Source organism: Bos grunniens, chromosome 18 (genome assembly GCF_055505025.1).
Source record: "Bos grunniens cultivar Pamir isolate PY7600 chromosome 18, Bosgru_T2T1.0, whole genome shotgun sequence".
In the NCBI taxonomy this organism is placed as follows: Eukaryota; Metazoa; Chordata; class Mammalia; order Artiodactyla; family Bovidae; genus Bos; species Bos grunniens.
Genome location: NC_141182.1, coordinates 54,105,865 through 54,226,457, shown reverse-complemented (window position 1 = coordinate 54,226,457; position 120,593 = coordinate 54,105,865). Strand labels below are relative to the sequence as shown.

General features: G+C 51.0%; 4 protein-coding genes and 3 long non-coding RNA genes across 19 annotated transcripts; 5 read left to right on the top strand and 2 right to left on the bottom strand.

The window, feature by feature from the left end:
- Positions 1-1,564: 1,564 nt before the first annotated feature.
- LOC147354113 (uncharacterized) lies at positions 1,565-3,909 on the top strand. Its single transcript, XR_015146221.1, has 2 exons — positions 1,565-1,771; positions 2,646-3,909. It is a non-coding gene; the product is annotated as an uncharacterized LOC147354113 (long non-coding RNA).
- Positions 3,910-8,874: 4,965 nt separating this feature from the next.
- AP2S1 (adaptor related protein complex 2 subunit sigma 1) lies at positions 8,875-18,724 on the top strand. The gene is made up of 5 exons (XM_086353284.1): positions 8,875-9,171; positions 11,570-11,719; positions 17,537-17,650; positions 18,100-18,159; positions 18,350-18,724. The coding sequence occupies exons 1-5, from the start codon at positions 8,890-8,892 to the stop codon at positions 18,449-18,451; spliced, it is 708 nt and encodes a 235-aa protein (XP_086209410.1). The 5' UTR covers positions 8,875-8,889; the 3' UTR covers positions 18,452-18,724.
- LOC147354111 (uncharacterized) lies at positions 10,952-21,917 on the bottom strand. Of its 2 annotated transcripts, none has more exons than XR_015146220.1 (2): positions 20,886-21,917; positions 10,952-16,686 (listed from the first exon to the last, which is right to left on the bottom strand). It is a non-coding gene; the product is annotated as an uncharacterized LOC147354111 (long non-coding RNA). The 2 variants fall into 2 exon arrangements; XR_015146219.1 differs by lacking the exon at positions 10,952-16,686 and adding an exon at positions 18,348-20,765.
- A 29,346-nt stretch (positions 21,918-51,263) lies between these two features.
- Positions 51,264-54,608, top strand: LOC147354110 (uncharacterized). Its single transcript, XR_015146218.1, has 4 exons — positions 51,264-51,378; positions 51,566-51,678; positions 52,476-52,596; positions 53,280-54,608. It is a non-coding gene; the product is annotated as an uncharacterized LOC147354110 (long non-coding RNA).
- Positions 54,609-68,577: 13,969 nt separating this feature from the next.
- Positions 68,578-79,222, top strand: SLC1A5 (solute carrier family 1 member 5). Its single transcript, XM_086353281.1, has 8 exons — positions 68,578-69,763; positions 72,088-72,130; positions 72,584-72,631; positions 73,457-73,623; positions 75,522-75,755; positions 76,485-76,679; positions 76,826-76,960; positions 78,381-79,222. The coding sequence occupies exons 1-8, from the start codon at positions 69,201-69,203 to the stop codon at positions 78,613-78,615; spliced, it is 1,620 nt and encodes a 539-aa protein (XP_086209407.1). The 5' UTR covers positions 68,578-69,200; the 3' UTR covers positions 78,616-79,222.
- A 4,910-nt stretch (positions 79,223-84,132) lies between these two features.
- On the bottom strand, positions 84,133-94,202 carry FKRP (fukutin related protein). Its single transcript, XM_086353283.1, has 3 exons — positions 94,068-94,202; positions 92,518-92,579; positions 84,133-87,905 (listed from the first exon to the last, which is right to left on the bottom strand). Exon 3 carries the CDS (start codon positions 87,864-87,866, stop codon positions 86,379-86,381), a length of 1,488 nt encoding a protein of 495 aa, XP_086209409.1. The 5' UTR covers positions 87,867-87,905; positions 92,518-92,579; positions 94,068-94,202; the 3' UTR covers positions 84,133-86,378.
- On the top strand, positions 93,707-118,630 carry STRN4 (striatin 4). Of its 12 annotated transcripts, none has more exons than XM_086353269.1 (18): positions 93,707-94,011; positions 100,874-100,977; positions 101,461-101,534; positions 102,553-102,631; positions 104,659-104,856; positions 106,996-107,137; positions 110,296-110,455; positions 110,982-111,095; positions 111,457-111,551; positions 113,391-113,566; positions 113,657-113,704; positions 114,261-114,388; positions 115,256-115,426; positions 115,562-115,702; positions 116,161-116,259; positions 116,441-116,527; positions 117,232-117,469; positions 117,696-118,630. In XM_086353269.1, the coding sequence occupies exons 1-17, from the start codon at positions 93,727-93,729 to the stop codon at positions 117,399-117,401; spliced, it is 2,271 nt and encodes a 756-aa protein (XP_086209395.1). In that variant the 5' UTR covers positions 93,707-93,726; the 3' UTR covers positions 117,402-117,469; positions 117,696-118,630. The 12 variants fall into 12 exon arrangements, with proteins under 12 accessions (XP_086209395.1, XP_086209396.1, XP_086209399.1 ...); XM_086353270.1 differs by lacking the exon at positions 114,261-114,388 and adding an exon at positions 114,068-114,189; XM_086353273.1 differs by having other exon boundaries at positions 114,068-114,388.
- Positions 118,631-120,593: the final 1,963 nt, after the last annotated feature.

Genomic DNA, 120,593 nt, shown 5'->3' with positions numbered 1-120,593 from the left:
ACATCACTTCATGGCAAATAGATGGGGAAACACTGGAAGAGAGAGACTTTATTTTCTTGGGCTCTGAAATCACTGCAGATGGTGACTGCAGCCATTAAATTAAAAGATGCTTTCTCCTTGGAAGAAAAGCTATGACAAACCTTGACAGCATATTAAAAAGCAGAGACATTGGAGAAGGAAATGGCAACCCACTCCAGTACTCTTGGCTGGAGAATACCTTGGACAGAGGAGCCTGGTGGGCTACAGTCCATGGGGTCACAGAGTCAGACACAGCTGAGTGACTGACACATACACAAAGTTGAGATGCTTGATGATGCAAGGGTACACTTTTCTACCCTCCCATCTCCTGCAGGAAGCAGGATGGGGCAGGCAGCACCTGGGAGGCAGGATGGCCCGCCCCCTCCCCCATCCCTCCTGGAAATCTTGGGGCCTCAGTGCCTGCAACAACTGGCCTTGGGCGAATAAAAGACTAAGTTGTTTACTGAAAAAAAAGAAAGAGATATTACTTTGCCAACAAAGGTCCATCTAGTCAAAGCTATGGTTTTTCCAGTAGTCGTGTATGGATGTGCAAGTTGGATCATAAAGAAAGCCGAGCGCCGAATAATGATGCTTTTGAACTGTGGTGTTGGAGAAGTCTCTCTTTTTTTTCTTTTTTTTTTAAATATAAATTTATTTATTTTGATTGGAGGCTAATTACTTTACAATATTGTATTGGTTTTGCCATATATCAACATGAATCCACCACGGGTGTACATGTCTTCCCCATCCTGAACCCCCCTCCCACCTCCCTCCCCGTACCTTCCCTCTGGGTCATCCTAGTGCACCAGCCCCAAGCATCCTGTATCCTGCATCGAACATGGACTGGCGATTCGTTTCTTATATGATATTATACATGTTTCAATGCCATCATCCCACCCTCTCCCTCTCCCACAGAGTCCAAAAGACTGTTCTATACATCTGTGTCTCTTTTGCTGTCTCGCATACCGGGTTATCATTACCATCTTTCTAAATTCCATATATATGCGTTAGTATACTGTATTGGTGTTTTTCTTTCTGGCTTACTTCACTCTGTATAATAGGCTCTAGTTTGAGAAGTCTCTTGAGAGTCCCTTGGACTGCAAGGAGATCAAACCAGTCAATCCTAGAGGAAATCAGTCTTGAATATTCATTGGAAGGACTGATGCTGATGCTGAAGCTCCAATACTTTGGCCCCCTGGATGTGAAGAACTGACTCATTAGAAAAGACCCTGATGCTGGGAAATATTGAAGGCAGGAGGAGAAGGGGATGACAGAGGATGAGATAGTTGGGTGGCTGAGTTTGAGCAGTCTCTGGGAGTTGGTGATGGACAGGGTAAACTGGCATGCTGTATGTAGTCCATGGGGTCGCAAAGAATCAGACACGACTGAGGGACTGAACTAGGCTTCCACAGCACCTTTGGGTCCTCCAACCAAGCCCTGACCACCCTGGGTTTCCCATATACTGATAGGTCTTTCCCACCAAACTGTGAGCCCCATGAGGACGGGACTCAATTGAGGCTGTCTCAATTGATGCTAATGTTCCTAGCACCTGTCCAGGCACAAGGCAGGGGCTCAGGCAGTGTTTCCCTGGATGAACGAAGGGAACCATCAAGGAGGGCCTTCCCAGCTCTGCATTTCTTTCCAATGTACAAGAGAGCGGGTGTTAGCTGAGCAAGCCAACCACCGGAAGCAGGTTTCCCTGGGGGCAGCCGCCTCCCGCGCACCCAGCTAACCTCCACTGCGGGATAAATAGGTAAGTGAGAAAACAATTAGCTGACAGAGGTGCCGCCTGTCAACGCAGGCCGTTGTCAAGTTGTCAAAATTTCCCCAGCATGGCCCTAGAGGCCCAAATAGCTGGGACTGGATTTCCCACTAATCGTGGAGCTGGAGTAGGTCAGAAGAAGGACCTGAGAATCTAGATCCGCATTCAAGAGATGCACAGATAGAAAAGTCTGCAAAAGAATTTTGCGCAGAGGGTGTAAATGCCAGGGCATATTCTCTCTCCATTCGAGTCTGAAAGAACCAAAGGGCGGGGACCAGGTCTCAGATTGACCAAATAGTCAGTGAGCTCACAGCGCCGCCTACAAACCGAACTGGGGAAGCTGCAGCTAGCTGATGCTTCTGGGGATGTCCGAGAGGGGTGAACTCTTCTGCCATTGGCCGGAAGAGCAGCCAATAACGAGGAAGGATCAGGAAGCGGGGAGGCATGGGATCACTGCAAAATCCCAGCATGGTGGGTACAAGATAAACGTCTGATGGAAAGATCGATGATGAACCTCCCAATTTCTATCAGCTTTACAATGGAGGGAATTCCCTGGCGCTCTCAATCCCTAATAAGGGAACTAAGATCCCACAAGCCATTCCGCTAGACCAAAAAAATAAAATAAAATAAGTTTTTAAAACTTAAAAAAATAAATTTAAAAAGAGACAGATCCTGGACTTTCCTGTCAGTCCAGTGGTTAAGACTCCACGCTTTCACTACAGGGGGCACCGGTTCGATCTCTGGTCAGAGAACTAAGATACCACATGCCACACAGCGTGGCCAAAAAATAGAAAGAAAAGATTGATCCTATTTTTTTCTTTTTAAAAAGTCTTTCTCTTTTAATTAACTAATTTATTTATTTTAGTCCTGAGGCCTAGCATGTTCCAGACCAGCACACCCTGCAGGGAAAATCTTGATATCTCTACCAGGAAAGTCCTGATGGATCCTGTATTTTAAAATGGAAATATAACACGTATGGAACAACAGACTGGTTCCAAATAGGAAAGGGAATACGTCAAGGCTGTATATTGTCACCCTGCTTATTTAACTTATACTCAGAGTACATCATGAGAAACGCTGGGCTAGATGAAGCACAACCTGGAATCAAGATTGCCTGGAGACTATCAATAACCTCAGATATGCAGATGACACCACCCTTATGGCAGAAAGTGAAGAAGAACTAAAGAGCCTCTCAATGAAAGTGAAAGAGGAGAGTGAAAAAGTTGGCTTAAAGCTCAACACTCAGAAAACTAACATCATGGCATCCGATCCCATCACTTCATGGCAAATAGAGGGGGAAACAGTGGAAACAGTGGCTGACTTTATTTTGGGGGGCTCCAAAATCACTGCGGATGGTGACTGCAGCCATGAAATTAAAAGACGCTTACTCCTTGGAAGGAAACTTATGACCAACCTAGATAGCATACTAAAAAGCAGAGACATTACTTTGTCAACAAAGGTCCATCTAGTCAAGACTATGGTTTTTCCAGTGGTCATGTACGGATGTGAGAGTTGGACTATAAAGAAAGCTGAGCACAGAAGAATTGATGCTTTTGAACTGTGGTGTTGCAGAAGACTTGAGAGTCCCTTGGACTACAAGGAGATCCAACCAGTCCATCCGAAAGGAAATCAGTGCTGGATGTTCATTGGAAGGACTGATGTTGAAGCTAAAACTCCAATACTTTGGCCACCTGATGCGAAGAGCTGACTCATTTGAAAAGACCCTGATGTTGGGAAAGATTGAAGGCAGGAGGAGAAGGGGACAACAGAGGAGGAGATGGTTGGATGGCATCACCGACACAATGGACATGAGTTTGGGTGGACTCTGGGAGTTAGTGATGGACAGGGAGTCCTGGCATGCTGTAGTTCATGGGCTTGCAGAGTTGGACACGACTGAGCAACTGAACTGATAACACGCATACTAAGAAGAACACAAATCACAAGTGTACAGTTCAATGAATATTCCAAAAGAACACACCCCTGTAACCAGAAACCAGGTAAAAAGAAACAGAATATGACCAATCTCTGAGAAGACCTCCCTCCATGTCCCTCTCCAGTCATTGATTTCTATGTCTTTTTTTAGTTTTGCCTGTTTTAATATTTTACATAAAGTGAATTAAGTGACCCTCTTTTGATCAACATAGTTTGTTGGGTTTACCCATACTATTTTAAATAAATGGAGATTGTTCGTTCTTGGTGCTGTGTAGTATTCCACAGAATGAAGGCTCCAGTATGTATTTGCTTCCCCGGTAGCTCAGCTAGTAAAGAATCCACCTGCCAATGCAGGAGACACAAGAGACATGGGTTCAAACCGTGGGTCAGGAAGATCTCCTGGAGAAGGAAATGGCAACCTACTCCAGTATTCTTGACTGGAAAATTCCATGGGCAGAGGTGCCTGGCGGGCCATACAGTCCATGGGGTCGCAGAGTCAGACATGACTGAGCATGAGCACATGTGCTCACGCACGCACACACACACACACACATGCACACAAAATGTACTTACTCATTCTACTGTTGGTGAGTAGTTTCCACTTTTTGGCTATTATGAATAGTGCTACTATGGACAGTCTAGAACATATCTTTTGGTAAATATGTGTACTCATTCCTGCTAGGTATGTACCGAAGAGTGGAATTTCGAGTCACAGGGTATACATGAGTACTCCAACCAGTTTCCCAAAGTGGATGTTATTTATATTCCTAGAGACATTTAGAAAAACTTCAGCTGCTCCATGTTTTCCCAAACACTTGATACTGTCCAATCTTTTTAATGTTGGCCATTCTAATGACTGTGTAGTGGTATGTCATTGTGATCTTAATTTGTCTTTCCCCAGTGATTAATGAACATCATTTCATATATACACGAACCTTCTTAATAGTAGCTTTTGTGAAATGCTATTCAAATCGTTGCCCGTTTTACTGTTGCTGTAAACTCTTAATTATTTTTAATACCTAATAATACATGAATTTCTCATCCTTGAAAAAAATACTCCAGCTAAGATGGAAGCTCCTTGGACAACCCAACCCCATCCTCTTGCCTCTCCCGAAATGTGTTTTCTTCTCAACTTCTCTCTATATTTGCCTGAATGCAAGTATTTTGTTGTGACTACATATGCACTAGTTGATTCTCCCCCATCAATGTCCATTTTGTCTCTTTCCAATTTTTCTCTATGACAAGCATGTTGTAATGGGATTGAAAGGAGAGGATCCTTCTAGGCTCTAAAGAGGAAGTGCTGGGGCTGGCCCTTTCTGTCTATGGCTATAGAAAATAGATAGGGACTTCCCAGGCGGCCCAGTGGTTAAGACTGCATGCTTCCACTGCAGGGGGTGCTCGTTCAACCCTTGGTTGGGGAACTAGGATGTCAGATGCTGTGAGGTACAGTCAAAAAAAAAAAGATTAAAAAATAGAATATAGATATATATTCTAGATAGATTTGTCTCTATTTATAGAATACATAGATATATTGTCAGATATCTGTTATATATATTGTAACATATACATATATATATATATATATATATATTGTTACGTGCTTGTGATTAGTCATTCAGTTGTGTCCGGCTCTTTGCAACCCCATGGACTATAGCCCACCAGGCCCCTCTGTCCATGGGATTTTCCAGGCAAGAATACTGGAGCAGGTTACCATTTCCTTCTCCAGGGGATCTTCCTGACCCAGGGATCGAACCCAAATCTCAGGTGTCTTCTGCATTGCAGGTGGATTCTTTACTGACTGAGCCATCAGGGAAGCCCCCATATATTGTTATGTATATATAAATGTATACGTATGTATACATATATATACACACATACACACATATTATACAGATATAGACAGACTCACATGCCAAACCACCCAAGCCATGAGATTCTTGAGAGCAGAGACAAAGTCTGTTCCCTGCCTGCACACTCTACCTGGCTTTGTCCCTAATGCCTCATCTGGGCCAGGTGCTTCTACTTGAAGCAACTGTGGTAGCCGGGCCTCCGAGACGGACCCCACTGATTCTCACTGGTATTCAGGTCCCCTTTTACATTGGATAGGGCAGTTCCGTGTACTGATAAGATATTGTGGAAATCACAGGGTGTGACTTTGAGGCCAGGTCATAAAAAATAGGGCAGCTATTGACCTGCCCCTTCTTGGCTCATTCACTCTGGCGGAAAACCACTGTCACGTGAGGACACTCACGTGTCCTAGTGGAGAGGGCCACCTGGCGAGGAACTGAGGCCTCCTGCCAACAGCCAGCATCAATCAGCCAATGCTGTTAGGGAGCCCCTGGGAGGGAGATCCTTCAGTGCCAATCGAGTCTTCAAATGACTGCAAACCCAGCTGACATCGTGACTGCAACCTTGGGAGAGACACCGCCCGGAATCACCTAGGTAAGCAGCTTCCAAATTCCCAATCCATGGAAGATAAGAAATATTTATCGTTGTTTGCTAAGCAATTTGTTATTTGCATATGTCATTTAAGTCTATATGCATAAGTCTATCGCATATGTCTATTTCCTCTGCTAGACCATGAATGCTGTTGGGGTGGGGACAGTGTCTGTTTTCTTTTCTTTCTTTTTTCTTTTATTATGGCAATATCCAAGCATAAAGTTTGAAAGCCTTACACAGTTCAGTTCAGTTCAGTTGCTCAGTCGCGTCCGACTCTTTGCGACCCCATGAACGGCAGCATGCCAGGCCTCCCTGTCCATCACCACCTCCCAGAGTTCACCCAAACCTATGTCCATTGTGTCGGTGATGCCATCCAACCATCTCCTCCTCTGTTGTCCCCTTCTCCTCTTGCCCTCAATCTTTCCCAGCATCAGGGTCTTTTCAAATGAGTCAGCTCTCTGCATCAGGTGGCCAAAGTATTGGAGTTTCAGTTTCAACATCAGTCCCTCCAATGAACACCCAGGACTGATCTCTTTTAGGATGGACTGGTTGGATCTCTTTGCAGTCCAAGGGACTCTCAAGAGTCATCTGCAACACCACAGTTCAAAAGCATCAATTCTTCTGTGCTCAGCTTTCTTTATAGTCCAACTCTCACATCCATACATGACTACTGGGAAAACCATAGCCTTGACTAGGTGGACCTTTGTTGACAAAGTAATGTCTCTGCTTTTTAATATGCTGTCTAGGTTGGTCATAACTTTCCTTCCAAGAAGCTTTACACAGTGTATACCCATATACTCAGCGTCTAGAGTCTATAATTTTGGTTATTTTTCACCTCTCTATCTTTTAATCTCTCTATCCACTAATCTAACTTCTTTTTCTGATGTATTTTAAGGTTAACTTCAGAGACTTTCCTGGCAGTTCAGTGGTTAAGAATCTTTTTTTTTTTTTTAGGACCCCCAACCCTCAGTGGTTAAGAATCTGCGCTTGCACTGTGGGGGTCTACAGTTCCGATTCCTGGTCTGAGAACTAAGATCCCACATGCTGTGCAGCACAGCCAAAATACAAAAAACAAAACAGTATGCATATCATCAACTAGGGTTCAATATTTTTGACTTTTTTTGTTCAGTTAAAAAACATTTTGGGGTGGGGGCGCAGTCCATGGAAACCCCTTAGGTAAATTTTATGTAATATGAAATGCACAAATCCTGTGTATTGTTTGTTGATTTTTGGCGTGAATCTACATCTATGTAACTAAAACCTCTTTCAAGATATAGAATATTACTATGCCAAATCCAGCATAACCCTTGCCTCCTAGCCCCCTGTCCACAGAGATAATCACTGCTCCTGGTTTTACATCATGGATCAGTTTTACCAACTTTAGTCTTCATGGTTATTCAAACAAATTACATACTAACTACTCATTCCTGTAAAACTTCTACTTAGCCTTAAGGGTGTCTGTTTCCCTGATTCCTATTCATTCATTCAGGAAACTTGTCAAACACCAGACTTGTGCCAGGCACTTAGCTGAGTGCTAGAGATCAGGCCTGGGACTAAGGGGAGGCAAGCCAGCTGCTCACTTTCAGGCTCTTGCAAGGATGGGGTCAACATCTAAGACTGAGTGCCTTTTAAAATTTTGTACCCTGGGCACATTGCTTACTTTATCCTGGTCCCAACCCTGTAGGTGATAGAGGAGTGCAAGAACTGAAAATGATCTACCTCTTTTTGCCCCTACAGTTACTCAACACCTATGTGTTGCTAATGCCAAGTCACTTCAGTCATGTCCGACTCTGTGCGACCCCATAGACGGCAGCCCACCAAGCTCCCCCATCCCTGGGATTCTCCAGGCAAGAACACTGGAGTGGGTTGCCATTTCCTTCTCCAATGCATGAAAGTGAAAAGTAAAAGTGAAGTAGCTCAGTTGTGTCCGACTCTTCGAGACCCCATGGACTGCAGCCTACCAGGTTCCTCCGTCCATGGGATTTTCCAGACAAGAGTACTGGAGTGGGGTGCCATTGCCTTCTCCGACCTATGTGTTAGTTCTTCTGCTAAAACCACACTTTTAATTTACATCCAGGGTATGTTTTGGTTTTATTATGGCAAGTCTGCCCTCAGTAGCAATACCTTTATGGAGTGCTTACTATGTGCCACCGTGTTCTAGTAAGGGGTTCCCAACAGCCGGGCCATATAAGAAGACAGGTGTACCTGTGAATAGGAAGCAAGAAGACCCTTATTACCTGATATAAACAGTGAACATTCATGATTTTAACTCATATTTATTGAACGCTTACCATGTGTCGAGCACTGTGCTAAGTACTTGGGAAACTGGCCGAAGCTTTAAAACCACCCCACTGAGGTGACCCCTTGATCACTTTCTCTTTAACAGAGGAAGAAATTGAGTTAAGAGGTGAAATTGCTCGCCCAAAGTCACAGAGTTAGGGAATGCGACGGCAGGATTTGCACACAGTTCTGACTTCCAAAATGATGCTATTAAATCACTGTCTGTCTCCCAGAGAAAACACTCAACACATTTTAGACAGAGCACTAGGTAAGCACGAAAACATAATTACATTTCCCAACGCTGTTTTATTTAAGACAGTTATTCCCATCATGTCCTTCTCGCCTAGGCTGGGAGGTGGTGGGAGGGCTGATGGAACTACTTTTCCCAGGATGCAACTCTCGTCTCGCTGGCTGTCAAGCATGTCGGGAACTGTAGTCCTCCGAGAAGATAATAACCCATGGCTCCCAACATGCATTTGGAGCCTGAACCTTGCCGTAGGAAAAGTCCAGTCGCGCGGCATGCTGGGAAGCGGGACAGGCTCTTTTCCCGGCTTGCCTCCCGGACGAGCAAGCCTATTTTTTTCAGGACTACAATTCCCAGCGGGCTGTGCGCGAGAGGGCGGGTGAGTTCTTCTGCCGGAAGTCCGCTCTACCCTTGGGTCCCCCAACAGCTGCCGGAGCCGGAGCCACCCAGAAGCCGCGGGACCGGGGCCGCTGGGGTCCGGACGGGGGTCGCCATGGTAACGAGGGCGCGCCTACGCTGGGGAAGGGCGAAGGGTGGGTCCACGTGCAGGTACTCCAGGCTCGGTGGGATATTGACAAGCCACCTCTGCTGCGGTGCGATGGTCTGGGCCGGGCGCGGGCTCTCGGGATTGGGGTCGATCCAAAGGCCGGCGAAGGAGGCAACTGGGGGTGGTTCTGGGCGCGAGTGTGTTACTGGGGTTATCGAGGCTAGGGGGAGCTTTTGAAGACCAGGTGCCAGGGGAGAGGGCTGTGCGGGAGGGAGACATTCGAGATGGTTGGAGGGTTTTGAAACGGGGAAACAGCTCACGAGGCAGGATCTCAGAAGCGGGGAGAAGGAACTGGAGGGGGCGTCCCAAGCGGAGGGCTTTCGGGAGTGCGTCAGGAGAGCTGGAGAAGAATGGGAGACGTTGGGATAGGAGAGAGGGGGTCTCTTGGGGCAGGAAGCTGATGTTGCAGGCGGAGAGGGGGTGTTGGAACTGGGTGGGATACTGCTGGTGTGAGAGAGTCTCAAGGGTAAGAGACTGGACCCTGGAGACAGGAAGTACTGTAGGGAATAGGGCTTTAGAGTTAGGAAAAGTGTACTGTAAGAGGGAAGAAGGCTTGGAGTAGGCAGTGAATACTACACATGAATGGGGAGCAATAGAACAGGTCTCTGCAAGAGGAGGGGTCTCAGAGGGTAGGGAGTAAGCATGGAAGTGAGAAGTGGGGAGGGGGTTTGGGGAACAAGGACTGGGCATGGGAGCTGGCACCAGTCCCCAGGGATGGGGCACCCTGACAGAGAGCCCTGAAACTGGGAAAGCAGGAGTCAAAAGAGAGCAACTCCAGCGGGGCCGGGGGAACTTGGAGGTAGAGAAGGCTGGGGGTGGGGGGCGGGCACTGAGAGGGGACATCAGAGGGGTGAGGATATAGAAAGGATGGGACTTCTCAGTGTGGATTCCCTGAGATGGAGAGACTCTAGTTGGGAGGAGAAACAGGAAGAGGTGTATGAGGGAATTCAGGAGTCAGAGACAGAGCTCTCCCTTAGTTCTGTAGCCCTGCTCCCGTCTCTCCTCCCTATCTCCTCCATCTGTCTCTGGCTCTGGCCCCCAGGCTGTGGCTGCCTGGTGTGGGTCCCACCCCCACCCCCCACCCCCCACCCCATGTCCTTTGCCTGCCTGCCAGGACCCCTGCCTTGCTAGGAAGTGGTTTTCCCTGGCTCAGCAGAAGGGGTTCTTCGAAGGAGAGTGTAATATCCTGTTCCCGTCCAGCTCAGATGAGTTGGGGGAGGAGGGATGGAGTGTGTAGAGAATGAGGCTTACGAAAGAGAGCGGCCTCTCATAACCCAGTGGAGGCTTCCACAAGTCAGGATAAGGGGATTCAGAGCAAAGCCTTTGGATTCCCAGCTCTGCTTTCTGGCTGTGAGACTTCCATTCTCTGAGCCTCGATTTCTTCATCTATAAACTGGACATGAGCACACAGAACTGGGCTCAAAGACAGGCTTCCTAGCTGCATGCACTTGGCCCATGATTTTCTTAAAGTCAAATGACAATGAATTATATCACTAAGAACTGATATTTGTATAACGCTTAGTATGTGCTAGTCACTGTTTTATCCCTGTTGTGCTCATGAACTCGTGCAGTGGTCTCATGAGGGAGGTGCTCTCATTATGCCCATTGCGTGGACAGTGAAACTGAGGTCCAAAGAGGTCAAGTAACTTGCCTACAGACTCACAGCCAACAGTGCCAGGATTCATTCGGGCTCTAGAGTCTGTGTTTTTAGGCATTTGGTCAAATGGCGTCAGTCATAATAGTTAATTTTATTGAACACTCAGTATGTAAATGGGACTTTACAAAACGCTTCCGAGATCAACTTGTTCGGTGTTCACAGTAGCCCTGTGACAGTTGAGCTGGCTTTTCAAAATCTTAAAAACACCTTAGGTCTCCCACACATCACTGATGGTAATTGCAGCTGATACCTGGCTTGCCTGTTAGTGCCAGCCACTGACTAAATTTATAAACTTATTTAACCTTCAAAACATCCTGACAAGGTGAGTCTTCTAAGGAAAACTGGTTTCACCATGGGGAAACTGAGGCGTAGAAGGGCGGATCTTTTGTCCAAGGTCAGGGAGACAAGACTTGGTGGAGCTTGGGACTCAGCGCCCTAGAAACGACTGCAGAGTTGGCCAGTGGACGAGAGATCACTCCACGGGGTGTTGGAGGGACCTGGGACCGGAGCATGTGGCCAGGTCAGCCTGGCTGGGCTCAGGGGAGTGGCCGAGACCCTTGGAAGGCAGGCAGCTGGGACACGTGGACCCTATCTTCCCCATGGGGCAGGGTGGGGCTGTTGGGCAGGGCCGCCCTGCACTGGCTCGCCCACCCCACCTCTCTCCCTGCCTCCTCCTCTTGCCATCCCCAGATCCGCTTCATCCTCATCCAGAACCGAGCAGGCAAGACTCGCCTGGCCAAGTGGTACATGCAGTTCGATGATGACGAGAAACAGAAGCTGATCGAGGAGGTGCACGCCGTGGTCACTGTCCGAGACGCCAAACACACCAACTTTGTGGAGGTGACAGCTACCCCCACCCCTGCCAGTGCCTCCCACACTCCCCTGCTTTCTTTTGATGGCCCCCTTCCCAGCCTCAGATGGCAATAACCCCTCAGACTCTCCTTCCTCCCCCCTCATTCATTTATCAACTTGCCTGCCGTCTTCTTTCCTTTTTGAGGAGGGTGGGTTACTTTTCAGGGTGAACATTTTCAGACATACAGGTTAGTACAATGAGAAGTCAACTGAAAATTCCCCCAGATTTCATCAGTATTAAGAGTTTGCATTTTTTTTCTCTTTTTCTCTCTTCTTATTTTTTTGGCCAAATAACCTTTTTTTTTTTTTTTCCTGGTGCCTTTTAAAAACTCACTACAAAAATGCTCAAACACATAAGCATAGAGAATGGTATAACGAACCATCCCTGGCTGGCGTGTTTTCAATTACGCTAGAGAGATCATGGGGGGATCCCCTGGCGGTCTGGAGGGTAGGATTGCATGCTGTCACTGCCAAAGGTGCGGGTTCAGTCCCTGGTTGAGGAACTAAGATTGCGTAAGCCATGTATTGCAGTCAAAAAAAAGGTATAGAGATAATGACAGTACATCTCTAAATATGACAGGGTACATCTCAGAAAATAAAGACACTGCCTTCCGTGACCACAGTATCATCAGGCCTGATCAAAGGAGTCATATTTCCTTACTAATATTAGTCTCAAGCCAATCAATATTTAAATTTCCCCCAGGTCATCAGAGGGCTTCCCAGGTGGCCCTAGTGGTAAAGAACCCACCTGCCAATGCAGGAGACATAAGAGATGCAAGCTCGATCCCTAGGTGAGGAAGATCCCCTGGAGGAGGGCATGGCAACCTGCTCCAGCATTCTTGCCTGAAGAATCCCATGGACTGAGGAGCCTGGCATGCTACGGTCCATGGGTCACAAAGAGTCAAACACGACTGAAGCAACTTAGCATCAAAACTGATTGTCCAGAGCCAGTCAAGGATCTTGGCGTTGGTTTTGGGCTCTTTATTGAGATGCTTCTAGCTTTAATTCCCACGGTATTAGCCTGTTAAGAGACCAGGCTGATTGTCCTGTCTGTGTGTGTTTATGCGCGCTTAGTCATGTCTGACTCTCTGTGACCCTGTTGACTGTGGCCCGCCAGGCTCCTCTGTCCATGTAGAGTTCAACACATATTTATTGGCAGCTCACTATGTGCCGAGTACTGTTCTAGGCACTGGTGATACAGCAGGAAATGAAACAGACCCAGTCCCTTCTCTCAGAGAGCTGACCGCTGAAGTTTTTAGTTTTAGTCGATGGGAGGTTGTTATTATAATGAAGATATAGTGTATCAGGTATGATAGATGCTAGGGAGAAAAAGGAAGCAGCTGTGGGGGATGGAATGGCTGGGATGTATACAGTGGGGGGTGGGGAGTGGAACGTAGGTTTAAATGGTTTGATCAGGAAGTCTTCATTGAACAGGGGACATTTGAACCCAGACCTGAAGGAATGGAGAAGTGGAAGGAGATGATATCTGAGAAAGGAATGTTCCAAGCCCAGGGAACAACAAGTGCAAAGACCCTGAGGCAGCAGGGCGTACAAGGGCATTCCTGAAATAGCAAGAAAGCCAGTGTATCTGAGGTGGGGTAAGCCAGGGAGGAAGGTGGGAGCAGATGAGATTGAAGATGTAACAGAAGCAGGAGGTTCGGGGCCTTGTGACCAGTCATGAGGACTTGGGCCCTTACATGAGGCTTTTGAGCTGAGGAGGGAAGTAGGCTAGCTTAGGCTTTAGGGATCCCTCTCTAAGGGGCAGGAGCAGAACCAGGGGACTGCTCAGGAGATGACCACTGCGGCCCAGGTGAGAGATGCTGGTGACTTTCACAGTCATGGAAACAGTGGGGGTGGCGAGAAGCATTTTGAAAGGAGAGCCAACTGAAGGGCCGAGGATTGGAGGAGGTGTGGGAAAGAGAATGGAGCCACCAGTAGGGGGTGCTGTCATTTCTCCAGATGGGCTGACTTAGCAAAGAACAGGTGGAGGGGAAGATCAGCAGTGGGGTGTCCATTCCCAACCCAGTGGAGATGTGGGGGGCGGGATGATGAAGGGAGGGGAGCTGGAGCATAAGGGATGTCGGCTCTCCTGGGGCACCATGCTGCCGGCGCAGGGCCGGCCCCATGCTGAGTGCTGGAAACGACAGCAGCTGAGGGACCCGGAGTGGGCAGGGAGGCGGATTACGAGGAGCCAGAAAGGTTTGATGCCAGGTGAGAATGTCACAGGGCGGCCGGACCATCTTAGGTCCCTCCCGACCCAGGCCCGCTCCAGACTGGAGCCCTATGCAGGGCATCACTGGTGACACAGCGGTGACAGGAAGGACCCAGGCAGACGACAGCAGGAAAGAAAAGAAGAGCGCCATTCAGGGTCAGAGCCAGCCAAGGCCACACCGGCGGTGACAGTCAGTGGGTAACTTCTCCAGCTCAAGTCTTTCTGCCCTCGTGGCTTCTTGTCTCGATCCCGCCCCTCCAGAGCAGGGACCTTCAATCATTTGATTGTGTATTTTTTTTTTTTTTTTAAGTAGAGTTAACATCCTGATATATTCTTACTAATCCATGGATTATGTGCAGGAGCTACTGTAATAACATTGGGCTTCCCTGGTGACTCAGCGGTAAAGAATCTGCCTGCCAATGTAGGAGATGTGGGTTCGATCGCTGGGCAGAGAATATCCCCTGGAAAAGGAAATGGCAACCTGCTCCAGTATTCAGCCCGGCGGGCTGCAGTCCCTGGGGTCTCAAAAGAATCGGACACACTTAGGGACTAAAGGACTAAACAACAGCTCAAAAGTATGCTGCTGCTGCTGCTAAGTCGCTTCAGTCGTATCTGACTCTGTGCAACCCCATAGATGACAGCCCACTAGGCTCCTCTGTCCCTGGGATTCTCCAGGCAAGAATACTGGAGTGGGTTGCCATTTCCTTCTCCAGTGCATGAAAGTTAAAAGTGAAAGTGAAGTCGCTCAGTTGTGCCCGACTCTTAGCGACCCCATGGACTGCAGCCTACCAGGCTCCTCCGTCCTTGGGATTTTCCAGGCAAGAGTATTGGAGTGGGTTGCCATTGCCTTCTCCGAAAAAGTATGCTGCTGCTGCTGCTGCTGCTAAGTCGCTTCAGTCGTGTCTGACTCTGTGCGACCCCATAGATGGAAGCTCACCAGGCTTCCCCGTCCCCGGGATTCTCCAGGCAAGAACACTGGAGTGGGTTGCCATTTCCTTCTCTAATGCATGAAAGTGAAAAGTGAAAGGGAAGTCAGTCAGTCGTGTCCAACTCTTCCCGCCCCTATGGACTGCAGCCTACCAGGCTCCTCCGCCCATGGGATTTTCCAGGCAAGAGTACTGGAGTGGGTTGCTATTGCCTTCTCCACAAAAGTATCAGTTCAGTCAGTTCAGTTCAGTCGGTCAGTCGTGTCCAACTCTTTGCGACTCCATGAATCGCAGCACACCAGGCCTCCCTGTCCATCACCAACTCCTGGAGTTCACTCAAACTCATGTCCATCAAGTCGGTGATGCCATCTAGCCATCTCATCCTCTGTCCCCTTCGCCTACCTCCAATCCCTTCCAGCATCAGTCTTTTCCAATGAGTCAACTCTTCGCATGAGGTGGCCAAAGTATTGGAGTTTCAGCTTTAGCGTCAGTCCTTCCAATGAACACCCAGGACTGATCTCCTTTAGAATGGACTGGTTGGATCTCCTTGCAGTCCAAGGGACTCTCCAGAGTCTTCTCCAACACCACAGTTCAAAAGTATCAATTCTTTGGCGCTCAGCTTTCTTCACAGTCCAACTTACATCCATACATGACCACTAGAAAAACCATAGCCTTGACTAGACGGACCTTTGTTGGCAAAGTAATATCTCTACTTTTGAATATGCTATCTAGGTTGGTCATAACTTTCCTTCCAAGGAGTAAGCATCTTTTAATTTCATGGCTGAAATCACCATCTGCAGTGATTTTGGAGCCCCCAAAAATAAAGTCTGACACTGTTTCCACTGTTTCCCCATCTATTTCCCATGAAGTGATGGGACCAAATGCCATGATCTTCGTTTTCTGAATGTTGAGCTTTAAGCCAACTTTTTCACTGTCCTCTTTCACTTGCATCAAGAGGCTTTTTAGTTCCTCTTCACTTTCTGCCATAAGGGTGGTGTCATCTGCACATCTGAGGTTATTGATATTTCTCCCAGCAATCTTGATTCCAGCTTGTACTTCTTCCAGCCCAGTGTTTCTCATGATGTACTCTGCATATAAGTTAAATAAGCAGGGTGACAATATACAGCCTTGACGAACTCCTTTTCCTATTTGAAACCAGTCTGTTGTTCCATGTCCAGTTCTAACTGTTGCTTCTGACCTGCATACAGGTTTCTCAAGAGGCAGGTCAGGTGGTCTGGTATTCCCATCTCTTTCAGAATTTTCCACAGTTTATTGTGATCCACACAGTCAAAGGCTTTGGCATAGTCAATAAAGCAGAAATAGATGTTTTTCTGAAACTCTCTTGCTTTTTCCATGATCCAGCGGATGTTGGCAATTTGATCTCTGGTTCCTCTGCCTTGTCTAAAACCAGCTTGAACATCAGGAAGTTCATGGTTCATATATTGCTGAAGCCTGGCTTGGAGAATTTTGAGCATTACTTTACTAGCGTGTGAGATGAGTGCAATTGTACTATAGTTTGAGCATTCTTTGGCATTGCCTTTTTTTGGGATTGGAATGAAAACTGCCGTTTTCCAGTCCTGTGGCCACTGCTGAGTTTTCCAAATTTGCTGGCATATTGAGTGCAGCACTTTCACAGCATCATCTTTCAAGATTTGAAATAGCTCAACTGGAATTCCATCACTTCCACTAGCTTTGTTCGTAGTGATGCTTTCTAAGGCCCACTTGACTTCACATTCCAGGATGTCTGGCTCTAGGTGAGTGATCACACCATTGTGATTATCTTGAAGATCAAAAGTATAGGCATTCTCAAAGATAAGCTAGGTGGGGAAAAAATGAAGAAAAATCAGGGGCTTGAGTTGACTTTTGAAGTAGCCAGCAGATGGCGCCACACACACAACACTGGCCTGGATTTTTCAGATGCTTTGCCAGCTAGTACATCATGGATCTCTGTCTATGGCTTTATCTACTTACACATGGTGTAAAATTAGAGTCTGCGTCCCTGGCTCATGAATATTTATTCCTGGGTTGTATTTATGTGTTATGGTAGGAATATTTATATTACGGTTCAGTTAAGGGCAGGACTAGGATTGTCTTGGTTACAGGAGGCAGTGAGCCTGGACTGCTCAGCACAAAGCCTGCCACACAGCATGTACTCCGGCAGTGTTTGTGGAAGAATTTGCTAGCTTAGTTCCAGGATGAGGAGTTTGACTCCTTCCAGAGGCAACAGCAAGTCACAGAAAGGGGGAGATGGATACCCTGGAGCACCCCCACCTCTCGGCTCTGGGCTTTTGCCCGATACTATTCCCTCTGCCTAAAGCACTCCTGCCTGATCACTCCTGCTCATCCTCCAGATTTCAGTGCAGATGCCCCCTCTTCCAGGAAGCCCTCCCGGACTGCAAGGGTGGGTCAGCCTCTTGTCCCCTCTGAGCACCCACAGCCCCTCGCTGCCCACTTAGGGGGTGACTAAGGATGACGCTTCATTGGACTGTGAGCCCGAGGCAGGGAGAGCCAGGCCACCCCTCTGTCCCCAGCGCAGAGTCAGGCAACAGAGCAGGGCCTCCGGGACCACGTGTGGAACGCAGGACTGCACGTGTTGGTGCCATCCTGCCCAGTATGCGGGGTCCTGGGCACGCCCTGCGGCTGACCGCCTGCCTCTCTGCCCCGCAGTTCCGGAATTTCAAGATCATTTACCGACGCTATGCCGGCCTCTACTTCTGCATCTGCGTGGACGTCAATGACAACAACCTGGCCTACCTGGAGGCCATCCACAACTTTGTGGAGGTGCGCGGGCCGGGGGCCAGGAGGGCGGCGGGCGCCGTCTGGATGCCCTCTGTTAGGGTGCGGGGCCCTCAGCCTGCGGGAGGGGACACTGTCTTTCTCTGCCCACCTTGATGTTTCCTCCGGTCTCTGTTTCCCTTCAGTTTCTCTCTGCCTTGTTTCTTTATTTACTTATTTATTTTGCCTGCACCGGGTCCTAGTCGCAGTGCTTGGGATCTTCGCTCTTCATTGCAGCACGCAGGATCCCTAGTTGTGGCGTGTGGCCGCTGATTCCCTGACCAGGGATCGAACCCGGGCCCCCTGCCTTGGGAGCACGGCGTCTTAGCCACGGGACCAGGGCAGTCCCCTCGGCCTTGATGTTGTGCCACCTCTTTCTGACGCCTCTGCTCCTGTCTGTGCGTGTGTGTGTTTCTCCTTGCCCATCTCGCATCACCTCTGTCTTCTTCTCCTAGGTCTTAAATGAATATTTCCACAACGTCTGTGAACTGGACCTGGTATTCAACTTCTACAAGGTGGGCTCCTGGGGAAGATGAGGAGGAGGGAGCCAGAGGAGGGGGTCTGTGAGGGGCCAGAAGCCCACAGCCACCCTGGTGCCTCCGCTGGGGTCTGTTTGCTGGTTCTTGGGCATCAGAATTTCCCAGCTCCCCGGGGGTCCCCTCCACTGCTCACCCCAGAGTCTCCCCACGCCCTCCCTTCCCTCAGGTTTACACGGTCGTGGATGAGATGTTCCTGGCCGGCGAGATCCGTGAGACCAGCCAGACGAAGGTGCTCAAACAGTTGCTGATGTTGCAGTCCCTGGAGTGAGGGCGGCCGGCCCCTCCCACCCCGGTCCCTTCCCGGACTAGCCTGCTCGCTTCCCCTTTCCGGGCCCAGGGTCCACCCCAGCGGCCCCCTCCCTCAGCTGCCCAGGAGGAAGGCACCCAGCTGGGTCTGGGCCACCAGGGAGGAGGCCACACCCCACGGCCTCGGGGCCCCAGCTGTAGGCGGAGGCCACCTCGAGTGTACCGAGTAACCGTGCTGTCCTCGTGTGATGCCGTGAGCGTGTGCGTGGAGCCCCCAATAAACCTGTGGTCCCCGCCTGGCCTCATCTCCTTGCGCCTCTGCCTGTCCTCCCTGGGAACCACAGGCAGCTCCAGGGGCCCTGCTGTTGGTGCATCGGGTAGTCGGTCAACAAGCACACCTCGGGCTGAGTGAGGGAGCGATGGGGGGGCAGGGGCATTCATACCTGCTGCTGCCCGCAGACGGCCCCAGGGGACTGGGAAGGGTGACAGATTTAGACACTGAGCTCTCACTCCTAAAATAATGACACTCAGAGCCAATGCCGACATCTCTCAGGCCGTTCTAAGCCATGACATGTACCTTTGTTAACCCTCACGAGAGGTTGCAGAAGGGATGGTTAGAGGGGCTCACTCAGCTCAGACAGTCACAGAGTGAGTCTGCAGCTGAACCAGGTTTTTTTTCTTTTTTTTTTTTTAATTGTTTATTTTTGGCTGTGCTAGGTCTTCGTGGCTACGCAGGGACTTGCAGCGAGTGGGGGGGCACCAGCTTCTCACTGCAGTGGCTTCTCTTGCTGTGGGGCTCAGGCTCAGTCGTCATGATACAGCGTTAGTTGCCCCGTGGCACGTGGGATCTTCCCAGACCAGGGATCGAACCTGTGTCCCCTGCGTTGGCAGGTGGATTCTTAACCACTAGACCACCAGGGAAGTCCTGAACCAGGGTGGTTTTGAGCCCAGGCAGGCGGCTCCAGAGTGCTAGTTCTCAGACACGAGGCCCGAGGTGCAGGCTTGGGCCCCACGTTCAGTGGTTCCCAGCCGCGGCACTGCCAGCCCTCAGGTCTTCACTGTGTGAGGCTGTCCCGGGCGTGGCCTGCCTGCCCGCTGCCGTCTGCCAGGTGCCAGCACCAAGTGGCCCTCAGCCCTTCTGGCAACAGGAAACACTCTTGCGTGTTTTCTTTGTTTTTGGCCACCTCGCTCAGCTTGCAGGATCCTGGTTCCCCGACCAGGAATTAAACTCAGGACCGTGACGGTGAAAGTGCCAAGTCCTAACCACCGGATCACCAGGGAATCCCCCGCGCATGTTTCTAGTGCCCTCTGGAGTGGCTGTGCCCCCTCCCCCCATGCCCATTGAGAACAGAGTGGTGGCCGCCAGCTGCAGCCCTGGCTGGCACCCTTGGCAGAGCTGAGAACGCCAGGCATGCGGCATCCGCTCCTACTAATGTGATCCAGCTTCGTGTCATCCTACCCCCTGCAGGGGACGGGCATGTCCCAGCTCAGTCAGAGGCACACTGTACAACCTCAGGGTCAGTCACTTAAGCCCTCTTGCCTCTGTTTCTTCATCTAGCAAGTGGGTCGACTATAGTTTTTACTCTCATGGAGTGTCCCTGAGGAGTAAATGAATGAATGCTGGGTAGTACCTAGCATTGGTCGGCATGCATTCACTGCACAGACATTAAGTGCCTTCTGTGTGCACAGCCCTATGAGAGACAAGATGCCTGTAGACATGGACGGTGAGCACATAATCATCCTCATTTAACTTGGGACACTGAGGCTTGGGGAGGTGAATTCTTTTTATAGATAAATTGTTCCAACAGTGTATTTGTTTCTTGTTGCTGCTGTAATGTTATCTCAAGCTGAGTGGCTTAAACCAACAGGACTCTGATCACTCGTGAGGAGTGAGACCATGGGTGGGGGCCAGCCAGCTGAGGCTTGGATCTGCAGCTGGGTGATACAGGGTGGGAGGTGAGGTCATTTCCACGTGCCACAACGGAAGACCCAGCACAGCCTACATAAATGAATAATAAAAATATTTTCCAGAACATTTCATCACCCCCAAAAGAAACCCGTACCCTTAGCTATCACCCCTTAATCCCTCCATCCCCTCCTCCCCTCACCCCAGCCCTGAGTCAACCTGCTGCTGTTGCTGCTAAGTCACTTCAGTCATGTCCAACTCTGTGCGACCCCATAGATGGCAGCCCACCAGGCTCCCCCATCCCTGGGATTCTCAAGGCAAGAACACTGGAGTGGGTTGCCATTTCCTTCTCCAAAGCATGAGAGTGAAAAGTGAAAGTGAAGTCGCTCAGTCGTGTCCGACTCTTAGCAACCTCATGGACTGCAGCACCCTGGAATCAGAGAAAAAAGCGTGCTCAGGGAAAGAGAGTATGCACACATTAAAGGCTGTTGAGATCACCACAGCTCTATGAGAATGGCTCATTAAATACACCAAATGCAAAGGAACTTACCTGGTGGTGCAGTGGTTAAGACTCCGAGCTCCCAATGCAGGGGGCCCGGATTCGATCCCTGGTCAGGAAACTAGATCCCACATGCCACAACAAAGTGTTTGCATGCCACAACAAAGACCTGGCATAGTTAAATAAAAAAATAAATATTTAAAAAGAATTCAGAGTGTGCCAGGCAAGCTTGCAGAGCTCTTGTACATTGCTGCTTGGAATGGAGAAAGGGGCGGGTGCTCTGGAAGGATCTGGCAGGTTCTTAAAAAGTTAAACATTACATTTACTTTATGACTCAGCAATCCCACTCCTATTTGTTTACCCAAGGGAAATAAAAACTGATGTACAAAATTTCTACATGAACCCAAGTTAAATGAAGACATAGATTCATGCAGAAACTTGTCCGTGAGTGTTCATAGCAGCATTACTCACCTTAGCCAAAAGACGGAGACAACCCAGAGACTTGTCAATGGATGAAGGGATAAATAAGATATTCTGTGTCTACATGGATTATTATTAATTGTGTAAAAAGAATGAAACATTGGTATGTACTGCAGTATGGATGAACTCTGAAAATGTATGATGACTGAGAGAAGACAGTGGTAAAAGACCACATATCACATGATTCTGTATCATATGAAATTTCCAGAACAGTCCATGTTTTGTTTTGTTTTGAAATTCCTGTGTGTGTTTATTTATTTATTTTTGGCTGCACTGGCTCTTCGTAGCTATGTGTGGGTTTTTCCAGGTGCAGTGAGCAGGGGCCACCCTCTGGTTGTAGTACAGGGGCTTCTCATTGCGATGGCTTCTCTTGTTGCAGAGCACAGGCTGTAGAGTGAGGGCTCGGCAGTTGTGGCTCACGGGTTTAGTTGCCCTGTGGCATGTGGGATCTTCCTCGACTAGGGGTCAAACCTGTATCCCCTGCATTGGCAGGTGGATTTTCATCCACTGGACCACCAGGGAAGTCCTAAGCCAATCCATGTAGACAAGAGCAGATTAATGATTGAGAATGGTTGAGGTATTGGTATTTGGGGGTTGATAGCTAGAAGGTCTTGCCTGGAAAATCCCATGGGCGGAGGAGCCTGGTAGGCTGCAGTCCATGGGGTCGAGAAGAGTCAGACGTGACTGAGCGAATTCCCTTTCACTTTTCACTTTCATGCATTGGAGAAGGCAATGGCACCCCACTCCAGTACTCTTGCCTGAAAAATCCACTGGACAGAGGAGCCTGGTAGGCTGCAGTCCATGGGGTCGCTAAGAGTCGGACACGACTGAGCAACTTCACTTTCACTTCACTTTCCTGCATTGGAGAAGGAAATGGCAACCCACTCCAGTGTTCTTGCCTGGAGAATCCCAGGGATGGAGAAGCCTGATGGGCTGCTGTCTATGGGGTTGCACAGAGTCGGACACGACTGAAGTGACTTAGCAGCAGCAGCAGCAGCAATGCTGCTAATGACTGAATAAATAAATTTCACCTTGCAGTGGCAAACAGAAAAACAAAACCCCAACCCCCGCCCCCCCCAGGTGTTATTGTTACACTGGCTTTATTCTTAACCACCCAAAACTGGAAACAATCCAAATGTCCTCCAACCAGTAAATAGATAATAATCTGTGGTCCCTCCAGGCGATGGATGGATATTCTTCAGCATGAGCAAAGAACAAGCAGCTGATACAATTCTACAAGGTGGATAAATCTCAAATCTCACATCTTTTTGCTGAGGAAGAGAATCCAGACCCAGAAGGGTACACGCCTCTGTGAAATTATTATTTTTGGTTTTGTTTTTTTGGCAGAGCCACACAACAGGAAGGATCCTCGTTCCCGACCAGGGACTGAACCCATGCCCCCTGCATTGGAGCATGGAATCTCAACCACCGGGCTGCCAGGGAAGTCTTTTTTTTTTTTTTAAACAGCACTGCAAGTCTAATGTGATCTCAGTTCCCCGGGGAGGGATTGAACCCAGGCCACAGCAATGAAAGCCCGGAATCCTAACCATTAGGGTAACTAGGGAACTCCCACAATGTTGTTATAAGAATGAAGTGACTGAGGACAGACAGATCAGGGATTGCCAGGGGCTGGTAGGTGAGCTGGGGATTAAACCACAGAGGAGCACCAGAGGACTTCTGAGGGCGATGGAATTCTTCCATGTCTCCATTGTGACCGTGGACTGTCTGACCTTCTGCCTTGATCAAAGCTCATGGACCTGTCCATTAAAAAGGATGAGTTTTAGAGACGTCCCTGGCGGTCTTGAGAAACCTATGTGCAGGTCAGGAAGCAACAATTAGAACTGGACATGGAACAACAGACTGGTTCCAAATAAGAAAAGGAGTACGTGAAGGCTGTATATTGTCACCCTGCTTATTTAACTTCTATGCAGAGTACATCATGAGAAACGCTGGGCTGGAAGAAGCACAAGCTGGAATCAAGATTTCTGGGAGAAAGATCAAGAACCTCAGACATACAGATGACACCACCCTTATGGCAGAAAGTGAAGAAGAACTCAAAAGCCTCTTGATGAAAGTGAAAGAGGAGAGTGAAAAAGTTGGCTTAAAGCTCAGCATTCAGAAAATGAAGATCATGGCATCTGGTCCCATCACTTCATGGGAAATAGATGGGGAAACAGTGGAAACAGTGTCAGACTTTATTTTGGGGGGGCTCCAAAATCACTGCAGATGGTGACTGCAGCCATGAAATTAAAAGACGCTTACTTCTTGGAAGAAAAGTTATGACCAACCTAGATAGCATATTGAAAAACAGAGACATTACTTTGCCAACAAAGGTCTGTCTAGTCAAGGCTATGGTTTTTCCAGTGGTCACGTATGGATGTGAGAGTTGGACTGTGAAGAAGGCTGAGCGCCGAAGAATTGATGCTTTTGAACTGTGGTGTTGGAGAAGACTCTTGAGAGTCCCTTGGACTGCAAGGAGATCCAACCAGTCCATTCTGAAGGAGATCGGCCCTGGGATTTCTTTGGAGGGAATGACGCTGAAGCTGAAACTCCAGTACTTTGGCCACCTCATGCGAAGAGTTGACTCTTTGGAAAAGACTCTGATGTTGGGAGGGATTGGGGGCAGAAGGAGAAGGAGATGACAGAGGATGAGATGGCTGGATGGCATCACTGACTCGATGGACGTGAGTGTGAGTGAACTCCGGGAGTAGGTGATGGACAGGGAGGCCTGGCGTGCTGCGATTCATGGGGTCGCAAAGAGTCGGACACGACTGAGTGACTGAACTGAACTGAACCGGCGGTCTGGTGGCTAAGAGCACACTCCCAATGCAGGGGGCCCGGATTCCATCCCTGATCAGGGAACTAGATACACGTGTCACAACTAAAGATCGCTCATGCCGCAACCAAGACCTGGCTTCCGCTGCTGCTGCTAAGTCTCGTCAGTCGTGTCCGACTCTGTTCGACCCCATAGACATGAAAGTGAAAAGTGAAAGTGAAAGTGAAGACGCTCAGTCACGTCCGACTCTTAGCAACCCCATGGACCGCAACCTACCAGGCTCCTCCATCCATGGGATTCTCCTGGCAAGAGAACTGGAGTGGGTTGCCATTGTCTTCTCCCAAGACCTGGAACAGCCAAATAAATATATTTTTAAAAAGGGTGAATTTTGTATGCACGTTATACCCCCATCATCCAACAAAATTGCTCCTGAAGTCTAAATGTTGATCAACTGAAGAATGGATAAACAAGACCCGGAATTTCCCTACAAAGGAATATAAATTAGCCAGCCATTGAAAGGAGGTGCCAATGCATGCTTACAGCACAGATGAACCTTGAAAGCGTAATGCCAAGTGAAAGAAGCCAGACGCAAGAGGCTGGTTGTTGCCATGTGGAAATGTGGGCCTAGTGTGGCTGCATCTGATTTTTCAAGGGACATTGACAGTCTAGAGGGTTTTGTGTTTCGTTTGTTTGTTTTGTTTTTTTGGGGGTGGGAGGCCATGCCACTTGGCGGGTGGGATGTTAGTTCCCCGACCAAGGATCGAACCTGTGCCCCCTGCATTGGCACTGTGGGGTCTTAACCACCAGACTGCCAAGGAAGTCCCTACAGGTGTTTTTTTTTTTTTAATTAAAAAATTTTTAACTGAAGTATAATTGATTTATAACAACCTAGAGTCTTTTAATTTGAATGTGAAGTCCTCTCTGTTTTACTGTTTGCTTAAAAAAAAATTTTTTTTTAATGCACTACGTGAAAGAAAACACATCCAGTGGTCAGACTGGTCAGAGCCACGTGTTTGCTGTCCCTGTGCGAGTGAACTGAAGCAGAAGCCAGACTCAGCCCTGGGCTTTTGAGGAAGTCTAGTGTTTAACTGGAACACAAAGAGGAACTTGAGAAACGTCATCAAAGCAAGCTGCTGAAGTGTTATTGCGCGGCCTGCTCCTCAGCCCCGTAGGTTCCAGGATTTTTAGACATCCTCCCACTTAATCATTAGAACAAGGTTGCCCAGTAACTATTAGTGTTATCACTGCTGTTGCCAGGAAGAGCTTCTCTATGCAGATAAGGAAATTCTGGTTCCCAGAGGGAAGACCACTTGCCCAAAGACACACAATGAGATGAGACTGGAATGCTGGAGGCAGGATGCTTCTGTTCTTTTTAAGGGGACAGATGTTTGTGAGGGATCCCCCCAAAAGGTAAGAAAGGAAGTGGGAAACAATTTATGAGGTGCAGTGAGAATGTAATTCCACTCAGTAGCCACCCCACCCCTCGCAAAAAAAAAAAACCAAAACTTTCCATACTTATGAAACTGATTATCAAGTTTATGTAGTGTTATGGTACAAGGAGATCCAACCAGTCCATTCTGAAGGAGATCATATTTCTTTGGAAGGAATGATGCTAAAGCTGAAATTCCAGTACTTTGGCCACCTCAGGCAAAGAGTTGACTCATTGGAAAAGACTCTGATGTTGGGAGGGATTCGGGGCAGGAGGAGAAGGGGACGACAGAGGATGAGATGGCTGGATGACATCACCGACTCGATGGGCGTGAGTCTGAATGAACTCCAGGAGTAGGTGATGGACAGGGAGGCCTGGCGTGCTGCGATTCATGGGGTCGCAAAGAGTCGGATACGACTGAGGGACTGAAGTGAACTGAACTGAACTGATGGGTTGGATTGTGTCCCCCCTTCAAAAACTAAGTCCTCCCCACCAACACTTCAGAATATAACTTCATTTTTAGATTTTGGGGGTTTTTGGTTTCTTTTCTCTTGTTTTTTTCCCAACTGAGGAGAAGGGGACAACAGAGGATGAGATGGTTGGATGGCATCACCGACACAATAGACATGAGTCTGAGCAAACTCTGGGAGATAGTGAAGGACAGGGAAGCCTAGGGTGCTGCAGTCCATGGGGTCTCAAAGATTTGGACACAACTGAGTGACTGAACAACCACGACAGTGGCAGGCAGGGTCTTCATTACCCAACCAGAGATGGAACCCATGCCCTCTTGCAGTGGAAGAAGAATTCTGAACCACTGGACCACCAGGGAAGTCCTGGACGTCAGGTCTTTACAGGTGATTAAGATTAATCGGTGATTAAGTTAAGATGAGGCCATCAGGGTGGGCCCTGATCCAACAGGACAGGTGTCCTTTAAGAAGGGAAGATTTGGGGAGTGCCCTGGCGGTCCAGTGGTTAGGACTCAGCACTTTCACTGCTGTGACCCGGTTCAGGGAACTAAGATCCTGCAAGCCCTGTGTACGGCCGGAAAAAAAAAAGAAGGGGAGATAGGCTGAGAGGAAAGACGAAGTGAAGAGACGCAAGGGAAAGATGGCCGTCTACAAGCCAAGGAGAAAGGCTTGAAACAGCTTCTCCTTTCCAGCCCTCATAGGAATTACTATTACTATTATTATTATTTTTGCCACATTGTACAGTTTGTTGAAATTCCCCAACCAGGGATCACATTAGGCATCCCTGTCCATCACCAGCTCCCAGAGCTTGCTCAAACTCCTGTCCATGGTGTCGGTGATGCCATCCAACCATCTCATTCTCTGTCGACCCCTTCTTCTCCTGCCCTCAATCTTTCCCAGCATCAGGGTCTTTTCCAATGAGTCAGTTCTTCGCATTAGGTGGCCAAAGTGCCCCCTGCAGTGGAAGTGTGGAGTCTCAACCACTGGACCACCAGAGACATCCGATCCTGCTTCATCTTGATCTTGAACTTCTAACCTCCAGAACCATGAGTCAACACATTTCTGTTGTGTAAGCTCCCAGTTTGTGGGCGTTCCCTCAAGCAGCCCTAGGTAACAAATTCATGTTGGGAAACATAGAGACAAGAAAAGGCAAAATGATCTTGAAGAGGAAGGAATACAAGAGGGCTGGCCTCAGCAGTCATCCAGATAAGTATTATTCAACCTTAGCAACTAAGGGATCATGGTATTTACATAGGATTAGATGAGCAGATTAACCAAAACATACAGAGAGCCAAGAAACAGACCCACGCATCTGGAGAGATGTGATACAGAAAAGAGGTTGCCTTGCAGGTCATGGGGGGCAGAGTGTGGCTTATCCATATGGGACGGGAGATCCAATCTCTACCTGGCATCATACACAAAAGTCATCCCCAGTAGGTTGCAAGACAAAATGCTTAGAGGAAAACATGGGAGAATAGTTTTATGACCTTGAGGTTAAGAAGGATTGCTGCATTTAGACTAGTCGTAATTATGGGACTTCCCAGACAATCCAGCGGTGAGGGCTCTGTGCTTCGCCTGGAGAGGGCACGGGTTCCAACCCCGGTCAGGGAACTAATATTCCACATACCATGTGGTCCAAAAAATTGTAATTGGTTCAGGTTTTAAAGAATGCTTTCCTATATTTCAAAATTTATGCCTACTCAATCTTGATTCCCCCAACTACCTTGTTCCCTTCCTTGGAGTCAACTGGTATAACTAATTACTTGTTATCTTGCTGATATACCTTATGCCTGGAGAAGCAATATAAACACACACATACACACACACACACACACACACCCTCTCCCTCTCTCTTAATGCAAACAATGGCATGTTGATCACACAGTTTCTTCACCTTGGAGACGATTCCCAAGGAGTATATAAAAAACCTTTGTTACTCCTTTTTATGGCAGTGAGTGAGGTAGAGAAAGATTTCTTAGGATACCAAAAGTACTAACCGTTGGTTTTACATTAAAAGTAAAATCTCTGGGCATCAAAAGATCCCATCAACAAAATGGAAAGACGAGCTGCAAGTTGTGAGAAGATGTTTGTGACACATATAACTGACGAAGGGTGTCATATCCACAGTGTGTAAAGAACTCCTACAAATCAGCAAGAAAAACGCAAATAAGGACTTCCCTGGTGCTCCAGAGGTTACGGCTCTGCCTGGCAGTGAAGGGAACGCTGGTTCAATCCCCGATCTGGGAAGATCCCACATGCCCGTGCGTCACAGCTACTGAGCCGGAGCTCTAGAGGGAGGCAACCGAGCCCATACGCTGCAGTGACTGAAGCCCGAGCGCCTAGAACCCGGGCTCTGCAGCAAGAGAAGCCACACCAATGAGAAGCCTATGCACTGCAAGTAAAGAGCAGCCCCGACTCCCTGCAACTAGAGAAACGCCATGCGCAGCGGCGAAGACCCACCACAGCCAAAAATCAATCAATCAGTCTTTTAAGCAGTAGATTACTATAAAAGAAAAGAGAAAAAGACAAAGAGAGATTTCCTTGAAGGGGTCCAGTGCTTCCAGTGCAGGGGATGTGGGTTTGATCCCAGGTCAGGGAACTTAGGGAACTAAGATCCCACTTGCTACGGAGAGTGGTCAAAAAATAAGAAGAAATCGAAAGGGGAAAATGTGCAAAAGAGGGAGGAGAAAACAGTTTCAGAAGTCCTGAAAGAGGGGGAAGGGGACAGGTCATGTGCATGGGGTGGGAGACTGGATCTCTGTCTCTAGCTACACACACACACACACATACACGCGTGCACACGCACACACACGCACGCACACACACGCACACGCACGCGCACACACACACACACGCAGACACACGAAACAGCTGCAGTGTGGGCCATTAGTAGTAGCTATCAGTGACCTGAGTGAAGACAGGCCTGGCAGAAAGAAGAAGGAGTCTCAGTAACCTGGCTGAGAGTGAATTCAAGGTGGAGATGGGAGAGCTTATTTCTCTCTAGCCCAGAGAAGGGAGAGGCTGGCCCAGCCCAGAGGGAGAGGGTTAGGGTGGAAAATTGGCTCCGTGCCTGACACTTGCCTGAGGAGTCTTGTCAAGGTTGGGTCAGCCTTGCCTTGCCTTCCCTGTGATGCAATCCAATACTTGGCTGACAACATCCTCTTAAACTGACTTAGTACAGGTCAGGCACGTTCCCAGGTGCGGCTGTGTGCTAGGTGCTTTGAGTACCCTATTTCCTTCCACAACATAGAAACTCCATCTTTCCAGCTGCTCCAGCTGGAGGGACTATGAAGGGATTCATGCCCCTTCTCTGCTTCTCACGGCCCACATCTGAGCCAGCAGGAAGTCCCGTTGGGTTGACCTTCAATGTGTATCCAAAGTCTGACTGGCAAACTGCACACTGGCCCAGCTGCCAGCATCTCCCACCTGGACGGTTGCATTCACTTCCTCATTGTTTCCGCCTTTGCCTCCAACAGAAAGGTCTCGCCTTGCCTGCTAGCTGAATCCTTTTACAGGAAGTGAATGTTGTCACTTCCCTCTTCAAATTCCTCCTGTGGCTTCCGCCTCACTCAGCTGGACCCACGAGGCCCCCATCCCATTTCTAAGCTCATTTCCCTCCTTCTTCCCCTTGCTCTCTCTATCCCAGACACTGACCTCGTTGCTCTGCTCTGACCTTCCCAGGCCCAGGTCTGCCTCAGGGCCTTTGCACTTGCTGTTTCTCTGCCTGGGACCCCCTCTTCCCCAGACTTCCGTGTGGCTCATTTCCTCACCTCCTTCAGGTCTCTGCTCAGACATCATCTCCTCAGTTGGGCCTTCCTGACCTCACCAAAGAAAATAGCTATCTTTCTCTTCCTCCACGGTATCACTATTTATCTCAGAACCTATTTTATTTCTTGATTTCTTCCTAGTACATTTATTATTAATACCACTTAACATAACAGATAGATAGATAGACAGGTCATCACTAGAGTGTCAGTTCCATAAGGCAAGGATAGTTTTTCTCAGGTCTTAGTTGCAGCAGACAGAATGTTTTCAGTTGGGGCATATGGGATCTAGTTCCTTGACCAGAGATTGAACCTGGTTCCCCTGCATTGAGAGCATGGAGTCTTGGCCACTGGACCACCAGGGAAGCCCCAGGATAGGTATCGTGTTCACTGCTCTACTCCAAGCCTAGATATTCAGTAATTATGCTTAATAGCTGCTCAATAAATAGTAAGTAAATGAATAAACAGACTGTTGTAAAAGGTGGGTACTCTGACTATGTCATTTTGCTGATGAGAAGACTGAAGGTGAAGTCATCCATCCATGAACTGCCCACTTGTTGAGTTATTGTGGCAGGTCAGCCCTGGACGTTCAGGCTCTCAAAGAAAGTCAGGATTGTCTCCTTGGCCCCAGGTTCAGAGACATGAAATCACTTAGCTGGAGCCACACAGCCAAGAAGTTCCGAGATGGAAGGAGTTCTGTCTGCAGCCAGGGCCATCCTCTCACCTTTATAGGCTGGAGAGTCTCCGTGCCAAAGCCTTTATCAAAAGATCAAGCACCCTCGGGACTTCCCCAATGGTTCAGTGGTTTAGACTTTGCGCTTCCCATGCTGGGGGCATGGGTTCAATCCCTGGTAGGGGAACGAAGATCCCATGTGCTGCATGGTGTGCCCATAATATTACAAAATAAAATAAAACAGAATCACACAGCAGGACTTCCCTAGTGGGCCAGTGGTTAAGAATCTGCCTGCCAGTGCAGGGGACACGGGTTTGATCCCTGGCCTGGGAAGATTCCACACGCTGAGGGGCAACTAAGATCACACTCCCCAACTACTGAAGCCCGCATGCTCCAGAGCCTGTACTTCACATCAAGAGAAGCCACCACAATGAAAAGCCCTCACACCACAACCAGAGAAAGCCCTCGCGGCAACAGAAGTCCAGTGCAGCCAAAAATAAAATGAAATGCATAAGTAAAATTTTAAAAAGAATCACACAGCTCAAAAAATAAAGGAAAAAAAAAAAGATCAAGTGTCCTCATGTCACCACCTATTGTTTTGAGTGTTTGCTTTTCATCATCAAGTACTTGGCTCACCCTGGGCCCTCTCTATGCCATCCAGTACCCACCCTTGTGTTTTTTTTTGAAGCAAATCCCAGAAGCTATATCATCTATGGCACATTCCTTGAGTCCAGGCCACCTTAGAATTCCCAAATCTTCCAGCACAAGAATCCTGAAATGACAGACCGATCAGCCTCCAGATGTGACACCACGAGCTCCTCGCTGCTGACTGACTTTGTGGAACTGAGGAGAGTTGTGACCAACGCTGAGGCCACTGAAGCCAGATGGTCCAGGTTCAAAGCCAGCTTCCCCACTCCCTGGCTGCAGCAGCCCTGGGGACCACACCTCAGTTTTCTCAACCGTCAAGTGGGGGCACAATAATAACATCCCTACTATGCAGGGCTGTTGCAGGGGTTAAACGAGTGAATATGCACCAACACTTAGAACCAGCACTTGGATCAAATATTTGTCTTTGAAGCTTCAAATGCTTGAGCTATAAAACTCCCAGCAATCATCCAAAACAAACACCACAGCACAATTTCCTGTGACTAAACCAGTATTTTGGTACATGTTTTGAAAAACACCAAAATGCTATTAGTAACACAGATATTTTAGTTTGAAGAAAAAAAAAAAAAAAAAAGGTACTTGAGCTCCAACTTCTTTGCTTTCACACCAAAGAGTCAAGACCGATCCATCAACTGATGAATGGATAAACAAAATGTTGTGGATCCATACAATGCAGTAGTATTCAGCCTTGAAAAAAGGATGAAGTTCTGATCTGTTCTACCACATTGAAAAAGTAACTCTAAGTGAAAGACGTCGTGGGTTTCCCTGGTGGCTCAGTGGTAAAGGATCTGCCTGGAAATGGAGGAGACACGGGTTCGACCCTTGGTCTGGGAAGATCCCACATGCCACCGAGCAGCTAAGCCCATGCGCCACAACTATTGAGCCTGTGCTCTAGAGTCCAGGAGCTGAAGCTACTGAGCCCAGGTGCCCACAACCACAGAAGCCCACTCGCCCTAGAGCCCGAGTGCCACAACTGGAGAGTGGTCCCTGCTCTCGGCAACTAGAGAAAAGCCTTTGTAGCAGCAAAGACCCAGCACAGCCAAAAAATTAAAAATAAATAACTTTTTTTAAAAAGAAGCCATACACAAAGACCATATAGCACATAGCCTATGATTCCTTTCTTTCTGTTTTCTTTTTTCTGGTGGCTGTGTCTTGTGTCTTGTGGGATCTTATTTCCCCCAATTAGGGATTGAACCCTCAGCCTCTGCCCTGCAGTCGAAGTGCAGGCTTCTAACCACTGGACCCCAGGGAATACCCCATGACTCCACTGTAGGCGAATCCATAGAGACAGGAATTAGATTGATTGGTGATTACTAAGGGCTGAGAAGGATGGAGGGAAAGGGACCTGATGGCCAAGAAGTGTGAGGTTTCTTTGGCGGGTAAAGAAATGTTCTAAAATGGATTGTGGTGATGATTGTGTAACTCTGTGAGTATAAGAATCATTCAACCGTACACTTGAAAAGGATCCCCCAATGATATAGGCTACGTGATTCCACGTATATAACATTCTTGACGTCACTGCTGCTGCTAAGTCACTTCAGTCTTGTCCGACTCTGTGCGACCCCATAGATGGCAGCCCACCAAGCTCTGCCGTCCCTGGGATTCTCCAGGCAAGAACACTGGAGTGGGTTGCCATTTCCTTCTCCAATGCATGAAAGTGAAAAGTAAAAGTGAAGTCGCTCAGTCCTGTCTGACTCTTCGCGACCCCATGGACTGCAGCCTACCAGGCTCCTCCGTCGATGGGATTTTCCAGGCAAGAGCGCTGGAGTGGGGTGCCGTTGCCTTCTCCAAGAAATGGACAACAGATCAGTGTTCCCCAGGGGTTAAGGGGGATGGGTGGGTGGGGAGAGGGGCGTGAGAGTAGAGAAAGTGGGCGTAGCTATAAGAGAGCACCAGGCGTGAGCTGGGGCGGGAAACGTCGACCTCATCAGTGTCAACATCCGGGATGTCTTACTGAACAGCCAGTCCTCATTGTCTGCGGATTTCCTATTTGTGAAAGCAAATACAGAAAAACCCTAAAATCAGTAGGATTTCGAGGTCGCTTCCAGGCATGCGCAGAGCGGCCCAAGAAATTGAGTCGCCCGACACGCGCATTCCCAGGCGAGGTCGAACGAGGCGAGCCTCACTCTGCCCGCTCGGTTCAGCTCTCAGACTGTAAACAAGGGTCCCTTTCACGGTCTGTTTGGTGCCACGTTTTTCACATTTTTCTGCTTTTTGTTGGTGATGTTGCTGTTTAAAATGGCTCCCAAACCCTAGGGCTGAAGTGTTTGTTGCACAGAGTTCCCCTATAAGCCAGAAAGCTGTGATGTGCCTTGCGGAGAAAATGCAAAAGAGTTTTAGAATGTATTTGTTCTATAAGCTTCCTTTAGGCGCCACTGTAGTGCTGTTGGTCTGAGCTCGGTGTGAGCGAATCAACAGTGTACATTACAGAAAGTATCTTTAAACAGGAAGACGCATAAAACCAAGTTACGTATTGACGGGTTCAGAGTGTCGTCACCAGAAACTTCTGGGGACTCTAACCCCGTGTTCCCCTAGGATCGGTGGTTCAGTATTCGTGAATTCAGTGTTTGTGGTCACATTACAGAACATAACTGCCTTCAGTAAGGGCCTTCTCTGATGGCTCTTTGGGTAAAGAGTGCGCTTGCAATACAGGAGACACAGAAGATGTGGGTTCCATCCCTGGGTGGGGGATATCCTCTGGAGGAGGAAATGCCAACCCACTCCAGTATTCTTGCCTGAAAAATCCCATGGACAGCAGAGCCTGGTAGGCTATAGTCGTGTCTAAAGGGTCATGAAGCATCAGACGTGACTGAGCACCCGGCTTCAGTAAGGAGAATCAACTAGTATGTAGTTTTATAAAATGGGGGAAAACGGGTAAAAGGCACACAAGGATCTCTTTGTATTATTGCTTCAAACTTCACGGGAATTTACAATTATCTCAAAAGAAAAAGTTTAATTTAAAAAAGAGAGAGAATGCAATGCTTGGCCCCTCTGATGAGCCAGGGCAAACGACCTTTATTAGTAAGATACTTGTAAGACTTTTTACAGCAAGGCATGTGGTCAGAAAGCTTTCTTACAGAGTGAACTCGGTTCCTCTGAAATTATGAAATAGTCTGCAACTCTCTGGGTTGCAAATGTCTGATTACCAAGAAATTCTGAAGCCCAAAATACCACTACTTTGGTGATTAAAAATAGCATGCTATGGGACTTCACTGGTCGTCCAATAGTTAAGACTCTGCACTTCCACTGTAGAGGGTGTGGATTTATTCCTTGTAGGGCATCTGGTCCCATCACTTCATGGGAAATGGATGGGGAAACAGTGTCAGATTTTATTTTTTTGGGTTCCAAAATCACTGCAGATGGTGACTGCAGTCATGAAATTAAATGACGCTTACTCCTTGGAAGGAAAGTTATGACCAAGCTAGATAGCATATTGAAAAACAGAGACATTACTTTGCTAAAAAAGGTCTGTCTAGTCAAGGCTATGGTTTTTCTAGTGGTCATGTATGGATGTGAGAGTTGGACTGTGAAGAAAGCTGAGCACCGAAGGATTGATGATTTTGAACTGTGGTGTTGGAGAAGACTCTTGAGAGTCCCTTGGACTGCATGGAGATCCAACCAGTCCATTCTGAAGGAGATCAGCCCTGGGATTTCTTTGGAGGGAATGATGCTGAAGCTGAAACTCCAGTACTTTGGCCACCTCATGCGAAGAGTTGACTCCTTGGAAAAGACTCTGATGTTGGGAGGGATTGGGGGCAGGAGGACAAGGGGACGACAGAGAATGAGATGGCTGGATGGCATCACTGACTCGATGGACGTGAGTATGAGTGAACTCCGGGAGTTGGTGATGGACAGGAAGGCCTGGCGTGCTGCGATTCATGGGGTCGCAAAGAGTCAGACACGACTGAGGGACTGAACTGAACTGAACTGAGGGAAACTAAGATCCCACATTCTGTGCAGCTGGGCCCACAAAAAAAGCATGCTAGCCTGTAATACTGAAAGCAGCTTTTGTAATCACTACATCACATACATACAAACACACCCTGGTTGACTTTGGAGATTTACTTATCTTTTCACTGAGTGCTTCCTGCATGTCCACCCTGTGCTAGGCAATGATGGGGACCCAGCAGTGACCAAGGTATTCCCAGTCCTGCCTTCATTCGACTGACGATCCAGTGGTGGAAACAAACCCTTCCCAGACTGGGCAGGACTGGGAGAGGGGAGCTCAGGATCCACTGAGGTATCCCAGAGTGGGTATTGCATCTAAGGTGGAAGGAAAAATCAAAGAGGGCTTCCTGGAGGATGGGGGACATTTGAGCCGTACTAGCAAGGATTACAGTGGCACCCCACTCCAGTACTCTTGCCTGGAAAATCCCATGGAAAGAAGAGCCTGGTAGGCTGCAGTCCATGGGGTTGCTAAGAGTCGGACACGACTGAGCGACTTCACTTTCACTTTTCACTTTCATGCATTGGAGGAGGAAATGGCAACCCACTCCAGTGTTCTTGCCTGGAGAATCCCAGGGACGGGGGAGTCTGGTGGCCTGCAGTCCATGGGGTCGCTCAGAGTCGGACACGACTGAAGTGACTTAGCAGCAGCAAGGATTACAGACACTAGTAAAGTAATGCTCACAATTCTCCAAGCCAGGCTTTAGCAATACGTGAACCATGAACTTCCAGATGTTCAAGCTGGTTTTAGAAAAGGCAGAGGAACCAGAGATCAAATTGCCAATATCCGGTGGATCATCAAAAAAGCAAGAGAGTTCTAGAAAAACATCTATTTCTGCTTTATGGACTATGCCAAAGCCTTTGACTGTGTGGATCACAATAAACTGTGGAAAATTCTGAAAGAGATGGGAATACCAGACCACCTGACCTGCCTCTTGAGAAACCTGTATGCAGGTCAGGAAGCAACAATTAGAACTGGGCATGGAACAACAGACTGGTTCCAAATAAGAAAAGGAGTACGTCAAGGCTGTATATTGTCACCCTGCTTATTTAACTTCTATGCAGAGGACATCATGAGAAACGCTGGACTGGAAGAAGCACAAGCTGGAATCAAGATTGCCTGGAGAAATATCAATAACCTCAGATATGCAGATGACACCACCCTTATGGCAGAAAGTGAAGAGGAACTAAAGAGCCTCTTGATGCAAGTGAAAGAGGACAGTGAAAAAGTTGGCTTAAAGCTCAACATTCAGAAAACTAATATCATAGCATCCGGTCCCATCACTTCTTGGGAAATAGATGGGGAAACAGTGGAAACAGTGTCAGACTTTATTTTTTTGGGCTCCAAAATCACTGCAGATGGTGATTGCAGCCATGAAATTAAAAGACGCTTACTCCTTGGAAAGAAAGTTATGACCAACCTAGATAGCATATTCAAAAGCAGAGACATTACTTTGCCAACAAAGGTCTGTCTAGTCAAGGCTATGGTTTTTCCAGTGGTCATGTATGGATGTGAGAGTTGGACTGTGAAGAAAGCTGAGTGCTGAAGAATTGATGCTTTTGAACTGTGGTGTTGGAGAAGACTCTTGAGAGTCCCTTGGACTGCACGGAGATCCAACCAGTCCAATCTAAAGGAGATCAGTCCTGGGTGTTCATTGGAAGGACTGATGCTAAAGCTGAAACTCCAATACTTTGGTCACCTCATGCGAAGAGTTGACTCATTGGAAAAGACTCTGATGTTGGGAGGGATTGGGGGCAGGAGGAGAAAGGAACGACAGAGGATGAGATGGCTGAATGGCATCACCGACTCAATGGACAGGGGTTTGGGTGAACTCCGGGAGTTGGTGATGGACAGGGAGGTCTGGTGTGCTGCAGTTCATGGGCTTGCAAAGAGTCTGACACAACTGAGTGAACTGAACTGAGCAAGGATTTAAAAAAAAAAAAAAAAAAAGACCAACCAAAAGGAAGCAGTGTAAGGAAGGAGTTTCAGGAGTGGGATGCAAATGTGCAACGGCCAGGAAGAAAAAGGCACATGGCATATGGGACTACCCTAGTGGTCCAGTGGTTAAAACACTGTGCTTCCAATGCAAGGGGTCCGAGTTTGATCCCTAGTCAGGGAACTAGAACCTGCCTACCAAAACAAAGATCCCGAGTGCTTCAACTAAGATTCAGCACAGCTGGGAAGAAAAAAAAGGCACATGGCATAATCTGGGGGAAATGACTGTATTTCTTTGTGGCTGCAACATTATGAAAACAATAATAGCAAAAACTTTAAAAAGCACCTACTACTTTCTAAGCTTGGTTCTAAGTACTTTGCATGAGCTAATTCATTCATGCCTCACCATCACACTATGAGCAGGGCCAGTTTATAGCTGCAACAGAGGCACAGGGAAGGGTAAGCCGTCTGTGACTTCGGGTTCCTTAAGAGCTTGTGGGCACGCTGTTTGCTAGATCTTAGTCCCTCAGAGACTCAAGTGGGGCTGGAGACTGGCAGGAGACCTCACTGGCTGTTGGCTGGACCTGTGGGCTTCTCCTGAGAGTCCTTATGACTTGTGTTAAATTAATTAACAAGGAAGACTTTAGACTCCTGCTGCTGCTGCTGCTAAGTCGCTTCAGTCATGTCCGACTCTGTGCGACCCCATAGACAGTAGCCCACCAGGCTCCGCCATCCCTGGGATTCTCCAGGCAAGAACACTGGAGTGGGTTGCCATTTCCTTCTCCAATGCGTGAAAGTGAAAAGTGAAAGCGAAGTCACTCAGTCGTGTCCGACTCTTCGGGACCCCATGGACCACAGCCTACCAGGCTCCTCCATCCATGGGATTCTCCAGGCAAGAGTACTGGAGTGGGGTGCCATTGCCTTCTAGGGTGGCTCAAATACCTTAGCAGCCTACGTATGTGAACCCAAACATAAGCCCATAAATGCCTCAAGGTAACGTCAACTGAAGAAAAACACACAACATAAAAAGTGTGACTTAGGTTTTATTGGGGGGCCTTACTGAATGAAGACGAAGCCCAAGAGACAGCCTCTCAGACAGCTCTGATGAACTGCTCTGAAGAGGTAAGGGAGGAGCCAGAATATATAAGAATTTTGGCTAGAAAAAGGAAACCTAACATGTACCCAAAAGATTACTGCTAGTGACAAAAACCAGACATGTCAAGTTAATGATTTTATTGCTTTTCTAACTATGGGAAGATGCAAGAGTTTGGGATCATTGAAATTATTCCTTAGATGTGAATCTTAACTATCTAGGGCCAATATTTTGTTTTTCTCCATCCTGAATTCCCCTCAGGGCTCATGGGGGTGGCGACAGTGGTTGATGGCTTGATGGTAGGCAACATTCATTATTTATTCAAATGGCAGGCAATATCTTTTGCCGGAAGTAAGAATCAAAATACAAGGACAACCAATCACAACCAATGAATCTTTCCCAAATAAAGCAAATGCTTAAGCTAAAGCCAATCAAATAATTTTCTTGCTTTGTTTCCGGATCTTCTCCTCAGAAATCTTTCCCAAGCTCCTGACAGCGTAGTGCTCCTCAGTTCAGTTCAGTTCAGTCGCTCAGTCGTGTCCGACTCTTTGCGACCCCATGAATCCCAGCACGCCAGGCCTCCCTGTCCATCACCAACTCCCAGAGTGCACTCAGACTCACGTCCATCGAGTCAGTGATGCCATCCAGCCATCTCATTCTCTATCGTCCCCTTCTCCTCCTGCCTTCAATCCCTCCCAGCATCAGAGTCTTTTCCAATGAGTCAACTCTTCACATGAGGTGGCCAAAGTACTGGAGTTTCAGCTTTAGCATCATTCCTTCCAAAGAACACCCAGGACTGATCTCCTTTAGATTGGACTGGTTGGATCTCCATGCAGTCCAAGGGACTCTCAAGAGTCTTCTCCAACACCACAGTTCAAAAGCATCAATTCTTCGGCGCTCAGCTTTCTTCACAGTCCAACTCTCACATCCATACAGGACCACTGGAAAAACCATAGCCTTGACTAGACAGACCTTTGTTGGCAAAGTAATGTCTCTGCTTTTGAATATGCTATCTAGGTTGGTCATAACTTTCCTTCCAAGGAGTAAGCGTCTTTTAATTTCATGGCTGCAATCACCATCTGCAGTGATTTTGAAGCCCAAAAAATAAAGTCTGACACTGTTTCCACTGTTTCCCCATCTATTTCCCAAGAAGTGATGGGACCGGATGCCATGATGTTAGTTTTCTGAATGTTGAGCTTTAAGCCAACTTTTTCACTCTCTTCTTTCACTTTCATCAACTGCTTCCAATTTGGTACTGCCTGCTTGGAATTAATTTTTGCTCGATTAAACTGTTAAAAAAATTTATATGCCTCAGTTTATCTCTTAACACACGGCAGCTGGATTCCTCCAGGGCAAGTGATGAGAGAGAACCCAATATGGAAACCGAAATCTTTTTATAATCCAATCCAGGAAGTGACATGCCTTTGGTTCTGCTATATTCTATTCATGGCAAGTTGAGTTACTAAATTCAACTCTCACTCAAAGAGAGGGCAATTGAGCTCCTTGACTTGAAGGGAGGATATTATGCTATAATAAGACATGTATTTGATCTTTGTCCCTGATTCTGGCACAGAGACCCTAAATCCCTTGGAATTTCCTGAGCAATAGAAGTGTCTTTTATTATCCATAAGGAGCCCCTTTGATCATCCCTGAGTTTATGCTAATGTGGTAACATCATGAGTCACTTCATAGTCTACGGATGTAGCTGCTCACCAGAAAAATCAACTGATTAGGGTCTTGGAACTTTCAGCTCCACTTGCCCACGTCTTGAAAGTTGGAGGGAAAGTGGATTGGAGATGAAAGTTTTATAAAAATTATTCCCCCTAGACTACTTTCCATTTTATTTATTTATTTATTTCTATTTTTAAACTCTTTGGCCACACCCTGTGGCATGTAGGATCTTAATTCTTTGACCAGGGATTGAACCCATGTCCCCTGCAGTGGAAGTCTGAAGTTTGAACCACTGGACCACCAGGGAAGTCCCCTCCATTTTAATTTAAGTGAATTTTCTATCAGTTCTTTTCTTTTTTTTTCTTTTTAATCACAAATACCATCATTTACAGTTTTTGTTTTTAAATGTATGTATTTTTAATTGAAGAATGATTGCTTTACAATACTGTGGTGGTTTCTGCCATGTATCACCATGAACCAGCCTAGGTATACATACAAATGTCCCCTCCCTCTTGAACCTCCCTCCCACCTTATTCCAGCTGCCTGGGTTGTCTCAGAGCCCCGTGTGGGTGCCCTGAGTCACACAGCACGGTCCCACTGGCCATCTGTTTTACATATGGCAGTGCGTATGTGTCCATGCTACCCTCTCCATCCATCCGTCCTGCCCTCTCCTTCCCTCAACTTGTGTCCACAATTCTGTTCTCTGTGTCTGCATCTCCATACTTTAAGGTCTTTGTTTGCTTTCCTTTAAATTTTTTAAAAATATTTATTTATTTATTTGGCTGTGCAGGGTCTTAGTTGTAGCATGTACGTCTTCAGTTTCACTGTCTAGGAGAAGTGAGTAGTAGTAATATTAGTGGGGCATTGTATGGAGCCTAAAACAGTAAAGAAGTTCTCTGTGATTTCAGTTATTGGTTCGGTTTTAATCGTTCTATCTCTGTGCCTCTGTGGATGTACCTTCTGAAAGATTTTGTTTGCATCATGACCAGAGACTGTACTTGAAGGTGAATTTCAATGGTTAATTTCACTTCCAAGGTTGGTGGGTAGGATTTCTCTCGAGAGAGCAGAAAAAAATAGTTGCCGTTCCTTTTATTTCACACTGTTCTTCCTCCAAGAACCATGTGATGAATGGCATCTCGCTTTTAGATTCTGAAAGTCTCAGCAAGGATTTTCGCTTGTGAAAACAAAATTTTGTTGAACAGGGACAGATGTATAACCTTGAATATGTGACTTTTCTGTCACAAACATTTACTAACTGTAGCAGTTTATTAACTTCAGGGATGTGTTGATATCCTCCCATAAAGCTCCTCTGAAATGTTCTATTTTCTTCATTGCAAATCAGTCCTCGTTTCCATAAAAACTCATTTTAAAATTATTTGTTTAGGGCTTTCCTGGTGGCTCAGATGGTAAAGAATCTGTCTGCAAAGCGGGAGATCCAGGTTCCATCCCTGGGTCTGGAAGATCCCCTGGAGAAGGGAATGGCAACCCACTCCAGTATTCTTACTTGGGAAATCCCATGGACAGAGGAGGCTGGCGGGCTACAGTCCATGGAATCACAAAGAGCTGAACACGACTTAGGGACTAAACAACAACAACAGTTTATTTATTTATCTTTATTTTGGCTGTGCTGGGTCTTCATTGCTGCGTGGGGTTTTCTCTAGCTGTGGAGAACAGGGGCTACCCTCTAGCTGAGGTGAGCATGCTTCTCACTGTGGTGGTTTCTCTTGTTGTGGCGCACAGACTCTAGGGCACGCAGGCGTCAGTAGTTGGGGCTCCCGGCTTCTGGAGCACAGGCTCAATAGTTGTGGTGCACGGGCTTAGTTGCTTCTTGAAACGTGGGATCCTTCTCAGATCAGGGGTCGAACCCGTGTCTCATACATTGGCAGGTGGATTCTTTACCACTGAGCCAGCAGGGAAACCCCCTAAAAACTCTTGAACAACAAGATCTGATGAGCTTCCAGGTTGGTAAACACACCCACGTGCTTAGAAATGGCATATTCCAGTTATGTGGGGCCACAAGCACCTGTGCTTGAAACTGTTCAGGACCTCGCCCTGTTCATCTCTTCGCCTGGCTGTCCTTCTGTATCCTTTTTAATATTCTTTGTAATAAACTGGTGAAAAGTGAAAGAGTTAGTCGCTCAGTCGTGTCCGACTCTTTGCAACTCCATGGACTCTAGTCCGCCAGGCTCCTCTGTCCATGAGATTTCCCAGGCGAGAATACTGGAATGGGTTGCCATTCTCTTCTCCGGGGGATCTTCCTGACTCAGGGATGGAACCCAGGTCTCCTGCATTGCAGGCAGGTTCTTTACCATCTGAACCACCAAACTGGCGCATGCGAGTAAACGTTTCCCTGAGCTTCAAGAGTCATGCTAACAAATGATCCAACAGAGGAAGGAGTTGATTTATAGCTGTTTGGTCAGAAGCACTAATGACCACCTGGACTTGTGACTGGGTACGGTCTAGTGGGACTGAGCCCTTAACCTGTGGGATTAGAGCTTATCTCCAAGTAAATAAAGGACCCGTCTACCTAGTACCTCTTTAGAAAACCTTCAGGTAGTCAGAATTGAGTTGGATTGGTGGTGGTGGTTGGTTTAGTCACTCAGTCGTGTCCAACTCTTGTGACACCATGGACTTTAGTCCTCCAGGCTCCTCTGTCCATGGGATTCTCCAGGCAAGAATACTGGAGTGGGTTGCCATGCCCTCCTCCAGGGGATCTTTCCTGCCCAGGGGTCAAACCCAGGTCTCCTACACTGCAGGCAGATTCTTTACTGTCTGTGCCACCAGAGAAGTTAAATTTTTAGAACACCGTGTAAAAAGATGAGAAAGAAAGAGGGGAAGGCCTAGAAGCTCTTCAGTCCAAAGAGAGAAGCAGACCCAGGATGGGGTGACTTGGGAGGGATTATATGTATAATATATATAAATATTACTTAAGTAGAAGTATAGTATATAGAAATACAAAAACATACTGTATATAGGATTATTGTGTGTAAGAATATTATGTATATGTGAATATATTTAGAAATGTTCTACATATGGAAATATTTATATAGGAATTTTATATAGAGAAACATATGAAGGGATATATTAATATAAATATATTTATGAATGATATGTGGGAATAGTATATATATAAGCAAGTATAAATATTATATTTAAGAATATTTTATGTACCATCACCTTATATAGGTAGTTACAGCTAAAGAATATACATGGGGAAAAAAAAAGAATATACATGGTAATATGATATATAGAAAACTTTTATTAATGCACAAATACTATATATATTTACTACTATATGTAAAAATACATGTATTACATATAAGTACTACATATAGAAACATATATAGGAGTATTATATATATATAGGAAGATTAGAGTTATTTAGGAATATTAATACATGAAAGTATGAATATATATTTGTATATAAGTCTTCCCAGGTGGCTCAGCAGTAAAGAATCCATCTGCCAATCCTAGAGATGCAGGAGATTCGGGTTCGATCCTTGGGTTGGGAAAATCCCCTGGAGTGGGAAATGGCAACCCATCCCAGTACCCTTGCCTGGAAAATTCCAGGGACAAAGGAGCCTGGCGGGCCACAATCTGCAGGGTCACAAAGAGTCGGATACCACTGAGCAACTATGCACACATACACACATACGTATAGAAAGTTTAGCAATTAAGAGCCCAGCGAAGTTTTAGGAGCCAGATGACCTGGGTTCAAATCCCAACTCCATCACTTAATAGCCCATAACTTTGGGCAAGTGCTTGAACCATTCCGAGACTCAGTTTTCCCATCTGTAAAATGGGGATGGTGACAGTCTCACATCGTAGAGTTTATGAGGAGTCAATGCTTAGAAGAGAGCCTGGCACATACTTGATAAACCAATCCACAGGGGACTGTTGTTTCCTCACAGAGATGTTGCTCACATCTCTGCAGCTTCCTTTTCTTGCTTTATGCCACAAGAAATCCCTCCAAGTCAGTGGTTTTCACTCTGGCTATCACTTGGAGAAGCTTTTACAAAATACTGATGCCCTGGCCCCCAGGGACTCTGATTTGGCTGTTTTGCAGTGTGGTCTGAAGATCATGGTTTTTAAACAACTGGTGGACCCCTGGACCAAGTCTGCCAGAATGGGTTCTTTGGAATGATTGTATAAGAATTCACAGAGTGGCCCTCCCTAGTTGTCCAGTGGTTAAGAATCCGCCTGCCAATGCAGGGGACACAGGTTCAGTTCCTGGCCTGGGAAGATGCCACGGAGCATGCCATGGAGCAACTAAGGCCCTGAACCACGTCTACTGAAACCTGTGTTCTGGAGCCTGGGAGCCACAATTAGCTGGCCCATGCTCCGCAACGAGAGAAGCCACTACAATGAGAAACCGATGCACCGCAACACAAGAAAGAATAGCCCTTGCTTGCTGCAATTAGAGAAAGCCCGCAGGCAACAATGAAGATAAATAAAAATAAATAATAAACAAAAATTTTTTCAAAAGATTTCACAGAGTGAGGAGGCTATCATTTATTCACCCCCAGAATAAGTTTCATCTTTGATTCTCAGCTTCTAACTACTGTGTTGTTTTCTGTTAGTCAATCAGTCATGTCTGATTCTTTGCGACCCCACGGACTGCAGCACGCCAGGCTTCCCTGTCCTTTGCTGTCTCCTGGAATTGCTCAAACTCATGTCCATTGAGTAGGTGATGCCATCCAACCATTTCATCCTCTGTCACCCCCTTCTCCTCCTGCCCTCAATCTTTCCCAACATCAGGGTCTTTTCCAACAAGTCAGCTCTTTGCATCAGGTGGCCAGAGTATTGGAGCTTCAGCTTCTGCATCAGTCCTTCCAATGAATATTCAGGGTTGATTTCCTTTAGGATTGACTGGTTTCTCCTTGCTGTCCAAGGGACTCTCAAGAGTCTTCTCCAGCACCACAGTTCGAAAGCATCAGTTCTTTGGTGTTCAGCCTTCTTTATGGTCCAGCTCTCACATCTTGCAGTGAGCACCCAGCATATAAGCCCTTACCTCCTGGAGGTTTGATTTCTATGGCATGCTTTCTCAGCAGTAGGGTTGTTAGGTCAAGGGTAAAATGCATTTTTTTAAGAACTTTTTTTTTGATATGGACAATATTAAAAGTCTTTATTGAATTTGTTACGATATCGCTTCTATTTTATGTTTTGTTTTTTGGCTGCAAGGCATCTGGGAGCCTGGATCTCTGATCTGGCATATTGGATCTCAGTTCCTTGACCAGGGATTAAACCTGTATCCCCAAATCCATGTATCCCTGCACTGGAACCACAGAGTCTTAAACACTGGGCTGCCGAGGAAGTCCCAGGAAGACACATTGAAAAAAAAAATTTATTGGGAATTCTTTGGTGATTCAGTGGTTATAGGACCCAGCAATTTCTCTTCTGGGGCCCAGGTTCGATGGCTAGTGGGAGAACTAGGATCCAAAGAGTCATGCAGTAGATCCAGGGTAGAAACCAGATTGCATGAGGAGGGGGTGAGGTGGGGAAGGGAGATTTGGAAGAATCCTGGAAGGCTTCTTACAGGAAGAACTAAGGCTGGTAAACGAAGGAATCCCAGGCCAGTAAAGGTCTTCCAGATAATAACATTCCCCAGGATGTGAGCCTGGCTGTTTCCTTGGATGTGGAAGCCAGATCCCATCCTCTGGCCCAAAGGGATGGAGACATTGTCACCATGACAACCCCGCATCCTCAGGACAGCAAGGTCTGTTCCAGCCAGATGCCCTTTGGGTGGAATTAGAGTGATGGGGATAAAAATAGCAGCTTTCAGTTCAGTTCAGTTGCTCAGTCGTGTCCGACTCTTTGTGACCCATGGACTGTACACCACGCCTCCCTGTCCATCACCAACCCCCAGAGTTTACTCAAACTCATGTCCTTCGAGTCAGTGATGCCATCCAGCCATCTCATCCTCTGTCGTCCCCTTCTCCTCCTGCCCTCAACCTTTCCCAGCATCAGGGTCTTTTCAAATGAGTCAGCTCTTCGCATCAGGTGGCCAAAGTATTGGAGTTTCACCTTCAACATCAGTCCTTCCGATGAACACCCAGGACTGATCTCCTTTAGGATGGACTGGTTGGATCACCTAGCAGTCCAAGGGACTCTTAAGAGTCTTCTCCAATACCACAGCTCACCTGTCATTTTGAAGCTCAGCAGTCACTCTACCACCTGCTGTGCTGGCTGGTTGCAACCAATGGTGACCCCAAGCTGTCCGGCCCTCAGTCCACTAGCTTCTGTCACTCTTTCCTGTCCTAATTCTTGGGCTTTTCCGAATGCCCAGAGATGACTGTTTCAGCATACTTGCTCTTCAGTGCCTTGACCTCTTCTCCCCCAAAGATCTTGCCTTGCACTCTCTCTCAGCTCTTCCCTCCCTCTTCCGATCAGAGAAGACAACTTGTTACAACCAAGAACCTCTGTTTGCTCCCTCTGCAGTCTCAGCTTCAAACATCCTGCACCAGCCCCACCACGTGGAACTTTCCTGCTCACCCATCTGTTGTTATTGTTTTAGTCACTAAGTTGCAGCCAACTCTTTTGCAATCCCATGGACTGTAGCCCGCCAGGCTCCTCTGTCCATCGGATTTCCCCAGGCAAGAATATTGGAGTGGACTGCCATTTCCCTCTCCAGAGGATCTTCCCAACCCAGGGATCGAACCTGAGTCTCCTACATTGGCAGGCAGATTCTTTAACAATGAGCCACCAGGGAAGCCCTACCCAACTCCGAAATTCCTTCAACTTTCCCAGGACCTCCATTCCATTAATGTGATTCTTTTCAGCTGTCTCCGTTCCCTTGATGACTACTCTGCCCTCACCCAGCGTAGAGCCTGTGGCTGGTCATTGCAGATTCTCTCGACCGCCCTCAACGCTTGGTTCCTCTGACTCATCAGTCTCAAGGAGAAGACCACCACCCACAGACACCCAGCAATTCTCCCCCTATGGTGGGCTGTCCCTGTAAACATCTTAGTGGGTCTACGCTTACTTCAGGACCATGAACCTCTAGGGGGCGCTCATGTTGTCCAGCAACTCTTAGATCCCTACGCCACTGGCTTTTCCAGTACCTTTAAGTACTTTTTTAAAAAATTGTTGTTAAAAATACATAAAATAAAATTTTACCATTTTATGCTGGACAGGGTGTGGAGAAAAGAGAATCCTCCTATACTGTTGGTATAAATGTAAACCGATGCAGCCACTATCGGAGAAGGCAAAGGCACCCCACTCCAGTGTTCTTGCCTGGAGAATCCCAGGGACGGGGGAGCCTGGTGGGCTGCCATCTATGGGGTCGCACAGAGTCGGACACGACTGAAGTGACTTAGCAGCAGCAGCCACTATGGAAAACAGTATGGAGGTTCTAAAAATAGGGTTACCATTTGATCCAGTATTCCCATTCCTGGGCATATATCTGGAGAAATGAAAACTCTAGTTTGAAAAGATACATGCACACCAGTGTTCATAGCAGCACTGTTTACAATAGCCAGGACATGTAAGCAGATGAATGGATAAATAAAATGTGATATATATAGAAATATATATGTGTGTATAGAATGGAATACTACTCAGCCATAAAAAAGAATGAATAATGCCATTTGCAGCAACATGGATGGATCTAGAGATTATCATACTAAGTGAAGTAAGTCAGAGAAAGACAGATATATCACTTCTACATGGAATCTAAAAAATAATACAAATGAACTTATTTTTGAAACAAATGGACTTACATAGAAAACTAAATTTTGGTTACCAAAGGAGAAAATTAGGAATTTGGGATTAACAGATACATACTACTTGATGTAAAATAGATAACAACAAGAATTTTTACTGAGTAGCACAGGGAAACTATGTTCAATATCTTTAATAACCTATAAAGGAAAAGAATCAGAAAAAAAATCTGTATGTATATCTGAGTCACTTTGCTGTACACTTGAAACTAACACAATATTGTAAATTGATCACTTGTTGTTGCTGTTTATTAAGTCGTGTCCGACTCTTTACAATCCAATGGACTGCAGTACACCAGGCTTCCCTATCCATCACTATCTCCTGGAGTTTACTCAAATTCATGTGCATTGAGTCCATGATGCTATGTAACCATCTCACCCTCTGCTGCTCTCTTCACCTTTTGCCTTCAATCTTTCTCAGCATCAGGGTCTTTTCCGATGAGTTGGCTCTTTGCATCAGGTGGCCAAAGTATTGGAGCTTCAGCTTCAGCTTCAGCATCAGTCCTTCTAATGAATATTCAGGATTGATTTCCTTTAGGATTGACTGGTTTGATCTCCTTGCAGTCCAAGGGACTCTCAAGAGTCTTCTTCAGCATCAATTCTTTGGTGCTCAGCTTTCTTTATAGTCCAACTCTTATATCCGTACATGACTACTGGGAAAACCAGCTGAGCTGTTTTTAAATCCTAAAAGATGATGCTGTTAAAGCACTGCACTCAATATGTCAGCAAGTTTGGAAAACTCAGCAGTGGCCACAGACTGGAAAAGGTCAGTTTTCATTCCAATCCCAAAGAAGGGTAGTGCCAAATAATGTTTGAGCTCCTGAACAATTGCATTCATTTTGCATGCTAGTAAGGTTATGCACAAAATCAATCATACTTCAGTTTTTTTTAAAAATTACCATTTTAGCATGTACAATTTAGTATCATTAAGCATGTTCATAATGTAATGCTACCATCACCACTCTCCATTTCCACAGCTTTTTCATCATCCCCAAAAGACGCCCTGTGCCCATTAAGCAGTAACTCCCCACTCCCTCCTCCTAGCTCCTGATAACCTTTCTTCTCCTGTCTCTGTGAATGTACCTATTCTAGGTACTTCATATAAGTGAACCAGTACAATATTTGTCCTTTTGTGTCTGGCTTATTCCATTTAGCAAAAGATTTTCGAGGTTCATCTGTGTTGTAACATGTGTCAGAATTTCACTTCATTTCCTTCCCATTGAGGTATTTTATCTGTATGTTTTGTTATAGCTCTAGAAAAAAGAATCTGAGGACTGTCCCTCCTGTGTGTTTTTGTCTCGCTTCCTCTTGGTCCCAGATGCCAGCTGCAGTGATCAGAACAATGAAACTAAACTAACGGGACAGGCTTGTGAGGTTCACAGCAAGTGACCCTGCTCTGTGATCATCAATGGTTTCAAATTTGCCAATGTAATCACGCTTCATCGTCACTATTAAAAGCTGGAAAATGACTTTGGAACATAGCCTAACAAGAACTTGGCATCTGCCTCTCATTTTGGCCTTGTTGATGCTCTCGAGAACTTTATCCTGGTCATTCATGCCAGCACAACAGTGGCACATAAAGATGGCAGCTTAATAATTCTCCATTGTGTAGACATACTGTGTTTTGTTCATCCCCTCATTTTTTGATGTCAGTTGGTTTGCTTCCTAGACTTTACAATTTTTTTAATTGACTAATCCGTTTTCTTTTTTGGCCGCACTGTGTCTTTGTCGCTGCGCTCAGGCTTTCTCCAGCGGCAGCGGGTAGGGGCTACCCTCTAGTTGCGGTGTATGGGCTTCTCATGGCGGTGGCCTCGCTCGTGGAACACAAGCCCTAGGGACCACAGTCTTCAGCAGTTGCGGCTCCTGGGCTCCAGAGCACTGTCTCACTAGTTGTGGAACATGGGCTTCGTTGCTCCGAGGCGTGTCGGATCCTCCTGGAACCAGGGAGCAAATCCTTGTCTCTTGCATTGGCAGGCAGATTCTTTACCCCTGAGCCCCCAGGGAAGCACCCCCCAACAGGCCTTTCGAGTCTTCTGAATTCAGCACCCCAATCAGATCTTATCCATTTGAATTAATAAATGACAATATTTTAAAAATTAGCCCAGCACCTGGCATGAAATGAGTCAGCAACTGGAAGTTACGTGTTTATGACCATGGGGAAACAAATGGGCCCTTTGGCTGGCTCCACGTGCTCCTTCCTCCTCAACCCCCGCCCCCCCACCTCATTCTCCATTCTGGAACACTCCTGCCTGGGAAACTGCATCGCCTCTGAGCCTCCCCGACGCTGGCCCAGCCCAAGGCCAGCTCTAGAGATGTTTGATCTGACCACTTCAGAGCCTTCATCTTGGGCCTGCAGCCCATCAGAGGTGGCTAGAACTGGGAATCCTCCCCACATGGGCCTTTGAGGATAAGATGAAAGAGGCTGGGGATCCTCCCCAGAGAATCCTTTGAGGATGGGATGAAAGAGGCTGGGCTGGGTCAGGAAGAGGCGTAAGCAGAAGGGAGGTCAGGAAGCAGAGAAGGCAGGCCTTCCTGGTGATGACCAGGGCATTTACTGAGCACCTGCTGTGTACTCAGGCTTGTGCTGGGTAGTGCTGGAGACACAGTTGTGACTGGCTCTACTTCACAGGGCAGAGAGGGATACAGGTCTGTGACCAGGGAACTACAACCTAGAGTGAACAGGATTAGGGTGAGGGAGCCTGATGCAGTCAAGGAGGGCTTCCAGGAGGAGGGGACACCCAGCTCCTTGCAGAGTCTCTGACATCCCTCATGAAAACCTACCTTTCTGGCTGCCTCTGATGACACTTTCCATCACTCCCTCAAATCTAGCCACACTGGCCTTCTTTCTGATTCCACAACTCTCTGAGCTCATTCTCATTCCTCTGAGCCATCGCACTTGCTGTTCCCTCCTCCTGATTCTCTCTTCCCAGTTCTTCACCAGGTGAACTCCTTCTCCTCATTCAGACTGCAGACGACTTACTCTTGTAGTTTTTAGTTCTTTTAGAGAATTCTCTTGTTTCTGGTTCCTACTGACTCCTTTGTTTCCTGCCCTTCCCAGCTAGGATGTGGCCTCTCCTTAACACTTGCTCCCTGACCCCTGGCAGGGTGCCTGACAAACCCTTGATGCCTGGTAAATCTCCGTGACATGAAGGAAGGAAGCTAAGACCTCCGGGCTAAACCAGGGTCCAGGGAAGAGGCAGGGGAAAGGAGTTCCAGGCGGAGGGAACAGAAGGGACAAAGGCACTGAGCCTTTGGAGAGGCAGTTGGTGTTTCAGAGGCGCTGAGGAGGTGGTGTGTGGCTGGAGGGAGGCTCCAGATGAGGGAAGCAGGGAAGCGGGAGGAAGAGGCGGGGAGAGGAGCAGGGAGCGGGAGGAGAGAGGAGGAGGTCGGAGGATGAGTGGGAAGGCAGAGGGAGAGCAAGAGAGAGGAGTTTGTATCCGCTGACGCTGACCGGCTGGGGAAAGTGGACTCTTACGGGGCTCTTTTTATGTAGAGGCGGAGCTGCCTTTTTTTGGGAGACCCGCCTGTCTGGCTTGCAAAAACCCCAGGCTTGAGGGACAGGGCTGGCCTCCCAGAGCCTTCTAAGGGCTTCGTGGAGAACATTCCACAGTCGGACCTTCTGGAACAGGCCATGAAGGCTTGGCAGCCGCATCCGGCCCCCGCTCCCGGGTCACTGCCCTGGCCTCCTCCTGGCTCAGGCTTGCTCTCCTGGGTATCCCAGCTCACACGGCAGCCTGTGGCAGTACTTTTAATAGAACACTTGAAAAAAAATATTAATAGGTAATTAAAGGCACATGGCACAGATTTCCAAAGGCACACAAGGGATACAGTGAAACCTTTCTCGTCTCCGTTCCCCCGGAGCGCTTCCTGCGAGGCTCTGGGGCCGGCAGTCCCTTGGATTTTCTCCCAGAGACTGTCTGTCGTATGTAAGTACAGCTAGGGGAATATTATTCAGGTTATTTACACCATTCTGCAGCTTATTTAAAAAAAATTTTTTTTATTCATTTTTAAAAAACTGACCTAGAGTTGATTTACAATGTTGTGTTAATTTCTGGAAACAAAGTGATTTAGAATATATGTGTGTGTGTATTTTCAGATCGTTTTTCATTTTAGGTTATTGTTGCTGTTATTGTTCGGTTGCCAAGTCGTGTCTGACTCTGCACAACCCCGTGGACTGCAGTACACCAGGCTTTCCTGTCCTTCACCATCTCCCAGAGTTTGCCCAGGTTATAGGTTATTACAAGAGATTGAACAGAGTTCCCTGTGCTATATACAATAGGTCCTAGTTTATCTAGTTTATATATGGTAGCTCGTACCTGTTAATCCCAAACTCCTAATTCATCCCTCCCCCCTTTCCCCTTTGGTAAGCATAAATTTGTTTGCTGTGTCTGATTCTGTTTTTTAAATAAGTTAATCTGTATTTTTTTTTTTTGGCCACAGTGAGGCTTGTGGGATCTTAGTTCCCCAAGCAGGGATCCGACCAAGACCTCAGCAGTGAAACTACTGAATCCTGCCCACTGGTGGTTAGTCTTGTTGTCCAGTTGCTAACTTGTGTCCACTGGACCACAGGGAATTCCCCATCTGTATGATTATTTTTAGATTCCACATATAAGTGATATATGATATTTTTCTTTCTCTGTCTGACTTCACTTCGTATGATACACTCTAGATCCATCCACGTTGCTGCAGATAGCATTATTTCATTCTTTTTTTTATGGCTGAGTAGTATTCTATTCTGTCTATGTACCACATCTTCTTTACCCATTCATCTGTTGATGGATACTCAGGTGGCTTCCATGTCTTGGCCATCGTAAATAGTCTATGCTTCATTTTTTTACCTAAGTGCATACTTATTTATTCAATAAATATTTATTGAGCACCCTATATGCCAGGCACTCTTCTAGGCACTGGAGTTAGATCAGAGAAGAAAACAGACAGAACCCCCTGCCTTCAAGGAGCTAATATTCTAGTGGGGGAGACAGTCAATGAATAAAATGACAAGAACTTTTTTTTTTGGCTTCAGGGTCATGGGGGGTCTTAGCACTCCATGTGTGATCTTAATTCCCAGACCAGGGATTGAAGCCACGCCCCCTTCATTGGAAGTGTGAAGTCTTAACCATTGGATCAAACGGAAGCCCTGGCAGGTATTAATACATTTTAACATTACATAGTAGGTTGGATGGCACAGTCAGTGCTGTTGCTAGAACATAAGGCAAGCAAAGAAGGTGGAATGTTGAGGAGGCTGGAAGGTTTCTATTTTTTTAACAGGGTGGTCAGAAAAGGCCTCGATAAATGTGGCATTTGAGTAAAGGCCTGGAGGAGGGGAGGAAGCGAGTCATGTGTGTTATGTGAGTGGGAGAAGGGTAACAGCAAGTGCAAAGGCCCTGAGGTAGGTGTGAGCCAGAAGTGTTCCAGATCCATCCTGGAAAGGAGAAGTAACGGGGAGGGCATGTGTATCTGTGGGGGGTGCGATAGAGTCCTGCAGAGCCTTGTCTGTAAATCGACTTTGCTGTTTCATCTTGGAACTGTTCCGTGGTGTGTGGGTGCCAACTTGTAACAGTTTGTGAGGGCTGATTGCTAAACTTCCGGGAATTGTGCAAGCCTGTCATTAAGGATAGCTTTTACCAAAACTTAAATTATAAAAATTTACAACTCAGTAAGTTTGTACATTGCCTGGGAAATCCACTGGACAGAGGAGAAAGGCGGGCTACAGTCCATGGGGTGGCAAAGAGTCGAACATGACCTAACAACTAAACAACTCAAAAAATTCTGTTATGCACAACGATAAGTAGGCACAATTTATCGCTTCTTAACTGTTATCCTAAAGGAAATCAATCCTGAATATTCATTGGAAGGACTGATGCTGAAGCTGAAGCTCCAGTACTTTGGCCACCTGATGCAAAGAGCCAACTCATTAGAAAAGACCCTGATGCTGAGAAAGATTGAAGGCAGGAGGAGAAGGGGACAACAGAGGATGAGATGGTTGGATGGCATCACCGACTCAATGGACGTGAGTTTGAGCAAGCTCCAGGAGATGGTGAAGGACAGGGAAGCCTGGTGTGCTTCTGACTATGGGGTCACAAAGTATGAAAATCTCACATCATGGTGAGCTATTGAGGAGATCTTCCAAGTTCTGCCTTCAGTGAGGCCACGTTGGTAGCTTACAATCAGCTGTGATGGAAGTATTAACACTTCCGTACGTGCCTGTGTGCCAAGTCACTTCAGTCCTGTCTGACTCTGCAACCCAATGGACTGTAGCCCGCCAGGCTCTTCTGTCCGTGGGGATTCTCTGGGCAAGAAAAATGGAGTGGGTTGCCATGCCCTCCACCAGGGGATCTTCCCGACCCAAGGATCAAACCCACTTCTCTTATGTCTCCTGCCTTGGCAGACAGGTTCTTTACCACTAGTGCCACAGACACTGGCAAACGCTACATGTCAGGACTGTTTCTTCCCCCAGAGACCTGGCAGTTAAACATTTACCAGCCCACCAACCTAATGCATAGAGATGTGGCTCATTCTTTTGTAAAGCTGCATAGTACTCCAATGCACAGATGGGCCATGGCGTAGCTTGCTGCTACCTTCCTGACGGTTGTTTGACTAGCATCCAGTCTCTTAGGCACACAAACAGTTGATTTCCCGCCTGTGTGCCTGTAACGCTAGGATCAACTCCTTGAGGAACTGCTGTGTCAGAGGCCATGGGACCTTCTAATGTGAATGCCTCTTGCCTAATACATCTCCATGGAGGCTGTACCAATATCCACAGCCTCCAGCAAATGGGTCAGAGTTCAGAGGCTTCTTCTAAGGACGCAGATTTGATTGTGTCACTCTGCTGTTTAAATCCTTAAATGACTTCTGCTGCTCCCAGGACAAAGCCTTCAGGTTTTTACCAAGGTCTAGGCCCCTCATCATCAGGCCTTGTCCTTTTCTTTCTGCAAGTGAAGGGTGGCACGATGACCCCCCTGTGACCACTCGTAAATTCCACATTGCAGTCACCTTGATCATCTGCTGTTTGTCCCCGGAAATGGGCCATGTTCCCACCTACTCTTGTTTGTTCATGCCTGTACCTTCCCTGGGAATTACTTCCCAGCATCTTAATCACCTGGCTAACTCCCACTGCATCATTCTGTCCCTTTAGAAAAAAAAATCATTTATTTTAGTTTTGGCCATGCTGCGTCTTACTTCCCCAACCAGGGATTGAACTTATGCCCCCTGCAGTGGAAGCTCAAAGTCCTAACCACTGGACCGCCAGGGAAGTCCCAATTATGTCCCTTTTTGTTTCAAAAGGCTGAAAACCCCAAGGTAACTGTCTTCTGCAAAATCGGGAATTGATCAGCTCATCTGAGTAAAGGAATCACCAAGTCGGGTTTCAGGAGTTTCAATGATTCCATGAAGCCAGTCTTGGCCTGTCAGCTCTGTTCTCTTCAACATCGGGACTTTTTGGCACCCCTGCCTTCAGAAAGGTGGCTCAGCAGGTAGAGAATCCACTTGCAGTGAGGGAGATGCAGAAAATGTGGATTCAATCTCCAAGTCAGGAAGATCCCCTGGAAGAGGGTATGGCAGCCCACTCCAGTATTCTTGCCTGGAGAATCCCATGAACAGGAGCCTGGCGGGCTACAGTCCATGGGGTCGCAAAAGAGTTGGACACAACTGAACTGATTGAGCACTCACGCACGCACGCCTTTAGAAAACTCCCTCATGGTCAGAGGAGGCAAAGAATTAGAGGTGGAAAAGAAGGTTCTAGGCAGAGAAAACAGCCCAGAACTGGTGTTCGTAAAGCCAGATCCTGACTGGGTATGGTGGATAACCTGATAGGTTCATAACATCCTGCCGGGTGAACTCCAAGGAGAAGACAAATTCTTGCCCCCATGCTAAATTCTTCAACTGAGGGGACTTCCCTGGTGATCTAGGAGCTAAGACTTCACATTACCAGTGGAGGGGGCCTGGGTTCAATCCCTCATCAGGGAGCTAGATCTCGAATGCTGCAACTAAAGATCCCAGATGCGTGTGTGCTCAGTTGCTTCAGTCGTGTCCGACTCTTTACCACCCTATGAACTGGAGCCCGCCAAGCTCCTCTGTCCATGGGGATTCTCCAGGCAGGAATACTGGAGTGGGTTGCCAAGCCCTCCTCCAGGGGATCTTCCCGACCCAGGGATCGAACCCCAGTCTCTTACATCTCCTGCATTGTCAGGCGGGCTCTTCACCACTAGCGCCACCTGGGAAGCCCCAACTGAGACCCAGCACAGCCAAATAAAGAAATAAATATATGTTTTGAGAAAAATAAATAAATTCTTCAACGGAGAGGCAGGAAGAGCTGCTTGGGTTCCGGAGGTAGAAAACCTGGGTTCAAATCCTGGGGTGATGAAAAATATTCAGAACCAGGTTGGGGTGATGGTTACACACCACTGGGGGTGTGCTCACGGTCATTGAACCGGACACTTGAAAATGGTTGGCAGGGTCACTGCCACGTTATGTCTCCTTTACCACAGTATAAAAGTAATGAGGCTGACGATGCAAAAAAAAAAAAAAAAATAGAATAAAAACACAAAGAGGAAAAAAAGCCTGACTTACCACTTATCAACCATACGCCTTCTCTGCTGTTCAGTCGCTCAGTCGTGTCCGGCTCCTTTTGACTCCATAAACTGGAGCACACCATACTTCTCTGTACTCTTGTTCATTGGACTATAAAATGAAGACAATAATAGGCCCCCCCCACCACCACACCTGCTTATTTAGAGCCTCAGGTAGATTAACACATGTACAGTCTTTGGGGTAGTATCTGGAATCTAGTTAAATGTTCAACAAATATTAGTTTTGATGGTTAAATCAAAATATTGGGTGGATGGCCCTGTGAAATAGGCCAGATGCAAAAGGTTACTGCTTTAGCTTGTTCGGGCTGCTACTCTGACAAAAAGCACAGATGGGGTGGCTTATGAACAACATAGATGTATTTCTCAGGACTTCCTTGGCAGTCCAGTGGTTAAGACTCTGCTCTTTCAATGCAAGGGGCATGCGTTTGAATTCCCTTAGTTCCTGGCAAGGTCCAGGAACTAAGATCCCACAAGCTGAGTGGTGTGGCCAAGAAAATTTATTTTTTGAAAATGTATTTCTCACAGTTCTGGAGGCTGCAAGTCCTCAATTAGGGTAAATGGTTGGCTGAGGCTCTTCTAGGTTATAGACTTCTCACTGGATCCTCCTCACATGGGCAGAAGGGCTGAGGCATCTCTCTGGAGCCTCTTTTTAAGGGCGATAATCCGAACCTTAGGGTACCACCCTCAGGACCTAATGATCTCCCAAAGGTCCTACCTCCTAACACCGTCATCTTGGGGGTTACATTTTTTTTCTTTACATGCATATATATCTATATTTTTAGCTTCTTTTCCTTTATGGGTTATTACATGATACTGAGTATAGTAGGCACTTGTTGGTTATCTGTTTTATGCATGTGTGTGTGTGTGTGTGTGTGTGTGCGCGCGCGCGTGCGCACGTGCGCGCACGTGCACACTGTGGTTTCCCTCATATACAGGTGGCGTCAGTGGTAATGAATCCATCTGCAATGCAGGAGACGCAGGTTTGATCCCTGGGTTGGGAAGATCCCCTGGAGGAAGGCATGGCAACCCACTCCAGTACTCTTGCCTGGAGAATCGCAGGGACAGAGGAGCCTGGTGGGCTGCAGTCCATGGGGTTGCAGAGCTGAGCACAACTGATTGAGCATGCACGCATACATACGTTAATCACAAACTCCTAATTCATTCTTCCCCCCTTCCTCTTTGGTAACCATCAGTTTTGTTTTGTTTTTTCCTATGTCTGTGGGTCTATTTCTGTTTTGTATATAAGTTCATTTGTATTATTTAAGATTCCACAGGTAAGTGATATCATATGATCTTTGTCTTTATCTGACTTCACTTAGTACAATAATTTCTAGGTCCATCCGTGTTGCTGCAAATGGCATGATTTCATTCTTTTTTTTTAATCCCTGAGTATTATTTCTTGTATAAATATACCGCATCTTCTTTATCCATTCCTCTGTTGATGGACATTTAGGTGGTTTCCATGTCTTGGCTATTGTGAATAGGGCTGCAAGGTAGATTTCAACATATGAAATTGGGCGGGGGGAGGGGATGCAAATACTCAGACTATCACAGTCACGTGTTGTAGGATTCCATTTGTCTGAAAACATCCAGAATACGCAAATCCTTAGAGACAGAAAGTAGACTAGCGGTTGCCAGGATCCGGTGGGAGGGGGTGCAGGGTGACTGCTGGATGGGTGTGGGGTTTCCTTTGGGAAGGTGATGAGAATGACTCGAAATTACTTAGTGGCGATGGTTGTGCAATGTTATGAAGTTACTAAATGCCACTGTGTCATACACTTTAAAATGGTTGATTTTTATGTGAATTTTACCTCAAACATTTTTTTCCATTAGTACTTTGGAAAAAAAAAAAATGGAATGTATCTTGATGTCCTTCTCAGGCTGCGAAGCCTTGAGACTTCGTTGTCCTGGATGGACTGGGCGCTTCTCTCTTCCAGGGACTGATAAACCACCCCTACGCAGGGCCTTAGCTGGCTTGGCTTACAACTCATCCCCTGGGTCTTGCAATAACTAGCTGTGGGTCTTTGGAACTCAGCTTCCGTGTCTGTACCAAGAGGGACTTGGACCCATTGGTTTCTCTTTTTTTTTTTGGCCATGCTGTGAGGCTTTCAAGGGCTTCCTAGGTGGCTCGGTGATAATGAGTCCCCCTGCCAAAGCAGGAGACACTGGTCTGATCCCTGGGTTGGGAAGATCCCCTGGAGAAGGAAATGGCAACTGATGCCAATATTTTGGCCTGGAAAATCTCATGGACTGAGGAGCCTGGCAGGCTACGGTCCACGGGGTTGCAAAGAGTCAGACACGACTGAGTGACTGAGCACGCACGCACGCACACATGTGAGGCTTGTAGGATCTTAGTTCCCCAACCAGGGATTGAACCTGGGCTATGGCAGTGAAAGCGCTGAATCCTAACCACTGGACCTTCCGGAAATTCCCCAGACCCGCTGGTTTCCAACGTGTCCTCAGATTTCACAGGCCCAGGCATTACTTGAGCCCAATACCGAAGCTGAAGCTCCAACCCTTTGGCCACCTGATGCGAAGAGTCAACTCACTGGAAAAGACCTCGATCCTGGGAAGGACTGAGGGCTGGAAGAAGAGGGGGTGACAGAGGATGAGATGGTTGGATGGCATCACCGACTCAATGGATGTGAGTTTGAGCAAACTCCGGGTGATGGTGAGAGACAGGGAAGCCTGGCGTGCTACACTTCGTGGGGTTGCAAAGAGTCAGACATGACTTAGCAACTGAACAACAACAACAACGAGGTGGTACCCCTTCACCCTACCCTTCACCGCTAAATGCAGACTCTCTCCCAGCTCTAGACACCCACCCCCGTATTGGACTGCAGACTCTAACTCCTCTCGAAATCAGGCCACCTGCTCCTCACTCCTCTCAGAAAGGGAGACCGGGGCTCCTGGGACTTTTCTCCCGGGATCCAGCTGGCTGCACACAGTGATGGGAGGGACCGGGCACTCCAGGTCTCTAGCCCCAGGCAGTCAGAGGTGGCCATTGTCTGCAGACTCACAATGTCCTGGTCCTTCGGGCTGGCCGCCTTCAGAGATGGAGCCCACACAGTCACAGGAACAAACTGTGTGGTTATCCGCCCTCAGAACTGGTTCCTGACAGGGCCTCATCCTTTACAGCCCCAGGGCAGCCTAGTGTCCCCTCAGCCTGCCACCGTCTGTGGCTTGGCTTGCCTCTGACCGGGGCTCTCTAAAGAGAAAAGCTAATAATCACAGTAATAAAAGCCTCCCCAACATACTGCCTCTTAATACATCGTCCAGACCCATGCGAAGGGCTTGGGTCATGCCATTTGTTCGTTTCTTGTTTTTTTGGTTTTGTTTTTTGTTTGTGCTCTGCTGGATGTGGGATCTTCATTCCCTGGCCAGGGATTGAACTTGTACCCCCTCCAGGGGCAGCACAGTCTTAACCACTGGACTGCCAGGAAAGTGCCCTCTCACATTCTCTTACACCACTGGGGTGGAAACGCCATTCATCCTGTTTTAGACCAGAGGATCTGAGGCTCAGAGGTGGAATCCTTTGTCCAAGGTCAGCTAAGGAGTGGGCAGGCTCATCTCTCTGGCCCTGCCCCCTCTGCCTTTGATCATTTGATGTTGTTGGTCAGTCGCGACGTCGAGTCTGACTCTTTATGACCCCATGGACTGCAGCACTCCAGGCTTCCTTGTACTTCACTGTCCCCCAGAGTTTGCTCAGACTCGTGTCCACTGGGTCGATGATGCCATCCAACCATCTTGTCCTCTGCCGTCCCCTTCTCTTCCTGCCCTCAATCTTTCCCAGCATCAGGGTCTTTGTCAATGAGTCCATCATCATAGCCTATCTCCCTGGAAGCATCAAATATCTTTCTCTGCTGGTCACCTGAGCTCCTGGACACCTGTGGAGTCCCAGGGCAGGGCCTGGAGTGGTGGCAGGGTCGACTTCCTTGGAAAACAGCTCCCATGGCCTTGGCTGATCTGGACGAAGGGCACTGTCCAACTCTCCCAGCTCTGGGCCTCGAGAAACCTGAGTTACATGTTGCACACAATCTGCAGGGGCCGAACAGCCTACAGCTGGGGGAGGTGGGGCAGAGCAACCCAGACAAGCCCGCTTTTAAATAAATAACTAGAGAGGTAGGAAAGGAAGGTCTGGGCCAGTCTCCAGTACCCCCAGTTGCAGCTTCCCAGCCAGGCCAGAAAGCATGAAGTCCCCACGATTCTTGGCCCTGATAGACCCAAGGGTTCTGCTTCCTCGTTTCCTTCCTGTTTCTTAAAGACTCAACCCATACTCCCGAAGTCCCTACTGTGTGCCTGGCCCCACGAAGGGCGGTGCCTGGGGGGATTCAGCAGTGGTTGAGAAGGTCCCCATCCCCAGTCCAAGGGAGGGCACAGACTCATCCCCAGAGAGTGACCAACCAGAGTGGGCAGGGCTGGATGGGGGAGTCCAAGGCGCTGGTGGGGACTAGAGGGACACCTGAGCCGGCCTCAGGGTCATGGAGACTCCAGGGATGCCTCAGGGGAAATCTGAAGATCTTAGTTACTTGAAGAGAAAAGCATGTGAGAAAAAGAGGTGAGGAAATAGGTCTAAAAATTTAAGGAGGGAGATCACGCGGGGCTCCTTCGGCCACCGGTTTTCAAGCTGTTTTGAATTAGAGACACCATAAAGTGTTTATTTTGCACGCAACACAGTATGTGTATGAACAAGTATGCACACACATGCATAAATTAAAATTTCACGAAACAGTAATGACTTGTACACTATGTTCTATTTGACCTTTTCTTCACTTTTTTAATCGAAGTATAATTCCTTTACAATGTTGTATTAGCTTCTGCTGTACAACGAAGTGAATCAGCTATATGTACGCATGTATCCCCTCCCTCTCGAACCTCCCTCCCACACCCCTCCTCTATTTGACATTTTGAAAAATTAACTGCTTGGAACCCACTACTTTATTTCATGCCCTATTAATAGGTTAACACTGGGGTTTGAAAATATAGATGTCCAGGCTGTGCTTAGAACACCTGGACTCCAATCAAAGGAGGAGAATTCTAGAATCAGCAGGCGTGATGTCTTAGGTCAGCTCAAGGATTCTCCCATCCTCCTATCCCTCTGGGAACGTGGTGTGATTGTACTTACCTCCCTTTGGAAGGTAGCCTTGAAGCCCAGGAATCTGCATTTTAACAGACAATAGGAGCTGTGAGACTTGGGAAATTTAAGAAACAGTGATGTAGTGATAAACTCCGAGAGGACAGGGCAGAATCTGCTTTGGCCATTTGCACAGACCCCAGAAGGTGCTTAGAAAACATGTGTTCAAGGAATGATTTTAACTTCAGTCTTTTTATTTCTGTCTACCTGATCTAAGGCTTCCCTGGTGACTCAGTGGTAAAGAATCTGCCTTCAGTGCAGGAGCCACAGGAGATGTGGGTCCAATCCCTGGGCCAGGAAGATCCTTGGAGGAGGGCATGGCAACCCACTCCAGTATTCTTGCCTGGAGAATCCCACGGACAGAGGGTCGCAAAGAGTCAGACGTGATTGATAGCACTTCTCTTCAGCTTCAGTTCTCAGTGATTTCCTGCTTCCACTCTGCCGGATGGAACTCTTCTTGGTTTCATAAATTTCCCATCTCCAGGTCTTCGCCCTTTCTGTCTCCTCTGCCTGTTTCCTTTTCCTCCTCTCTTCACTGTATGGCTCTGACATCCTTCCAAATGCAGCTCATATGTCCCCTCTTGCAGGAAGCCTTCCCTGACTCCATTTCCCAAGCTGGGTTTCCCCTCTGAGCTCCTCCATTCCAGCCTTACTCACTCTGGGTCATCACTGTCTGTCTATCCCGCTGGATTCTGAACCCCAGGAGAATAGGAACTAGGCTCGTCTCAGCCACTGATGGGTCCCCAGTGCCACCCAGAACAGGGCACCCAGTAGGTACTCAGAAAAGGTCCAGTGAGTGCATGAACGCAAATCTGAAGTAGGAGGAGAGGCCTGATCACAGGCTTGATGGAGAAGCCTGAAGCCCTGGAGTTTACTCAATCCCTCCTGAGGTCAGACACCTAGTCCTCTAGGGAGGATGAAGTTCAGAACTATGCCCATTCCACAGGCAACAAACTGAGACCAAAAAGGACCTTCTTGTTCTCATCCCAGCCTTCTCCTGGACCCTCTCACCTCCTTCTCAGAGTCTTTTTTTTTTTTTCCTAATGATGAAATCTGAATCTGGGTAGGAGGTTTGGCTGAATAGCAAGAAAGCTGGCCGAGACCAGTTGTCTGTTTTTCTCTCCGAGCCTGAGGAGGACAAGAGGTGGGACATTCCTGGCCAATCCTGAACCAAATCCTCAAACCCTGCCCTCATGGCTGGGACCCACTCTGCACTTCCTGAAGGTTCTGGGATTCCAGGATCCCTTGAGTTCTGGAGCCTTCTCCCTTCCTCCCCTCCCTGTCTGGCAGCCCTGTAGGTGGCCAGTGACTAGACCAAGCCTGGCCCACGCTCATGTTGCCCAGCTGGCCTGGGTTGCTTCTCCATTGCCAGGGGCTCTAATTACCAGGAAGGCTGCCAGCAGCTTGCTGGTCCCCAGCCTGGCCACCTGGTGCTGGGTCCCACCTGGGACCTCTCAGGCTCTTTTGCTCTGTGGTCCCTGGGGCCTGAACATTCCTGGGCAGAAGCACCAGTCCGTGAGTCTGCGGGAACTCACAGAGAGCCTTTTTTTTACTTTCACCCTTAGGTATAATGTCGATATCAAAAAGTCTTCGGAGCTTAAAATACCATGAGGCTATGATTTGCCAGATACCAAGCCAAGCATTTTATACACATGAACTTGGTTCACCCTCCGTGACCTTGGAGGCAGATGCTACCCTTTAAGCCCATTTCACAGTCATGCAAACTAAGGCTGGAGGATTGAGTGACTTGCTGGAGGTCATTCAGCTACTAAGCCATGAGACACGAAGATGATGGTTTCGTGGTGCCGTGCTGGACTACAAAGCCACAGACTTCCTTCCTGTAAGTTTCCATTCTGAGCAGTTTCTGTGAATTCTTGCAGAGATAGTCAATGCAGAGGAAACATTTATATATATTTTTTTAAATTTACTTTATTTTATATATTTTACTTATTTTTAATAAATTTTTATTTTAGTTATTTATTTTAACTTTATTTAATTACCTATCAATAATTACCTTAAATGTAAAGGGTTGAATGCCCCAACCAAAAGACAAAGAGTGGCTGAATGGATACAAAAACAAGACCCCTATATATGTTGTCTACATATTTTATTTTTATAAATATTTTAATTATTTTTACAGATTCTTAACCACTGGACCACCAAGGAAGTCCCTATATACATATTATTATATGTATACATATATTTTTTGTTATATAGATTGTTTTTTTCCCCCACAGATGGTAGGGTGCCCTGTCTTATATACTCGTCCTGCATCTTACCTTTATTTCCTTAGCAATATTTCTTGACCACCTGATTTGGTACTGAAAGCTGCCCTCCACCCAGATCCCCGTCTGTCTCACTCTATCTGGTGCCTCTCAGTGGGTCAGGAGGGCTTCCCAGGTGGCACTGTATAAAGAGTCTGCCTGCCAGAGCCAGAAACTCAGGCTCCACCCCTGGGTGGGGAAGATCCCCTGGAGGAGGGCATGGCAACCCACTCCAGCATTCTTGCCTGAAGAATCCCATGGACTGAGGAGCCTGGCAGGCTACAGTCCCTGCGGTTGCAAAGAGTTGGACACGACTTAGTGATTAAACAATAACAACAACAAAACGTTCCATTCAGTGGATACGGTTTGTTGAATGATTGAAGGAATGAATTACTGAATAGACAGATGCCTGGCTAAAGAGCTTGGACTTTGTCCTGAGAGAAGCCACTGGGGTGACTAGATTAGATCTGTGCTTTTGAACATTCTAGGCTCTTCTCATGTACTTGTCCCTTTATTCTTTCCCTGGATTTGGTCCAACCCCTCCCTATTCCAACTGGGATGCCTCCTCCTCCAGGCAGCCCTCCTTGACCCCTGGTCCGGGTCAAGCATCCCGTCTGGGCTCCTTCAACCCAGCTCTGCTCGCTCTGTGTTGTCACAATCGGAGGGTGTGTTTGTCACCTCCTCTGGACTGTGATTCTCCAGAGGATAGGGTTACGACTATCTTGGTCATTCTTGGATCCCTGGCACCACCTATCATAGGGCCCAAAGCTGTGATCAGAATAGATGATGGTCCCTGGAAGGAAATAGCTCTGCTTGGGATGGGGATCAACTGTAGGATAGCTGAGGTGTCAGATAAGGGTTGAGGACACCTGAGTTCAAATCTCCTGCCCAGGTAGGGGTGGGGCCACAACAAACCTCATTATCCTGTCTGCTTCCAAGTCACTAAAACGGGATTGATCTCAAAGATTAGTGAAGATCTGAAAATGTTTGATAGCATCCACACAAGGGCAGAAACCCCTCCTGCTGCCTTAGAGGTTTGGACCAGGTTTGATCCCTGCTCAGGGAACTAGATCTCACGTGGCACAACAAGAACCCAGGTGCCGCAACCAAAGATTCTGCATGTTGCAACTCAAAGATCCCGCTTGCCGTGATGAAAAGTTTCCACGGGTCACAGTGAAGATCAAAAATCCCACGTGCGGAAGCTAAGACCCAGGGCAGCCAAAGAAGTTAATTAAATAAGTATTTAAAAAAGAGAGATTTCTTCCCAGATTGTCCCAGTGGGCTCCTTCTTGTCATTCAGATTTCATGGCAAATGTCACCTCCTCAGAGTGGTCCATCCTGTACTGTTCTTGCTGTATCTGCTGGGCAATGAATGGTTTCTCTTTCTCCAGATCTTATTCCCACCTGAAAACCCAAGTTCATTTCCTCATCTCCCCTTGCTAGAACGCTAGTGAGGAGTTTTGTATGAGTTATTATTTTTAAATTTTACTTAGAAAGTTTTTATCAAAGAATGGTTGATTTACAATGTTGTGCTAGTTTCTGATCTCTAACAGTGATTCAGATATATATATGATTCATATATATATATGTATATGATTCAGATGCGTATATATATATATAGTTTTCTTTTCCATTATAGGTTATTGTAAGATTTTGAGGGAATTCCCTGGTGGTCCAATGGTTAGGACTCATGTTTCACTGCCAGGGCCTGGATTCAACCTCTGGTTGGGGAACTAAGATCTTGCAAGCCACATGGCATGGCTCCCCCCCCCAAAAATAATGAATATATTTCCTGGGCTTTATTTTTAATTTTTTCCTTACTGTGGAATCCCCAGCACCTTGAATGGCACTTGGCCCCTAGTAATGGCCCGAGGAGTATTTGTGGAATGAACAGAGTGCTGAGGAATTGTCCCCTCGTGTTTTGCGTCAGGGGTCTCTGTGTACACCATCAAATTCACACTCACAGTGACTCTAGGACAAATGCGGAAACTGATGCTTAGCTGATAAGTGGTGGAGCCAGGACTCAAACCAGTCTGTGTGGCTTTAGGGCCCACGTTCTGTGTCTAGCAGAGTGCCAAGCATGTGGGAGTTTAATGTGAGTGTCGAATGAATACAGCTTTAGACTCGGAGGGTAGGGTGACGGACGGGGGCCTTCTGAAGTAGGAGGCGTGGAATCTGGGAGAATTTAGGAGGCAGAGCATCCAAGAGACCCAGGAAGGAGGTCTATATGGCCACTTGTGCCTGGGTGGTGGGCTGTTCAGGTTCTGGGCAAATTCTCTGCTCGGTTTGGCCCCTTCAGTTCCTGCCAGATGTCATCATAAGCTCTCAAAGCTCCTGTCCAGGCAGGTGGAGGGTTAGGGCTGGCTGAGACCAAGTGACCAGGAGGAATAATTTACCACCAGGGGCAAACACCATCTGGAGCTGGTTGGGGACTCCCAAACCATGTTCTTCAATAATAATGACAATAACAACAATAGGGTCTTCCTTGGTGGTCCAGTGGCTAAGATTCTGCATTCTCAACGCAAGGGGCCCAGGTTCAAATCCTGGTCAGGGAACTGGGATCCCACACGCCACAAGGAAGATCTAAGATCCCGTATGCCATAACTAAGACCTGGTGCAGCCAAATAAATAACATAAATGCCAAAATATTTTAATAACATAATAATATTTATTTATTGCTTCTGGGAAGAAAAGCTATGACAAATGTAGACAGTGTATTGAGAAGCAGAGACATTACTTTGCCAACAAAGTGATGGCAAACAGTCAAAGCTATGATTTTTCCAGTAGTCATGTACAGATGTGAGAGTTGGACCATAAAGAAGGCTGAGTGCCAAAGAATTGATGCTTTCAAACTGTGGTGCTGGAGAAGACTCCTGAAAGTCCCTTGGACAACAAGGAGATCAAAGTGGTCAATCCTAAAGGAAATCAACCCTGAATATTCACTGGAAGGACTGATACTGAAGCTGAAGCTCCAATACTCTGGCCGTCTAATGCAAAGAGCTGACTCATTGGAAAAGACCCTGATGCTGGGAAAGATTGAGGACAGAAGGGAGTGATGGCATCACCGACTCAATGGACATGAGTTTGAGCCAACTCCAGGAGATAGTGAAGGGTAGGGAAGCCTGGCATGCTGTAGTCCATGGGGTTGCAAAGAGTTGGACATGAGTGAGTGGCTGAACAGCAACAACAAATATTTTAGAGAGATAGTGACAACAATAAGAGTAGTTATAGTTAACTTTATAGGGGTTAACCTGTACCCCATCTAAATACTTTGAATGTAGGGTCTCATTTGATCTTCAGTACCCAAGGAGGTCTGAGCTACTATTATTCTCTCCATTTTACAGACTTATAAGTGAAAACAGGCTTATAGAGGTGGTGACTTGCCTAAGGCCCCACAGTTGCTTCAGAAGGAAGCCTCTGAGATGATCACCATCAATAGTCTTTACAAGTGTGAACACCTGATACGTTATCAGAGAACAGTCCAGGTGGGAAAGAAGTAGGATTTCAACATGGCCAGGAGAAGGAGGAGATCACAACTGATTCCCTTTAAGGGTAGGGTCTTGAGAAGCAGGCTTGCAGCTCCCAGCTCCCTTCAGGTGTGGCTTCAAGATGAGTGACTTCCTCTGGCCATAAGGCCCAGTTTTGCCCATCTAGAGAATGGGTATATTAGTGGACCCAACTTCACCAAGCAATTTTGGAGATTCCAGTGAAATCAGGCATATGCATTCGTTAAAAACCAGCAGGCGTTACTAATGGTTTGTGCATTTTGTGAAAAAGGACTGTGTACAGGGAATTCACTGGTGGTCTAGTGGTTAGGATTCAGCACTTTCATTGCCCAAAATGTGGGTTCAAGCCCTAGTCAGGGAACTAAGATCCCACAAGCCAGTCAGCATGGCCCCAAAATTAAAAATAAATAAATAAAGAGGACTGCATACAAATATTGAACTGTGATTAATAAATGCATCCTTAATTGTTTAGAAAGGGCGCTGATATTTGCAACTTACTTTGACATGTAGCCAAAGAAGGTGAATGGGTAGATGGCTAGAGAAAGATAAATGTATAGAAATTGTATATAGAAGTATGGTGAAATAACTCTAGACTCTAGGTCTAGGCTATATGGATGTTCACTGTAAAATCCTCTAAACTTTTTTGTATCTTGAAAATTTTCATAATAAAAAGAGAAAAATATTTGGTGAAAGCAAAAGCCTTAGATTAAACTGAATTACCGTTTAAAATAGATAATTGCAAATTACCTACCTAGGGGGAAGTGGATTACAATCTTCAGTTCAGTTCAGTTGCTCAGTCGTGTCCGACTCTTTGCGACCCCATGAATCGCAGCACGCCAGGCCTCCCTGTCCATCACCAACTTCCGGAGTTCACTCAAACTCCCGTCCATCGAGTCAGTGATGTCATCCAGCCATCTCATCCTCTGTCGTCCCCTTCTCCTCCTGCCTCCAATCCCTCCCAGCATCAGGGTCTTTTCCAATGAGTCAACTCTTCGCATGAGGTGGCCAAAATATTGGAGTTTCAGCCTCAGCATCAGTCCTTCCAATGAACACCCAGGACTGGTCTCCTTTAGTATGGTCTGGTTGGATCTCCTTGCAGTCCAAGGGACTCGCAAGAGTCTTCTCCAGCACCACAGATTCAAACGCATCGATTCTGCCATTAATCGACACGTGTGGGGCTCTGAACTGAGAACCTTTATTCTGAAAATTATTAACATCATTCACGTGAGGGATCTGTATTTTACTTTGACATCGAGGAACAAAAAACCGGAATTTAGGGTGGAAGGAGCTAAACAGATTTACACGATAAGCCCCCCGCGGATCACCTGGCACTTTCTAGATGATTTGGCTCCACGGACTTTTGTGATTTAAAGCCCCCAATCCTAGCCTTTGGCGGGAAAAACAAACCTCCTCCCAACGCCCCGCCCCTGCGGACCCTCCACGCCCCATTCGGACCCCGCCCCTGAAAACAAACTCTGTTATTTAGCCTTCCCTCGGGGTGCCTTGGCCCCACCCCGGTCCTAAGTCCCGCCCTATAAGCGCGAGAGCCAATCGGCAGCGGCGCGCTGGTCCCCCGCTCTCTCCCGCCTTGCCCGAGGATTCTAGATCCCGCCAGCTTCCGCTAAAGCCACTCAGAGCCACGCGGCGCGCTCGGGAGGTTTGGTGTAGGCTAGCAGCTGTTTACTCCTGGGGTCTCGGGCCGCCGCCTTCGGCACCCCGGGGCTTGAATCTCCCCTCTTGGACCCAAGAACCTGGCCCCCTCTCTTCCCGGAGCTCCGTCTTCTGGCCCCCAGACTCAGACTCCCCAGCCCTCTGTTTCCAGGACCCCGCCAACCGCCAGGTTCCCGCCTCCCGGATCCAGGCGTCCCGGATCTGAGCCACCAGGACCTAGTCTCTTGAAGACCTCCGCCGCCCGGACGTCTTCAACACTTCCGGAGCCGAGGACCCCAGGGTCCCATTTCGAGAACCTCCCGTATTCCTAACCCCGACGGTCAAGAACGCCAGCGCTCCCACCTCCCAGCTTTCAGCGCCGGACACAGAGAACAGAGGAACCCCAGCGCCCAGCCAAGGGACTCTCAAACATTTCAGCTTCTAAGAGCCAAGGAACTTGAGCGCTGTGAACTCACAACTGCAAAGAATTCTTGAAAGTTCTAGCCTCCGGACTCTGTTAAAGTTTTAAGGAACGTCAGCGTCCTGAGAAGGAACCCCAAGCGCTCCCAACTTGCAGGCGCTAAAGGAACCCCAGCGGCGTTCATCATGGTGGCCGATCCGCCTAAGGGAGACCCCAAAGGGTACGCGGCGGCGGAACCCACCGCCAACGGTGTCTCGATGTTGGTCCCCATAGAGGACGTAGGCTCGTTAAAAGGCGGCCGTTGCGGTTCCGGGGATCAGGTGCGTCGCTGCCTTCGCGCCAACTTGCTGGTGCTGCTGACGGTAGTGGCCGTGGTGGCCGGCGTGGCGCTGGGGCTGGGGGTCTCGGGAGCCGGCGGCGCGCTCGCCCTGGGCCCCGCGCGCCTGGAAGCCTTCTCCTTTCCGGGAGAGCTGCTGCTGCGCCTGTTAAAGATGATCATCTTGCCGCTGGTGGTGTGCAGCTTGATCGGCGGCGCCGCCAGCCTGGATCCGAGCGCGCTCGGGCGCCTGGGCGCCTGGGCGCTGCTCTTTTTCCTTGTCACCACACTGCTAGCGTCGGCGCTCGGCGTGGGCTTGGCGCTCGCGCTGCAGCCGGGCGCCGCCTTCGCCGCCATCAACACCTCGGTCGGGGCCCCGGTGGAAGAGGCCCCCAGCAAGGAGGTGCTCGATTCGTTCCTGGATCTTGTGAGGTCAGAGCCCGCCCTACCTGGTGGAGGGATGGGGGATAGGGGTGCTTCAGCCTGGTGGGAAGGGGAGTCGCCACGTGGACGGAAGAGGGGTTTGGGGTCCTGGGGTGGGAGGCCCGGGACATCCCCAGGGCCTCAGGAAAAATGGGGTGGGATAGTTGGGGGGGCTCTGGGGAGGGTCAGGATAGGGAGGGTGAAGACGCAGTCCTGGAGGTTTCTAGATGTGAGAGCTTGGGTACATAAAGGGGACCCCACAGGAGAGTGATAGGCATGAAAGTTTTAGGAGTGATGCTTGGCAGCCGGGGTGGTGGGGAGGGTGTGTTGGGGGGGTGCCTAGGGGGACCTCTGCTGTGAAGGGGGAGGATGCTGAGGGGATATTGGAAGGGAATCTTTGAGTGTTGGAGGGCCCCAGGATGAGATTTCTGGATAAAGATTTAAGTCCCCTGTCCGGATAAAAGTTTGGGAGCCCTGCATCAGGGGGCCCTGAAGGACTTGAGGAGATTGGAGAGGACCCCCCCCAACCAGCCCTCTACCCACGTGGTTCCCCCACCACGTGTCACCCAGACAAAGCCAGGTCCTTTTCTGAGCCTCTCTTCCACGCCTCGTTCATCTGTGCTGGACCGTGCATGCTGCCACCTGTGCAGCCTTACCATCCCATTTCCTGTTCTGTCTAGTCCCCAGCCGCCCTCCGCTGGCACTAGGCTGCCCAGAGAGGGGGCAGATTCTTTTCCTTTGGGCTTTTGCTCCCTGCGCCTCAAGAATGTCTCTTCTCCCTTTTAAGGAGGGCGGACGGGCTGGGTCCACATGGCCTTGCCTCTGAGGGCTGCTGATTCAGTGTCTCCAGGTTGGTTGGGGACTTCCTGGAAGTGGCAGAAGGAAATGACGAGTCACGGAACAGGGTTCCCCCCTGGCCTCTTGACATCAACACAGGCTGATACTGGGGGAAGGCTGGGTGTCCAGAAGTTAACGTGGGTGGGCACCTCCTGGGTCAGGCAGATAGCAGCATCCCGACCCAGCCCTGGCTGGCCTGGCTGAGTACAGGCTGACCTGCTGACAGACAAGCCACCTGAAGGCTGTTTTTATGTGTATAAGCTTTGGTGTTGTGCCAGATCCAGGCACACTTGGCCAGTCACTCGACAACTGACTTGGAACATCTCAGAACCATCCAGCTTTATAAGCAGCTGACACACAGCTGGACACAGGCACGCAGATACACGGCTGTGCCATCTCACCAACACATGGGCTTATATCGTCACACACACTGGGCACTGCCACCTTTTTAGCACAAACAGCCACTCACTGATGCTGCCGATCACACCAACATGTGAAACCTGCCTAAACACAGCTCGAGAGCACATAGACACTCACATACACCTTCAGGGTCGCACATCTCTAAACACTAACCCGCGCCCCCCCACCCCCACCCCTAGCTGCGTACCCGTGGCTTTGGTGAAAGGGAGGATCTGAGGTTGCCGAGTAGTTAGGACTGTGAAACCAGCCAGCAGGGCTCAAATCCCAGCTCTGCTGCTCCTGCAAGTTTCTTCACCTGTCAGTGCTTCAGTTTACTTTCCTGTCAAATGGGGATAATAGGGCCCCGCCCCAAGGGCTGTTGGGAGTCTGAAATGAGTTGATTTATATACAGCACTTAGTCCAACGCCCATAGTTGCCTTGGCTGTTATTTTTGTCTTAACCTGAGAGACAGGGGGCTGCTGTCTGACTCCCTCACACGCTCTATGGGGTTTCATGCATGCTGCTGTATCCTTAATCACACCCAGACACCCTTACACAAGAGTGGCCGCATAAACAAAGATGCCTTCACGACAGCACAGGCAGTTCTTGTCACTTTGTCACTAACACACCCAGGTCTTCCCCACACCCTGCAAGCCACCAGGCAGCCCCCAGGGCCACCCCTTCCTCAGGCCTGAAGGAGGAAGTGGCTGATGCAAGATGTCTCGGGTATTGAGGCTGCTACAGGGGTGGAGCCCAGGCCCTGTAGCCCTGCCCCAGCGGGCATGGGAAGGGCATGGGAAGCTGGCATTCCTCAGTCTCAATCAACACTCCCTTGGGGCTACAAGACTAGTCTCCTGGGGCCCCAGGAGTCCAGCTCAGACTCCCCACACCCTGGAAAAATGTGCAGGGCCAGGTCCATCTCTACCTGGCTGAACCTGGCTGAGGCATGGTTGGGGACCACGTCTGGGTACAAATGGGGCCTCTAAGGTTCCCTTCACCCCAAGAAGCCAACCCAGTAACCCTGATACCCCCTGATCTCCTGCCTTATCTAATACTCCCTACCCGCCCCCCCACCCCGCCCATGTTTCTTTCTGCAGAAATATTTTCCCCTCCAACCTGGTATCTGCAGCCTTCCGCTCAGTGAGTCTTTGGGGGTGTCCCTCGGGGTTGGGGGGGACAGGGAGGGAGACAGGCAGTCACAGCTGCTGGATGCCGGATTTGGGGTGGCACCTGGAAAAACACAGATGCCTACCTATTTATAGCCGTAGTGCGGGGCTCCTGGATGACCTATGAACGAAACCCATCCACGCCTCTCATGAGAATATGGGTTCTGAGCCCCGTCTGGGTTCTAATTCTAGCTGGGCGACCCTGAGCAAGCGCCTTTACCTCTGTGAGCCTCACAGTTTCCACCTCTGGAAAATGGGGGTATGAATGGTCCTACTGCAGTGGGGTTGATGGTGGGATGGAACAAAATCAGTATAACGGATGCCTAGGGTGGGCTTTGAGTATTAACAGAGCCAGGGTTGGATGGGGGAGCCTCGATGACAACTGACAAAGACAATTGATCCTGACTCTTCCCAACCCCTCCTGCAGTACACTACCTCCTATAAGGAGAGATTGTTCAACGGCACCCTGGTGAAGGTAAGAGGTGGGAAGGGTTGGGGTGGGTGAGGGGCTGCACCGTGGCCCATTGCTGTGGATTTTTTCATTTTGTTCTTACCCCTGTCTTGTGTGCCCTCTGGGTCTTCTAGCATTTGGGGTGCAGTCTGTTTTAAATTCTCTGAAGCCCCTCCCCAATTTCTGTCTTTTCTGCCTTTCTGGAATCTCCATTTTGCCCTTCTTCCTCCCTACAGCCATGCTCTGATCTGGGTTGTTACTCTCACCCCCACCCCGCTTCAGCCTGGCTTTCCAAAGCGCAAACCTGACCTCTCCTCTCTTCCACCTAAAGCCCTTTCCTGCTCCTGAGTGCCCTCGGAAGAAAGCCCAGGCTCCTCACCATAGTCCATGGGGCTCTGTGAGGCCCCAGCCCTGCCCTTCCGCCCACCCAGCCCCATCTTGTGACTCTGCCCGGCCCATTCTACCCCAGCTTCTTTCTCTTCTTTGAATGCCTGGATTAGAGTCATTTCTAGGTTGTTGCATATTGTTACCTCTCTAGAACCTTCTACCCCTTCCCTGCTTTACCTTGTTCACCCCTAGTCTCCAAGTCTTCACCCTCTCCTCCAGGAAGTCCTCCTGATCCCTCTCCTCTGAGTTTGGCAGCACTGCCTTCCTCAGTTCCCATACTCCCTTGGGTTCTCCCTTGCCCACTCTGGGTGGTCCCTGGACCTGGACTATGAGCCTTTGGAGGAAGGGGCCTGGGGAATGGTCTTGTCTCTGCTGGGTCCCAGCAGTGCTCAGGACAGGCCCCCAGTCCCTGTGCAGGTTGACCAAATGGGCCCTCCTGACCCCATCTGTTCTTGCCCAAAGGTGCCCACTGGGGGCGAGGTTGAGGGTATGAACATTCTGGGCCTGGTGGTGTTTGCCATCATCTTTGGCGTGGCCCTGCGGAAGTTGGGGCCCGAGGGAGAGCTGCTCATTCGCTTCTTCAACTCCTTCAATGATGCCACCATGGTGCTGGTCTCCTGGATCATGTGGTAAGTGATGGGAGTGGGGACATCTGTCCCTTCAAACCAGATCATCTAGATTCAAATCTCGCACTGACTGTTCCCTGGCTATGTGACTTTGGACAAGTGACTTACTCTCTCTGTGCCTCAGTTTCCTTATCTATAAGACAACAGTGCTGTATTCCATGAGAGCTAAGACTGATCCCAGAACCTTCTTGATTCTACTGCTAAGTCGCGTCAGTCGTGTCCAACTCTTTGCAACCCTTTGGACTGCAGCCCACCAGGCTCCTCTGTCCATGGGGATTCTCCAGGCAAGAATACTGGAGTGGCTTCCCATGCCCTCCTCCAGGGGATCTTCCTGACCCAGGGATGGAACCTGTGTCTTCTGCACTGGCAAGCGTCTTTTTTTTTTTTCTTTTTTTTTTTTTAACCACCGAGCCACCTGGGAAACCCAGTAGAAAACTCTCAGAGGTTGGGTCAGAGTAGGCTCTGCAGCTGGATAGCCTAGTTACCATCCTGGTGCTGCCACTCCCCAGCTCTGTGCCCTATGACATGTTATTTATCCTGCTATGCCTCAGTTTGCCCATGTGGAAAATGGAATCGATAGTACCGGGCACGAGTGAGTTAATATGTGTAAAGTTCTTGGGTCAGTGCCTGCCCCATAGCGTGCCTACAATAAATTAGCTTAGCTAATATTTGTCAAGTAATGGTGTAATTTCTGGGCGCATCCCAGTGGCTAAAGTTCAGGCATTTGGCCAAACTGTGGTACACAGGTGGCTGGGAAATGGTGCTTTTCTTCTGTTACTAAAGAGGAGAAAGGGGGCACCTCCCTAGTGGTCCAGTGGTTAAGACTCCACGCTTCCAATGCAGGAGCCCTGGGTTCCGCCCCTGGTCAGGGAACTAGGTCCACATGCTGCAACTAACTCTCAGCACAGCCAAATAAATGTTAAAAGTAGAGGAAAAGGGGTTTGAAAACAAGTAGCTTTAGTGATCAGACAGTCGAGGTGATGATGGGAGCCCTCCTGGCAGGGAGGCACGAGCAACCCCTGGGATCTTCGCTCCAGGAGTTAGAATAAATCCCAGCTGAAGTCTAATTGTTATTTAGTTGCCAAGTCGTGTCGGAGTCTTGAGACCCCCATGAGCTGTAGCCCTCCAGGCTTCTCTGTCCCATGGCATTTCCCAGGCAAGAATACTGGAGTGGGTTGCTATTTCCCTCTCCAGGGGATCTTCCCAACCCAGGGATCGAACCTACTCTCCTGCATTGGCAGGCAACTTCTTTACCACTGAGCCACCAGGGAAGCCTAGCTGAAGTCTATGGACTTCACTTATTGGGCACAGAAAGCTTTCAACTCATTTCAACTGGCATCTCATTTAATCCTCCCATAGTTCTTGTGAAGTTGGTAGCATTATGGGTCCCTGTTTTATAGACCGATTTGATTTTGCTTAATGCAACGATAGCTGCAAGAGTCTCAAAATAAAAGCTCCCTCATGGGGTTGTGGTGAAGATTCCATCCTCTTCAAGCACATCATAAATGCTTCATACCTGGGAGCTGTCATTAAGACATGAGTCACAATCCTTGTTTTTCATGGAGAGACAGTATATTGGTTTAAGTCATGTCAGCTGCTGTAACAAACCCCAGAAAATGTAAATGGTTTGCATGGTGGGTGTTTCTTTCCTGGTCATGTGTTAAGTGCAGTTCTGGTGGGTGACTCTACTCCAAGTGGTGATGGAACCACCCAAACTTCTTTTACATCCCAGCAGCACCATATTCAAGAGGAGAGAGTGGCTGATGACAGGGGAGGTGTCCAAACATCAGCCCACGATGCAGTGGGCGCTTCCTTTGAGGAAGGCTGAGATGTGCCCAGCACAGTGCCTGGCACTGGGTAGCACATGATTAGAGGTGGCAATCTGTCTCTTGGATAATTAGGTACGCCCCTGTGGGAATCTTGTTCCTGGTGGCCGGCAAGATTGTGGAGATGGAGAACGTGGGGCTGCTCTTTGCCAGTCTCGGCAAATACATCCTGTGCTGCCTGCTCGGCCATGCCATCCATGGGCTCCTGACACTGCCCCTCATCTACTTCCTCTTCGCCCGCAAGAACCCCTACCGCTTCCTGTGGGGCATCATGACGCCGCTGGCCACTGCCTTCGGGACCTCTTCCAGGTATGACCTTGGAGCGGACCAGGACAGGGTTTTTAAGAGTAGGGGATCTGGAGTGGGCATCTGATGTCTAAAGAGCCCTAGAATTTTGTTTGTGGGACATGGGATCTGGCACAGAGGCCATACTTCAGTATGTTTCTCATAAGGTCCTGGAAAACCCCTCTTAAGAAACTGCTGTCTTGGAGATTTATTCCTCCCTTTCTGAGAAGCCCTCCCCGCCCCCAGGCCTGCCCTTGAGGGACTCTAGGACCCTGGATCCAACCTCTCAAAATCTCCTTCCACCCCTCCTGGGTAGTTTGTCCATCTGCTGGCCCTGTCCCCTAGAAACCCAAACCTCCCTACAGCAGCCTAGTTGAGGTCTGTTATAGGTAGAGAGAAGGGGTGTGAGTCAGCGAGCACTCAGAATTTAGGTATGAGTCTTTATGTGTATTTGGCGAGTAGTGGTCGGTACTCTCCCTGGGGGTCCTGGACTCTATTTTGGAGTGCTTTCATTCTATGGGATCCCTAGTGCCTTCTATCTCTGGGAAGAGAAGGGCATGGAGGGCTGGGAGGTCTGGGGGTGTGGGAAGCAGGGGGCGGTCTAAGGTGGTAGGCGGAGCTTGTGCCCCAGTGGAGGCTCTGTGGGCGGGGCCTGACCCAGGGGCTGGTCAGGGGCGTGGCTTGGGCGGTGGGCGGGGCCCAAGTGGCCCAGCCTAGGGAGCGAGCAATGACTCTGATCTGTGGTCCTCGCAGCTCCGCCACGCTGCCGCTGATGATGAAGTGTGTGGAGGAGAAGAATGGAGTGGCCAGACACATCAGCCGCTTCATTCTGCCCATCGGTGCCACGGTCAACATGGACGGTGCCGCCCTCTTCCAGTGTGTGGCTGCAGTGTTCATTGCACAGCTCAACCACCGGTCCTTGGACTTCGTGAAGATTATCACCATCCTGTGAGTGTGGGGTGGCTGCGGCAGGGACCCCCGACCCACCTGACTCCTCCCTTGACAACAGAGAAAACCTGGGCAGAGCAGCCGCCCCCCCGCAGCTCCTCCCACTACCCAGGGACCTTCTTGTGACTTCCCTTCTCCTCCCCTAGGGTCACGGCCACAGCATCCAGTGTGGGTGCGGCGGGCATCCCATCTGGAGGGGTGCTCACTCTGGCCATCATCCTCGAGGCGGTCAACCTGCCGGTTCACGACATCTCCTTGATCTTGGCCGTGGACTGGCTAGTGTGAGTGTGGGTTTGGGATTTCAGGGTTTGCCCAGGCGTACTCCTCGGGAAGGGAATGAGCAAGAGGGTCATTGATAGCCTCTGAGCAGAAGAGGAGAGGAAGGAAGGAATTCTAGAAGAAAGGGGAAGGGATCTAGAGTATTCCAATCAGAGGGAAGGAAGGGATCTTTGGGGTTCCAACAGGAACCCCAAAAAAGTAGCATGCCCTGGTAGTTAATAGAGTAGACTCTTCAATCAGGCTCCCAGATCAGCTGTTGCTGGCTATTATGACCTTGGACATAAGATGTGTAAGATTATTATACATAATATTACACATAAAAACTTGATCACACATAAAAACTTAATCTCCTTGTGTCTCAGTTTCTCCATCTGTAAAATGAGAATAGTTTCTCCTGAAGGATTAGGTAACTTAATACAAACAGCTTTCTTAGAAGAGTAAGTGCTACATCATTGTTAGCTATCATGATGAAGTATTAAGAACCTAAGAGATTAGAAGACAGTTTAGTTTCAAAACTTAGAGAGTTACCATGTATCTTAGCAATACCACCCCTATGTTTAAACCCAAGAGAATTGAAAACATGGCCACAAAAACTTGTACATGATTGTTCGTGGCAGCACCATTCATAATAGCAAACAGGTGGAAACAAACCGAATACTGATCAGTTGATAAATGGATAAGCAAAGTGTCATATGTCCATACAATGGAATATTACCCAGCAATACAATGGAATGAAGCAGTGATAAAAACATACATAACATATGACCCTTGAAAATATTATGCTAAGTGAAAGAAACCAGACTCAAAGGACCACATTGTATATGATTCCATTTATATGAACTGTTCAGAAGAAGCAGATGTATAGACAAAGTAGATTAGCGGTTGCCTAGGGCTGTGGTGTGGGAGGAAATGGGAAAAAATTGCTTAATGGATACAAGGGTTTCTTTCTGCCATGATGAAAATAATCTGGAATTAAATAGTAGTGATTGCCTAACTCTGAAAAAAAACTAAAACCCACTGAGTTGTATGCTTTTAAAGGGTGAATTTTATGATATCTGAATTAGATCTCAATTTTTTTTAATAGCATACACACTCACACAAAATGTATAAGAAGAGGAAGGAAGAAGATCCTTAGGGTTCTAGGGAGTTCAGGGGGCCTGAGGGAGAATGTAGTATTTCAGAAGGAGAAAGAGGCATTGAGGGCTCTTCTGGGGCCCCCAGGAAAGGGAGGGGTGACTTTTTGAGGTTCCAGAAGGAACGAATCTTGTATTTTACTGGAAGGAGGATCGCTGGGGATCCAGGGAGAATGGAGATCTTTGAGGTTCTAAAGCAGAGAACTGCATGATGGGGCACTTGGGATTATGAAGATAATCCCTGACCTCTCCCCTCCCACTTACTTCCCTGTCACTGTTCCCCCTTCAGGGACCGGTCCTGTACCGTCCTCAACGTGGAAGGTGATGCCTTTGGGGCGGGACTCCTCCAGAGTTACCTGGATCGCACAGAGAACTGCAACTCCGTGCCGGAGCTGATCCAGGTGAAGAGTGAGATGCCCCTGGCCGCACTGCCGGTCCCCAGCGAGGAGGGGAACCCTCTCCTCAAAGGCTGCCCGGGACCTGCTGGGGATGCTGACACCTGTGAGAAGGAATCAGTCATGTGAATCCCTGCAGAGACCTTCTCTGCCCCATGGGGGTGCTCTGGACATTGGAATCATGGGGGATGGATGAACGGACAAACAAGGCCTCTTGGAGGGCCCTGGCCACACACTCGGGAGGCATGGGCCTCAGCTTCCCTCCCTGTCGTCAGATCTGGGAGGCCTCGCTGCTGGGGTGTATGTTGCTTGTGTGTGAATGAGTGTGTGTGTGTGTGTGTGACTGTTTCCAAATCTGCCCAGTCCTCAACTCCTGGCCCCCACCCAAGGCTAGGAAACCATATAAGAGAAGTAGCATGGCCTCCACACCCCATCCTGGCAGCCTGCCTGGCCTTCCTGTCTCAGGGCATAGGGCATCATGGGAAATTCTGCTCTCTGAGAGCAAGGATGTTCTGACAGGTTGCTGGCTCCTTTTCTGGTTATTTTAGTGGCTGTGGCTGTGTGTGTGTGTGTGTTCTGTGACTCTCCACGGTACATCCCACCCTGTCCCCGGGCCCTCTGTCCCCTCCACAATACCAAACACTCCTTGGGAACACTGAAGGGAGACTCATAACATGTTGCTGTTACTCTGAGGATGTTTATAACAATAAAACTGTCAGTTTGTAGTTTTATCTCATCAGATGTTTGTAAGAATTTGACTAAAAATGCTAGCTATGTGGAAAACAACAGAAAATACAAATAGGACTTCATTGAAATGAAATATCTGCTTATCGAAAAACACCATTGGAAACCACCATGAGATACTGGTTCACTTGGCAGGGCAGCGATCAAAAGCAATACCACGTGCTGATGGGGTGTGGAAGTGGATAGAGCCCGTGTTGTTGATGGTGGGAATGCAAAATGGTCTAGTCATTTTGGAAAATCACTGGGTGATTATGAAAATGGGGTGTTTTAATGTCAAAGCATATATTAAAATATCTACTTAACCAGGGAGCTTGTGAGTCTCAGTCCTGGGAATGTACCCAAGAGAAAGGAAAGCTCCTATTCACTCAAAAACTGGTACACAGATGTTTAGAGTTGCTCTCTGTAATTGCCAAAACTTAGAAACATCAACTGGATTACTGGGTACAAGCATCATTTGATGAAAGGCTGCTGGGCAAAAATATATAGATAGATAGATACACTCAATGTGATGCATCTCACAGATAATACTTTGAATGGAACCGGAAATAGTAAGTGCCTTATAATTCCATTTATATGAAGGTCTACATGCTAAGTTGCTTCAATTATGCCCAACTCTGTGCGACCCTATGGACTATAGCCCTCCAGGGATTTTCTTGAGATCGAACCTGAAGTGGGTTCTTTGCCACTAATGCCACCTGAGAAGTCCCATATGAAAGTCTAGAGCAAGCTAAACTGGTCTATAATGAGAGAACTCAGAACAGTGGTGACTGATTCCTGGGTCAGGAAGATCCACTGTAGAAGGGATAGGCTACCCACTCCAGTATTCTTGGGCTTCCCTTGAGGCTCAACTGGTAAAGAATCTGCCTGCAATGCTGGAGGCCTGGGTTTGATCCCTGGGTTGGGAAGATCCCCCGGAAAAGGTAAAGGCTACCCACTCCAGTATTCTGGCCTGGAGAATTGCATGGACTGCGATCCGCAAAGAGTAGGGCATGACCAAAGAGTAGGACGAGACTGACTGACTTGCACACGAAGATCTATCAATTTGGAGAGGGCAGAAAGGAACTTTAAAACAAGCTGTAGGGCATGTGCCATCTTAGTTCCCAACCAGGAGTTGAAATTGTGCCCCCTGCCTTGGAAGCTCAGAGTCTTAATCACTGGACCACCAGGCAAGTTGAGGGCAACTTTCTATGATGGGAAATGTGTATCTTGATATGACTGATGGTTACACAGATGTAAACAGTTGAGAAAACATTAACTGGTACACAATACGTGGGTATTATCTCTCCTAGGTATTTTATCTTTTAGTTAAAAGTTTTGTACCACCAGTGGTAAATACCTTTCCCACTGTAACCATCTCCATAGTAATGCAGTTTCCTCTTGGTATCTTTTTTTTTTTAAGTCTTTGCTGAATTTGTCACAACACTGCCTCTGTTTTGGTTTTTTGGCCCCCGAGGCATGTGGGATCTTATCTCCCCAAGCAGGGATGGAACCCACATCCCCTGCATTGGAAGGCAAAGTCTTAACCACTGGACTGCCAGGGAAGTCCCTACCTCTTGATATCTTAAGTCTCATTACCCTAAAATAATGGCTTGCTCTTTTTTTTAAAAAAAAATCCCAATTTGCTGTTTGAATCAAAAACTTGCTGTGTAACTGTTGGCAGTCCTGTTTGAATCCCTGATGCGGAAGATAGCAATCAAGGCTCATCTGTTCTAACAGGATCCTGTCTTGTGCATTGTTGAAGCATATTACTCCTGACTGATAGTCTCTTCCCCTCCCTGGGTTGGTATGTAGACTTCTGCAGGTGCCTGGAGGCACCACCAACATGGATCCAATCATAAATGTTATCTTGTAGCTTTGACCTTTCTGGAGAGTTATTTAGTTACATCTCCTGATCATTGCTGTGTGACCCAGAAAAAAGATTCATATCTGGTTCTGTGCAAAACTGTGTATTGTGCACGAACATAGCCACTCATGAGTCCACTGAGTTGAAAAATTGTTTTCAATGTTTTCTATTATGCCAAAATCCTTAGTGGGCAGTTACAGAAATGTTTGATAAGAGTGTTGAATGATATTTAGGGAAATCATTTGGGGCTTTTGGGTGGAGAAAGAGGTGTCTTATTTTCCTCAATTGAAACAGTTATTCTCCAATTTTCTATTTTGTGCTTTTGGGGGAATGGATTAGATTTGGGTGATGAGGGGTGGCTGTTTAAAGAGATAAACACCTACATATGTAATAAATTGTGTATACAATCTATGTAGAAAATACATGTACATATAAAGAATATGTAGTGGCCAAATTCTGCTTTCTGGGGGGTCAACATTATTGAGTATAACTTACATACAGTAAACTGCCTCAGTCAAAGCACACAGTGGGAGGAGGTTTGTGGGAGGAGAACTGTGGGATCTTAGTTCCCTGACCAAGGATCGAACCCATGCTCCATGCAGTGGAAGCTCAGAGTCCTAACCTCAGGACCACCGGGGGAGTTGAAGGATGAGTTTTGACAGATACTTACACTCGTGAAAAACCACCACCACAAAACACAGTATTCCCACTGCCTCCCCAGATTTCCTCATGCTCCTTTGCAGTTATTTCCTTCCTTCGCCCCGGGTCCAGCCACCACTAATCTGCTTTTGATTCTGAAGGATTTCCTTTTGTCTCTTAGAATTTCACAGTAGCAGAATCGTACAGTATGGAGCTTTCTGCATCAGCTCCTTTGACTCAGCATAATGCTTTAGAAATTCAGCCATGTCTTCACATGTATCAGGAGTTCATCCCTCCCCCTGTCCACCTTAATTACTGAGAAGTATTCCATTGTCTGGATGTATACAGCTTGTTTCATGTGTTCAAGGACATTGCATCGTTTCCAGTTGGGAGTTGCCGGGCATAAAAGTGCACTTGTAAACATGTCTTTGTGTGCCATTCGCTTTTCAGACCAAATACTCTGTAATGTCCAGTGGTGATACACAAGAGACGCTACTTAGTAAATGCGCTGGCCCATCTGACAGCCACTGAGACATTTCCTCCCACTGTGCCTAGTGTTAACCCTGGGCTGCTGGGTCAAGGGGAGATCTAGGGCGGGGTCCCCAGAGAGAGCCAGGGTAATAGGGTACTCTTGGTGGTCCAGTGGTCGGGGCTCTGCACTTCCACGGAAGGAGGCATGGGTTCCATCCCTGGTCTGGGAAATAAGATCCCCCATGCTGCACAGGGACACAAAAATTAAATTAAACAAGAGGGACTCTTGGCAGAGACCATTTACCAATGAATTAATAACCCGTAAGTTAATGCTTTTGTGTTTAAACCACAGGCAGGGCCACACCAGTGCTTGTGCTGACTTCCATGTCAGCTCTGGGAAAGTCCTCTTGGTTCTCCTGAAATGAGGTTCATAGGTAATATAACCCACTCACACCTGATATTAAAATGATTCCAAAAAGCAGCAAGGTCCTGCTATGCAACACAGAGAACTAGATTCAGTATCTACAATAAGCCATAACAGAAAGGAGTGTGTGTGTGTGTGTGTGTGTGTGTGTACAACTGAATCACTTTGCTGCACAGCAGTGATTAACATAACATTGTAAATCAACTATATTTGGATCAGAAATAAAAATTTAAAAAGCAAATCCTTTCACACACACAAAATAATCCCATATTGCCCAAACTGTAAGAAAAAGGAGAAATAAAAGAATAGGAATTTGGGACTTTCCCGGTGGTCCAGTGGTTAAGAATCCACCTTCCGACGCAGGGGATATGGATTTGATCCCTGATTGCGGAACTAAGATCCCACATTGTGGTAGGCCACCCTCCCTTCGTGGTGCCTCAGATGGTAAAGAATCTGCTTGCCATGCAGGAGACACAGGTTTGATCCCTGGGTGAGGAAGATCCCCTGGAGAAGGGAATGGTTTACCTTGGTTTCTTGCCTGGAGAATTCCATGGACAGAGAAGCCTGGTAGGCTACAGTCCTGCCAGGGGTTGCGAAGAGTCTGACACGACTAAGTGACTAACTCTAGCTGCTGCTGCTAAGTCGCTTCAGTTGTGTTCGACTCTGTGCAACCCCAGAGAGGACAGCCCACCAGGCTCCCCTGTCCCTGGGATTCTCCAGGCAAGAACACTGGGCCAGCCCGCAATTACTAAGCCTGAGAGCTCTTGAGCCCATGCTCCACAATAAGAGAAACCTGTGTACCGCAAGGAAGACCCAGTGCAGCCAAAATAGCAAATAAATAAAAACTTTAAAAAAACGATAAAAACTTATAATATGTATTTCAATATGCAGATATGTGGGGCCATCTCCCCAGAAGCTGAGAAAAACCAAACATTTACACCTGTAAAGTAGGCAGCTCCCTAGTCTGCTATAAACACGCAACATAAGTATCAAGTTACTGAGAACCAGGTGGAACATGATTTTTTGATATTGTTGACAATCCCTGGCCAAGCTTTGAACAAAACCTGATACTTCCCTCATCTTTCATGGTAGTTGCACTTCCTGGAAAATTCAGAACTAGTGAAAACCATCCAATAAGGACTTTGTGTTTGCCCAAGGAGAGTCTAGTTCTGGACTTGGATAATTCTTAACCAGGGTTTTCCAAGTAGGGCTGAAATTTCATTCATTTGTGCTAATGTGGATGGGCTGGTTGTTAAAATATTGAAAAAGCTTCCGTTCTGGCTGGTGAACAGTATAAGAGTAATTGAGAAAGCAGTACAATTCAAAAAGACAAATTGCAACAAACTTATTAGTTCAAGTTAGTTGTTTTGATAGGTTTTCTGTCATCCCATTACTTAGTTGAATATAAAGATATTGAACAAAGTGATTACACAATATTTTAAGGGCTAGAAAAGTCTCAAACGTAATTGCTGTAAGTTCAGGAACTGCAGAGAGTTCGAAAAAAAAAAAACACCAACACACTAAGTTTGAGTCTAAGAGAAATTCTTTATCTACTGAGATCTCAAGTTTCTAATGATTCTCATTTAATGGAAAGTTGCTAGAAGCATATGATGTGGTTCCTTTCTCAAACCACAGCTAAGAAAAGGTTGTTTTAAATATATATATGTACATATATTTCATGTATATATGCATATACAGCTGTGTCAATCAAGAAGTCACACCAACAATTTCTAAATGAAACAAAACCATTACCATAATTTAAGTGATTTGAGCTTCAAGTTAGGTTCTTGGCAATAAGAAGTATGGATATATAGATAATTTTGATCATTTTGAGAATTAAAAAATATTTTTAAAATGTGATATATATATTGATTTATACATTTATATTACCATACCAGTTGCAAAATATTTTGAATATCACCAGTCCTTCGTGAATGTCTGATGGGACATTTTGAAACACTATGTGACAAGGGTCCCTGCTTCGTTGTGTGCAGGTGCTCTGCGTATAAGACATTTCCCTGGACTGTGCAGAGAGCCAAGAACACTGTCCAACCACATCAATAACCTGAATCATCCCCGTAAGTTTCCAGAATGTTCCCTGGGAACCCAACAGACTGCCAGCAGTTGGCAGGTTCAGTGGTTAGAAACAGAGGCTGCATTATAAGAGGTCAGGCTTGGGATGTCTGAGCCTCTGGAGATTGGGCCGAAGTGGCATTTAGTGAATGCCACTGGTGAAGCCTTCTCCTCCAAGGGCTTCACACTTCTGCAAGATCACCAATCCCTCCACTGGTTCAGAGAAGCAGTGACTTGCCTACTGTCACAAAGAAAGACAAGAGCCACACTTGGTCCTGACTCAAAACCCCTTTACTCCTGCAGGTCAAGGATCACCGTTACCTACTTCTCAGGTGCATACTGAGGTGCAGGGAAGCAGAGTCCCTCATGGCCCAAGTTCATAATGGGAGGACACAGCAGTCCTTGGATTTGAACCCAGGCCTCTCCCTTTTCAGAGCTTGTGCTCTCAAAGCCAAGTGCACATACCCAAGGGGTGTGCAGGACATGTCACTGGGATAAGGCTGATCAACAAAGCCCTCTCTATTTTTTAATTTTAAAATGGAATAAGTTGAGCTGTATTACTAATATACAGAATGCCAGTAGTGCCTGGATATAATTTAGCAATAAACACGCATATTGGAGGTACATGTCCAAGCAGGATTTCCTCTGAGGTGCCCAATCACCAGAGGAAGGCTGCCACCGCGTCACCTGCTAAGTGGTTTGGCTTCCCAAGCCCCCACCTTGGGGTACCACATCTGCAAAGACGATGTGGGCAACGGCAGTGAAGTCTCCAGACTGACAGCCTGGGTTCGAGTCCCCCACTCTGACACTTCCCAAGCTGTCCGGCCTTGGACAAGAGACTTTATCAGTTTTCTCCTCTGTAAAATTAAAATAATAGCAGCTCTCACCTCAGACAGTAGAGGTGAGGGATAAGTCAGTTACTCCGTGTGAAATGCTGAGAACGAAGCCTGATATACAGTAAGTGCTCAGTAAATGTGAGCTATGAGGACTGTTCATCCTGCCTTGCGAGTGGGCGAACAGGTGCAGAGAGCTAAAATAATGAGGTAACACAGTTTAGTGGCCTGGGGCTGGGATCCAGAACCATATCTGCATCTTTGAGCTCTGAGCCTGCTTCCTTCTCTCCAAGATGGGGTGAATAGCAGCATGCACCCCCCCAGGGCTCGCCCAGGAGGGAAGGAGGTCATTTTCTGAAAAAAAAAAAAAAAAAAAGGGGGTGGTGGTGGTGGTGGTGTGCAGATTGTTATCCTGTCCAGCCAAGCGCAAGAGACCAGAGCGAAGACCAAAGTCTCAAAAGACGTTAAAGCCAGTGAACCCAGGTCCTGGGCTTATGCTTGCCTTGGCACCAAGGTAGGACAAGGTCGCCCTCTAGTGGCGAAAGCAACTCAACAGCCAAGCGTCCTGGGCTCTGCGCTAGACTCCGAGGGTTCGCGCGCAAAACCGAAAGGAAACCCGAGGCACAGAAAAATTGCAACAAGACAGTCTGACCCCAGAACCTACACTCATATTCTCCTTCTCTTTCAAAAACTGTCCCAGCCCCAGAGCCCCGGTTCTGGAACTCTTGGGTAGGGCGCATCCTTGACATCCGGGGCTTGGCGGTTTCGCATCCCTGGCCCGCCCACCAAACTCCAGCTGCACCAAGCAGAGGACAGCGCCCTGTGCCTGAATGTTCTCTGGACGCCGGGAGCAGGCGCGGCAGCTTCAACTGCTTCCGCCCAAACTCAGGAGCGCCGGGTTGGGATATTCGGGGTTCTCGATGACCCCGGGGCCAAACTTGAGTTCCAGGAAGCGGCGGTAGTTGTTAGGCGCCTGCGCCACGAAGCCTGCAAAGGGCAGGGGCACGAGAGGTTGCAGGAAGTGTTCGGGGAACTCGACATCCTGCCGGTGGTCCAGCCACGTGTCCTTGGTCATGACCCCGTTCCGGGGGTAGAAGGGCCACAGGTCCACGTGCAGGTGGTTGCTCTCGCTGTACTGCACGCGGAAGAAGTCGCCCTCCACCGCCTTCTCCCACACGAAGCCGCGCTCGTCCACCACCGAGCCTGCCTCGGCGCCCCGCAGCTGCTCGCAGTTGCCCACGTCCTCCAGGTAGATGCCCAGGTCCACGTCGTAGTCCCACGGGATGATGTCCCCGTGGCGGGCCGCCCCCAGCAGCGAGCCGCCCTCCAGCCAGTAGCGCACGCCAGCCGCCTCCAGCACGCCCACCACGTAGCGGGCCGTCTCGCGCAGTGCGCGCAGGCAGCATGGGGGCGTCCAGCGCTCCTCGTACAGGTAGGCCGGCGTGTCGCCCACAACCGTCCCGAAGCAGCGCGGGGTCTCCTTGTTGCAGCCGAACCACTCGAGCCGCCCGCCCTCCCAGCTTACCAGGCGGACGCCCAGCGCTCGCAGCAGCGCCGCCCGCCGTGCGCGCCCCTCACGCTCCGCCTTCCAGCGCGCATGGGCCGTGGCCAGTGGAGGCTGGCGCGCCACGCCGAAGGGCAGGTCCAGCATTTGCACCGTCCAGCCGCGGAGGGCGGTCTGCAGGAAGAGGCCGGTGCCCACGGGCCGGGCCAGGGGTGCCGAGAGATTGAAGAGGTCGCGGGCGCGCAGGAGCACCACGGCGTCCCCGTCCAGGGCGTCGCAGCGCGGTGCGGAGGGTGCTGGGCCGTAGCGGGCGGTCCACTCCCGCAGGCTGACGTTCAGGGCCAGGCACCGGGCTGGGTTGGCCGAAGCGATGGGAGCGGCCACCAGGCGTGCGCCGCCTGCTCGGAGCACCTCGACCATGCGCTCCAGCTGGCCTGGTGCCTCGGCCCTTGCCCCGTCGGGCACCAGGGCCACGTACTCGGTGGCCACGTACGTTTCCGGGCGCGAGGCTGAGGCGGGTCGGTCCAGGGCGGGCTGGAGCAGCGCCAGGCGAACGTTGGGAATGCGGGGCAGGGCCAGGGGCGGGTAAGGGAGCGTGTCGGCCACCACCACCACCGGCTGGGTGGGCTCTTGCTGCAGGAAAGAGTCCACCAGCTCGGGTACCGCGTTGTCAAAGGCCTCGAACTCTCGCACCAAGATGGTGACACGGGGGCCAGAGGTGGATCCACGGCGAGAACCCCTGGTCCGGGAGCTCCTGGGCTGGTGATGCAGCCATGAGACGTAGAACAGGACCAGAAGGTTGAGGGTGATGGCGGCTGCCAGGGCAGCCTGGCAGCGGGTGAGCCGCATGGGGCTGAAGTCAGGCCCTAGCCGAGCTTCCGGGGTATCCTGGGGTGGGGGTGGGGTGATAAAAGGGGAGACTGGAACTGGTGTCAGAAACTCCCCCACCCATCCTCAGCCTTGTCTTCCTCTCCCTGCCCTTTATTTTTCAGTTCTTACTTTTCCTCCTACAGGAAGCCCTCCCTGATCCCAGGCTGAGTCTGGGATCCTTCAGCCCCCTCTCTGGTCTGCTTCAGCCTCCCCCAGGTTCTCTGACTCTAGCTTACCACTCTAATTCATTACGGGTAGGGACCAAGCTGTGTGAGGGGGGTCCAGAGCCTGTCTTCGTCACTGTTGGGTCCCCACAGCCACCCAGCCCAGAGCCAGGGACACACTAGATGCTCAGAAGTTTTTATCAAATGAACCACCTTCCCGTCTTCCTTGTTCAATCCCACCCTTTTATTCATTGTCAACTTCTTCAGTTTCGGGTTCAGTTACAAATGCCCAGACCCCTTCCTTGCCTGCTCTTACCCCAGGTCTTTTCCTTCCTTCCCCTCCCACACTGTGGCCCTGGGGTCAGAGCTGTGGCCATCCAGCCCCTCTCCCCTACTGTCTCCTCCTCACTTCCTCAAATCCTGTGCCATCTGGCCATCTCTTTCCTGATGATCAGCCAGATGGTTTTGCAAGAAAAGCTAGAAGTTTTGAGTCAGAAATTCCAATTTGTAACGTTGGCCACTAATTAATTTTCTTTTTTAATGGAATGGGTCAAACTCACAGAAACAGGAAGTAGATGGTGGTTGCCAGGGACCATGGGGAAGGAGAAAGGGAATTGTTAATTAATGGGAATGGAATTCCAGTTTCGCAAGACAAAAAAGTTCTGGAGATTGCTTCCCCAATAGTATGAATATACATAACTCTACTAAACTATACACTTGAAAACAGTTAAGATGACAAATCTTGCTATGTGTCTTTTGTTACAATTAAAAAATCATTTTTTAAAAAGTAGAGTATGTGCATGCTAAATCGCTTTACTCGTGTCCAACTCTTTGTGACCCTATGGACTGTAGCCTACCACACTCCTCTGTCCTTGGGATTCTCCAGGCAAGAATACTGGAGTGGTTTGCCATTTGCTTCTCCAGGGAAACTTCCCGACCCAGGGATTGAACCTGCATCTCTTAGGTCTCCTGCATTGGCAGGCAGGTTCTTTATCACTAGAGCCACCTGGGAAGCTGCTCTCCCCACCCGCAAAAAAGTAGAGTGGGCTGCATCAAAGGAAAGGCTATGCTCCATAGAGCACCCTCTACGGTCTGTTCACTGGTCACATTTCTAGGCAACCCCCAGGTGGCGCTGTCTCCCTTTCCTCATCACAACTTGACGCTTGCGCGGGTTTCCAGCATAGAAGGAATAACTAACTCGCCCCATTTTGAGCAGATACTCAAGAAACAGTTTCCTCACGAAGGATCATCTTAGGTTCAATCCGTCCCAGAAAGGGAGACATTAGAGACCCAGCTAATCTTCCTCCCTCCTGAGTACTTCTGACCCCTCCTCTTCATTCCCCCAGCTCCTGCTTCAATCCAGGTTCACCCAGATCCCCACTCAGCCTCCTCCTGGTCTCCTGACCAAGCCCCTTCCTCATGGTAGCCACAGGGGTCTGCAGAAAGCACACCTTCTCTTGCTCAGAATCTGCCATGGCTCCCTAGTGCTCTGGGGAGAAAGTCTAAGTTTCTCACAATGTCCCACAAGGTGTGACCTGCCTGCCCAGCCCTGTCTCCTGCCACACTTCCTCGAATTCTGAGCCTAAGCCATCTTGGGCTTTGCTTCAAACAGGTCTTATTCACCCCCACCACACACGATTTTTAAATTTTTTCTGGCCATACTGCACTGCTTGTGGGAGCTTAGCTCCCTGACCAGGGATTGAACCCAGGCCCACAGCTGTGAAAGCTCAGAGCCCTAACCACTAGACCACCAGGGAATTCCCAAACAGTCTTATTTCTAAGCCTTTGCATATCCTGTTCCTCCTGCCTGGAAGAGTCTCTCTTGAACACCTTCTCCCCATGCCTCTCTTCCTCTGGAGAACTCCTGCTTATGTTCAGGCTTCAGCTCAGATGCCCCCCTCCTCCAGGAAGCCCTCCCTGAACCACCAGCTGAGTGAGAAATTCCCTCTAGGCTCCCAGAGCCCTTGGGCTGCCCATTCTGGTTTGCCACTGTCTGGGAATGGGTCTGTCTGCCCCCACTAGACTGTGAGCCCAAGAGGACAGAGCCAGGGCTGTCTTGATCACCGCTGTGTTCCTTGCATGCAGCTGGACACTGAAAATGTACTTGGAGAAAAGATGATGACCTGGGACATGGTTTCTGTGTGTCTGTGTAGCCCACTCAGGTCCCCAGGGCTGCACGGGGGCTATGTACCTGGGGCCCTGCCCTGGTCTCCCTGTCTCTTCTCTTTCACCCACCAGGAACACCCTCCCATCCCCTTCAGCCATCCAGGCCTGCTTGTCCTTCTCTGATCCAATTCAGATGGCGCTTAAGAATCTGCGTTGCACTTTCAGAGTGACTTGTTATTCTTTAGGACCTTGGAATTGACTTCTGGACCTTCCATGGACCCCTCCTTCCTTTCACCCTTCAGCATCTATTTGTGGAACTCTACAACACAGAGGGCACTGTCCTAGGCAGTGGGGACCCAGCCGTGGACACATAACATAAGAGACAGACGAGACTCCTGAGCTCGGACAACGCACATTACAGTAGGGGGAGGAGACTTTGAAACCACAGAATGTTTGGGGTCTTAAAAACCTGAGAATTTTAGCGCGCAAGTACACAGAAGCACAGAACAGACCCTTAGGTGGTTTCAGAATCGTCTAACAATTCTAAAGAGACCATCCTGGGACTTCCCTGGTGGTCCAGTGGTTAAGACTCTGCGCTTCCAATGCGGGTTCAATCTCTGGTCAGGGAACTGAGAATTGCACATGCCGCTGTGTGGCCAAAAAGTAAAAATTAAAAATTGAGGACTGCTTGGCTTCACTTACAAAAAAAATAGAGACCATCCTGCTGCTTCACCCTTGTCCTCTATGGTCTGGGTCCCACTCGGAGCCCAGAGGGATCCTGTTCCACTTTGACTTAGATCCTGTCCTGCCCGCGTCTGCTCTCAAACCTTCTGTGGCTGGAGACTGACTCAAATGGAGGGCCAGAGTCTTCACGGGGACCCACAGAGCCCCACGTGACCCCTGCCCTCTCCCACTCAGCTGCAGTCACGTGGACCACCATTCTCCAAATACACCCGGGAGACCTCAGCTGCAGCACTCACTTGTTCCGTCTGCCTGGACGCTCTCCCGGCCCAGCAGCAGCTGCATGCCCCCCACCCCCGCCTCGCCAGCCATCAGATCTTGGCCCCTTCCTTTGGCAACCCTACTTAAAATGCCTCACCCTATCACCCTCATACTTCCTATGTCTTTTTTCCTCTCCTAATAGTTCTCATGTAGATGTGACTTATCTTGTGTCTTGTTTTGTCTGTTTTGTTTCATGTTGTATACCTGGAACATGGCTCAGTACCCTGCCCACTCCAGGTGCTCAATAAATTTGCGTGGAAAGAATGACTGATTCCTGTTATTCAAATGTGGAACCTGAGCCCCAGAGAGAGGAAGGTCAGAGGGAGCAGAATCCAGGTCTCCATCCCCCAGCCCTGACTTTCACTAGGCACTGTCTGGCTGACTCTGGGCCAGGAGGTGCCCAATAGAACACAGGACGGGAGCTGGTTTCTCAGAGACCAGTGGGTGTGAGAGCCAAACGAGGAGATGATGGGACCAGCGAAGAGAGAGAGAGGACTCATCTAGTACCGTGACAAGTTCGGTCTTGGCTTCCCCAACTGTAAAGACTCAAAAACACTGGGGCCAAGTGGGTGAAACGAGGCTTCTGAAAGATCATAACAGGATCATAATAATATCAGCAATTCTAGCCACTCATGCTGTGCCAGACTGTATTCTAAGCATTTTACCAGTGTAAACTCGTTTAATCTTCACATTTGATCACATTAAAAGATGAGGAAACTGAGGCACAGAAAAGTGAAGTCACTTGCTGCAGGTCACACAGAGGGGAAGTGGCCAACCCAGGACTGGATGGGGAAGCTGGGTTCAGAGTTCTGATTTTAGCCAATAAACTTGGCTGTCTCTTTTGGGTCCACAAAGACAGTCCGACTCTCAGCCCATCTTCAGTGAGACAACCCTCTTTTCCCAGTCCTCACCTAACAGGTGCTTTCAAAGCTGAATATGACCTGTTAATTAATTTAACCCGTTACTCAACAAACAGGTATTTATTGAGTGTCCTCTGTGTTCTGGAGACCCAGGATGAACCAGACAGTGGTTGGGCAGGTCCTTCCAGAGGCTGTAAGACAGACAAAATCCCTGCAAACAACTTATAGACAGAGCAGGAAAACAAAAGCGGGTGTGAGCGAGAAAAAGTGGTCAGTGAGGAGAGGATTGTTAAGCTGAGACTGTCCTGCCATTGCCCACGAAACAGTGTAAGAGGATCGATACTCACTTCAGGCCAGGCTTCACCTGGCCTGAGTCTCAATGGCTGCATCTGTAGAATGGTAATGTGATGGATAAAGAAAACGTCTGACGTGTGGAGAAACCTTTGGGGACAAGGGCAGTTTCCCCATGAGTGCTGGTAACACTGAGGGATTTCTTACCTTTTAGGTTGCAGGATGAGGGAGCTTCAGGGGGGCGGTTCCAGCCCAGCTCAGCTGCACCGCTGAGGGAAGGAGAAACCAGGAGACCCCAAATCAGTCAATTTCACACAACAGAACACAATTTCATCTCACCTACAAAAGTGAGATGGGAAGGATGTCATAGCAACGTATAACCACCCCTTCTTTCATAAATGTGTCCAGAAAGGTCAGACTCGGAGTGACAGAAGGTGTTACCATGACAACCCCTTCCCTAGACCCACTCCATCCTGAGAGACAATCTTAAAGTGTCCTTTACCGTGGTGGGTCTTAGGGTCACTGGAAGGGGGACTGCCCCCATTACCATAGTAACCAGGACTTCGCTTTGCTTGTTTCTCACCTCTCTGGGGATGGGCCAGGCCTTGTAACCATAGCAACTACTTCTCAGCAGAGCATCTCTAAATAAAAACACCTGGTTGGTTTGGTCCACAGACCTCCCACGATGGGAAAGGGGGAGATGGTTACCATGGTAATGCCAACTGTGTGGCTGGGGGGAGGGGCTGGGAAAGAGCTGCTTCCCTCAGCAGTGTCCTTGGGGCTGGGGTCCTTTTTACCTGAGTGCTAGGTGAGGTTGCCATAGTAACCGATGAGGGTAGGGGCATAAGGACCACCAGGGACTTGGGTTACCTTAGCAACCTCTTCCTGGTGCAGGGCCAGGAGAGTGTTGGAGCTCCATAACCACAAAGGTGGAAGGGAGGGGAGGCTAAGGGTGTTCCAGACTGGGAGGAGTTACCATGACAACCGACCTGGGCCAGAAATCAGGATGGGGTCATTGCTGAAACCACCCCTGGTGGTAGTTCTTTCCCTCAAAGAGTGACAGTGATTGTGGAGGAGAGTGCTATTTGGGTCTGGAGAGGGCTAGAGTCTTTCTTTGGGGTGAAACGGGAGGAGGTGGGTAGAAAGCGGTCCCTCCCCAAGTACCGCGTTTCCCAGGGGCGACCCTCGCGCGGGGCCTGGATCTCGTTTGCCCTCCTCCGGGCGCGAGCCCCCTTTCCGCCCCGCGCCCCCTCCCACGCGCGCGCCTTCGGGGTCGACCCGGGTGGGCGAGGCGCGCGCCCGACTTCGTTCCCGTCACCCGCCCCCCCGGCCCCCACCGAGCGCGCGCGCGAGGACTGGAGCGGCCGCGCAGGCGCGCGAGGCACAGCGGGCGCGCGGGCCGGCCCCGGGGCCTCCATGATGGAGGAGCGAGCGGCCGCCGCCGTCGCCGCCGCCGCCTCCTCCTGCCGCCCGCTGGGCTCCGGCGCGGGCCCCGGCCCGACGGGGGCGGCCCTGGTCTCCGTCCCCGTCCCCGGGCCCGGCCCGGCTGCCAAGGGAGGCGGTGGCGGCGGAGGCAGCCCCGGTCCCACAGCGGGACCGGAGCCCCTGAGCCTGCCCGGGATCCTACACTTTATCCAGCACGAGTGGGCGCGCTTCGAAGCGGAGAAAGCCCGCTGGGAGGCCGAGCGCGCCGAGCTGCAGGTGAGCACACCCCCGGGACCCCCGACCCTCGCCCGCCCGGCCCGGCCCAGCCTCACCCGCCGCCGCCGCCGCCGCCATCTTGGAGCAATGGCCGCCGGGACGGCCGGGGGGGCGGGAGGGGACGGCGACCGGCCGGGAGCCGGAGTGAGGGGCCGGCCGAGGGGCGTCCGGAGGGCACCCGGGCGGCCGGCGGCGGGAGGGGGGCCCGCGCGGTCGCCGGGAGAAGGCGGCGCGGGCGACTCGAGCCTGCTGAAGGGGGAGTAGGAGTGAACCGGCTGGCGGAAAGGTTCCTGAGAAAGTGGCCTCGGGAGGCCGAGGGGACCCCAGGAGAGCTCAGCGAAGGGCGTTGGGAGAGGATGGAGGGGTCTTGTATACGAGTGAGCCAAAAGCTCCCAGGGTGCCGCACGAGGGACTCCGCATTCCGTCCCCGACCAGGTGCGCGTTGGAGGTGGAGCCCGATGGACCCCGGGTGGGTGAGAGGGGGCGTCGGGGGTGACCTGGGATCAGCCGGGGGCGAGACCGGGGCGGGGAGCCCGTGTGAGTCGAGAGAGGAAGTCCGGGAGCCCGGGACGGGTGGGTGTTTCGGAGCGTTTGGACTGGAGGGACTGAATGACGGCTGTGTTGAGGACTCCAAGGATGCGGAGCAAGGTCTCCGGGCGGGAGGTGGGGGGGCGTGAAGGTGTGTGACCTCTCCTCTGAGGAGGAAACTTTGGGGAGCCCCGGCAGGCCTGGCTTCCGAGTGCAGGGTAGGGGTCCCAGGGTTGGAAGCACGAATGGAGGCAGGACGTGAGCCAGGAGCCTGTGTTGGAAGAGAACGGAGAGCCGAAACTCTTTGGGGATATGGAGGCGTGGGGGCCCCCGCCGTGAGATGGGAGGTGTGTGGGATGTCAGATGGAGAACCCCCGAACTGGAGTATGGGAGGGTCAAACTTGGCCAGCTGTGGAGAGGCGGTGGGATGGAGACAGTGAAGAGGAATCGGGGGACCTGGGGCATGGCATGGGGAGCCTTTTTGTAGGAGCAGGAAGACAGCCAGAGGAAACATTTCAGAAAGATCCTGGGGTGGGAGGTGTTCGTGGAAGTTTCTGGGAAAGGATCCTATGGTTTGTGGAGTAGATTCGGGGAGGGAGGTGTCCTGAGATATTTGGAAGAGGCTGAGGAGCTGGGCTGGGTTTTGTGACCTTGAGAAGTGTGGGTCAGTTGGCACAGTGTCCTGAGGAGCCTGGTATCCCAGTGGCAAGGATTTGGAGGGTTGGGGCATTGTTAGCAGAAGTCAGTATCTCCTTCTAGCATCTGGTCTTTCCTCTTCTGAGTTGCTGTTTCGTATCTGGTTGAGGTGGGGACCCAAGTAAATAACCAGATTAGAATTTTCTTCCTAGGATGACTAAAGAGAGCATCCCACACTTCTCCCACCCCGAAAGGGATCTTCACTGTGTGGTAGCTGAGGCTTGGGGTTAGGGTGGGAGAGAAAGCCTTATGTAAGTACCCCTTGCTATGGTATCCCATCTCCACTTCCCGAGCGCTTGCCCAGGGTCTTATTAGATCTTCTCAATACCCCCATTGTGGAGACAGGGCCAAGGACATTGCCCTTATTTAGCAATTATAATAGCAGCTGCTATTTATTGAGTATGTATTATGGGCAAGACACTGTATTAGACACGGCAGATACATGGTATCGCTTAGTCCTTGCAACATTCTGGGAGGGTGGGGAATGTTATTCCCCTTCCCTTCCTTTTCAAAAATAATCAAAAGAGGAAGTGGAGATTTGGAGAAGGTCAGAAATATATCGAGGGTCACAGCCTGTGGGTGGCAGGGGTGGTCTCTGGGCTTTCAAGCCCATGGATTATACCCATCTGACGCCCAGGACAGATGACAAGCTTGTTTCAGGGCAGCTCAGTGACCTTCCCAGGATCATCCACGCGGTCATAGCAGACCACGGTACCCTACAGCACCCACCATGCTGCTGCCTCATCTTTGAGACCAGCAAGAGGAGAGATGCGTGTGCTTCTGCACTTAGTGATCCTTCTTGGAGGCTGAGTGGAAGTGGTGGTTTGTGCCCCGTTGGGCTGTCCTTTGTCCGGGCTCCAGCGTCACTTATTTTGTACTCTTTTGTTGTCGTTGTTCTGTTACATTAGTAAATTTCAAGGATCTCAGAAGTGCCTGTGTGTATAGATGTACACACACACCCAAGTGAGTGAGAAGGGAAGGAGCCGCTCCCCCAAACCCTATTATTGCTATAAAAGTAATTTAGCTCTGTGTGTGTAATATATGAAATCCTATTCCATTCGGTTCAGTCGCTCAGTCGTGTCTGACTCTTTGTGACCCCATGGACTGCATCACGCCAGGCCTCCCTGTCCATCACCAGCTCCCGGAGTTTACTCAAACTCATGTCCATCGAGTCGGTGATGCCATCCAGCCATCTCGTTCTCTGTCGTCCCCTTCTCCTCCTGCCTTTTACATCCTATTACACGCATCATTTTGTGACTTATTTTCACGTACTTATACATCTTTTGCGCTTCTTTCGTATGAGCACACAGAGCGCTTATTATTTTTGGGAACTGCACCCCGCGGGTGTCTGCGCCCACAGCTCATTTAGTTTGTGTCCCCTTAATGGATTTTTTGGTAGTTTCCAGGTTTTGCCCATTGGAAGTGGCTGCAGGGACTGTCCTCGTATTCCCTCTTGTGTGAGTGTACAGCAGAATAAACAGGTGGGGTGGAGGAATAGACGTGTTTATAAACTGGTGATTGGTTCTGCCAAGTTGTCCCACATTTACACTCCCCGCAGCGGCACCTCTTTTTATACACTTTTACTTGAGCACTTATCACTTAGAGAGGTGTGACTTCTCCCGCGAGAGCCTTCAAGGCCTGGACTGCGTCAGATTCCCCATAAACCCCGAATACCTCTTCTCCAAATAGCTTCTTTGTGCAGCTGCTCCTGGCACCAGACAATCAGTGTGGGGGAATGGCAGAAAAGGCAACTTCTTGGGAGGTCCTGCCAGGAGGCACCCGGAAGATGGGAGCAGGGAGCTGGCATCGTGGGGGGATTCTGAGAAGGAGGTGATGAGGTTTCTGCCCTTCAGAAACTTCCAGGCTAACGGAGAAGGCTGGTTTGCGCAGGGGGTTACAGAGGTTCGCACGCAGTTGATATTTCAGTGGTGTGGCTGTGGCACTTCTGCAAAGGGCTGTGAGCTTTTTTGAGGACAAGAGGAACCTCGAGGGGGTGGGGGTGGGGGTCTGACTGGACATTCAGGGATGAGCAGGGGCAGCGAGTACACTGTTGCAGGTGGAGAAGATGGGGAGCTGGTCCCCGCCCCCTGCCCCTCCACCGCCCCCGCCAGCCTCACAAGGAGCTCTGAGGGATCCACAGGGACTCAACCCTGCCAGAGCCTGGGGAGGAGGGAGTGGAGTGCAGGAGACACAGGGCCAGATGGGACTGAAGGGCCCGGGAGCGGGGGGACAGAAAGCTTGGGATGGGGAGAGTCAGCAAGGGCTCCGGGGAGGACTGAGATAGCCAGGTTCCTCCCGTGCTGCCTGGATGGGGAGGGAACAGCCGGAGGAGAGGCTGCCACCCTGTCTCAGTGGCAGTGGGCGGAGGTGCTGGTTGGGTAGAGAACTTCCAGATGCCAGCCTTGCCTGCCAGCCTGCCGCGGCCCCGGCAGGTCAGGCAGCCGCGGCCGTGTGGCTGTGACCGCTGGTGTGCGCAGGGTGGGAGGGCCGGGCCCCCAGCGCTTCCCCTCTCTGTGGCATTCCACCAGCTCAGGACACTTCACCCACGTGTTTCTGGTTCTCCTTCGCCTTTCTTTGCCGGAGGAACTGGGAAGGGGACCACAGAGCAGAGTGATATTCTCGCATCATCATTGGATGGGCGCTCAGGGAGCAAGGGAGGCCATGGGGGTGAGCAGGGCGTGACTCTGACCCTGCTTCTCCCCCTCCACTTTCATCCCCCACAGGTGAGGGCCACCTCCTTAGTACCCTAAACCCACTCCTCACCCCCCTGCCTGTTCCTGGTTTGAGCCCCCCTCATTTCTCTCTGGGATCTGCCTCCTTCTGTGACTGGTTTCTGGGCCTTTAGCTTGTCCCTCTCCCTGCCCCCACCCCTGAGCAGGTTTGATGACATCTCTCGTCTGCTGAAAAAGCCCTTCCATAGCTTCCCCTGTGTTTTACGGTGGGTTTCAAACTCGTTTGCATGGTCTGTGATTCTTTGTCAGGCCGACAAGCTTCTCTTGACTTCCCTCACTAACCCTTTTACGCATTCTCAGATGGAGCCATACCGGCCCTTGTAGAGTTTGCTGTTCTCTACCAGCTGCGCGTTCCACCCCTGGTTGCCTGCTAACCAGGCTCAGGTCTCAGCTGAACTGTCACTTCTTCACATAGGTGTCCCTCCTCCCCACCCTCCTCTGTTCCCTCCTGGGGTCCGAGTCGAGTCGTGTGTTAGCTGTGGCTGCTTGTGCCCGGCCCGTGCCCTGGACTGAGGGCTCTGTGGGGCCAGGAGGCGCTCATCTTCTCTGTTACTCCGCCAGCCCCGCACCCTGAACCTGTCCCATCACAGGCGGTCACCAGTGTCCAGTGGGGAACGCCTGTGGGCTCAGCAGGCGGGGCAGGCACCCAGTATCAGAAACTTGTGGGTGGAAGCCCAGAGTGGCGAGGGCATAGGGAGACAGGGACCTGGGGCATATGTTTGGTGATCAACCTCGTCTTCTCCGCCACTGCCCTCACCTTCTAAAACTCACTCCAGACAGCGTTGATTTGGGTGGCTGAGAAGATCCACAAAGGACATAAATTCAAACTCCGAAGATGTTGATCACGTGTGGCCTTAGATATTTATGTACACACGTGTTGATTTAAAGCGTAGAGAAAAGAAGTATTGGGAGGAGTCCCTTTCTCTCAGTGGACAGGTGAGGTTTATTTTCTGTAGCACATCTGTGACACATATTTATTTGTTCACTGCTGGTCCCACACCCTCCTCTAAAATATGAACTTCATCTTGTTCAGTTCTGCGTCCAGGATTGTATCTGATACATAGTAAATATTTGTGGAGTGAATGAAAGATACTTTTGTTGTGCGTTAACATATGCAAAGAAAGGAAGTCTACTCTTGCAGTTATACTTACGGGGTAAACTCATTAGAAGTGGAACTGCTAGGACAAAAGGAGTGTGTATTTAACATGTTTGTGGATGTGGCCAGATTGCCCGCTGGAGGGGTTTGTGAACTTGTGGCCCCCCCGGCGGTGCCTGAGTGTGCCTTTTCCTCTGGCCCTGCACTCAGGGCAGTGCTCAGCAGTACTCAGCCCACATTTGATTCTTTACTGACCTGAGGGAGAGACCTGGTCCCTGGAGCAGGAGGCGGGTGACGGGAGGCATTTGGGCACAGGGCCGTATGGGGCATAAGTGCCAGGGGCAGGGAGGTCGGGGCTCTTTGAGCCCCAGGGTGAGGAGAAAGCATGTTCATGGGCATCTGAGAGGCCACCAACCACGGACAGTCCTGGAGCAAGGCTTTGGGAATGTTCACCGCTTGGCAAAGGTGTCTGGGGGCTCTCCTGAGGGAGCTGCGGAAGTTCTTCAGCAAGCTCGTGATGTGTGAGGGTCGGCTCCAGGACGACGCAGCTGCCGGGGTGGGCAGGAGGCCTGTCAGCCACGGACACCTCTGCTCCATGGTCTCAGGTCTCGAGGATCCTAGCTCCCGTGAAGAACCGGGCCCCGGGACTTTTCTGGTGGTCCAGTGGTTTAGAATCTGCCTTCCAAAGCAGAGGATGTGAGTTTGATCGCTGGTCGGGGAACTGGGATTCTACATGCAGCCAGGTAGCTAAGCCCACAAGGGAAGCCTGTGGACCACAAGGAGAGATCCCGCATGCCTGCATGCCAGAACTGAGACCCAATGCAGCCAAATAATTAAGTACTTTGAGAGAATAAAAATAACAAGAGGTGGGAGCTGACATTTGTTAGCCCTTCGTCTGTGCCAGGCTTTGGACTGAGAACAACTTAACACGTGAGGAGCAGGCACTCTCAGGAGCCCCATTTTTTGGAAGGGGAAGGGGTGGTTCAGAGAGGGCTGATGACCCGCCTAAGATCGTGCCTTGTGGAAGTGGCCGAGCCAGGGCTGAAGCTCGGGTGGTCCCAGCCTGGGTCAGAGGAGCACTTGAGGGGAAGCCAGGGAGGAGCACGGCACTCAGGGCTCTGGCACTGGGCTTCCGGAACATGGTCGGGGGCCAGGAGCATGCCTGGAAGGCAGTTGGTGTCTCCAAAAGGCCCGTTGACAGGCCAGAGCAGACAGGGGCAGACCGGGCCAGCAGACAGTGTGAAGTGGTTGGCAGGGGTCCGGGGTCATGTCTGTGACATGTCTCCCTTCCTCTGGGCTGACTCCCCCAGGACGGTCGGCCCCACCTTGGAGGTCAGGCGGCGAAGCTGTTGCATTGCAGCGGGAGCCGAGCCGAACCACCCACTCCTGTCCCTAGACTCCAGAAGCAGCTTCCCACACCCCCCAGAGACAGAAGCTCTGCTTGAACAGTGCTGTGCCACCTCCCCCAACAACCTCGGGGACGGCACCTGCCCGGGGATGGGGGAGGAGGCGCCCAGGGCTCTTAATACCTACCGCCCCCACTTTCTCCCCAGAGGTGGGGGCCCAGGGAGCCCCAAGCTGTTCCCATTTAGTCTCTCTTCAGTCGTCTCATCATGGGTGACAGGGAAACAGATCCAGCCGCCCTCTCATTGCCCCGCTGAACCCTGGCTCAGGGTCTCCACTCTTGAAGAACTGGCTGCTGCATGTCCCGGGGGTGGGGGTGCTGGAGCTGCCTGCCCCGAGCGAGCACGGGACACAGGTCGGCGAGCCTGAGCCCTGCCGTCCCCCACCCCCTTCTGTCCACCCGCAGGCTCAGGTGGCCTTCCTCCAGGGAGAGAGGAAGGGGCAGGAGAATCTCAAGACGGACCTGGTGCGGCGGATCAAGATGCTGGAATACGCGTTGAAGCAGGAGAGGTGAGCCCTGCCGTGCCCTGGCTGCCTGCCCTCAGGGATCGAGCCCCTGGGAGAATCCTCTCCTCCATGACTCAGTACTGCACGGTCCAGGAGAGGGGGGCAGAACAGGCCTTCGTGGGTGGGGTTCAGGGCAGACCGCAAGCAACGGCTTCATCATGGTGGTGGCCCACCACGTGGCAGACACCACACAGTCCTCGTCTCATCCCTCCCTTCCAGGGGCCCGATGGGTGCAGGTGAGGCTTCTGGAGGGAGAGGACTTCTTCAAGGACTCTAGAGCTGGGACAGCAGCCTGGTGTGCCCGGCTCCCAAGCAGCGGGCTCGCCACAGTGCCATCTGTGCCACCGCCTCCGCCACGGCTGCTTCCCAGTCAGGCAGGGCGGAGGGCGGAGGAGAGCGAGAACCCGGGCTCTGGGATTCTGGAGGCGAGGGCTGGCCCTGTCGACGCTTCGGTGCCTCTCATTCATTCATCATTTGACCTTTTAGGGCCAAATACCATAAATTGAAATTTGGGACAGACCTGAACCAGGGAGAGAAGAAGCCAGAACTGTCGGAACCAGGTACCCACGCCAGCCTGATCCTCCCCGCATGCCCGCCCCCTGCAAACCGAGCGTGACAGAGCAGAGATGGACTCCTGAGTCTCAAATGCTCCACGGAGAGCAGCTTGGCCAGGACCGGGAGTGGTTGGGTCTCACTCATGGTGCCCTTCTGTTGGGGGGCAGGGGGCAGGGAAGGCCTGGGAGTCCTTCCCGCTGACCCTCTCTCTCAGGCAGACAGACACACGAGGCCCCTGGGAGTCGGAGCTCCTAGGAAAAGGGCAGGGAAGGCCTGGGAGTCCTGCCCGCTGTCCCTCTGTCTGTCTGAGGCAGAGAGACACACGAGGCCCCTGGGAGTCGGAGCTCCTAGAAAGAGGCATCAGTTCACCATCGGGGAAGTAGGGAGGGTGTCCAGGTGGAGGGAGGAGGGTCCAGGAGCGCGGAGACGTGGAAGAGTGTGGTGTGTTCACAAGGTGAGGCTGCGGTAGCCATCGTTCTTCATGTCGAACGCTGACCAGAGTGCCTTCCACAAGGACAGGTCTGTGTTGACCAATACAGTCCAGGCACCTAGCTGGCCACATAATAGATGCCTGATAAATATTCGATGAGGAAAGTAAACAGGCTGCCTCATTCAGTCCTCACAGCAGTCCCAAGAGGTGGGTGCTGTGATTGTTAACTTCGTTTCTCAGATAAGGAAACTGAGGCTCAGAGAGGTAAACCGACCTGCTCAGTCCACATAGCCGGGAAGTGGCCGAGGCAGACTGGGCCAGTCATCTGCCTGTTCGTTCAGAGCCAAGCCCGTTTGCTGTGTGGGGAAATAGCAGAACAGAGTCTGAAGACAGTCCGGGGACGGTCTGGGGAGTGACCCAAAGAGACCAGAGAGGAGGAGGGCAGGGGAAGAGGGAGGCTCCAGGCCCTCCCAGCATGTGGCTCCACAGTGACCGACTTGGGTTTGAGGGTGAGGACAGGGCCAGTGGAGGAGGTGGTGGGCGCCTGGATGGTGCCCTCGAGACAGCCCGCCTCCTTTCTCTCTACCCTGCAGTCTCCAATGGCCCCGTGGAGTCGGTCACCCTGGAGAACAGCCCGCTGGTGTGGAAGGAGGGGCGGCAGCTTCTCCGACAGTGAGTGCGCGCCGGGCCAGGGCGGAGGCTGGGCCAGGGAGATAAGCCCGGGGACGCCACAGTCCTTCCTGTCCCCATTGGGGACCGTGAGTTCTCAGGATCCCTGCTGGCCACAGCCGAGAGGGCCCATCACCCTGTGGGGGTGGAGCACGGGAAGACTCCTGGTAGGAGGCAGCCCTGGGAGACCCCCACACTTGGAAAGCAATCCCACATGCCCTTTTCCCCTCCCCAGGATGTAATGTTAAGATTTTTTTGCTCTTCATTAGAGAGATACATGTGTTTTAGAAAACTTGGGAAACAGGAAAACACAGAAAAGAACAAAAATCACCCATAATTCCACCACCCAGGGAATTTCATGCGCCTGTAAACATTTTGACACACAGGCTTTCTCGTCTGTGTATATGTATCTGTGCGTGTGTGCGTGTTTTATAAAAGCAGGGGTTCCCCCTTTGCATTGTTTCATAAGGCATTGCTTTTAAGTGTTGTCAGTGTTTCTCCACGTAAATTAATTATGTTGCATCATTTCAAGACCTATGTAATCATCTGTTATGTGGATAATCATAATTTCCTGTGGCCAGTCTCTTCTTGTATATTTTGTTGAAGGCATTTTTTTAATAGACAGTGTGACAAACACCAGGAAGTTATTTGTCCGTATCCTTGATTTCCTTACGCTAAACGTCAGAGAGGATAGTTGCAGTTGCTAGCTTAAAGGGCGTGCACACAGTGATGACAGAAGGATTGTCCCAGGCGACGCCTGCCAGGTACTGTTATGTGCCCGGCGCTGGGCCAAACGCCCGGCACACAAGGATTCCTCACGGAAATCCCCGGGCAGTGTAACTGCTAGCGTTTCCCTCATTTTCACAGGCGAAAAAAACAAGGTGCAGAGAGGGCACCTGTGCAGAAGATCTCAGCTAATAAGTGGAAGGTCTGACGTGTGATCTTAGGAACCCGTCCCCGGAGCCCAGCTCCTTCCACCCCACCTGCCCTGCCTCCCCCGCCTCTCCCTGGTGGTGGGGGCAGGGGAGCCTCAGACACACACACACGTGCCCAAGATGGTGTGTCTGTTGTTGCCCAAGGGGCAAGGTCACGGTCAACAGAAAAGGCTCTGCGGGCGCCCCCTGAGGACCAGCCAGGGACTCCTGTCTCCAGTGATTTGAAGCCACAGATACTCATAGTTGAATTTTTTCCGTTTTTTTAGCCTTTAGGCCAGTCTCAGCTGGCTTCAGGTTTTGTAATCCTGGGGGTAATAAATGCTCGTGTGTAGAGTAAATGACAGAAGTTCTACTGACATCCCTAATCTCACTCTGCAGAGATCACTGCTCTGAAGTTCAGTGTGTTTCTTTCTAGGCCTGGTGCAGGGCATGATACAAATGTGTCTGTGTGTGGTCTATCCTTAGACGTTCTTTTTTTTTTTTTTCTACAAACACTTGAATTGTAAGGAACACTTAACTTACAATTTCTGTTGTGCTATTTATTGAGCAGGCCCTCTCCTCTTTGGGCTTCCCAGGTGGCTCAGTGGTAAAGAATCCGCCTGCAATGCAGGAGCCGTTAAGAGACACGGGTTCGATCCCTGGGTCGGGAAGATCCCCTGAAGAAGGGACGGCAACCTGCTTCAGTATTCTTGGACAGAGGAGCCTGGTGGGCTACGGTCCATGGGCTCACAAGGGATCGGACGCGACTGAGCACGCATTGAGCACTTGGCACTCTGCCTCGTTTATCCTGTGCCTAGTGTCCCATCAGCCATCTACTTCCACAGTCCTCATCAGCAGACGTGTGGGTCGGCCCCTGCCTTTAGGTCCCCCAAATGTACATTGTCTCTGCGAGCATCTGCGACAGCGTGATGCCCACGTAGAAAGGCTCAGGGGAACGCTTACGTGAGATTTCGGTGTGTTGTCTTCAGTTGCTTCTCCAAAAAGGCTGGCCCAGCTTGCATCCGTCCCTGCGGTATAGAAAGGAGCCATGTGGTGCCTGACCCACCCCGGTTCCGCCTCCCCGGCCCGACCTGTCCTGGTTCTGCCTCCCCGCAGGTACCTGGAAGAGGTCGGCTACACTGACACCATCCTGGATATGCGGTCCAAGCGCGTGCGCTCCCTCCTGGGCCGCTCGTTAGAGCTCAACGGGGCCGCCGAGCCCAGCGAAGGGGGCCCTAGGGCCCCGCCGGTGCCCGGGGGGCTCAGCGGCGGAGAATCGCTGCTGGTGAAACAGATCGAGGAGCAGATCAAGAGGTGAGCCCTGGGGTCTGGAGGGTGTCTACCCACCATTCCCCCTCCATGAGGCTGGTCGATGATCTGGGGTCACATCCTTCCTGGAGCGTATCGTGGGTTCCTCTGCTCCGGAACCCGCTGTCAATCCCTTGTGGGATGTACAGATTCTGTCCTGGGTGGCCCTCCCCTGGTGTCATCTCCGTGCTGCTGCGCTGCATAGCTCCCCTCCGGCCTGGCCCTGCCCGAGGCTCTGGCCCTGCCCGAGGCTCCGGCCTGCACGCGCCCCATCAAACGCCAGGTCCCTACTGAAGGCAGCCCTGGGCCCACGCCAGGACCTGGGGATCATAGCCCAACACGTGGTCACTGCCCCCCGGGGAGCTCTCCTGTGTTCATTCTGTCGTCGGTAGCTGCTGTTTGTCAGAAAATAACTAAATTGCTGATGATGTGAGGAGGTCTATGAAAGGCAGTGAGAAAGCAGTGGGAGGGGGCTTCCCTGTGGTCCAGTGGTTAAGACTTTCCCAGGTCGAGAGCGAAGATCCCACATGCCTCATGGCCAAAAGCCCAAACATAAAATAGACACAATATTATAACAAAGTCAGTAAAGACTTTTAAAACGATCTACATCAAAAAAGAAAAAAAAAAATCTTAATTTAAGAGAAAAAGAGAGATGGGAGAAGCAGTACTGCTTAGGACAGGATGACGTTTGGGCAGAGAACTGCATGGAGTGGAGGCCGAGCCAGCCGAGTAGCTGGGAGGGGAGTGTTCTCGGTAAAGGATCCAGGACAAGAGAGGGCTGGCACGCCCAGGAGCAGGCAGAGGCTGGCATGGGGGCAGCGCTGCCAGTACGTGGTGCCGTGGTCTGTGGTGAGGCTGAGATCTCAGGAGTCCGATCACAGCGGGCCTCACGGGCCACGATGAGGAGTTTGGAGACAAGCTTGTGGTTTCGAGCCAGGGTGTGACATCATCTCATAGCCTTGGTCTTCTTCGAGATGGAGAGGCTGACCGAGGGCTGGGCTGGGAGCAGGGAGGGCCGATTGGAGACTCCTGGAGATGTCCAGGCCAGAGATGGTGGACGTCAGCAGTGAAGGGGTGAGGCTGGTCCGCTTCTCAGTGGGTTTTCAGCAGGAGTCGACAATAACAAAAGGACTGGCTGTAGGGGGAAATGCAAAGAAACTGGGGTAACTGGAGGGTGGAGTCTGAGCAGCTGGGAGCAGCGCTAACCCAGGTGGGGGACTTCAAGGGGGCCATTCAGAACGAGTGGAGTGTGAGGTGTCTGTGTGAGCCCCCGTGGCGAGGGTAGGGGCAGCACTTGACTCATAAATGTATCTCCAGTTTACCAGCACACAGGCGGGCTTGAAAACCCTGGGGCTGGGCAGTCACTGAGGCAGAGGGTGTGGAGATGGCGCCAAGGAAGGAGCCTGTTCCACGTGTGGAGGCCCCCAGAGGAGCAGGGAGGCTGGGAAGTGAGGGCTGGGGGCTGGACTGGTAGCCCAGGGGTGGGAGGTCTCTACCGAGTGGCACCCGTCTCGCCCGGGCAGCTGACAAGAGCGCTTGGAGGATCAGCCCGGTGGCAACCTCCTTTTGGGAGGCTGTTCGCGTTAGTTTGAACTTCGAATTCTGCCCTCCTTTCTGCCCTGGAATCACGTTTGGTGACTCCATTTGGCAAATGACTCCTTGGCTTAAACTTGTCATCCCAAGGGAGCCACGCAACAGCAGGCCCAGAGGTGGACGGGCAGCACTGTCTGGTGGTGGGGAAGGCGCAAGCCGTGTGGGGCCCGAGCAGTCATGGAATGACTGGTTCCGCTTCCCTGCCACCGGATGTGTCCTTGCCGTGCTGAGTGTGCGTGGTTCGGCTGTGGTGACAGGGGCTGCGGAGTCAGCGGTGATCTCTCAACCAGCTCTTTGTCTGACTCAGCACACGCTGGGGATGTGTGGTCAGGGTGGGGGTCTGGTCTGGAACCGCTCTGGGGAGGGTCAGAGCTCAGTGAGGGGTCTAGCCGGGGTCCGCCCTGCTGAGGCTGGGCTCCAAGCCCCATGCACGGTCAGAGTCGAGGCTCCCCTGGGCTCAGGCTCCGGCCCCCCAGCCTCCGTGCACTCCCAGCCGAGCTTTGTCGCCCGGCAGGACTGACCCCCCCTCTGCCCCACCCCCATCCTGGGCAGGAACGCGGCCGGCAAGGACGGCAGAGAGCGCTTGGGTGGCTCGGTGCTGGAGCAGATCCCCTTCCTGCAGCACTGCGAGGATGATGACAGTGACGAGGATGATGAGCTGGACGGTGCGCAGCACAGGAAGCAGCGAGTGAAGGTGAGCACGCTGGCCACGCCCAGGAGGAGCCCCTTCCACAGAGGGCCTCCAGGGCGTGCTCGGCTCTTCTGAGGGCTGCTCCGTCCCTTCCCGACGTCCCGGCTCCTGCCAGCCATGCTGTGGCCTCTGGTCCCTTCCGAGGCACCTTAATCGTTTTTGTTAGGGCAACCCCTTCTCCAGCTGTACCCCCGTCATTCTTTCCACATTCTCTCCTTGGGCTCTGATGTTTCCAAGAGGCCTTTCCCGAATCCCCAGGCCAGGCCAGCCCCGAGACGCCCTCTCATGGCGTGTTCTCCTTCCTGCCAGCCCGACCACAGTGGGACTTGGAAATGTTCTGATGTGCCCCCAGCTCTGTCTCCCGCAGTAGACAGTGAGCTCCCTGAGCCAGGGGCTGTGTGGGTCTTTTCTCTTCCCTCCCCAGCACCCTTAGGGGATGTGGCCGAGCTCCCAGCGTAGCCTTAAGTCAGGTTGGGGGGCTCTGGGGGGCACTTCATAGGATGCGAGTGTCTGGTCTGCTGTTGGTGTCCCAGGCCCAGGGACACTGCTCACAGGGTAGAGTCCAAGTCTTCTCAGCTTGGCCTGGAGGTCGGGCTCCGACCGCATTTCACCCCCGCTCCTGAACTGCCGGAGCCCAGTGCTCCTGCCATCCTGACAGCGCTGTCCTTAGGCAGGGCCTGGTCTCACCGGTCAGTGTAGGCCTTGTGGGCCAGGCTCTGTGCTGGCAGCGAGGACAGGGAGACATCAAGGCCTGGTCCCTGCAGGGAGGAGCTTGTGGCCAGCAGTGGGCTTATAGGTAGTCACAGGCAGGTACACGAACCCATGAGGGGGGGCCTGAGGGAGAGGAGACAGCCTCAGGGGCTTTCCTTGACCAGCTCTTCCCACCTGAACTCCCTTGCTCCCCTTCTCCCCACAGGGTCAGGAATCTCCTCTGGGCTGCCCCATCCTGACCGGGACCACCCTGGGTCCTCCCTGTCTGGTGTCAGGCCTGTTTTGGCCTCCACTCTGTATCCAGGGCCTCCACCATGGCTTAGCACAGGGTCCCACGCAGGTCAGGCGCTCAGTGACCACGCTGAGGGGAACGGAGTGCCCGGAGCCGGAGCCCTGGCCTTGGGGCTCCAGGAAGAGCAGGGTGTCTCTGAGTCCAGAGCACCTGGTCCCTCCTGCCCCCTGCTAGATTTCCACTCCTTTCTCAGGTCTCCCTCAGCCCCCTCTGGGAAACTCCCCTCTCCCCTGCACTCCTGTTAGAAATGCTCGCGTGCTCCCCACGGCGGCCACCTCTGTCCCCACGTCTGTCCCACACACCCTGTCAGGCGGCTCCCTGTGCAGGGTCTCACGCTTCCCTAGGCCTCTGTCTCCACGAGTGCCTCCCAGAGTGGCTACTGGCCTGGCTCTATAATCGGGGTCACGTGATTCTCTTTGTCATGGTTTCGGCCTCAGAGGCTGGTAGTCTGTTTCTGAGTTGTTGAGGAATTCAGTAAAATGAGTCCTGGGAGTTCTCTGGCGGTCCAGTGGTTAGGACTTGGCGCTTTCACTGCTGCGGCCCAGGTTCAGTCCCAGCTCAGGGAACTGCAATCCCATAAGCCCCCACATGGCAGGGCCAAAGATAAATGAATAAGTAAATAAAATCTGTATGTTTGAAAAATAAACCTGAGTTCACACTGGGTAGACGCATGGCACTGACGGTCCCAGGCGGTGAGAGAGAAGCAAGGCCCCTCTCAAGGACCAAGCCCTACTGTCCTCTCTCTGGGCAGGCCAGGTCTTCTCCCAGAAAGGAAGGGGAAGGCAGTCACATCCCATCCCCCTCCTCCCACACAGGCCAGAGGCTGGCCCCTCAAGATGCCCTAGCGCAGCCACCTCCATGTCCATACCCTCAAGACCCAGCTTGGGGTGCTGAGCCTCTGGGACGGAGTCACCCGCGCCCCGGAGGAATTCACAGCCTGACTGAACCTGGGTCCAGGCTGGGGACACTGAGGAGGGGGAAGGCTTCCTGGAAGAGGTAGCGTTTGAGTCCACTGGTCCTGGAGTCCCAGTGCTGAGGGCGGGCTGTGTCCTAAGCCAGCACTGAAAGCAGAACTCAGATATCCAAATGGTCTTTGAAAACTCTGAAACTCTATTTAAGCGATCTAAGTGCAGTCTGTGAAGAGCCCAGTACACAGCTCCCTCCCGGACGGCACTTGATGTAAAGCATAGTGATGCGTAGGAAGTGGGAGGCTGAAGGATTACTTGCGAGATGTCACTTCCCGAGGCTGCGTCTCAAAGGTGTCTGGTGGGAAATGCAGGCGCGATGCTGCCCCTCAGTTCACAGGCCTGGGACGGGGTCCAAGCTCGTGGACTGAGGAAAACGAGAGGATTTGGTTCTCAGCCCTGGTTACGACCGACTGTGGGAAAACTCAGCAGACTCTGTGTTCACTCGCCCAGCATTCTGTTTCTCAGAAAGGAAGACCTGGGGTGTTTTCTCATTCTAAAAGTAGCTCCTGCTTGTTATATAAGAAAACAAAAATGCAGCCAGTATAGGAGTTATCGGGAAGACTTGGAGACCCCCGGGTAACCTCACACCCCAAAACTTGTCTTTGATGTATGTGGAATGGCTTGGACCTGGGCCAAGGGGCTTCTGCTCAGCCTCAGTTTCCTTAATCTGTAATATGGGAATAATAATTAGAAGAGGGATAACTGTTCACGGGGTTGTGAAATCATGTGCGAAGCTGATCAGTGCACTGAGTAACTCAGAGAGGCCAGCACTGTGCTAAGTGTTCATCGTCATTACTGTTGTAGCCATGGATCTGATCTCACTTCGTAGTGTCTCCTTCGACGCCCGTACACCCATACACCCAAATATAGCTTCCCTTGCCCCTGCAACAAGTTGTCATATTATCTGACGTTGTTTTCATGAGAAGTGTACTGGGCTAGGAGGCAGGGCACGGGGGAGCAGGTCCAGCCTGAGCGAAAGGAGGAGGGCCCTGTGTGGGGGTCCATGCGGGCAGCAGCGAAAGGGGTCTCCAGAGCCAGGCTGGGGGCTGGCACGCCCCGAGGGCTTCCAGTAGGGGGAGCATGGCGGCAGGCTGTGGGACTGGGGGCCACGGGCGGGAACGCTGGTTTCCCCGCTCTGAGCGAGCAAGTCGGCCGGGGCCCTGAGCTCTCTGCTGGTCTCCGTGCCCCAGCTGCCATCCAAGGCCCTGGCCCCTGAGACGGAGGATGAAGACGAGGAGGATGACTCGGAGGACGCTATCAGCGAGTTTGACTTCCTGGGCTCAGGAGAGGACGGGGAGGGCCCGCACGACCCGCGGCGTTGTGCTACAGAGGGCGCCCACCATGAACTGGGTGAGCTGGGGCGTCCGGGCCGGCCTTCCTCGCCGCGGGCACCACCGCCTGCGCCTGCAGCTGCTTCCTGCCTCAGGGTCCCCACCGGCCGGATACACTTCCTGAGAGGAGAGTGGCCCTGCAGAGCCGACGGCTGCACCGCCGTGGCCAGGCTTTGTCCCCTTCCCTGGAGAATCTCATGGGGTCACAGGCAGGCCCAGCTCTTCCTGAGGCAGAGCCTCCAGCCCTCCAGCCCTGGGAGGATAGGGAGGGGAGGGGGGACAGGATGCAGACCCAGCGCGGGGGAGGCAGGGGGGCAGCGCTTCCTGTCCTATGACTCTGAGCTCCGAGGCCCCCGGGGTCATGTAGGATGGCGGGGGATTGAGGCCATGGAGGGTCCCCTCTCCGTCTGTCTCCTCCGCCTGTCCCCCACCCCTACTCAGAGCCCAGGGCTCTCCAGCCCCCCCACAGTGGCAGGGGAGCACCCTCCCCACGTGGCTGAGTGGCCAGTCAGTGACGCCCGCCCGCCTGCGCCCTGTGCCTGCAGAAAGCCGGCGGGTCAAACTTCAGGGGATCTTGGCTGACCTTCGGGATGTGGATGGGCTGCCCCCCAAAGTGACCGGCCCACCTCCCAGCACCCCCCAGCCCCGGCTCCACGAAGGTAAGCAGCCCCTGCACCCTGGCCCAGTCCTGAGGGCCCCACGGCAGAGGGAGGCTGCAGAAACTAAGCCCCGGGCTTCTGTGTCCTCAGGGTCGAGGCCCAGCCTCTCTCTGGTCTGCAGCCTCCCTGTCCGAAAAGTTCGTCTGTCTATCTCTGTCTCCCTCTCTTTTTGTCTGTCCTGCCCTGTCTGTCTGACTCTCCCTGTTTCTTTCTCTCCAGCTGTGATTCTTGATCTTGTCCTCTCCCTGTCTCTCTGTCTCCCTTCTCACCTCTCTCCGCCTCTTTCTGTCTCTCTCTCTCCCGGCCCCTCTCTGCCCCCTCCCTCCCCTCCCCCTACCAGGTTCCTTTGGCTTCTCCTCAGACGTTTTCATCATGGACACTATCGGGGGCGGGGAGGTGAGCCTGGGGGACTTGGCAGATCTCACCGTCACCAACGACAACGACCTCAGCTGTGATGTAAGTCCTTGGGGTGCCCCATCCCTCGTGGGCCCCCCCAGGCGTCCGGTGCAGCGCTGGGACTGGCTGAGCTCTGGCCGGGTGCCTGCCTGCACCCAGTCCCTCACACAGCAGGACGATGTGAGATCATTCGCCAGCTCACCCTGTGTCACAGGGGTGCCGATGCAGGCAGGCGCTGGGACTTGACGGGGTCACCAAGGTGCCTGGCCTGGCAGGCTCTGGGGCCTGGGTTTCAGTCACGCTGCCAGGCTGCTCCTCTCAGCAATGCTCCCTCCCACCCCAGACTTCCCATGCACCTCAAATCTAGGACCCACCATAGGCGCGAAGCAGGAGCAAAGGGGTGCTGAGTCCAAATACAGCATCAGAGGCGGCAGATGCTTTTGGGTTGGGGCAGAGCAGGTAGGAGTCTGTGCAGAAGGTGGGGATTGTGAACGGGAAGGTGATCTCCAGCCACAAAACAAAACAAAAACAGGCTGATCTGGTATGAGTGGAGGCTGGTGGGGCAGTGGGGCTGGAGTGCAGAGAGACCTCAGGGCCAGTGTCCTGAGCCTGAGATCTGTGGCCAGGCCGCTGGCTCTCCGGACGTCTCTGAAGCAGGCGCGTGTGAGCTTCTTCCTGTGGTAGGATGCTTACCGCAGCTTCCAGCGAGACTCCATGCGGTTGGTGATCTGAGCCAGGTTAGGCATTCTAGGGGTCGGGGGGCGGGTTGGGAGAGTTTGAGCAGGAAGATGCAGGGTTCTTCTGCTCCCCCAAAATGAAATGAAGACACTTCCCACCCGGGGCTGCATACGCATGAGGGGGTAGACCCTCTAGTCCTGAACAACTGTGGCAGGAGCGATGACCTCGAGTGACAGAGCCCAGATGTAGGGGTCCGTCAGGGTGCACCCCGCCTTAGGGCAGGGCACTGAGGCTTGCCTGACAGTCTGCTCGTCTCCTTTCCCCAGGGGCCCTCCCTGGGTCCCCTACCTCGAGAGCAACACCATGGTCCATCAGGCCCTCTGTGGTGTCTCAGGGACTCTCTCCCAGAGGCCTGTGGACTCTGCTCCCCGGTCTCTCCCACACGGTGTGCTGGTCCCCTTCTCCACTCCCCGTGTCGGGTCTGCCTCACCACTCCCTGGGAGACTTCCCTGGGGACCTCCTCCCGCCTCTCTCTGCAGCCACTCTCCTCTTCCCCAGTCCAGCACCCCCGCCATGGAGCAGCCAGAACAACCTGGGCCATTCCTCTGCTCTAAACCCTCCCGAGGGCCCCCCCTGCAACCCCGTCCCTGAGAAGGAGCAGCAGGTTCCTGAGTGTGGGCCACCCTTCTAGGGCTCTTCCCCTGCCGCTCTCCCTCACTTGCTGGGGCCCTGGCCTCCTCTCAGCTCAAGATCCGCCTTTGCTCTGTCTGCCTCAGGGACTTTGCACATTCGGTTCCGCCCTCTGTTCCCTTCATTTACCTAGTAACATCCTGATCACATGTCATTTCCCCAGGAACGCCTTACTGACCCGCACAGATGGGGACGGGTTGCCCGGCACCTCCTCTCAGTGCATCTGAAATTTATGGCACTGCTTGTTAATCATCTCTGTGATGGAGACCATCTCTGACCATCTCCCCCAGGCTCCCCCTGAATGGGGACACCCCAGGGCTTGGGCTCACCGTTGCTCCTCAGAAGCTAGCATGGGCCCTGCACACTGCAGGAACTCACTGAGCAAGTGAGGGGGCGCTGCGGGCGGGCGAGAAGGAAGCGGCCGGGCCCGGGCCAGAGGCTCGTGTGTGCCGTGTGCCACTTCATGTGGGGCTGGGTTGTGGGGACCGCCAGCTGGGATGGGCAGACCCTGAGGCAGCTCCCCCACCCCAGCTGTCTGACAGCAAAGACGCCTTCAAGAAGACCTGGAACCCCAAGTTCACTCTCCGCTCCCACTATGATGGCATCCGCTCCCTGGCTTTCCACCACAGCCAGTCGGCTTTGCTCACCGCTTCCGAGGACGGCACGCTCAAGCTCTGGAACCTGCAGAAGGCGGTCACAGCCAAGAAGTGAGGGCAGCAGCCCTGGGGTGGAGGGCTGGGTGGGGATGTCCGGGCGTGAGGATACAGGGTGACCCCGGCTCCTCTGCCTGCCCACAGGAATGCCGCGCTAGACGTGGAGCCTATCCACGCCTTCCGGGCTCACAGGTAGGGAAGCGCCCCTGCCCCCGTGGCAGCCTGCCCCTGGCCCGCTCACTGCCATCCTGGGGGCCAGGGCAGACGGCAGGGCAGCCAAAGGCTCCAGGTCCCCGTGACCTCTGCACACACCCCACCTTCTCCTGGCGCCTTGCAGATTTCCGGTGCCCCACATCTGGTTCTCGGCACAGCCTTTAGAGGAGTGGGGGAGGCTGGGGACGGGCAGCTAGCCTGGGTGGCCCAACCAGAGGTCCAGATGCCAGATTCCTTTTCAGCAGCCTTGAAATACGCTAGCGGTGTACCCTCAGGTCCCGTTGAGGGGAGGTGAGCCCAGAGCGTCTGGTCCCCACTTCACCCCACCTCGGTATCCTCCAGGGGCCCCGTGTTGGCTGTGGCCATGGGCAGCCACAGTGAATACTGTTACAGTGGTGGGGCAGACGCCCGCATCCACAGCTGGAAGATTCCAGACCTCAACATGGACCCCTACGATGGTTACGGTGAGGACAGCTCCCTCCCATCTTCCTTTCCCTACCACCCACCTGCCCCTGGGGGCCTCTTGGTTCCTCAGCACCCAGGCTTCACACTTCAAGAACTCAGGAGGGAACGCCAAGGGCTCCCGCTCTGGGGAAGCCAGGACCCAGGTGATTCAACACGTGACCGAGGGTCAGATGAGACGAGGCAGCAAAGGGGCGATGGGTGAGCGATGCACAGAGCAGCTCATTGGGGTGGAGCTTTGGGACAAAGCCAGGCAAAGGCGTGGTGGCCCTGGCAGCACCTCACGGTCTCTGCCTACATCTGCGTGGTGGAGCGGAGGGGCCAGTGCAGGGGAGGTGGAGACGCTGGCTGGGCTGGGCTGCAGGGTTTACTGTTAAGTGGAGAAGGGAGCAGACCGTCCCCTTTGGTCAGTGTCCGTGTCCCTGCCCTCTGACACCTCTTTTGATAATGCTTTTGATCACACACTTGGCTCCATGCCGCAGCATGTCAGGGCAGAGTTTGGGGATCTGTGTCTCCTCTCAGGATCGTCTCACCCTGTCAAAGGTCAGGGGTCAGCCCCAGGCAATGTCTGCTGTTCGCCCGGCAGGCTGTCACATGTTGGGTGTCAGCAGGGCCCAGCCAGAGCACCCCACGTGGACTCGAGTGACCAGGGAGGCCATGGTGGGAACAACCAGAGGGCTTTGGAGGAGAGAGTGGGCAAGAAAAGACTGCGGGGACAGAGGGTGGGGCTGACTCCAGGGGCCAGGCTGCAGAAGTCTTGGCCCTTGTCTCCTTAACTGAGTCCTAAAAGGTACATCCCATGCAGGGCTTTATGGCAGGCACTGTCGCGGGCCTGGGGAAACAGCTTGGGAGCCAGATCATCCCTACCTCTGGAGCTTCCACTCTGGGGGCATTGAAAGCCTGAAACCTTCGCAGAACAGCCAGCCCACAGTTGCAGCCTGAGCAGCTCTGAGGGCATGAGGACTGGGGGCGGGGGGTGACTCGGCAGAGCTGGGGCTGCCGGGCTGTCTGAGCTGGAGCTGGGCCGCGGCCCTGATGCAGCCCTCTTCCCCCCTCCGGCGGATCCAGACCCGAGTGTGTTGAGCCACGTCCTGGAGGGCCACGGGGACGCCGTGTGGGGCCTGGCCTTCAGCCCCGCCTCCCAGCGCCTGGCCTCCTGCTCTGCCGATGGTTCCGTCCGCATCTGGGACCCCAGCAACAGCAGCCCGACCTGTCTCTGCACCTTTTCCACAGCCAGCGGTGAGGGGCAGGGCGAGGGGCCGTGACACCCGGGGGTGGAGGCCCCAGAGGAGGGTGACTCCTGACGAGGGCCCAGGCTTCCCGTCACAGGGCAGGAGCAGGGCTGTTGGCAGCCTTCCTCCCCTCTGCCTTCAGATCACGGGACCCCCACCTCAGTGGCCTTCACCAGCACCGAGCCTGCCCACATCGTGGCCTCCTTTCGTTCTGGCGACACCGTCCTGTATGACCTGGAGGCTGGCAGTGCGCTCCTCACGCTGGACTCCAGGGGGAACAGTGGTAAGGGGGTGCCCAGAGCCAGGGGCTGAGGTCTGAATGCTTCCAGGGCCCCAGTTTCTCCTGGGGCTTTGGTGACCTATTGCCCAGTCAGTGGACAGTGGCTGCCCTGCCCTCTGCAGGGCTCTGAGCAGGATGGAGATCAAGTCCCAGTCACTGTGCCCTTAGGGACAGCTCCAGAGGGCTGAGGGAGAGATCCCAGGGGCTCCCCTGTAGGCTCTCGGTGGAGCAGAAGCACTGCCCTCACGGTGGCCACCCCTCCTGCTTGCCCCGGGGCCATGCAGTGTCCACGGCACAGATGGAGAAGCCCTGGGCCCTGGAGGGAGCGGCTGGGGCGCCCAGCCCTGCTTGGCATCTCGGCAGAGGACAGGGATGGGGTGGTAGTTCTCCTCTTGTCTTTGTCCCTCCTGATCTCCCTACTTCTGCCCCACTTTACTTTTTCTGCTTTCTCTCCTTTTCAGGCCCAACCCAGATCAATCAGGTGGTGAGTCACCCCAGCCAGCCCCTCACCATCACCGCCCATGACGACAGAGGCATCCGTTTTCTGGACAACCGCACAGGTGAGGCCCAGCCTCCCCGGCCCCCGCTCACCTGTGCTGGTGGGAGGCAGGGTGAGCCCAGCTCAGAGGGGGAGATTGGTCAGTCCACCTTGGAGGCTCAGTGTCCCTGCTAGCCCCTGCACCTTTCCAGGCTGGGCGCAGAGTGGAAAAGTAACCTGCCGCCCACCCTCTCTCTCTGCAGGGAAATTGGTGCACTCCATGGTCGCCCACCTAGATGCGGTCACCTGCCTCGCCGTGGACCCCAATGGCGTCTTCCTGATGTCAGGAAGTAAGTCGGGAGCCTCCTGGCCCCTCAGGAGTGAGGGCGCGTGCCCTTCCCGGCAGGAGAGGGAGAGGAGTGCTCGGGGCTCCCTGAGGCTGGGCTGCTGGTGGGAGTGCTGTCTGAGCAGGGCTCAGGAGCCCCTCTGTGGCTGGTTAGAGTGGTCACGGGGGTGGGGTCATTGGAGCCACGGTAGGCACGCTCCCACACGGCCCTGTTGTATTTGAATGAGGTTGGTACTGCAGCCCCCATTGCGCACATGTGGAAACTGGGCCTAGAGAACTCACTTCACTTGGTCACAGCCCAGCAGGTTGCAGGGATTGACGTTCAGGCCTATCTGACTCTCAGTCCCCGCAAGACAGGGGACTCTTAGCAGTTGGGGCACCTGCTGTTTGTGGATAAAGACACCAAGCCCCAGTGACCGCGGGGCTGCTCCTCGATGGCGTGGCTGGGACTCGGGTGGATGGAGAAGGGGCTGAAACTCCCCAGGGGGGTGAAGGGGGTGCACTGGCCTGACCAGAGCCCACCCTGCCCCGGGATATCAGCAAATGCGTGCACGCACAGAGGCACGAGCTATGGTGGTGGAGGGCGGGGTGGCCCAGGACTGTTCAGCTGTCTCCAGGGAGGCCAGGTTCAGGAGGCAGGTCTGGGCGGGGAGCTGGGGAACCTGGAGCTGCTGAGCAACAGCCCCTTCTGCTCCCGCACCCGCACAGGCCACGACTGCTCACTGCGTTTGTGGAGCCTGGACAACAAGACGTGTGTTCAGGAGATCACAGCTCACCGCAAGAAGCATGAGGAGGCCATCCACGCGGTCGCCTGCCACCCCAGCAAGGCCCTCATCGCCAGTGCGGGCGCCGACGCCCTGGCCAAGGTCTTCGTATGATGCCCACCTGGCCCCCCAGCCCAGGCTGCCACCCTGGCTGGGGGGTGGGGCCGGGCAGTGGGACTGAGGTGAGGGGATGGAGGGAGGGAGGCTTGGGTTGGGAGGGCAGAAGCCCCTGGCACCCTCACTCCCGCCTGGCATTTCCAGTAGGTGCCAAATCCCGACACCCTAGCTGGGATGCCCTGCGAGAATTGCCAGGGTGGCCCCAGGCGTTCAAAGGAAGGGCCAGAACTGCCTGACCTCTGGCACTCTGGAGACTGTGGTCCAGCCTCCCCTCCCTTCTGTCTCCCGCAGGTGACTCCCGGCCTCGGTCTGGAGGCCCCAAGGCCTGGCCGCCTCCCGCCTGCCTTGGAGCCTGGTGGTGCTATGGGCCCTCTCCCCAGGAGGCCCTTCCCGCGGCCTCCCGCCGGGTGCGGCCTCCTTCAGGAATTGCCCTCCAGCTTGGTCTCTGGGAATTTTCCCTTTACCCTGGCACCCACTCCGGGTCTCTGAGCCTCCTTCTCGGGAGCCACACATCCAGGCCTGGGTGTCCTTGGGGCTCATCTTTTCCAAGATGCCAGAAGGTGCCGGGTTCTCTTTTGGAACCCCTGACCGCTCCTCTCCACCTCCCTGGCCCCGGGTGGGAGCCGGGTGGGAGGCGCCCCCACGCCCCTACTCTGGGTCTGCTGGGGCCCTGGAGCCAGCCACAGGCCGGGATCGTCCTCCCTGCGGGGGCCTCCCCACCTCCCCACCAGCGTGCCCAGTGATCCCCCTCCCCTCAGTTCCCTCAGCACAGCTTTCCAGACACTACCCAGTGCTGCCAGGGCCAGTAACTGCCTGGGGAGCAGGTGATGCCCTCGGGGGAGCGCCTGACCCTACCTCCCCCAACACTCCTCCAAGGGCAGTCTCCCAAACCCCCATGGGGTTACCCATGAGGGGAGAGATAGCATTCTCTTGCCCCTCCGCAGGGCATGGAGGGTGGAGTGGGGTCCCCTGGGCCCCCCATAACTCCCTGTATATCTGTATAAATAAATGGGATTTTAATGGAGCCCCCCCCCCCACGTTGTTATCACTGTGTGATAGTCTGTCTGTTTCCGCTCCTGACCCTTCACTCTCTTCCTCTATTTATTTCACTGTTTTGGGTTCCACCCTGTGCCCCCAGGCCCCCCTCCCAGGTTCCTGTTTATAAGCCCCATTCCCTCCGCCCTGACTTGTACGTGAAACTTGTCTCAATAAACCCTTTGGAGTAAGATGGGTGGCAGTGCTGACTGTCGAGGGCACCGGGGACTTTCGGGGAGGAGTCACCGGCTCCGCCAGGGGTGGGTGGAGCTTGGGGAGAGGAGATAGGATGGGTTGGGGTTTTGTGGTAGGGTTGTGGGGGCAGAGCTTGGGCGGGGTGTGGGTGGAGGGACGGAAGTGGGGGCACAGGACCGAATCTCCCCATGCCCCTCCTTTCAGTCCCTAAGCGCTCCCTCCCCAGGGGCTCGAGCAGCAGCCTGAGGGGGCAGAGCCCTGACTGGCCAGTGATACACATGACAGTTCAGCTCAAGACTCTTGTCCCCTGTCTGCCCCCAGTGTGGCAGCGAAAAGCTAGTCGCGAAGTCAACGTGCCGACCCAGAGTACTGAACACCCCCTTTCCGTACCTGCCCGCATGGGGTGTAGGGCCTGCCCACTCGGAACACCTCCACCCTCCTGGGACTCCTCTCCTCGAGGTGGCCAAATCTCAGTGGCTGGGTGTTCCCTCAGCGGGAGCCAGACCCTGTGCTTAGCTCTTCGGGTGCCATTGCACCGGGTTCCCACAACCTCAGACCGTGACACGTGTTGCAGAGGATGGGAGATGGAGGCCGGGCCTCGAGGCAGCCCCGCAGGTTGTTCAGGGCCCAGCAGGTCATCAGAGTTTGTATCCAGTCCCTGGGGACCCCCTCTGCTTGCTCGGAGGCCTCCACCCCTACCAGCCAGGGGTCCTTGGGCCAATCCCAGCATCTCTCTCGACCTCAGCATCCCCAGAAAAGAGCCAGACAGTAATGCCCACCTCCTGGCTTATCAAGGGCTGCCCCCCAATGCCCAGAACAGGGCCTGCTGCCTGTCAGGGCCCCATGAACACTTAGGGAAGGATGAAGGCCTGTGAAGGGCACTTGAGGAAGGATGAAACCCTGAGAAGTACACACTGCTGTTGGGACTTCACGGTGGCAGTCGCCCGCCCGTCTGGACAGAGGGCACAGGTGGGCAGAGGGCAGGGAAGGATGAAGGCCTGTGAAGGGCACTTGAGGAAGGATGAAACCCTGAGAAGTACACACTGCTGTTGGGACTTCACGGTGGCAGTCGCCCGCCCGTCTGGACAGAGGGCACAGGTGGGCAGAGGGCCATCAGGTGAGGCTGACAGGAGCCCAGCTTCAGGCGCCATGCAGCCTCACCCCCCCCACCATCCCTCTAGGCTCCGTGCTGCTTCCCCAGGTGGTGGTTTAGGTTTTCACCCCAGCCTCAGACTTCCTTCCCCAGCCCCAGCCAGCCCCCGGATGTGGTGGCAGATTCGCTACTGTACCGACCTCAGCTGCCCCAAACAGCCCTCTTAGGAGCAGCAGGGGGCTCGTCTTGAGGTCCTCAGCCCCACCCAGCCCTGCTGGTCGGGAGCCCATCTCAACCTGGGTGCCTCTGGGGCTCAGCCAGGCCGTGGCCTCTCGATGCAGCCCATGGGCGGCAGCTACCTGCTGGATGATCTTGGACAAGTCACTCTGCCTTTCTGAGGGTTCAGCTTCCGGTATGTAAACTAAATGGTAGCCACCCTTATTATTAGCTGGGGAGGAAAAATCAAGTCCAAATGGCTCCTTGAAGGGGTGTTTTATGACAGGCCTGGCACATTCTAGGGCCTCAATTCATACTTGCTGAATGACTGAGCAAACCCACCCACAGCACCTGAGTGTCTGAGGTGCGCACCCCTTTATCTCAGCACATTAGAGTCACAGCCAGCAGGACTGAGCTTCTGCTGTGTTGTAGGCACACTTACACCGTCTCATCCTCACAAAGACCCTCGGGGTCAGTCCAATTGTCCCATCTGAGAGATAAGAGAAACAGGCTCAGAGTGGAGAAGTCACCAACCTAAAGTTACCCAGAGATAAGACACGTGCACACTTCCCCAGAACAATGTGCTTTCCCTCTGTGAGGTGGTGAGGATGTGTGGTCCTCCCTGGTTGCTATGGTTCTTTCAGGCTCCC

What these genes read in the sequence shown, in the direction of transcription:
- SLC1A5 (XM_086353281.1), top strand. Translation starts at nt 69,201, where the DNA reads ATGGTGGCCGATCCGCCTAAGGGAGACCCCAAAGGGTACGCGGCGGCG. An exon ending in TATCTGCAGCCTTCCGCTCA is followed by an intron (nt 72,131 to 72,583) that starts GTGAGTCTTTGG and finishes CCCCTCCTGCAG; the next exon opens with TACACTACCTCCTATAAGGA. An exon ending in GTGAAGATTATCACCATCCT is followed by an intron (nt 76,680 to 76,825) that starts GTGAGTGTGGGG and finishes CTCCTCCCCTAG; the next exon opens with GGTCACGGCCACAGCATCCA.
- FKRP (XM_086353283.1), bottom strand. Translation starts at nt 87,866, where the DNA reads ATGCGGCTCACCCGCTGCCAGGCTGCCCTGGCAGCCGCCATCACCCTC.
- AP2S1 (XM_086353284.1), top strand. Translation starts at nt 8,890, where the DNA reads ATGGCTCCCAACATGCATTTGGAGCCTGAACCTTGCCGTAGGAAAAGT. An exon ending in AACACACCAACTTTGTGGAG is followed by an intron (nt 11,720 to 17,536) that starts GTGACAGCTACC and finishes TCTGCCCCGCAG; the next exon opens with TTCCGGAATTTCAAGATCAT. An exon ending in TGGTATTCAACTTCTACAAG is followed by an intron (nt 18,160 to 18,349) that starts GTGGGCTCCTGG and finishes CCCTTCCCTCAG; the next exon opens with GTTTACACGGTCGTGGATGA.
- STRN4 (XM_086353267.1), top strand. Translation starts at nt 93,727, where the DNA reads ATGATGGAGGAGCGAGCGGCCGCCGCCGTCGCCGCCGCCGCCTCCTCC. An exon ending in TACGCGTTGAAGCAGGAGAG is followed by an intron (nt 100,978 to 101,460) that starts GTGAGCCCTGCC and finishes TTGACCTTTTAG; the next exon opens with GGCCAAATACCATAAATTGA. An exon ending in AGGCAGCAAAGGGGCGATGG is followed by an intron (nt 114,389 to 115,255) that starts GTGAGCGATGCA and finishes CGGCGGATCCAG; the next exon opens with ACCCGAGTGTGTTGAGCCAC.